Source organism: Dromaius novaehollandiae, chromosome 5 (genome assembly GCF_036370855.1).
Source record: "Dromaius novaehollandiae isolate bDroNov1 chromosome 5, bDroNov1.hap1, whole genome shotgun sequence".
Classification (NCBI taxonomy): domain Eukaryota; kingdom Metazoa; phylum Chordata; class Aves; order Casuariiformes; family Dromaiidae; genus Dromaius; species Dromaius novaehollandiae.
Window position 1 is genome coordinate 52,453,991 of NC_088102.1, and position 144,179 is coordinate 52,598,169.

The window sequence follows — 144,179 nt, forward strand, 5'->3', positions numbered from 1 at the left end:
TTCCCAACCACCCAGCAACAGGTGACCTGCCATCATGGGGAGAGGTGCAAACCCCAAATGGGACTGCTGGAAGCAGCTGGGTACCACACTTGTTTCAAGTGCAATTCATACGAGTGAGTGGCAGAATATGGGCACAGCATGAGCATTGCAAGGAAGGTAGAGAAGAGAACAGGTATCACCCAAATGAGCTTTGGAGTCAGACAGGGGAGCAAAGACCACAAGAAAGATGATGCTGAGCTACGCAGCGGTGCATGCTCCTCCCAAGTTAAGAACTCAGATAGGAAGAACATAAACAACAAATATTAGAACACAGCTTCTTCGCAGCACAGGTGGATTTGGAGGAACCTGCAGTGTCAGCTGGGCCCATGGCTACAAAGCAGCACTCATCCACCCGCAGGAAAACACAGCAACAGCTCAAGTGACTGTAGTTTTATACAAGCTAGCTTACGCAGAGATAGCAGGGAGCTCAGTACATGGCAATTGTCTGAACATTAACACAGGTACCTGGGCAGTTTCATGACCTGTCCCAAGCCCTGCACTCAGTGAGGCTGTTGCTACACTGGTACAAGTGACTCACACTAGTTAACATAAAAGTAGCTAGAATTAGTCACCATCTGTCAGCATGGAAGTAGTAAAAACATTAATGTGCTGTGCTCCTAAAGCTACTCCCAGTGAAGCAGAGGTTTGCTCCTGAGAGCAGAACTGGCCCCCAGTTCAGAAACACACTTCAGTGCATGACTAGCTGGCAGAACCCTCTCCTCTCTCAGACTTCAATAGGATTCAGGCTCCAGCTTAACCACTCAGCTAAGATATTTATCTTTAAAATCCTTTTTTAAGGCCTTACTTTTATGGTAAAGTTGGACTGGTTTGACCTAAGATATGAATTTAATTGATTTAGGTAAGTCAGTGCAAACTCTTCTGGGAATATATTAATTTTAGCCTAAAAAGAACAGGTATTAATTGTCTTAAATTAGCTTAGGTTTAAATTAAATTAGAAGTGGTATTAATCTACTCTACCTAATTATTTAGCCAAGCTTTAATAGCTGATTTAGTAATTGATTTAAAAAACTGACTGAAGCTAAAGCAATGCACTTTTCCTGGGGACACAAGACTTTTGACCCTGTTGCTTGAATTATGCAGTCTTCACTCTTGATTAAAATGATTCTGCCATCATCCCACAGAGTGGGTGTGGAAAGAAACCAACAGCACTGCATGTGCTCCCTTGTCCCCTTCGCAATAAAAAACAGCTTCTTTTGGTTTGACCTATGAAATAGATGTCTTCTTGTGTACTTTTAAAAACATGTTTGCAGTCTGCTCTGCAGATGTACATGTACATATGCTCTTTTAACTGCCAGAGATGCTGTAAAAAAAAAAATCAGAGTTTAGGAAGTGACAGAGCAAGTGGGTGGCAAGACAGGATCACATAATGCTGCAGAAGAGCCTTCTGAACAGGGACTAATTTCAGGATGCAAACAGCAACTGTGGGTTTTCACTGCTTATAGGGCATCAGAATTCTTACAAATCTTCAGACTGGGACAACATGACAGAGAATTTGGAGGGGCTTTAACACAGGCTGAGAATAGCAGCCTCCTTACCCGCCTCCTCCCCACCACAGCCTTTAAGGAGAGGAATGGCTAAAGGAGACTCATGTCTCACTTAATTGCCTGGTACAGTGCAATTTTTGTAACAATAAAACCAGCTTGTCTGCTTGGAGCAGACTACATGCACAGCTTTCAAAGGACACTGAAAGATGACTCACTCATAGGACAAACCAAAAGGATCTAGATTTTATTGCTAAGGGACCCAGCCTTTGCCCAGGCATTGACACTCATCAGCACAGAAGCCAGAGCACATAGTATTCACCTTTAGCTGAAGAAAGGCCCAACACTGAAAATGCAACATTTGCAAAAACAAGGAGAAACACCATCTGTTTTCTGGAGTCTCAACATTTCACCCCCTCCAAGCTAACCACGTGCAGGGAGCACGAGACAAGGCCAGCCAGTGCAGCTAGGGATGGCAGTAACCCCAATGGGTTTCTGCCTTCCTGCTTTGTTTCTGCACCCATAAAAGGTCAAAAATCCTAAATCCCCCAAAAGGCCTCTTTCAGCTGTGCTTATCACAGCAGATGTCCAGAACTGGTAGTAAATATACAGAGGGCTACTCTGCTTGCCAAGGTACATGCCCCAGAGACTCCCATAATGCTTATTCAGGCTCTGATGGTCCCTTGCCTTCAAAAATTACCCTTGGTACCTCAGCTGGGCTCCCTCATTGCTCATATCTTAAATTTCCAGGTAAGCAGCTAAAGAAATATGAACCAAGTCTCAAACATGTTGGAAATTCAAACCAAAAAAAGTCCAGTTAAGGGGCAATTGGGCTTGCTCTGGTTCAAGTCTCTAACATCAGTTGTATTAACTGGGAGATTAAGATCCAAGATACTGAATACTGATAGGACTCAATTACATGCAGTATAATAAGATGCCATTCAGTTTGTGCACTGCTCTGGTCCCTCGCCATGGGTTGTCTTGTCCTTTTAGATCACAGATTCCCCCAGACTCGAGCTCCCTTGCTCTGCAGAGGGTCTAGCACAACAGTAGTCCTTTCACAGCCTGCAATCCAGCAAGACTGCACTCACTGTTACCACTGTTCAGTGGCAATTTTTCCATTAACTTTAACTGGAATCAGATAGGGCTCATAAACCCCTTGAAGTATATTACTCAATGTTGAGGAGCCGTGCTTCAGTATGTCACCCCAAGAACTGGCAAAGGCCACAAACAGGAACAAGCTCACGGATAGAAACATTGCATTAGGTGTTTGAACAATTTAAGTTTTGACATTCTCTGAAGCAAATAGCTTTGGGGAGCAATCTCTTTTAGACTGTTTTCCTAGACTTCCACAACCATCTTCTGACAGAAGATGCATGTGAAATTAGGCTGATGCCTAAATATATTTTAGGCAAAGTGTGCCAGTGAGCTGGCATAAACAATGTACAGAGAACATCTGTGGGGCTTGGGTCCTCTTTGCATTTATGCTATTTTTGTTTGCAGTTATGTTTATTATTGTTGCAATGATGTGCTCTGCACATGTTTAATTTGATGTGACCAAAGCTGAACATAAAATCAAGTATGTGTCAGTAGTTTTGACTGCCTGTGTATTCTTAAAGATATCACAAGCATGCACAGTGTGCAACTGCATGCATAAAATTTATGTGCATTTTTATGACAAAAGTTTGCATGCAATTGCAATGTAAAGGTATACTAGATAAGAACATTTAATTACCATCTGCACTTAGGCTTGTCTAGCATGCACATACAATTGTATACACCAGTGAGACTGTCCCCAATGCAATTCATCTGATGTACAAGCCAAAATGGATATTAGAAAAGTGTTATTCCTATTCTGCATTACTAATCTCAAGACTAGAAACAGTTGTACTAGGTACCATATAAACCAAAATCTAATTGAAATGTTTGCACCAAGATTTCATTGAAAAATGGCATTTTCTCAACATAAAACCTTTTTGAAGTATTAATTGCACAGACATTTTCTTTTTGTACCAGCCTTTCTGTGAAGTTTTTAACCCAACTATTTTTCAAGACCAATTTAAACAGATCTTGTTTGTTCACATTACATTTTTTACAAAAACTGGACATCGTTAAATTTAAAGACTATTCAAATGATTTCAGAAGCAGTTTGGATACATTTTTTCATGTAAATATGTAGGGAAGTCTCAAAATTGGGCTTGCAATTGAGCCAAGAGCAATCAAAGCAGTAAGCTTAAAACTTTCACTATTACATTTTTTGCAGTATTATTTGCCCAAGTACTGCAGAAGAGACAGCCCTTCCCCTACTGTTCACACTGATGAAAAAGGGAAAAAAGAAGTATTACCATTATTGCTTGAAAATTGGTAAACTGAGGCATGTGGAAATCTAGGCCTGGTAAAAAGCCTAAATCTCACCAAAACTCTTGAGTAACCCGCAAGGATGGCATTTTACCACCGCATGATCTCTAGCTGCAGAAGCATACTGGGCTTGTAATTCAGATGCTAAGAGACTCAGAAAATAAAGAGCAAAAGGAACATTTCATCTTGAAAAGTCTTTGTCCTTATAACCTCTCGCAATTAACAGTAAGTTACTCCATCAACTGGACTACTGGCTTCACTAAGACAACTGAGAATATAAGATACTATTCAACATAAGAAAATGCTTGGAATATAAACTAAACAAGTTAACTCCAAGTTTTCATTACTGAGTCAATGATTATTGGGCATTAAACATCTCCAGGCATTTTGCTTGCTTCTCACTTGTAAAGTTTTCTTTTGCTGTTCTTTAGGAGATGAAAGACTAAGATAATATTAAAACAAGATTTCTTAGTATATCTAAAGGTGAAAGAAAACTCCCAAGGAGTGCTCACCACAAGCTAGGAAATTGGTGGTTCAAATGTCATGGGGAAATAGCATGTCAGTGCAAATTCTTTAGTGATCAATAAAGTATTCTGCATTCATGCTTCACAAAAAGGTTTCTGAGAACCTCCTCAGACTCCCCCAGGGACAACCCTTTGACATATTCATTGACACCTACTGAGGCAGTCGTCTTTCTAGTTTTGCTATAGGACAGCAATTTGCCACCTCATTATCAGTGTGATTGATGAGAACACCATCTGAAAATGTCTGTCACATGAGGATTGTTAGTGTGACTCCTTCTCGAGATTGATCTCCTTAAAGAGATACACTCATGTGCATGACAAAATGTTTTCAGGGGAAAGATGTCAATGACAGGTTTTTTGAAAGAAACTGCAGTTTCTGCAAAAGTAATTGACTCTTCCCTCCCTCCTCCCCATCCTTCGAGCTCTTCCCCCCCCCCCCCCCCCACTTTGATATTTGTGCTTAAGTAGTAGAACGTTAGACACATTTTCTTCTAATGGCATTCCAGGGCTGGCCAGCTCTAGGGGCAAACATAGCAACTTTGGCACCAAGGTGTGTGAGGCACTTGCAGATCTCTGAATGAAAAAGCGCTTCGTAAATCAGAGATACAATCAGTGCACAAATACTAACCCTTACTAGGAGCCCACTAAACACTCTACATCACTGTAGTGCTTTTGAAACTTTGCTGAGCTTCTCCCTCTCCAGTTACTTGTTGCACCTTCTATCCTTTGTCACACTTTTTACAGCTCCTGTTGCTCAAACAGCCCCATATTCGAGCACTCCTTTTATCCTTTCCATAGTGAAATCCTGTTACCCCCATTTTGCAGGTGGCCCGCAGCAGCTCATACCCCGTCAGCCCTGGGCTCACCACTGCACCCGCGGCAGGGGCCGACCGCCGCACACCGGGCTGCCGGCCATCCCGGCTAGGCCAGCTTATGGAGTTGCGCTGTGGGGGATCTGGGCTCCTGGTTAGACCTGAGCACGTTCCTACGCACTGTGTTGCGGCTTGAATAAGCTCCGCAATCAGTCCAATACAAGGCTGGGCTGCGACTTCAGGCACAGCAAGAGCCTGAGTAATAATTTAAGAAAAAGTGTGTTTGCCAAATCTAGATGTGCAAGCACTTTCAATGGAGTTAGCATCTACACTGCTAACAAAACTTCAAGAGCAACACTTTTCACATTTTTTCCCCTGCATTTTCATTTCCTTGCAAGGAAGCAACTTTACTTTCCCCCCCCCCTGTCAATTGGCAGATTTCCCTTTTTCTCTTTTCTTCTCTCTCATTCTGCTACAATCTTTCCAACAGAGAGTATCACCATATCATTCACTGACAACAACATTGCTGACATTGGCAGCTGGCAACAACAATAAATAGGGATTGAATACAGATGTTAGACTTGAAACCACAGTAACTCACACTACCCAGAACATCACCTTAAAACATAAGATCTGGTGCATTTGTTTCTGCCTAAATGCTACAGAATACCCTAGAAAACCAAAATGTTTATATAATCAAATAAAACCATGTCTGCTTTCAACTGAAATTTTTATATAATCAAAATAAAACTGCACCTGTTTTCATCATGGCCTATCTGAGTAGCACACATGTTTTTACTGACTCATGTTTGGGGGGGAAAAAACTCAATTTATACAATATTCAGGGTCTCGATTTCTACAAAACAGCATAGGGATTCTGATCCACTCTCCTAAAATGACTGTAACAAACATATGCAATTCTTTATATAAGGTTTTTTAGGTAAAGATTACCCTAAAGCTCTTTAAAACACATTTGCACTTAAGCTTATACAAAAAATGGTCTTTTCAAAGATACTAGAAAAGGTCTCCAAGAGCTTTCCTCTTCAGTATAATTAGAACATTAACAAATATGTTATTCAGTGTTTGACTAGAGAAAAAAAAGAAAGCACTAATTCTCATACCTTTGGCCTCTGTGCATTGGAAATGTTAAATGAGAGGATGAAGGCCATGCCAGACCCACCATATGCACTCAGATGCAAACGGCTCTAGAGTGGAGTGAAGCAACTCCATGCAACATGTCCCAGCAGCACAAGGCTGGGAGAGGGGACTGCCTTACCCAAGGGACACAGCAGCAGGAAGGGAAGCCTGCAGCTCGCTCCAGCTTTAAAGCCGACATCACAGGTGTTGAAAATAAGCAAGGACCCAGGGAAAGACGCTCAGCTGGTGCATGCTGTTGTAGCCACACTGATCTCCTCACTTTGTCCAAACTAATGATATGGCCTGTGTCACGTGTTTGTGTTTTTTTTCCCTCCTTCATGGCTGCCAGTAGTCCATGAAAACGGGAAGGTATGCGAGGAATCCCCCACTTTATATTGCAGCTCCCGTCTACTGTGTTTTAGCTATGCCAGAGCTGCGCTGCTGTTCTCCCATGCAGCCCGGGAAGAGCTGGGCACCTTGCTCGGCGAGGCCAACGGCGTCCGTGCGAGCTGCGGGAGCCTGCTGAGCGGGTGAGAAGCGACGGGGCTGACCTCCGCGCCGGACCAGCTTTCGGGGAGATCTCTTTCGTCGCCTCCCTTTGATGTGCAGGAAAATAAACAGCGTTTCTGTAATCACTCTGTTTGCAGCAAGGGGAGGTCAGCGATCGCCGGTCGATGCTGTTTTGCAGCAGAAAGCACTCGGAGGTGTGTTGCTTTAGCTATGCTCTTTGAGCCTGCTCTGCTGTTTTTGTTACCCAACAAAATCTCCCCGTTGAAGCTAGTGGCAAAATCCTGCTGATTATGAATCACTCCAAATATAGCATATACTAATTAATTGAGCCTTGCAACACCCTTGTGAAGTAGGCCAGCATGGGCAAAGTCTGGGTGCAATACTAAGAAATATAATGAAGAGATAATATATTAAATATGCATGCATGCATCCACTAGCTTATTGACCACAGAATGTGCTTTTACTGATACAGCACTTATTCTCCCCTCTTAAGGGTTTCATACTCTCAAATTTTCAAATGACACTAATGAACGCAACACTTATCGGCAGTCAGGATATCCTTTTCATTTTGAGAGCACTTCTGTAAAATACTGCAGGATTTCTTTTTATTATTATTATTTCAGGAGATTTTATTTAACTTGGTAAGTTAAATAACAGTATGTACGTTGTTAAAAATTCATTCCTTAAAAAAGGCGTACAATATTTATGATTTTTTAATATTGAGAATAAATGTGAACCATTGCTGATTTCAAAATTACTTCGGTAAGAGCGGGATGTGTTTGAATAAGCACTCCCATCTCCAAAACTTGAATTCAAGCAATGAAGTCCAGTGAAAATATTCTAGAATCCTACTAAATGTTCCTGAATCTTCAAAAGAGTTCACAATTAACACAGAGCCAGATCTCATTACAGATTTGGGCTTTTTTTTCTTTTAATTCAACTATTTTTCTTATTCCTGTAGTTAATATCTCCAAAAAAATATGCTGACTAAAGTACGAACAACAAGCATGTATGTAGTATGCCTAGAATTATGCTGTCTGAAATTGAAAACACGATGTCCACAATTATTTTTCCCCATTTATTCTAAAAATAAAACGTAAAATAAATATTTGAGAAAAATATTGACTGCTTTGTCTGCAGAAGCCTTGGTCTGAAAATAGCAAACATTTATGAAGTTTTTTGTTATTTTTCTCCTCCCTGCAATTTTTTTAGAATTCTCACTTCTACTAAAATTTTCTAACCAGCTCTAATAAATTAATGCCAGCTCACTCGCTCGGGCTCTGTGTACACACAAACATAAATTTGTAATTCCTTTTTAATTTTTTTTTTGTGGTTCTCTTGAAACAGAAAAATATTTTCTATCCAAAAGTATGAACAGGATGTACATATTCTATATTCCAGGGGATTTCTCATTCGTCATATGAATACTTTCATGTAGGTTCTCATGCATAAGGATATAGGGCTTCTTGAACAGGTCCATGATTTAATGATTAGCAGCTGCAGTGGAAGGGATTTCTGGCCTAGTTTTGGTGGCATGCATTCAGGGAGACACTCCAAAGTTGTTTTATATCACATTACATAGCAACAAAATACAAAAAAAGTCAAGCACTTCTCTTTCTGAACTTGGACAGTTGAGAGGCAATAAGAATTAGAATTAATAACAAGGAAATAACAACTAACAAGGAATGACAACACTGTATGCAGTGATGATGCCCTTAAATCATGCAGCAAATACGATTCGAGGTGCATAAATGATTTATCTTGTTAATGTAATTGAGCACAGACTTTCCACGTCTCCAGTTCCTTTTAGCAAAGGGCTGCTTGCTCGGAGAGCGCTGCTCCGTCTCATTTGTCTCTGCTTGCGGACTAGGAAATTCGCAACTGGAGCTGTTACTTCAAATAGCAATGCCTCCGACAACCCTAGCCCTGAGAAGCCCAGCACCAAATTCCCTTCAGCTGACTGTGGTGCAAGGCTGAGATGCTCCATTTGTGCCAGTCGAGGTATTGGTTATACTGATATACTGGAAAGGATCATTTAAAGCTAGTGGATTTGTCTATTTCTGAAAGAGCATAGAGAAAGGCTTGTCCAGATGGAGACGTTGGTGCCCCGTGAACTAGAGTACGCATTTATGGCACGCTAGCTACTCCATGAGAAGTAGATATCTTCACTGCAACGTGTAATGTAAGGCGACGAGTCCACATAAAGCACTGGAGCATATTACCTACCTCACTTTGCACTACATTTATCATGGAGGTAACCTATGACCAAAGTCAGAAATGGGTCAGTTAACTTGGTTTGAGGGAGATCTTTTTGTTTACTGATGGGATCTTTAGTTGATAAGTTAGTTCTTCATTCATCAGTCTTCTAAATGTGTGATCATACTGGGATATCGTTTTCTTTGCTAACAACACTTAGCCTGACCTAACATCTTTGTAAAATCCAATCTGTACGTTACATGTGCTATCACATTCCTGGGCCCTTGGAGTGTGCCATGTTAATTGGTAGACCTAGCAATGTCACCACGATGGCGTGGGGTTGTCCAGCACATCTGCTTAGCAGCTGGATCCGTTCTTGGGAAGTTCTCCTTATTTTAAATCTTTATTGTTTCCTTACTTTACATTGCAGAGTAAAGCAAATAAATAAATAAATAGACACACATCAGTGAATAAACTATCCAGCTCACTATTCATATAAATTTGTATTAATGATCAAGAAGAACTGGCTGAACTTGAATTACTATTACTTATGTGTCTCATACAACTTGCATATCCAGACAACACAACTGGGCAGTAAAAACATTAAAAAGGAAATGAAGAAGAAGAAGAAGAAGAAAATAGAAGTGTTAAAAGGAGGTTGACTGGGAATAGAGAAGAATTAAAAGGGCTGATGTAAAAAGTAATGTAAGAGTTAATTCTTGTAACTATCGTTTATTCTTCTGTAGATTGTACCACAGCAGCAGGTTTAGTAGAGTGCCATTTTTTGTATGTGGGATAGGAACTTCTTGGAACCATTATGAAATTGCGCTGCTCTTTTAACAAACCAATAACTTTTGTTTCATGCACTGCATGAATAGACAGTTGCTGCTTATCTGTTTGTCTTCAGCAGTTGTGTTCAACAGTACGAAATGGCCCAAAGCCCCCATTGTTTATAACTGCTTGCCTAGAAAATGTTTTGTCAGCTGAAGCATAGTTACATTTCTGTGTGTTTCATACATCTCTGCATGTTACCCAGTCACCTTTAGATTGTGTCCTCACTTCTTCACAGCGTGGCACAGACTTCTTCAGCACTTCTTTCCCTTACAAAGCTGCCAGGCTTTAGGTTTATTGTATTGCAGACATGAAATCTGGACACTCCCGCTAGCTTCCAGCTAAGCAGTAACCTGCATAGCACACCAAACTCCAGAGGACCTGAGGAGGGGTTCTGTAGTGTTTCCTAGCATTTAGAGGAATCAGTTTCTAAAACCTGAGCCCACAGGCAATATCCATACATCCACATACCAAACGGAGGGATCCACGATCTAATTTCAAAACTTAAATGACCAGCTCCTTCAGCTTCACGAAAAATGTGTTTATCACTGGTGTCTTCACCAGGACTTCCAAAGATTTATGGAGAAGACGACATTGCATTTTTCCCATGTTTCACAGCCATGTGAGGCAAAAGGACTCTGTCTTTTTATTCATCTTCTTATAAATCAGCAGCACAGAATCACAGCATAATTTGGGTCAAAAGCACCCTCCAGAGGCCATCCAGTCCAACCTGTGCTTGAAGCAGGTCCAATTAAAGCAGGTTGCTTAGGCATTTGTCCAGTAAAGTTTTGAATATCTCCAAGGATGGAGATTTCACAACCTCTTTGGGCTACCCTGTCCAATATTTGACAATCCTTATAGTAAAAAAAAAAATTCTTTGCAAAGACAGGAGACTCTGGATTAAACAATCAAATAATCTGAGGTGCTAAATATGAGTTCTACAAGAAAATCTCCAAATCATTCATCACAGGATGGAAAACAGAAAAGATTTTCAGATTCATTAAGCTGCCATTTATTACAATGCAAATGAAAATGCAAATAGCAACACTGTCTGGTATGACCAGCATTTTTACTAATTAAGAAATACAAGCAGTATCTTTTCTTTTCCTGATTTTTCTTTTTTTTTTTTTTTTGCTTTTTCTCTTCTCCTCTTTTTTCACCTCTTACCTGCTCTTTTCTTCTCTGACAGTAAACAGATATCACAGTGACTTTAGGCCTAGACTTTCACACTCACATTTGTGTTTGCAATTTGGCTTCACTTTTCTCTGCATATGAATAAAGAGATAAGAGCAGAGCGCAAGTAAAGGCAAAGGAAGGTATATCTTAACAGGGAAGATTATTACAAAATGTGGGGAGAAGAGAATGAGAAAGACAGTCCCCTGTCTTTCACCATACAGTTAAGAAAAATGTTGTGATCTTGGATTTAAATGAATGAATAGAGCCATTATACCAAACGATGACATTGGGCACTGGCCCAGCAGACTCTTGAGATTCTTTCTGACATTCTCAAAATAGACTTTGCCTAATTATAATGTTGTTTACGCCCATTTTTAGCGTCAAACATGTGTGGAACGTTGCTCATTCTGCGACAAAACCCTAAGCACTTAAATCATAGTTTCAAGCCATTATTTTAAAATTAAGAACGAACTCAAATGTCAGGTCATTACTAAGAGGCTCTTTGGCATAGCGCGTTGTGTGAGCTGGTGGCAACAGGAGTGCATCAGCAAGTTTCTGTTTTCAGCAGATACTCTGTTTCAGCTTTCAGTGTGCCTAAGGATGCAAGTGTACAAGATGCTGAAAGCCCTGTTTCTGCTGCCCTTTTCAAACCTGCGTGCACTGCGAGCAAAGTTATGGCCTGCAACCACCAGCGTCGTGCCTGAGCTGCGCCGATCTAGGATGCAGGGCTAATAAAAGTAGAGATGATTTGGCAGGGTGCACTTACCGCATGAATATATACACTTTATCTTTCCACAGTGACAACTCACCATGGCAGCGCTGATATGACTCAAACAAATACAGCCTGGAGGGTATCCGACATTTGACGACTTCCGATTCGGGTGAGTACATCTGGTTCCACACATTAAAATGTGCCTGCGTGCCATGTGTCATGTGGATTAGATTCGCTTTTCACAGGGCTAAATACCAGATTAATCTGAAATGTGTCAGTTCACAGAGTGTAAATGGCTGTACAATGGGTTGTCCTGAAATACTGAAGGAAGAGCTCCAGAAACACTCCCACTGAGCGCTAGCGCAGTGCATACGCACGCACACATGCATATGCACACACGTATATATATATCTTTATATAAATATCTATTTTTACATGTATCTATGCATACTTATATAAAAAAAAAAATCTCCCAGCATCCCACATTCCTGAAAGGTGAGTCATAGTGGATCAAACGTGCAAAGATTCAGACCTGCAGGAAGTGGGCCTATATAATATATATGGGACTGATTACGTAAGAGATGGTTTCCTTCTCAAGCATGCACAAAGTCTCCCTCCCTTGGGCACATGAATTCATTTAAATGAAGATGCATTCTGTGTTTTTTCCTGCTGAATCTCTAATGCACTGAGTAGCAGTGGTGAATGGCTGCTCCTCCAGTAGCAAGCATCAAAGTATGAATTATACATTGCCATTCTATTGGTGAGATTAGTTTTTCAAAGGTTTTCCGAAGCTGTAGTCAATAAAGGACAAACCCACATCAAAGTCATGTCTAGGTTACTTTCTTAAAGGCAATTTACAAAACAAGAAAAGATTATGGAGCATGTGAGGATTAGGGGTTATCAAGTCCACCTTAAAGTGTCAGGTTAAAAAAATTGCTTTTGTTGTTAAAGAACTATAGCAGATGTCTGATTTGATAAGCATGTTCAAAAGAATATTTATCTTAAAAGATATAGCAGATTATTGATGAAAAAAATAAAAGATTTGCTTTCAATTCCAAATTGATGCCAGTGAAATTGCAGAATGTGTTACTTAAAAAAAGAGACCTGGGCATTTGTAAAGGCTTACACCTGTACCTTTGGAAATAAACCTAGCAGGTGCAGACCTCTGTTCACAGCAACCAGGCACTTAAATGGTATCTTTTAGAAGTTAGATCTGAGATGCTTGGATCTGGATTACCAAATCCTCACGTCTGTGTTCAGCAGGATTATACAGATTGAATCTCAGTGTGGTTTTGAGACGAGTTCCCAGGGTTAAACAACTGAATACAAAAAGCAATGTGTATCAGAAACCTCACACATTCATGACAAAATTTGCGAGTCTGAACGTATCAATGGAAAGAGGAGACTTGCTAAAATTTTTGTGAAAGATATAATTGTAAGGAAATACATTTCTACTATTCTACCAAAACATATTCAAGGTGGAAATATGTTCATTCTGTGTTTAATGTGCTTTTAAAAGGTCTGTAATTCATATTTTTAACTCATATTTCATACAAGATTTCTATACATACACACTTAGGCAAATCTGTTTTGATTTTTAGGAGCTAAAGAGATATTATACTGCAGTCTTGGGTTGGACCTCTGGATTTCATGTCCTGAGCCCATCAGACTCATGTTGGATACTGGACAGAAAATGCAAATAGAAAGAACCTGAGGATAAAGTTAAAAAAAAGTTAATTGTGCGGTAAAAACGTAGAACTGACTTTAGGTTAAATGATGTGTTAAATGACAAGGCCTGTCACCTTCAGCACATGTTCTAGAGTTTTATTTCTGTCCAGTGATAGTTAACAAGTTACTTAGTTGTACTTTGAGACTTACAGAGGCCATCTATGCTTTCTTTTTCCAGATTTCCTTCTTTAACCTTATTAGACCAATAGTTGCACATACTGAAAAAAGCAAATATTAAAGTTCAGTCAGAGACATCAAGGACTAGCATTTTTCCCTTTCTTTGGCTCCAGGAGAAATATATTATTTTGCCCACTGACTCCTAACCTTGCCATCCTTTCTGATAACACCAGAGGAATGTTGTTTCCACCCTCTGTCTTCTTCTGGCGGAAGCATCCTTGCCTATCTGCACTGTTCTTTTGCAGACTGGTAGCAAAGAAATGGATAAGAATCATTTTTTTGAGTTCTAAATAGTGCTGAGTTAGGACAGCTCACACCTAGATTATATGATTCAAAACACTTTTTTCTGTTCAGCCTTTTGTTTAGCCTCTTTGATTTGTTAACGGAGGCTTCTTTTTGATCTGGTTGTACCTTGTCAGTCCTTCATGTCCCACCCTTGGACTTTTGATTTCTTTTTCATCTAGTGATACTGGCAAAGAACTCTTAAAAAAAGACAGAGGGAGGGATTTGGGATTGTCATACAAAACCTGTGTTATTCAGTTTTCAATATCTCATTGAACTTCTCACAGCTTTGATATTTTAAGTAGGTATCACAACAAAGGGAAAAGAAGTGACAGGAAAGGTAATGCAGCATATTAGACCTGTTAATGGCCCTGAAAGTCCCAAGCAAGCTTGCTGAAAGAACGGTCCTTTCCCATGAGTACTATTTAATTTCTCTGTGAGGGTTTTCCTGATGAATTAAAACTCTAAAGAGCACATTTAAGCAATGTAGCTGCTATCTTAGCCTATGCTATGTGCACAATGACATTCACTTTTATTTTAAAAATCCTTTTGTTAACAAATCTCTAACAGAGACATTTCTGGAAAATCTGTTTGTTCATTTACTCTGCTGCTAATGTACTTGGGAAACATAGAAAATTGGAATACAAACTGAAGTTTTCCCACCATGGCAGAGCAAAATCAAATGAGCGAGGAGAATGCTTTATTAAATAACGCCTCTCAACAGCAGTAAATAATGATCCTGCTCCAACACTCCAAATGATTAAATGTGACAGTATGAAGCAGATTAAACAACTGTTTAGAAGAATTATTTTAACAGTGCAACATATGGGAGTCTAATGAGAAGGAAGAGTGATCGAGCTTTCAGATAGTCATTTGGGGTCGTGGGAGACTCCAAGTCTGATCTATCTTCTGCCATATGTTCCTTTGTATAATAATATAGACAAGCCAATTAACATCTTTGTTCCCCATCCATAACTCAGCTGATATGACTCTGGCTTCCCTTGAAAACAGCCAGGAGGTCCTAAGCACTGCAGAGTGCTTCTGCTGCCCATCGTTGTACTAGTGAGGTGGTTGGAAAGAGCCGAGCCCTGCCAGACAGCCCTGCACCCCTGTCCAGGCCTGCCCTGGGAGTCCCATCTCACAGAGTGACTGTGGGGGACACTGTCCTTTGTGGCTGAGCAGCCCCAGCCTCTCCAGATGGGGCCTCGTCTGAAGAGACTTGCGTCTCTGCCAGCTCTTTCTTACTCTTTCCCCTGACAGTGATGAGGTTCACCTTTCTCCACAGCAAACTGGGTAAGCACCACTGTTACTCGCACAGTGGATTTATCTTCTGTTATCCAAGGCAGGAAAGTTACTGCTACTTTAGTGGGTGTTTCCATCTTTGTTTTTAATGCAAGCATTAATGTAGTTCAACCTTTAATCATAAGCTTTAATCTAACCTTATCCACTCTAGGTGCCCTGTGAAAATATGTGGTCCACGATCACCATTAGTTAGTTACTGGTAGTCGTTTTATAGCAATTGGGGAACATCTGGCTCTGTGATGAGTTCAGGACTGCCTTGTTGTCTGGCTCGTTGTGGGAACATGACAGTGTAGAGGAAAGGAGTGCGTACCCTGGCAGTCCCCGGAGGTCTGGGGAGTCCCTCCTGGAGAGCAGCGCGACAGCACGGGCTGTGGGTCCTGCTGCCCGGCTCTCCGCAATGCGGTGGCAGGCGCGGGGGACTCCAGGCAGAGCCCTCTGGAAAGAGAGCCAGTCGTTCAGCGCACACATGGGAAATGGCCACAGGGGCCAGCATTGCTGTGTTTTCACCCTCATCTTCCAGCAAGGGTGGCTGCAGCATGCCTTGGGGAAAGCTCCCAGTGAATGCTGGTGTGCTGCAGGGCGTCTAGTCGCAGTCGGCACGGGGAAGGTGCTGCCAAGCAGGCTTTTGATTTACGCTGTGGAAACATGCAGTTAGTTTTAATATACCTTTATCTGGTACAGCAACTTGCATTTGCACCCCAAATACTCTGTAGCTGTGGTACTTAGCCCACTGAACTGGTTACAGAGGCACCCTTAAAAACTAACTCCTTCGCTATCAGAGAAAAAGATGAACTATTGTAATACCAGGGCATGGATACAAAGCAACAGACTTGATGCATGCAATCCTCGTATCACACCCACCAAGCACCAAAGCAAGCCACAAAAAGGAAAACATCTCACAGTATGTCTAGAAGAGCACCAGCTGTTAATTTGATCCTCTGGTAAGTGGCTTCCTATGGCCATCACACACAGGTTCCTTGTACAGCGCAAGAAAAAATTCCTGAAACTCCTCTAGGACTTTGCTAACCACTTTGTATGCCAGATACAGAGTCAAAGCATTTTCTTCAATGAGCTTTTAAAAACAGCATCAGATTTAAAAAAAAAAAAAAACCTCCAAAGCTTACAATGTTCATTCAAAACTTTCCAAGTTGATGTGGTCAGATTCCACAAATACAGTTGTTTTGTTCTTTTTTTTCTGGTAGACTAATGATTTAAAAGACTATCTACATTATTTTGCCATGTGGACATCTCTTCCGTTTTCCCCAACAGCTCAGAAACGTCATAGTCTGTCTTCTTTGAGTTGTAGCATTTTCCACTTGCTTCTCCCCAAACTCAGTCTGAGGCAATTCCCCCACAAAGGATAAACAAACCAACATTGCCCAGACTGCCATAATTCCCCTCATAATGTCACATCACAGTTTACCTCAATCTCACATCTCCGAATAGTGGTCCTCCCTCAAGCAAGAAAGCAAAATTATCACAGTGACTGGAGGACAACAATTTTCTTGCTCCTTGTTTCGGTTGTATTAAATAGTATGGAAAACAATAAATGGTCCATCAGACTCATGCAGGAGCACAGTGAGTAATTCACCATCGGTCTGGAGCATTTTCCTTCCTCTATCACTGTAAAAAAAGAAAGTGCAAATGACTAAGCATCCCTCTCAGATCCTGACTTTCTCCCACAAATCATGCCACAGATTAGTGCCTGCAAGCATCTTCAGAAAACTGTCTTGCTTCCCACATCACTCTGTCTGCTTTTAAAGTGGGAGGTTCAGTTAATAAATATTTTACTGACCTCAATGTGAACATGGACTGTATATAGCCAAGATACAACCGGTCAGCTACTGGGGTAGTTTAAAGGCCAGGTGTGCCTAGATAGATACTTTGATGGTCTTCATCACTAATAAACCTGAGGGCTTATAGCGCACAGGCTGCTCCTGGCTTTCCTATGACAAGGGGATGATGCTAGCCAGGGCCAGAAGTCAGAAATAGTTGAGTGGTTCTTAAGCTATGTGTAAGAAAAGGAATTAGCACTACCAGCATGCAACAGCCACTGAAATTTCAGATAAAGAGTATTGCTGGAAATAGTACTTATATGCTAGCATATATGTGTGGTGTAGAGCACAAAAAGCGAATTCTTGGCACAGAGTTCAGCAAATAAGCTTCTGCTATTAGAATCCATGTTATCAGTAGAATCCATGGTAGAACCCAACAAAATTTTTACAATATGCATTTCGGTATTGCTGGACAGAATTATTCCTAGACAAATTGTGTTGATAAACAGAAATCAGAGTTTGAGTCTTCAGTGGAAAAAATGAAATCACTTTGGCTTTTCAATTTTTAAAGAATTCAAAAATTTAAAAATGCAAAATGTTTGAAAGGAAGCATTAAGCCTTTGTGAAATCAGAAACATTTTGCCTTTTTGGCAATTCCCTTTTTAAAAATAGAAATTATTTCCTCTGCTTGATAACAAAGATTTTTACCATTTTTTAGAGCAGAGTCATGGTTCCACTTTCATTTTTGCTCATTTGGTGACCATAGATGTTTTGTATCATGAGCTGCTAGTTTTCCTGAAAGGAACATTTCATTTATGCAATATGGCAGGCTCTGGATAGAAGTCCAAGTGAAAGTTTTTTCTTCCTCTCTTGGAATTTCTAATGACTTCCTATTGTACACCCTCACCCTCATATTACATCAATGAGTAAATATAAAAAAAGATAAGCAAATAAGTTGTTATGAAGTAGTACTTTTACAAATGGCACTCCTATTCCAGTTTGCAATTTTCTAAGGCAAATCCCTTTCCTTGTGTATATTCATTGCTCTCATTTTTCGTGAAAACTGCATTTGATAATGCAGTTATAAAACATCCATCAAGAACACTCAGTGTTTGCAATTACACTGTTAAAAATTGAATATATTTGTCACATCATGTGTTTTTGCCTCCTTATTCAGATTTTTTTCTTACAGCTGTCATACGTGGAAAATATTTATGGCTGTCAATTTGAAACTCAAGGATTCTGCAATATTTACTTACAACTTGCTGCTCTATTAGACCCTCTTGTTTTGCTCAAATGCAGTTGTGGTTAGTGAACACTAACTCCACCAAATAAAACACACCTGTGAAATAATCTCTATGGCTTTTTAATATGACTTTAATTTTAGGAATATTATGTGTGCAATAGCTGGCAAGAATGCTTTTTTTACTGCCTAATCTCCTAAATACCATTGGCAGACTGATGTTGCTGAATTGAGACAAACAGGGCTGTGTTAAAAACGGAATTTAACTGGGAGACGCACTTGCCTATACAGGCAAGAGTCCTGTGCCCGTCTTAACTTGGGAATAAAGGAAGGCAGCAATTGTGCCTGGTTTATCTGGCCCTTGAGGACCTCTCTCTGGTTACAGGTTGTAACAGAAGAGTTATTTTGCTGCCCCTGTTGGAGAGTTGATCTAGTCTGCCTTAGACAATTGTTTATTCCTAAATAAGATATTTCAACCCTGCGGTCTTCAGAGTGCCCATTGAAAGCACTAATTAGTGATCGCTTAAAGTACTTAGGTAATGTTAACTCCAGCACACAAGGGATGCTCTTGAGTCTGACCCCTGCTCATTCCATTTCTTTTTGGAGCTCTGAAGACAATTGATTTTCGTAGACTGCAGCCTTCTCTTAAAATCAGGGACTAAAAGAGTGCGGACCTAATCTTGATTCAACCATTCATGCCATCTTTAAAGACATGTTTACTTTTTTCCCTCTGGATGTCAATTAATAGATTTTAAAGTCAGTGAATTAACCCAATGTGAAAGAGTTTAAGGCACAATTACATGGAGGCAGAAAATGCTAATTATAAATAATCAGGCTCAAAGAAAAAGAAAAGTGAGTGCACCCTAAATAGCTGATGGGAACAGGTAAAAAAAAAAAAAGGAAAAAAAAGAGAATGTTTCTTTAATTAGCTGGAAGGTATTATATAGAGCTACATGGAGAAGGGTGCCCATCAAAGCAATGGATATGCAAAGTTAACTTGGTGCTGACTTTTGCATTCACTGGTTCAGATACAAGTTATAGCTTCCCCTCCTGAGTAAGATCATCCTCAGAAAGGCTCTAATATATACTGACTGCAAAAACGTCCCAGGTGGTCATAAACACCCCTGGAGACCAGTGTGTAAGGGAACTTCTCATTGCTTCTCTTCTGGCAGCTTCTCATTGCAGCAGGGCAGTTATATTCACACTTGCTGTATACGTGTCCCCACAGGGTTTTACTTATAACCTCTCCTAATTGTACCAGCACCAGAGGAGCTGCATTTGGGTTAGCAGCAGTGGAAAAACCACATATACCATCAGCAGCATTTTAATTGTGTCTAATCCATATCAGAGCTGTCTAAGATGATCTGGCCTCTCTGTACATCAGGACAAGCAATCCCATGAAATTCCCTGAAAGATGACCCTGTTCCAAGCTCACTGATTTTCAGCATAAACACTTTCCTGTTAAAAAGCTAGGCAACTTGGGGTTAATTTCTGAACAGCTTTCGGGACAAAGTTACGCTTTATGCGAAAAAGGGGAAGGAGCCTTGAAGATTCTTATGATCTTTTTGAAGGCTGAGCACAGGCCAGGAGGTCCTGGGCATCTCTGAAAAAGGGATGGCCCTGAAATCCCCTCGAAGTAGAAAACTTGCAGGTAAGAGGTCCAGGTGGGCATTTGTCTAGCCCTCACTTTTTGATAGTGGCTTTCAGTGCTGCAGCCACTGGTGAAGGCTAACTGCATTTCACCTCCTCCCAGAGATCTCGGTGTCAGAAAGTACGAAAGGTGTTTGGAATTGGAAGTTTAGAGGCAAAGAGAGGTGAAGGTACAAATAGCCTGTCCAGTTTCCTGTCAAAGAAACCATCTTTCCAGCCAGCATCACGAGAGGCGGCTGCTTGGCACCTCTGCCATGCCCAGGGCATTGCCTCAGGGGCACTAAGAAGTGCCTATCGCTTGCACCAAGCTGAAGGAAATGCTGGCAGGAGCAGACTGCAAGGTGTCATACACGGAAAACAGCTAAAGAAACACAGACTAACAAATTCTTACAACCCAGTAAGACTATCTGATAGTGAGTTTCTATTCTTCTGCTTTGAGGTGTTGGGATTTCTAAATATGAAGTTGTGTTTAGCTCAGTTTTTAAAACATAGCTCATGCTTCCTGTCAAGAAGTAAAAGAATTTGTTAATATTCTTTTAAACTGGATTGTTAGTACATTTGAATATTATTAGTACATTGGCACAGTGAACGAAAGGTGAGATTCATACTAGTTTGCAAGTGCATTCTTTCTTTTAACATTTATAATAAACTATTAAACATCAGCTTCTTTCCTTTTATTTTCAGAGAATAAAATGCTGTTTAAATAAAGGACTCTTTCCTTATGAAGGAATCAGTGGAGTAACACTTGAAAGAAAAGCTTATATAGTCAAATAAATATGCAGCAATATCTTAAAATTAATAAAATGATTTTAAGCTAAAAAAGCTAAAAAGATTTTAACTTTTACTTATAAAATGTAATTTAAATATTATTTCTGTACAATATGGCACTACTTTGTTAATATATATATTTGAGAACAGATTTGCACGTAGTTTCCTTTTTTCCTCACTCGTGTAGCTTCATTTTCTCAAAAGTCATACTTATTCTTCCAATCATTTCAAAATGAAAGAAAGGAGTGTGCTGAATTTCCTTTCTCTGAGTATTAACTGTTTTGCCAATGCTAGGCAAATCAGTATGAATGCTTTGCTGTTCACAGGACGATATATTTAATTTAACGCTTTAGTAAGGAAGAGGTTGAGTTTTATACTCAGATCTGTGAATGCAGCTTACCCTATAGGGCTTAGTCTAAGGCTCTTGGGAGTCAAGGAAAGTCTTCTGACTTGCTCCAGTGAACTTTGGATCTGGCCATCAGCGGTTTAACCTTGTTACAGATTGTGACAGGGAAAAAAATTTTGAGAGAGAAACATTTGGGGTCAATGCTTGGAGTTTCTGTATTTTTGATTAGGTCATATGTAAAAACTACAAAACTGGCTTAAGGATTAAAAATTGCAATTGTGGATGAATGCAAAAATACATTCAGTGTGTCAATATGAAAATGCCCTCTTTCACCTGACCAGACCATTTTCCGAAAGGGCCAATACAGCTTCCACTGCAGAAGGGTTCGCTCCGGTCCTCCTGCCACCAAGGTGGCAGCTGAGCTCCCTTCAATTTTAATGGGAACTGGTCTCACCAAAAACTGGGACACCCTAGGCAAACGAAAAGCTGTAATGAAACCTTGGCCCATTGAAGGGAGTGAGAATTTTACTCTCTGCTTCAGCAGGATCAAGATTTCACACGTTGTAGACTAAAAAATGGTGCCAAGGCATTTTGGTACAAGAAGGGCTATTGAGTAAGCAAGGCTGCTACAGTGGAAAGAGGGCAGGAGGCTGGCACGTGGTAACGGTTGGGAGCAGATAAATGGTTAGCCGCTGAAATGCACCTATATTCATGCTAATTTTCGTTCATTGAAGACGACAGGAAGTTTCGCCTTGAAATAAAAGGCAGAGCATGATCCACTGGGAGCAGGCCCAGCCGAGTAGCGGCATGGTAGCTGATCTAGCAAAGGACTGGATACCTGCAATATCACAAAATGAAATACACAGGTCTTGGTAAATCATTGCCAAGCATGAAATCACTTTAAAATTCATGCATAATACCTTTTCTAAACTTCACGTGATAACTGAGGAGGAACTGCAAAATTAACAAAAAAAAATGCAGAGATTAGACTGGGGAAGAAACACTCTTATGGCTAAGTTTGTATATTGGAATGGATTCAGATAGCCCATTAAATACTACAATGGTTATGTACAATAGGATTAATTTCATTCACACTGGAGAATAACTGTTATGTTTCTTCAGTTTATGCTTAAGCAGCTGTCCAATTAAAAGGAATCGATCTTCTACAGAGCTTGTATCCGAACATAGCACTGCCCACTGTGCAATAACTCCTTTGTATTTGAAAGGTAATATGCCATGCAATTATGATCCACAGAAGGTTTTCTTGTTTTTTGTTTTGTTTTACCCTCCAATTCCTAAGGAAATTATCTTATCACTCCACCAGAATTGAGCATTCCTTCTGGGTTGTATGGGTCAACGAAAGGGTTAAAAATTGTCTATCTCTATCTTGATCTTTGTTGAAATGGTGTATGGGAATGAAATGGTTGCCAATTTGTTTGCAAGGCATTCTGACTGTACGGGAGTTCTTTTTTTCCTGACAGGCAGGTGAGATCAAAGTGGTGCAGGACAAAAGGGGCTCAGCAGTGATTTGTCAGGGGACGAAAGGCAGTCCTGTCTGGGAAAGTGGCTGTAGCCCAGAACGAGCCTTCAGATCACTAACACACTAAAGAAATCATGGCATGAGAAAAAGTACAGCAGAAAAGGTTCAAAGGTCAGTTTTATTTGGTTTGGATTATTGGTGCCTCCTTTTAAACCAAAGAGCAAGAGGGGGGAAAAAAAGAACAGGCTAATAACCTTTGTTATTGTCCAGGAAAAAACCTCTTTTGTACACATTGCTTGGGGATTGTCTGTAATTAAAATGCTGTTGTTGGATCCAAGACCTGATCCTGCAAATTTTTACTCATGTGAGGAATTCTCCATTGCATGAATAGTCCTATGGCATTGCTCCTGCAGATAAAGATTACTTTCATGACAAAGGGTTTGCAAGTTCAGGCACTACGTTTGGTTAGGGCATGTGGGTTGTGTGTGGGCATTATTCTTTTTCATATGCTAAAAAAAGTTGTAATGAGTGACCTGAAAAAAAGTTTTATTTGAAAACTCCAGGCAAAAGCAGATAAACAAATCACTACAACTATTTGCATTCTGCTTCCATAAAATTCAGGTGAACATGAAACCTGCCATTCTTTTTTAAACTGGATGGTTGGCTGGCCAAAACTTCACTGATTTATTTCAGGGGAGCTCTGTGAACCTGCATCAGCTGTAGATCACTCCCAGCAACTATTAACTTCCAAATATTATTGAACCAAGATTGTCTCATTTTAAGTTACAAATGGACTGTCCTATTCCTTAACTGGCCAAGGGCATTAGTAGCCTAGGCTTCATTTAGCTCCTTTGGGAAATGGTAATCGAGGAGTGCTGGTGAGGAGGCCTCGACACAGCCTGCTGGAGGGCAGGACACGGCTCTGCCAACAGGCAGGGGAGAGGCTGGACGGGAAGGGAAGCAAGTCTGTGAAACGGTGCAGGTGAACCCGACCTCCTGTTTCTCAGAATACCCAAATAATCGAGTCTGAGGCAGTTACACAGAACGACAGCAAGTACCTGCCTTGCTGGGCTTCGCTTTCGTCCTCCTGGGTGGAAGAAGGTAATAGAGGATGGAGTGGGACATGAGAGCAGGTTTGTGTGGCCCCCCCCCCCCCCCCCCCCCGTTTTTCTCTTAGGAGTGAGTATATTTTGGATATTTAATGGTTTAACTGGATTGGGTTGGACAACAAACTGAAAATGATATGTACATTTTTGCTTCCTTGAGGGGAAATGATACAATTGGTATATAAGCATTTAAATTTTTCCTGCTCCACACAGAGATTACTTCCACTACAGAGCGTAGAAAAAGCAAAATGGTCAGAGCCAGAAAGAGGAATTTTTGTGATCAGGTACAAGATTTTGCAAAGCGCAGGGTGGGATTTGTTATCCATGGATCAGTCATGCATGAGAACCATGGTGGGGAAGCAGAAGGGGAACCATGCTTCTTTTAGCATTGCCCAAATTATCTGAGGAAGTGGCTTTGAAAAGTTTTCCAGGTTTTCCCTATTGAAATTTGATACAAAGGTTAAGTTTAGAGAACAGTTGTGCATTCTGACGTAACTGAACTGCCAGGTAACATCCTTTCATATGCTAACAAAAGAGACACTTCCGTGACAAACAGATAGCTGGTGCCCTGGACCTCACATGAGAAATCTGGGTTTTTCATACTGGAATGCACCGTGGTTTGTAATAATGAAGTATCAGACTGGGACAGGAGGTAGAAATGTTCCCATGAAACAGTCCGTGCAAGCAGTCAGAGGGTCTGAGCCTGCCTGAGGTAGAGACTACAGTATTGCAACTATCTGGTCTACCACACTGTTCGGGGCACCATTTTTACTGCATATGTTTGACTTTCTTTGGAATCCTTCAGCTCTGGGAACTGAAGAGAATCTACTGAAAATCAGCTAGCTTCAGTTTAGGAAAAATTTATCCTCTAAAGACCCGATTATGGGAAAAGGATGGATTGTGAATGGCTTTGCCCTCTGTGGCAAACATCCATTTGTAGAGCAATTTGACAAAAGCTGTTCTTTCTTTGACAGTCTGCTTTGGTGGATACTATATTTCCAAATATTTCACTCAGTTTCTCTGCTTTCCTGGAAATGGAAATCCATGGTCTTACACAAGGATTAATACCAAAAAAACTTATCACTCCTGTTTCAGAAAATCCTGATGTGTTTTGACTCTCTGTGGTTGAGTTTCTATTAAAACCAGAGGACAAGTGTATTTCCAAGATAAGCAAGGTACACCTGACAGCTCCCAAAGACCCTTTTAGGTTCCAGTAGTCTTGTTTAGATTGATCCATGGTTTTGGATTACAAAATGATCCTGATTAGACCCTCATTTTAATCCTAAAGCATCAGCCACCAACAAAGAAAATGGTGGAGCTGGACTGAAACAGGTGCATTTGCAAACACAGACTACTTTTCTTCACTATTGTAGATTGCTACATTCAGAGAAGTCAAGTGCTGACTACATGCTGTATCCAAGCATTTCTACTGTGTTATTACATGGAATATGGCATGTGTACAAAAGCCCAGGAGGCCTCTGAGCCAAAAGCAAAATCAAAAGTAGCTGAAGGACCTGACTGGGACTCAAATGTTTTGCTGTGCATGCTTCATGAGAGATGATATGGGGACAGCTCTGGATTTTTTTTTTTTTTTTAGATAAATTATTAACGCAAATAACTGTATTACCTAGAAGAGATTCACAAGAGCAAAGGGTGCAGAAAGCAGTTTCTCTCAAGTTATCATGATATACACAAGTACTTACCCAGCCTCCTTTAACTGATTGCCATTCACTAAGGGAGCAGTTTTGCAGTATACATCAATACAATTAAAATGAGCCTGAGGAAAAATTACGGTCCTTACGTATCTGTCTGAAAGAATGCCCCAGTGAAGACATCTAAGATGTCTGTCTATGGGATACCACTCCCTTATGTTGAGCATATTGAAAAGTAATAAAAAAAGAATACCTGTCCTTAATAGTCAGACATCTCATCTAGAGGAGAGATGAAGGCCATATATCATGTTCTTATGAGAAAAAAAATCTGAAGGAAAACAGTAAAGTGAGGTGAGATATGGCAGTAATGACTAGGGATGGATAAAATAATAGTGGTTGCCAGTCCCTGGTTTCCCTCTTCTGAGGTTATGCTACTTCATGTTCTGCAAAAAGGGAGGCAGCTGCCAAAAGAGTATCCAGAAATAAGAGAAAAGTGTCCATTGCAAAGTCACTTGTGTCTTCCAGCACAGGAGGAACTTGGCTGTGGATGCTGGTGATATCAAGATTTGCCATTTCTGATACTTACACAACCACTTCTGTGCAAACTCTTGCCTCAAGCATCACCTGAAATTGGTGATGCTCGTATCTAAAACTGAGTTACAGCATTCAGAGATGCTGCAATGCTGCAATGTAAAGACCAGGAAATAAAATGGTCCTGAATACTTACAGTCATCTTGGTATACCCCTTTGCCACCAAAAACCACCCTTCTGTGCGAAAATAGTCTACTGAGGCTAGCAACCACTAAGGTAAACCAGAGGCTGCGAGTAGTGAGGAGGGGAGTGCAGGTCCACAGCGGCTTCACGACACCAGCTGTGTCATAAGCAGTCCTCAGTCCACTTCTGTGTTGCTGTCAGTCACAAATTATGTCTTTATCTTCCTTCTAAAACTCTTCAGGAACATCTTTTATTTCCTTTGGATACCATCTTGCTACTTTGGGTCCTGATGTCTATGATAATTTTTTGAGGAAAAAAAAGGTGGTAGAAGTCTGCCTCAAATTAGAATGTGTATTAAGGTAACATACTATTAAGTTATTAAACTTCCTTCCCTCTTTACATTACAGGTGAAAAATAAACCTTCAGAATTATCAGCTCTGACAGCCTTACCCACTTCTCAAACTGGGTTGAATTAGCGGAGCCAGATTATCCTGACCTACGTAATATTTTCTTAGATGCACTGTCTTAAATACAAGGTGCCTAGAACATGCTATTCATCACTTGATTAATAACCTAACTAGTTGAGAAAGCTATTGTAATAAGCAGTTTCCTCTGAAGAAGGACAAAACTACTACTTTTCCCTGTAGATAATTTAATTCCCCTTTAATGTTCCTATAAAAATTAGTATTACACAAGATATACCATATGGGCCTTAAACAGGGAATTCAGGAGAAGCTTTTCTACTTTAAACTATGGAAAAGAACTTGACAAAGCCTGCAGAAAACAAGAGGGCCAGAGGAACTGAGGCCACATCAGCTATGGGGGACACCATGGTACGGGGTAGCGGGACGCCGGGGGAGAGGGCAGCCGGGAGTGAGGTGGTGGGGGCTGCCGGGCTGGAGGAGAGCCCAGCAGCGATGGGGTGAGACCTGCCATGTACAGCAGGGAGGGATGCTGAGACTTTACGCAAAAGGGAGCCTGTGGGGTGCCATCTCAAATGAAAGCTGCACTACTAGGCCTAAGTGACGGTCAGAAAAATTACCACAAACTGTCTTACAATATAAATGTTAAAGTGAACAGCTAAAAAGTATAAACTTTCCTGAAGGAAGACTGAGAGGTGCAGCAGTGAGGAGAGATGAAGTCCTCCTTGTTTGCAGCACTGGTCAGAAGGACTGACAGAGTAGGACTTTTGCCTCCACACAATAGGACAAATGATAAAGAAAGATCACATGGGTTGTTCTGGACAGATGATTTCCTTTAGAAAGCTCCAGATGTGGCACGAGACGCACACATTAATTCCCTGTAGAAGGTGTCTGCGGGACAGGCATGGATTGCATACTTTTAAAAAGTATAACTAAAATAAAAAGCATTTTTTATTTTATTAACTATTCCTTGCCCTTACTTCTCCTTCCTCTTTGTCCCTCTGTCCTACCCTTGATCTAGGTGAAACATCCTTAAGGTACTTTCCTTCATGGCCACCTTAGTACAACCTGAAACCATGAATGAGATTTCCTGGGAAAACCCCAGCCATGTGATGCAAACCTTGATCTGAAGTAATCTTTCCTAAAAAAAAGAAAAATTTAAATGCAACATTTATCAAGCTTCAGTTTAGAGTAGTTTATACCTGGCAGAAGCTTCTTTCATCCAGGGACATATGTTCCTGCATGTAACATTTCCCTAGAGCAACCACGTCCAGTTTTCATTTCTGGTCTTTGGGCAGCTGCATGCACAGAACTGGGCCTGACCCCTAAGCCTGTCATCTGATTTTGCAGAGTGTTGATCCAACTACAGTTTGGAGAAAGAGCAATCTTTTATCTCCAGGTAACCCAATTCCCGGAGATTTGCAGGGCTGAGTGAGATCATAACAAGCTTCAGATTGTGAAAGTAACAGGGGGAGAAATTCTAAAAGTAGTAAGAGATTTATCTGAATAGCAGGTCCTTCCTGCTCAAAGACAAATAAGCATCTTTCTCAGTTACAACCACACTTTTCTGTAAATCTGGAGCTGATTTTAAAAACACTGAGTTATCGAGAAAGGAGCAAAGTTTCTGCAAGAGCTCAGTCTACAAAGCAACTGAATAGGATCTCAACAGTGGGAAGCAGGTGTGCAAATCTGGCCCCCAAGTGATTAATGAATTATGTTTCTATGTTTTTACACTCCCTGTCCCCACTTCCAGACATCTCCATATCCCTTTTATTTAGTTATTTTTGTGGCTGCAGTTTACAGTTCTGTATTGGTCTGAATATCTCTATTGTAGCGCTGTTTGAGTCGGCCACAAACCTTCACAAGCCACATGACAGCCGTCTAAACTGTACTGTAGCACGTATTTCTGTGGTGTTACGTTTCTGCCTACTGTTTCCATTCTTCTTGCCGAGAAAAGGAATAAGTAACAGAGAGAAGAAAGAGCTATTTACAATTTTTGTTTAATGTTGCTGCATCCATTGTTTTGAACATTTTCATTCAATCAACCATTAAGAGATTATCGGAGCACAAGGGAATATAATTTTTCTAGTATTAAGATTGGGCCTGATCCAAATGCACCTTGGACACTAAAGGAAAGGCTCTTAGTGAATTCCATGGACTTCAAATCAAGGATTAATCCCTCAGTCCTCAGCCAAGCAAATGCTTGCTGACTTTAACAGAAATTTGCTAGAGTAAGGAGCTCAGGCATTGGCATCTTTATATCAATAAAACTGTAAATAATGATGATAATTTAAAATACATACATATAACAGATATGTGCACAGATCTCAGTGATGTCAGTAAACCACACATGGTTTTAACCTAAATATAGAGTTTCTAGAAGTTCTAAATTAATTTTTTATGTCTGAAGTGCAATATAACAATAGCCAATATAATAGATATAGAATGAACTGTATCATCCCACATCTGAAGACTATAGATTATTTGTCCATAAAACGTAAAAAGCAACTGTAAAAATGAAAACCATTTCAGGTGGGTGGAGAACTTGTAGTATCTTTGTTACATACTTGGTATTTTCTTTAGAGAATTCTTTGTGCCTACTTTCACTTGTTACACACTGAAGGAAACCCTATTTTCTCCACCTGAGAGAGCTGCAAAGCTACTGCCTCCTCCACCCCCCCTGCATCCTGCTTTTCGGAAGTTGAGAGTGTACAATACAATAAATAATATCGGCGACACGTATGGAGCAGGGTAATGCGATGCTGTGTGGTCTGGAAAGTCATTTAAACTAGATTATATTGTCCGCAGGGTGCAGGAGAGCCCCACAGGGAAACCACAAAGAAAACAAAATATAACTGAATAAAATCAATTGAATTTTACGACCTCTGCCCAGTATCAGCAGCAGCAGGTGCGATCAAACTGCATCGAGCAGGGAAGTTATGTTGGGAAGGAGATTACATTAACACAGTTGCAAACAAAACAGCTAACAACCACCGAGGCTGTGTTTTCTTTGAGACCTTCCCACGGTCCACGTCGGAGCTGGGATGGATTTTTAATGGGTGAAGGAAGGCGATTTTTTTCTGCTGGGGGCTCCACCCACCGCCTTGGTATTTACTGCTCTGCAGATTGTGGCTTCCCTCTCGTTAGGGTAACGGGGCCGCCGTAAATCACGGGCGCCCGCCGGAGGGGCGAGCGGCGACCCGGGCACCGGCTCGGCGCTGGGCAGCGCGGCGGCACCGGGGCGAGCGCCGGCAGCGCCGGAGCCGCCTCGCCGCGAAACGCGCGCTCGCGAAGCCGGGCGCCGGGCGCCGTCGGCTGGCGTTTCTAAGGGCGGGGGCTGGCTTCCACAGTGGTGCGTTTCCCCCCGTATTTACGCGTCTGCAACATTAGAGAAAGGTGCGTTGCTTCGTCATAAAAAACCCTAGACGTACCTGTCTGAACGCGTCGTCCCTCTCCCAGAGCCATCGGCTGAGAATACAGGGTCTGCGTGCACTGTAAGAATAAAAACATCTGTCTCAAAGAGTCACCTTTAGGCAGCGACTTGCGAGGGGGAATGCTGCCTTTATGGCTGCACCGTAGGAAGGCTTGGAGTATTCCGTTAGCAAGGTCAAGCACAAAGGATAACAGATACTAACATGTTCCGTTTAAAACTACACATTGCAAGCGAATTAATAGATCATTATAGGCGGTAATTCTAATTTGGTTACATACGGTCTCGAGCCCATTCTCCCCTCCACATTAAGTAACAGGCTCAAACTGCTCTCTGATTATTACTTTGGGGCTACAAGGAGCTTTGGGGCATAATTAAAAATATTTCCAGAAAGAATCGGTAGACCACATCTGACGTCCCACCCTCTGTTAGAATTAGACCACATCAAAGCGACCCTTTTTTGTTGTCAAAAAATGGTCACCAGAAAACTTAAAATATACAAGAGTGGGCTTACGTTTCATTGTATAGATGTCTGACTAGGGCAAAACGACTTACGGTTGCCTGCTATTCAGTGCTGTCCCAAGTGAGACAAGGTAGCTGCAGCCCTTTGATATTTCAGGGGAGGTCGTATTCATTTCATTTGAAAGGGACCCATTAATGATAGACCTATAAGTGTTCCCCTTCCTAATAAGTAGAATACAAATCGCTTGCGAAGCCCGTCTGTGTTAGATGCCCAGGGCGGAAAGATTTGTAGATGATGGTGCTAATTATGAAAATGTGATCAAGATGGAAGCAATTTGAGCAAAAGTCATTAACGTGTTACTCTTCCACCCACTAGTCTTTTTGGTTTATTATTGTGGTGGGGGCGGGGGAGGAGAAGGAGGAGGATCTTGTGGGATTGGGTTGGGTTTTTTTTTTTCAGAGCACTAATGAAAAATATCCTGCAAATCCAAAATTGTAAAATGTCATTTGCGCATCCACATGGTGAGACACCAGCCTCGGGACGACCTGAGATTAACTCGGAAGCGATACTTAGTTATTGAGCATAAATATGCTGTATCTCGCTTTCGCACACTGTCTGTGAATATATCTTTGAGGAGACTCGTGGCATGCCCGCAGATTTTTTTTTTCCTTTTTCCTGCTCTCAGTTCTGCCTTGTATTTCGGGAGAGGTTAGGAGGACAGAGGACACGATTTACTGTGCGTCCCCGGAGGAAGCTTTTCCAGAGGGGTTGTTGTTTTAGGAAGAACTGACGGATTTGGCCCGCAAGCAGCCATCTCCCCCCGCGCACACCAAGATCAGTGTCCTGCGTGTTTACGTTTTCATATTTTTTTATTGGACACGGTGCTTTCATTATTTCAATTTTTAATCGTTTGCTTTTACTAAACTACATTGCTGCCTGTAAGTGACATTGCAGAAAAACAACAATAAAGAATTAATTGTACAAACATTTATCATCCCCAGATCAAACTCTCCTTGTGAGGTTAGGGCTTAACTTGTGGAGAAGAAAAGCGGGGGGGAGGAGTGGTCATGGCGGAGAGGGGTGCTTGTGGGTTTTTTTATGTGTTTCCTTTTATTCCAGACGACTATATAATGAAAAGCCTTTTAGCCTTGGAGAACTACTAAATATTAAGCCCAACTTGAAATAGCGAGTACCTTTCTATATCGTTTTGCCCTTCTGCCATTCCTTTTAGGAAAAGGTCGTATGCCTCTCCTTATCTTCCGACTAGTAAAAGCTTTCTTTTTTAAGATTGCTTTAGCGTGTAAGAAAATCCTCTTGCTCTACGTAGGAATGTCCTTTAAAAATATTTTATAGACCTCTTCTTGTTCACCGATACTGAAACAAATTTATATTGATCAAGGTCAAACGCTTGAATTTTGACATGACTCACTTCAAAGGTGCATTTGTGTGCCCTTCAAGCACATTAATACTAATTATCTCTCACACACTTCCCCAAAACTCCCACTGCCTGTTTCAGATGCAAATCTAATTAACGACCTGCCTTTGAGTAACACACAGAGACAGCGTAATTCACTGAGCTGTTGAACCTTTTGCCTTCTTTTATATTTATTTATAGGTAGCTCCATCATATTTTGAAAGCGTAGGCAGCTGTGTGAAGCTATATGGCAGCGAGGGCAGATCTGCTGTAGCTAATGAGACTTACCAGGCACCAAAGTTAAGAGAAAGGATTAGCTCCAACTCCTTGTACATTCATTCAAGGACGCATGTAACAACATTTGCTGTGCGGCTGGGCCCTACTTTGCCTACGCGGACGTGGAAATGACTAAATCTTGAAAGACCTATTTGAATAATGCATCTTATTTATAATCGTGCCCTGATTGATTTAGTAATAGCTGTTTTCTTTCAACATCCGGCGCAAATGGGGGAAAGAAACTGAAAAATCACTGATGCCTGGGCGAAAGGCACTGAACGGCGCTGCTCCCCTCGCGCCTCCGGGGCGGGCACGACCCGAGCCCCCTTTCTGCTGCTTCTGCTCCTAAAACGCGCATTTTCGAAAGCCGCCTCCCCGGGATGTTTGGTCAGGACCTCGGGGCGGGGGGCCGCCCGCGGGGGCGCGCAGGAGGCGGCGGTGCCGCGCGGAGGGTGCGCGGGGGCTCCGCGGGCGCGGAGCCGGCGGCGGCGGCCAAGCCTCCGTGCGGGCGGGCGGGCGGGTGTGTGCGTGTGTGTCAGTGTGTGTGTGTGTGTGTGTGTGTGTGTGTGTGTGTGTGTGTGTGTGTGTCGGGGAGAGATGCTGTGTAATTTTATCCACGCTGCACTCCGGGAGTTCACACGAGCCTGATACCTTTTGCCTCCTCTGCTCTGTATCAATTGGCCGCAGATCAGGCTATTGTTGCAGGAAGCTGCTTTTATTTCTATGCTCTGTCGATCAACTATTTTCCCCTCGCTGAAATTCAGCGGGTTTCTCCCTCCCTCCCTCCCTCCCTCTCTCCCTCCCTCCCTCTCTGTCTCTCCTGCCTGCAGTCTGTCTATCCGGAAACCCAAGGAGCAGGCTGACCACGGCAGCTCCCTCCATCCAGCACAAACAGCTGGGACTCCTCGGCGGTCTTTGCCGATGTCTATTGATTTAAGTAAATCCGAGAGAGATAAAGGCGGCAGGTCGAGGCTGCCAAGCCCCGGGGAGCGCTCCGCGACGTGAGCCGCCGGGCGCTGCCGCCCGCAGCGCTGCTCGCCGGGCGCCTCCATGGGGCCCCGGGCGCCGCGGGCTCCCCGCCTCGCCGCCCCCCGCAGCCGCAGCGCGGCCGCCACCGCCATGCCGCGATGGTCATAATCTGGCTGCTGCTGCTGAGCGCCGCGCGGGAGCCGCGGGCCCCGGCGCTGGCGGCGCGGGCGCGCAGGGACGCGGGCGGCCGCGGCGGCGTCTACGAGCACCTCGGCGGGGCGCCGCGGCGCAGGAAGCTCTACTGTGCCACCAAGTACCACCTGCAGGTCCACCCCGGCGGGAAGATCAACGGCACCCTGGAGAAAAACAGCGCCTTCAGTAAGTCGGGGCGCCCCTCGGGCCGCGGCGGGACGGGACGGACGGGGCGGGTGACACGGCGGCACCCGCCGGGGCACCGGCTCCTCCTGCCCCGCTCCGCGGCCGAGCCCCGACGGGCGCCGGCAGCCCCCGGCACCCGGGAGCCCGCGGTGGGCTGCGGCCGCCCCTCGCCTGCCGCCGGCCTCCCCGGCGCGTCTCCGCGGGGACGGCGCTGCGGCGGGCTGGGGCGCATCTGCCCCCGCTGGCGTGCGCCGGGCTCGGCGCTAATTCAGATGAAACGAGATGTGTCGGGGCGAGGCGGTTCGTGGAGGGGGAGCGGCCCCGGGGGAGCCCCGGCAGCGCCTGCCGCCGCCCCGGCCCCAGCCCCAGGAAGCGCCGGCGACGGCTCGCAGCGATAGGGAGACCTCCGGGATGCGTCTGAAGCCCATAAAGGAAAACCGCTATTTCCTAGAGGAACCCCCAGGCTCTCAGAGCCCGGAGGAGACATCCTTCAGCGGCGAAGCGGTGGGTGATTCAAAACAGCTGCACCGTAACCACCCAGGCGCGATCGAGCCAGCAGTCTGGCTCCACATCGCGGGCAGGCCCATGGCTCCGCTTTAGTGCCGCTGAAAGGCAGCAATGGGTTTGGGCTGCATCCCGGCTCCCAAACACTGGTAGAAAGTACCAAGGTATCAGGCCAGAGCTACTGACGTGAGAGCAGGATTTGAGAGGCGGCTGGAGAGCTGTGCACATACAACACATCTTCCCTGGACCGTTTGTGCCTCCCTCTGCATACTGGCATCTCTGGCTGGACATAAACATTTTGGTAGGCATTGTGCCAGCCTCACCTGTGACACTGGTCTAGGATTTGAGACCCCATCTTTGATGGCCTGAAACATCGCCTCCCTTTAACTCAGGCAGTCATACTGCCCTTGTCATTTAGGAGGTCAACGCAGCCCTCCAGACAAGTTCCTTTCATGATTATATACATGGCTTTAAAATGCAGCCCGACTCACTCTGGTTTACCCTCTGAAGACCTCAGGAAGGGCTTTGTCCCGAAATGGACAGCTTTGTGACTGGTCTCAATAAGTCAAGAGCTCTTGTGTTCCTAAGCATTAAAGAGGATTTAAACTTTTTTTATATATACATATAGGATTAAGTGAACCTCTAGTTCAGTGTCAGATCTTTCTCATTTTTGAAAGGGTTCAATTTCAATCAGACATCTAGGGATTTATTGTCAAGCTTGTCTCAAACATTGCCCGTGTCGTCGTTGTTTTATATGGTTTCAAACAATGGTCTTGTTTTGTTCACATGGCTGCAGTATGATTTAGGTGTGAGCTAGTGACAGCTGTGAAATCCTACTCTGCAGGTAAGTATCAGTCAAACGTATCTCAAGAACTTACGTATGGCGTGGAGCAGTAACAAATCTCATACTTGTTTCTGTTTCTAGGTATTCTGGAAATAACTGCTGTTGATGTCGGAATCGTTGCCATCAAGGGCTTGTTCTCAGGCAGATACCTGGCCATGAACAAAAGGGGCAGACTGTATGCATCAGTAAGTTTTACTTAAGACTCTGGCGTACTCTGGTAATTTTCTATGCGGAGAATGGGTTCAGTGGGGAGCACTGATTTCTTACAAGCAAATGTTTATAGAGAAAACATTTAATGTTACAATAGATTTCTCTCTGGATTTGTTATAGGCAACCAATTAGTATATTTTCAAAAGATTTGAAATTCTCAGAGGAAAGAGGCTGCGTTTTTATTTTTTTATTGCCTGTACAGCCAAAAGTATTTCTCACAGCCAAAGTCCTGGGCAATTGCATGCACTGATAAAGCCCTCAGGAGCCAGCCGTTGCAGTGCAGCATACCCATCTCTCTCTCTCTATTCCAAATGATCCATATTTATATTTGCTGTGGATCTTGGACACTGGTAGGGGGTATAAATGTCAGATGAAGAGTATCTAGAAGCAACCGAGGATCACCATTACAGAAAAGCAGCTTACTGACATTAACAGGAGTTTCTCTGCACAGAGTATTCGGTTAGGCAGTGAGGGAATTAACAGTGCCTAAAAGGCAGGGCTATAACAAGAAAAGGAAGTATGAGAAGGTGTAAGAAGATACCTTATTCTCCTTCTTGGACCTTATGCTTTCCTGCTGATCTTTGAGGCAAAATCTCCACTCTACTGGTAGCAGTGGTCTTGCCCTTTTAGTCCAGCTCCCTTACCCTGCCAGTGAATAAAACAGTTTAGCTTATACTGCTTTATGCTCAGGGACAAATATGTCTATGTTTACCATTGTATACACTATATGCATTATTTATCTACTTGAATTTCTTCTGGTGTCTCTGCTTACATCCCTAGCAACTTGCGATCTATTACTGTATAACCACCATACCGTGCAGTTTCTCTAGGAATCCTGTGGTCTGAAAGCAGATTTGAAGGGGGTAGAATACAGCTATGTGAAATTTGCTTCCTTCAACAATTCTGTGCAGCTCTGTTGATTTGAACAGTATGATACATTCTCAAGCAATGTGAGCTTTTTCCATGTGAACGCCAGCTTGGTAACACAATCAACAAGATCAGCTCTCAGTTACCTCCCTGTTTCAGTGTATTTTACTGCACCTTTTCAAGAGTGTTTTCCAGATAATGTTTTTGATCCAGCTTCTTTAGTGTGTTTCACATGATGCCCACCGATGGAAGGGGCTATATATAAAGACCGTTGCTAGTACAGAAAATTGGACCACAAATAACTTTGGCAAAGGAAAATGCACCTGAAGGGAAATGCAGACATACTACCTCTGCTGTGCCAGGGCTAAGGCTGGACTACTTCTATGAGTCCAGTTAATATGCGGATTAAATTTGGGCATCTTTTTCAATAGCGATTTTCTATCAGCAAAAAGCCAGAGTCTGCCCCAAAGGAAGCTCTTTCTGCCTTTATCTCTTTCTCATTCAGAATAGATATCTTTTTTCATCCAGATTATTTGGATTGAATTAAAATTAAAAAGCCCCTCTCCTACAGTGGAGAAAAGCCAGGGATAGCCCAGAGAGTCCTGTTTTCTTGGATAGCCCTCTCCAGTGTGAGGCGTACCAGGCCATCCTGCGGTTTGTTCAGCTCAGTCGTGCTCCAAGGAATATCATCCGTGAAAAGTTCCTGTACAACTAGAAAAGGTAATTTTTGCAGCTCCAGCTCCAGTTTGAGAGACACGGTTTCCTACAGACTTGTGTTTCAGAGCTGGAGGGACCATTCCAGAAAAGCTCTTCCACTCTGGCATTTCTTTTCACAAGAGAAGCAAGGGGTGAAGGCTCAGCTCAGGAGAAACTTCTCTTCTTTGCTTGCCTAGCAAAACTGACTAGCTACTTCAGTGATGCTACTGTGCCAGGAACCTGTGTTAGGCTCCCTACTTCAGAGAATATTGACTTCTTTTGGAATAATTATACAGGGATCATTTTATGGAACAGTATTAGATTAACTGTTCTCAGTTATCCTTTGGTTCACCAATTTCTCCATGTCAATAAAATCAGTTAGTTGACTCTACAGAGTTTTTCTGGGTCCTTAGCAGACTGTGCTAATCTACCTTCTAGAGCTAGGACTGAGGCAAATGGCAAGAAAAATCTGCCACCATATGGCAGTAGCATGGGCTCCAGCACCGCAGCATATGAAAACCTTGTCCTCGCAAGGGAGGGCACTTCCGTTTTACAGCTGTGAAACTGAGACATGTAGTGTCTTTTAAAACCTTGTTAAATGCCTATCAGCATCTTTGGTGAGCGAACAGCATTAAACGTGTTGCTAGTGGGACGCTGCAGGGTTCCCATGGAGCCCACGGCTGTCCTGGCCCCAGCCTCAGTACCGGTGTCTTCACCACCTCTGCCAGAGACACAGCTGTAAAGGAAAACCTCTGCGAAGGACTCTGCAGCCGTTCCCCTCTCTTTCCTCTCTGCCTCACACACATCACAGACTCAAGTCATAGACCCAGGGCTAAGGCAAAGACAGCTACACAGTTAAGAAAGTGAAAAAGAGATATGCAGTGTGGAGCAGGCCTTTTCTGGCTGAGGACCAGACAAAAGGGGACAAATTTTGATAGATAAAATGTGAACATCCGGGAAGGGAATTTGTTTTCCCTTATAGTAGGACTGATGTTTTGAAGGCAAGTGCTGAGGAAATGAGTCTAAGCCATCTACAAGGAAGGCAGGATGAAGAAGCACGTGTCTGTCTGGAAGCATATGTACAGGGATCTGGTTGTAATAAAGGAGCAGCTTCACATTTTGGAGGAACTTGGTGGGCAGCATGTACTTTCATTTTGGTACACTCATGCAAACAAAGAAGTTTCGTAAAGCTAACTGTTGTTCACAGCTCAAATCTTCATAATAGACTGCAGGTGTATCTATCTATACACTTATTCAACATCCACACTTTAAACTATATGATTTTACCTTTTTAACAGATGTTGAAAGTTGATAGATGGCAATTAGATCATGCTTCCAGTTCACAGGCATATTTAGACCTATAAGCACAAACAAATTAAACTTTAGGCTGAAAAACCAGCAGAGCTATTCTTTCTTATTCACATGTCATTTTTTGTGTTCAAACTCTTTTTCAGTCTTTCTCTGCTTCTGACACACAGAGCTCAGTCCTGCTGGCAACAGGGAGCACATTACTGCCCAGCAGCTTAGACTCAGCTCTTCTACACGCCTTTTTAGCATCACTGAGTTTTTCCACTCACATGTGTTGCTGTCCTTAGCCTAATACTGCATAGAGTCTTTTGTAAGACTTTAGTCCAATCTAATTGAGGTACAAGCGAGCTATCACCTATGTATTTTTTCTTAGACTTTATCACGTTTGCTTTACAGGAAAATTATAACGCAGAGTGTGAGTTTGTGGAAAGGATCCATGAGTTGGGTTATAACACTTATGCGTCCCGTCTGTACCAGACTGTGCCCAATGGAGCCAACACCAAACGCAAAGCCAGCGCAGAGAGACTCTGGTATGTCTCAGTCAATGGGAAAGGACGACCCAGGCGGGGTTTTAAAACTCGCAGGACACAGAAGTCGTCCCTCTTTCTGCCCAGAGTACTGGATAACAAAGACCATGAAATGGTCCGACTTTTCCACACAAACACAAAATATCGAGAGAGTCTCCTGAAGCCTCCAAGCAAGAACCAGAGAAGAAGGAGAGGGCACTAGGGGCGATGGGGGAGCTGGTATGGAGACCAGAAGTGAGCAAGGGTCTTCAAAGTACTTCTAAAAAAGAGTAACAGCTGTGATCGTGTGACAGGCATAAACATGGACATTTTTTATACACTGTATAATATAATTGGAAGTTGCATCACTCACTTTTAGCTATTTTAGAATTATTACTTGTGGTAAAGGAGATGTGAGATAAACTAAGGTGCATTCAAATGTAAATTAGTTTGATGTAATAATTTTGTCAATGGCCTTTAATGATTTTCTTTTTTTAAAAAAACAATTTTAATTATTATTTTCATTCTGACTTGCCTTAGGGTATTCTCTCAGTGAACCTGTCCACCCAAATCATATGAACATTTTACACTTACCAACTTTGTGCGCTGAGAGAAAGCATAGCACTTTCATAGCTTTTTCACTGTTCCTCTTAAAGGACTACATTCCTATTTTTATGGAATACAGAAATTGCAAAACTCACTTATTTTGTAACTTGCATACATTTATTTTTATTTTATGATCAGTCAGTATCAGTTATACTTTCTCCCATCACATTCAGGTAACCAGAAATTGTAAGTTACTTTGAACATTTCAGTTGACCTACACATTACTAGAGTATTCTCGAATTTGCTTAATTAAAAAGCCAAGACACCTGATCTTGTCATTAAGTTAAATGAATCTTGGTAGAGCCAGGTCTAGTCATGTAAATCTGTTTACCAGTTTATGAATCCTCTTCTAGAATAGGACCCAGAATATGTTGTGAAAGCTGAGTTTGTGGTGTTGATTGAACTTGTGATATATGAAAGTTCAGCACTGGAGATAGGAATCTTTATCAGATGCTTTTCTTTAGCTAAGTTTTATCCTGGAACTAAGAGTTTCTGTAGAAATATATTTTAACTACTTGGGAAAAAAGCTCAGCCATGTTGGCCATACAAAACCTGTAGTGATTCACCGATTTAAGGTGGCTGCTATGTTAATTTTATTTTTCTTTTTAATTGTTTGTTATTTTGATAAAGTAGTTCTAAAATGAAAACGGCAAATCCAGACTGGGATCAATGATCCCGAGTTCTGATTCAATCAACATAAAAAATATGCTGCTATATATTTTTCTAATCTGAACCTGAAAATGAACTTTTGCAAAGTTGAGGGGAGTCCACATTGCAAGTTAATTTTGAGCTAAGCATTAAATTTTAAAAATTTCTCTTTACATCCAGAAAGATGATACAGCAATACAAAAATATAGAAATGCTTGACAAGCAAAAACAATAATCTCAGTGGGATTTGGCCTTGCACTCTTCACTTCCTAGAGTTAGGTGAAGATACAGCACAGCTGGAGAAAAGAGAGACTGCACTGAAATAAACATTTTACCTAAATTTAACCAAAGATCTGTGAAGTTAAATAGTACATTACATAGAAACACAGTTAGGTGCAAACTCCATTCAAAGCCATCTTGATACGAAGGACTTCTTATGGGCTATCTACTGAATAACAGTATGGTCATTTAAAAACAATTAATGAAAGTCTTCATCATTAAGAGGAGAATTCTGTGAGAAAGAGAAGTAAAAAGAGTCCATAAAATGAGTTCAGTAAGCCCAGTAATAATAGGTTTAGTGCTGCTCACACACACACAAAGGTGAGAACATAAAGGCATTTTCCTACCAAAAAGTATGCTCCACTACTTCCACCTTTATATCCTTTTTGTAATATTCTATTAAAGAAGGAAGCAATGTTTGAATAAGAAAGACAGTCAACATTCTTTGAGCTCTGCTTTCCATTAAATCAAAACCATATAAAAGGATACTGAAATGATGCACATTAAATAATGTCATGTAGCGTGCAGAATAGACCTAGGTTAAAAGAAGGATACAGGAAATTATGAACTCTGCTCCTGAATTTGCTTGCTTTTAAAAAATAACTGAAAATGCTAATGGGAACTGAACAGAAGCAATCTGACAGTATCATGTCCTCTGTGTCATGAGCGACGGAATAGGCTATGAAAGACCAAACATAGAGACTGAAAAAGAAACAAAAGATTTCAGGTTTTCCGTTTTGCTTACTGTCCTGTGCGCCATGCAAGGTCCAAACTCCTGCAGCATTCAAGGCGTCTGTTGCAGGCAGGTTCTCTCAGTGAAGAGAGGTAGATTTTGTCTATTAGTTTTCAGGGATGGTAAAGTCTTTAGGGGGCATACGGTTGATTATACCAAGCTACCCTATCGCAACCCTACATTTCCCCTCCAAGGCACTGCTGGGAGCTAAACAAGTTGACTAGGCAGGAGAAAGAGGGAGGGTGGGCAGCCTGCACAGCTCACAAGCCTCAGGAGCAAAACACCAGGGAAGGAAAGTGTCGCCACGACTGCCTGGCAGGATAGAGACCCTGGGGCTGAAGACCGTGAGCGCCTTTTTCCTCATGTCTCATTTCTAGCACCTGAGCAGGACATTTTTCTTTTTGGCCACTTTCAGACATTCTTCACCCCAACTGGTTGGAAAGATAGGGTCCATTCTCAGCTTCTCTCCCCATCCCAAACTGTTGTCATAGAGCTTTTTTGTCAGGAGAAAAAACTAGTGAGGGTGTCAGGTATTTTTTGACACAATCCTGCCTGTCCAAAGAGAGTAGACAGACTCCTGCTCTCCAAGACACAAAGACAGCACCTTCACTCCAGCTCCAAGTCCCTTTTCTGTCAGCATTTAGACTTCACTCTTTGCTTTTCTCAGGGACAAGTATGTGCGCTGACTGTATCCTTTGCTTTTCTGTCTGTTTTTCTCAAGTTTTCTGCTCATTCTTCTGTCCTTCTACCTCTTTTACAGAGGCTCAAACTACTACCATGATACAACAGTGAATAAAACTGTTCCCATGCTATAGGCAGCATAGGAACAACATTAATGACAAAGAACAACTGCTTACACATGCTTTTGTTTTGAGCTGTGTCATGTGCTTGCTGTAGGAGTATTGTTTTAACCACCTTTCCGTAGGGAATTTCAATGAAGTTTAGTTTAATACACAGACTATATCCTTATCTCAGTTTCACTTTTCGCCCCAACAAAGTTTAAAGTAATGACACTCAAAAAGGGAGAGGAAGAGGACAAAAGTAAAAATAATTAACTCATTCAGGCAGTGGCATTTTAACTACTGTAGGTAAGTGATGATTTTCATACCAACCTAAAACATTTTTATTAACATTCTTAGATTTTTTCTTTGCTCAGTCTCATTGCAGCAATTCAAAAGAGATGGCTTTGGGATTTGTCTTTTTTTTTTTTTTAAACTTCTGAGAAATATTACTGTTTCTGTTGAAATATTTTTCATTAAAGACATTCATTACTTAATATTCTTTTAGCAATCATGAATTCCACAGTCCCCAGATACAGACATGCTGAAAACCTATTGCTGATAATTATCCCAGTTATATCCTATAAATCATTTTATTTATTTGGACCAGAACCTTGTAAGATGCCTTGCAAGACTCTGTAGATTTGAGTTAATCTGCTGCAGCCTTTTGGTTATACACCAGGTAAATTTTCAGTTGTTTTGGGATTTGAAGGCCATTTCAGTGCCCCTATCAGAATCTTGTGGTGACGTCTGCATTAGCAAGTAGTGCAGACCCAGAGCAACAGATCTGCATAGCAAAACTCCTGGTATTGAGTACCCAATGTCCACACTGTAGACATTTTCACTCTTTCTTCATCTTCCTCATCTCTACTGCATTGTAAAAGTATTTCTTTTGGTGCCATTTTCAACTTTGCAATGAACTCTTTCCATCAAGTTTTGCATTGTACACTTTACAAATGTTGTTTCACTTTCCCAATCATGCATAAAATACTTGAACTGGGCTCAAATGTCATTTTCCTTCAAGGGCACCAGGCAGAGAACTGTACATTGAGGGTTTCCGGCCAACAGTTTATATAGCACTTGCTTCCTTCTCATGTGCACTACTCCAAGATTCAAGTTCTGCAGCAAACTCTACAGCATTTGAGACAGTCATTTATCTTCTTTCATTGATCAAGATATGCAAGATGAAATCCAGCTGAACATCTGCAAAATGGGCCACTGCCAACTTAGCTTTGGAAGTCCTTGTTAGTAGTTTGGGATGCCTGGTGGGGGTAGGTTCCCGAGGCTTTGTTAGAGCTGCCCCGTTCATTTTGGCTCCTGGGAAGTCCATTTTTTGCCACTCTTCCAGCCATTCATTTGTGTGGTACTGTGGATCAGAGCCAACTAAGCTTCATTGGCATTTTCTCCAACTGGGACAGATGTTCAGGATTATTTGTGTTGGGATGACATGATGTCTCCTCACTGTGCCTCTGCAGGTGACTAACTGGGAAGAAAAGTGCCCAAGTTCTGCATTTGATGCAGTTATTCTTCCAGACGGATGACATGCAGTCTGCTCCAGGACCTTCTAATTTATATCTGAAAGCAGATATTTTTTAGTTTCTTTAATCCTTGGTTTAGCCCATCATAGCTTTTGTGGTCTAACCTAGCCAAAGCTTCATGCAAAATATTCTGGTCTTTGATTATGCTGGTACTTTTATAGTTGTCTGTTCATAAAAAACAAAAGTTGTGCATGCAACATAAATAGCTATCCCATCTTGAATAACTATGTTACAAAGCATGAATTGTTTCCCAGTTTACTTGCACATTTTCCTCCACTTTCTCAGCATGGATTTTATCTTTCATTGAGGGTTATTCCTCTGTCATCTTGAGATCCTGTTATAGTCATTTGGTGATATTTCCAACTCTATTTCACCACTTGATATGGGTTTTATATTTGTTTCTACAAGCCCTGCTACCATCACCCATTTACTTCAGCAGAGTATCAGTAACCCACATTTTTTCTTGGAAACCACTTTGCGCTTTTAACACCAGCATTACACACTTAGAAGAGAAACTGATGATGTTTCTTGAGGACATCATATTTATTTTCAAAGAATGTAAAAAAAAAAAAACGGTTTTCCTTACTCACCACAAGCATAAAGCAATGCTGGAGAGTAATTGCTGCTCAGACTTCTTAATGGCAGTACCTAGCTCAAAACCCTGCATTTCCTTCACTCCTTTTGTGAGCTATTGGATTTCCTGCCTTGCTTCCTGATATTTCTTCTCTGTCTTGCTTCTCTTCACAGATATACAGCCTCTGCAAAACAATAGACAAAGAAATCCTTTTGACCACACGTGCCTTTGTTTTGGGTGGTCTCATGGACCTGTTTTTGGAATGGTGCTGGTATTAGTTCAGCTATTTGTTTGACAAAGCTTGACTGTTTCTTGTAATTGTCTGAAATGGAGGATGTGGTTACGCCCCCAGCTCTCAGAAGGTTTAGTCCAATCCAGAACAGTACAGGCTGAAAAAAATCTAGAAAGCAAAGCTGCTACAACACACTATTAGTCACATTTTATTTGATTCACAGCCTCATCAGTAAATGTGAGATCAGAGGAGCAGACAAGCAAACACATTTAAAATGGTAGCCAATAGTGCAATATGATATACCACAAAACAATGCATTTGAAAGGCCTCTTGGCATTACAGCTAAAACCTTTTCCTTGTGCTTAGCAGTAGGCGTGGTGACAAGCAGTGTGAGGTTTCCTCCTTTGCGGCTGCTCTTGGTGATCTTCTCTCACTGGTGCATAGGCTAAAATGGCATTTGTAATGGAAAATGGATGTTCTCCCGAGTCTGTGTCATGGACAAAAAGCCCTGACATACAGACTGACTCAGTGAGTGAAACATCTGTAACTGCAAATGTTCCTTTACAGGTTACAACCATTAAAATGACAGCAAGAAGAAATGACCAGTTTCTAACCTATAAAAAAGACACCTGAAATTTTTATGTGAATGAAAGGAGACATGTAAATAGCTAACTGCAAACATTTTTACCTGAATTTATCATATTTATCTCTAATTTGAGGCCAAATTTTATTCTTGTAGCTTCAGTGCAGCTACAGGGCAGAATACACGCTATAGCCTCCACTCTAGTGCAGTGATTTGAATCAGTCAGTAATATAAACTTCAGCTTTTCAGCTACAATTGCTTGGTTCAACTTCAGCCCAATCCAGCTCCCACCAAAGGTGTTGAAAACTTATTCCATTATTCTCAGTGGACTTGAATCATTTTCCACCTGACCTTACAACATTGTAAAAGTTTAAACAAGACTTTGGAGTATGCCACATCTTTCATAAATGCATGCAATAAATAGATTAGGAGCATAATTGAACCGAATAGTTACTTTATTTGTAAGAAAAAGGTGCCTTGGTTTTTGGATATACTCTTCCTCAGATGAGAGCACTGCCCATAGCCATAATGGTCACAAGGTTTATTTCAGCAGCATAAATTAGCAAAACAGAGGGAGAAAGAGAGAATATGTATGCTAAGTCCCTAGGGATATCTGGGAAACTTGTACCCTTGTGAAAACTAAAAGATATAACAAAACTGAATAGCTTGGATAGTGTAGCTATTTCTTTAATTCTGCATATCTGCTTCCTCTTCTATAATAAAGATTTGTTTTCTTCCTTCTTGTATTTTCAGTGTTTAAATGCTTTGCATATAGGGGTGAAAAAAAGAGTATTGAACCCATTGGCTTTTTTTAAAGCTATCTTAAATAGTGCCTTTGAAGTTTTCAGTGGAGCTCAAGTTCAAATGTCTCCTGTTTCCTTTCGGAAGGTTTGAAGGATTTGGGAAGGTGAACAAGCAGATCTATAATTAAAGAACAGTTGATGGTAACTGTCCTCCTTTGTTAGCATTCTCAGGCCACCTCCAAATTTAGACAGTTAAAGAAAGCTCTGTCCCATTATAGTTCTGCCATAGTTTAGATGCCACCATTGCATAGCAGAAGAGAAGCCTTTCTAACATCCAGGATACATCCCCTTTCTGACTGCAAGAAGTTCACAATCTTTGCTTTAATTATTAAAGAAAACACTATGATTTCCTACAGCAATAATCCCAAAAGCTGTAGTAATTCTACTGTAATATGAACTGTTTGGGTTTGAGGAAGTGATTTATCTGTGAGGAGAGTTTATAGACATCTTGATGCTAAATCAAAAGAAAGAAGGAAGCTGTAATAAATTAGCAAATGATCCAAAATACATAGAACTGGAAGAAAAAACCCCCTCCCAAACAGGCAGTTACTGCTTTAAAACCAAGAAAAAGACTGCTTGTGTGGGAGACAGATCAGTTCCCTGCACTGTCCTGTGTAGACCGGTCACTAGTGAGAAAAGGCAAATTTGAAGAGAATAAACATTAACAGGAGTGGCTGTGGGGAGACCTCCCACCAAATCTAGTTTTTACAGCTCAATTATTTAATGCAATTTTAAGTTCAGACACTCAGGCCTGCAACCCAGCTAAATCTCCTAATGTGTAATGAGGAGAGTGTAATTATGTGGTGCTGGACGAATTCAAAGAAACTTTGAGATAGACTGTTTTAAAAGAAACAGTCACCGGAGAGATGAATGAATTGCCCGGCTTTTCAATAGAGGACTCTAGAGGGCTACATCTATAGTGCACACAAATAGCAACAGCCCCCCTGAAGGCCTGGTGGGGCTGGGATTGTATAGCCCTCAGAGAAGCAGTGTAAAGCTCCTCAGGTGGTAGCGCTTTCCTAAAAAAATAAAAATAAAATAAAAGAATAGAAAGTCATGATCAGCCAGGTGCCTGACACAGCCATTAGCTACAGAAATGCAAGGACCTTGCAGGAAATGAGGGGTGATGCTACAAAACAGAAGAGGTCTGCGCTCCCTTCCCTGCCTCCGAAGATGGCTGGTGCCAGTACACAGAGGCGCACAGCAGCAGGGCTGGCTGCAGAGCCTTTGGTGGCATCCGACCCCACTTGAATATGCAGTTCTACTGACTTCAAAATCTCCCTGGCGCAGGCTGCCTGATTTTGCACATTTCTGGAAACAAAGAAAACTAAGCCTGATAGCATCAAAACATCACAGGATCCCCCACCAAAATGTTTTTGAATGAAATGGTTTTATTTTTCATTTTGAAATAAACTTTTCTGAAAGTACTTTTTGTAAACTTCATTATAATACCCCATAATGTATCATCTGTAAAAACCATCCCAAAAGCAACTAATTCATTGAAATTCATTTTATCTTGTGGAATTATCCATTGGGTGGACTGGATGGTAGTCAGGGAGTAGAAGTGGGCTCATTCGTATTTAAAGTACTAACAAAATTCAGTGTCTTTAGCTACTTCATTAAATAGAGCTCTGAAAAAATTAACAGGAAGAAGATCCATTAGCCATATTCAGTAGCACACACACAAAGGAAACCCTCTGCATTAAATTAACTATTTCCTTCCCCAGTTCTGAAGGAAGACTACATTGCCTCTCTGCTGCTTTACTGCAAATGAGTTTCAGAAGTAATAAGTGTTTCTCTAAGATCTTTCCAGGGGAGTTCCCAGGATGATAAAATGGGGCTCTTGGGAGTGGAGATTTCCTTTTTTTTCCCTTGAAGAAACACCCTAAAAAAGTTCTAAACAATAATAATTTCCTTTTTGACAATTCTAGCTGCTGTAAAGTAGCTATTTTGGGGCCTGAGAGGGAGTTTCCTAATATGAATGGGGCAGAATAAGCCCATATATTCTTTGCTTTTTCTTCGAGAGCTCAACCCAATAGTAATTTTCTCCATATTTCTGCATTGCACAGACATAATTCACTTTCCTGTTGTATATCATCTCTTTCTGCTGTCCTCTTCCTTAGCACTTCCTCAGCTTTAGGCAGGATTGATGCCAGAGCTTTCTCCCCTGCAGCTTTCCTCTGCAAACACTTTTTTTTTTTTGGCCTCTGGTTCAATATTTCTCTCTCTGTTTTCAGAAAACCTTTCACCTTTTCTCTCCTTTATTGCATCTACATTTGCATATTCTAAAGGTCACATGAGACCCTACAAAGCCAGAAGCATCTGAGCAGCCTAACAAACCCACCTCAGACCATGCTCAGGGAAACTCCACCATCATTCAGAAAGAGCCCCAAACTAAAGAAAAACCCCAGGCTCCCAGCGCACCTCTCTTACAGCCTGTGCAGGGCAGAGACTCATTAATTCCCCACAGCTGTCTCAGCTCCCTGAACCACAAATCCCCAGAAAACCAGTTGTAGGCCATCTTCTCACTAAGCTGAACTCCTGCTGGGCTGGCCTTGCCTTGATGAGGGCTTACCTCTGGGCTAACCCCTCCCAAGGGGCTGTAGCAGACCCCACCACTTGAGCACTTCTCAAATTTCATCTTTGCTCTCAAATCATCACTGTTTTGGCTGTGCTTACCTGGGGAGTGAGGTGAGGGGGTTTGAACTCAGGGCCTGAGTTGCATTTTGCAGCTATTTTCCTTTGTGACCATAAAGGCTGTAGAGCTCCTTCAGGACAGTACAAAAAGGAATAGGTATTTCATCAGGTTTAATGGCAAGTTTAATGCTTCCGGTAAGGAAAAGAGGAGGGAGCCCAATTTAGCATTCTTTTAGTACTTTTTTTTTAACTTCTGTCCCATATCTCAGATTGCTTTAAGGTGAACTTGCTACTGCTTCTTGTTTTATATTCTAACAAATGTTGGATTCTCTACCAAGAACAAAAATTAAGAGCTTTTCCAATAAGAAAATCTGTACAAAAGACTAATGGTTTTTGCAAATGCGTTGTTCTGTCTCATGGCATAGGCTGAGCACTCCACATAATTTCTTTCTCACAGAAAATTAAAAAGTTCTTAAAAAAATCTTATCTGAACTCTGACACATTTGTGTGGATTTCCCATGATGGCTCTAGAAGAGGTGAAAAATCTCTAAATTTGTAAAACAATAACATTCTTATAAAACAAAACAAAAACTTAATACAATTCATAAAACTTAAGTGCAGCATATTCTAGGATTTGACTATTGGAACAAGTTTCCAATTTTAAAGGTGAATTGGAAAGGTAGGCAAAAGTTTGCTTTCCTGGTGGTTTTTTGGAGCAAATGTAGGTTATGGTCTACGTAAAGAACATGTACAACTATGCAAAGGGAGACATACGTTCTTTTAAAATGATGAAACATTTGGTCAAAAAAAGCTGTAGAAAGACTGAAGGGCACTCTGTGCTTTCTATCCCACCTTGACAGAGCAGAATCAGACAGGAAACATGGATAGATTAAAATATAACCAAAGAGAGGTAAGAAAAACACATTTACACCTTGAGTTGCTGCTGTGGTGCTGCTCCTGACATAAAATTGCCAGAGGAAAAAGAAGAAAAGAGAGAGGGAAGGAAAAACAGAAAATAGAATAAGTTTAGAGCCCTACCCTGGAAAACCCAGCCAGGTAGGGCCTACAGGTTTTTATTCTGCTCTTCCTTACAGGAAGGAATTGCTGTAACTGAGACAGACAAATATATTTTTACAAACCAGAAGCACAATCTACTTGCAGATGTGATATGGCAAGTTCACTTAATTATGAGAAAATTCACATTTTTTTATTTGGCTAGACTGATCGTGTTGACAAACATTAATATGTTTAAGCTTTCTTTGTAAAACTGTATATTCAACTTTGGCACATGCGTGTTCATGCTTAGAGGCCCCATCAGAAGAGATGCTCATGATACGCAAGGAAACAGCAAAATCAGAATTATCGGCACAAAGCTGCATGCTGAGTCTAACAATGATGGCTAGGTCGTGGTGGCAGATGCCCGTGTGAAACCTGGCCCCTGTCCGGCAGCCGGTAGAGGGAGTGCAAGCTGGGGCTCTGCGCAGGCTTTAGATGCACCAGTAAGGGTGATGATGTGGAAGCAAAATAAACAAAATGCAAAGCCAGAAAGCATGCTACTGTCAGCCACTGTGGGAATCATGACTTTGCAAGAGTAAGAGCAATATAAACTAGTATTATCTTTCAGGAACTTGGCTCATCTCTCCAACCTCATTGTACTTGGACTACTTCTTGACCTTCGTGCTAGAGAAAAGCAGGGTTTTCATTTAATTCTGTATTTCAGAGAGGCAGGATGACCAGCTTTCTTGCTCTTGTAAAGTTATAAATACATAAACCTACGCAAAGTTCCAGGAGTGTCAGGGCTATGATTTCTCTTCTTCCTTTCTCCTTTCAACAGAAGTACTCAAAGTAAAGCTAAGTCTTTCCCTTTTCAGATACTTTCAAGGGAACTTTTGTATAGATTCAATACAGCTATAGGAGGGGAAATGATTTTGGGCCAGCTGTATTAATTGCAAACTGATTTAATGGGTCCACTTACTGAATCTGAGTAACTAGGGTTTTGAATAACTGAGATACTTTTCAATCTAAGCAATAAATACCAAAGATAGAACTGTATTATAGGAAAGAGAGACTATGGCTGAGCTTTGGATAATCAAGATTCTAGTTTGTATCATGTGTATTTTGGCAGCAGCTGATTCCTATAGGTATAAAAAAGTAAAAACATGTGCAAACTGCAGTATGACACTACCACTATGACCTAGTCAACAACTTCAAGGTCATCATTAGGAGAGTCTTCAGCTTTTTTTTTCTTTTTTTGCCTAGTTGCACATGGGTTGTTAAGATTTATTGCAATGATTGCAAGGGGACACCTGCTAAATGTCAAAAGATTCCTGGGAAACTTCAAGTGTTTTGCTAAAGAAAAACTACACCATTTACACTGCTTTCACAAATCCAGCTCAGTGGACTACAGTCTAGTTTTCCTCAGTCGTAGAGGCTTTAAAGCAGAAGCATAACCACAAAAGATGTTCAGAAGAATTTATCCTCCCAGACAATTTACCTTTATCAAAAAAGATACGTCTTGCTTCCTGGGATTGCTGCCATATATTATACTCTGTGTGACAGCCAGATCCACCGCTGAAGTCAACAGGCATTGCTATATTGGCCTCGGTGGAGCCATGACGATTCACACCAACAGAGCACTTAATCAGATGGCTAAGCACTGTCTAAATATATCTGGAAGAATTAATCTTAAACTTGTAAAATTTATATCAAACCATTGAAAATATGGAGAAATATCTTAACATTCACATTTCTAGAGGTTTCTGCTGAAATTTTCCATGTCTCTCCCTTGGCTGTGTTGCAGTGTTCCTGACCTACATCACCATTTTATTTTCAGCTCAGCACTTCTCTTTTCTCTGAGCGATGAAACACTGTCTGCTTTTCAAGACTAATATATGGCTCCTGAGTGAAGGCAAGGCTGTGATTCAAATCAAGAGTTCTGTTGACATTATAATCCTTAGGAGCACAGCTGGAGCATTTCACAAACAGTAGCAAAGACCCTCCATTGATTTACTGCCTTGGTATTTGATCAGGAGCCCATGTTCTGTGTCGTTAGCTGCAACATACAAAAAATAACTCGGCAGACTTCTAATTAAGGCATTTAGCTTCTTGCCTATCTTGTAAGAAAAGATTTGTGCTATATATGAGATGATGCTGCTTTTATGGATTCCCACCTATTTTTATAGCAGGAGGGCTCCAGGCACTAAGAAGATCCTCTGGGCTATATATAAATGGAATATACACCAAAGACGCTCTCCAACCCTTCCCAGCAGAAGACTAATCAGTGCAGGATGGCAGGAATTTTCACACGTCTCTCCCTAGCTCAGCATCTTTTCTTTTTATTTCAGCTCCAGTTTACGTAACTTTATTGCCTAGCCATAATCTTCCCCAGCCTCATGAAACCATCCCTGCTCTGATGAGAGCCGTGAAGGGGAACCGCAGCTCCTGTTCTGGGCAGCAAGTAAGCCCTTCCCTCTCGGCAATGCCGGTCCCCCACCAGAGTATGCACGACAGCAATTTCCAAGCCGTGCTCTTTCTTGTCTCGCCCCTCGTTCCCAGTGGCAGGGCACGCGCTGCCAGCCCCTGCTGACCTGAAGAGGAGAGTTCCCTAGATTGTTTCCAGCTTGCACTGCTAGCCCTGCTGAACGAATAGCACTTACAGTATTTTGGGGTGGTGACTCACAAGAAAGTCATGAATGCCCCCTTAAGGGGCTGTCCAAAGCCCCTGGTAAGAAGTGTTTTGGTTTTTCTTGTTTGCATTGTCCAGGCTGCTCACAGATATTTCCATAAGACTCAAACACGGTTTTCTCTATTCGTTGTCCAGTAGCAAGCTGCACCCTAAAAAGCAATAGCTCGGAGACCCAGACCCCAGCCTGGCATCATTCCTACTTCTCTTATCAGTCCCTGTAGTGACAGTCACGATACATAGCCCTTCTAGTTATCACAGGGGATACCAAAGCACTACCCAGGGCCAAAGTCAGTGATGCTCCTGGCTGCCTTTCAGTTTCTTACCTCCCTGTTTATTTCAATGATAATTCAGGCAGCTAGGCTTCCTGGAAAACCTAGTATTTAGGAACAAAAGTATCTTTCGTACTAAGTGCATCACAGTCATATTTTTCATCTCAGTAGTGCTTCAGAAGCTTTACTGACCCTCTCAAATAAAATTAAGCAGTCAGGGATCATTATCACAGACACTTGTGTCTCCCAAAGATATGAGGTTAAATGACTTCACCAAAGCCAAAGAAAAGACAGTGTTCAAGCAAGATCTGGCTTCAAGTGTTCCTGGGGGCGGAAGAGCCATAAGACCTGCAGTTCTTAGTGTTGCTCAGATTTGTCGTTCTACAGAGTTACTGCTGCAAAACATTTTTTCCTACTGAAGTTGAGGATCGTTAAGGCTGGGTCCTCCGACATGTGTATCGTGGCAATACAACTTCTATCAGCCTCCTGTGAGCAAGGCTGGCTCTCAGCTCAGCAGCACTCCCTCCATCAAGGTGATCTCCCAGTCATGAAGATCCTATTGTCTTCTAAAAAGTTTTTATCAAGGAAATATTGGAGGTACAAAGCTTGCAGGAGAATGGCAAAATGGAAGAAGCTGGGAGTAAAGACAAGCTGGAGGAGAGGTGGTTTCAAAGCTGATCAAATGCAGCAGTTGTGACAGTAGCAGTTGTGACAGCAGCCGACTGAGCTCAGAGAGCCCACGACTCGTTATCTAGCCCACCTTCGCCGACCAGTACGGTACACGCGACAAAGCCACGTGCACCAGACAGACTTTTCTGAGCTACAGGCAAGTCTCAGGACTCACCTACATGGTGGGTTGGCTTACTCCAATGCAGTGGTGCAATCACAGGCGTGAGGTCACAGGAGAAGGAAACGTTAGAAACGCCACGAGTCAAAGGAAAGCTGAAGCTGAAATTTTTGAGCCTGGACATCTTACAGGGGACAACAAAAGCAGACCTTTCCTGAATGGCTCTCAGCTTTACAGACTGCCAGGACAAGTTGGAAGCCTGTGAAACATGTAACCACATGGGCCTGCCTCTCATGCCAGGATTGCCCTGTGCGTGGACTACCTGCTGCTTTCCAGGATGGCCCCACATCCCAGGAAGAGTTGAAGAAGTCATGGAAATCACTGGGCAGAACCGTAAGAATGAAATTCTGCGTCATCATGTGCCCTTTTTGAATAATTTTATCCTCTGACAATTTGCTATGGATGACTAAGCAGAGAGAGTAGCTAAGCAGAGAAAGGCCAGACTGTCTCCTTTATTGTTTAAGAGTGTGTTTTCTGATGCAATGGGGTCCTGACAATTTTAGTAGGGCTTTTAGGTATAATAAAAGCAAGCAGAAAAATAGAGGATATATTATAGATGATTTATAGTTGATATACTGTAACAGCAGAGGCAATCATTGAAAATCAGCCTCAAGAATTGTGTGGTACATTCTGCTTGAAAATACCTAGCTGTGACTTCTCTCATTGGCACAAAGAGGAAGAACTGCTATGATATCTCTCTTTCAGAGAAACAAAAAGCTTTCCAGTCCATATATTTCATAAAGATGAAACTGAAGGTTTGTACGAGTTGAATAGTATGGAGGTAAAGCAGCCATGAAATATTTCTATTATTGCTGCTTTAAAAAAATACTTCTTTATGTTATTTTTGTCAAATAAATAAAATATTCCATAAAATTCTTCTCTCTTGGAGCCCTGATTCTACTTTAGTGAGTCAGTGAAAAAAATTCCCACTGATTTAAGCTGTGCAGGATCAGACATTAGTAAAATAATGTCATGTAAAATAATGAGAGTGTAAGGTTTATGACTACTTATTTGGTGGGGCTGGGAGAAATACTACCAAAGTCCAGTGAGATATGGTTACCAGGCAGGAATCCCAGGAGATTCTATTTCCACACAGGAATCCCATGAGACAGTATTATCAAGCAGGAATCTGTAGTATTCAGTTTACCACAAGGCAGTAATATTAGATTTTTAGAATTAAATCCTGTGGTATCTTGTTTTATAAGAGTTGGCACGGAAGGAATAGAGAAAAATGCAATGGAAGAACGATGTCTCCCTGGAATCGCAACTGGTAGCCCTAATCACCATACCGACTTATAGCAAAAATAAAATGTCACAGAATTTCCTCATAATCCTGAGATATTTTACTAAAAGTGATATCAATCACTTATTAGTGAAAGAATTTCTGATTAAAAAAATCAGAAAGTACAGTTCACTGAAATGAAGTCCAAAGCATGAACACTATTGTGATTGTTTTTTGATTGGTGAAAATAACTCTTGCATTTTTTTTTAATCAAAAGTAGTACTACTTTATGTTATAAATGTGTAATATGCCTATTTTAAATCAGCAATAACCAAGATAATTAGCTGTTCAGATCAGTATCTTTTACTGCACGTTTGTGTGATGCCTCACACAATGGTGTCTGCAGCATTTAAGGGATATAAAAATACAACAGAATCGATAAAACTATATTTATTCTCCTCATTTTTTTTTTCGTAGTACCAGTAACACTGGCATTTATGGCAAGAAGTGACTAGACATGGGTTTCAAGGAGACCTAATTTAATTTCAGCCTCTGTCTGGAGGTTGGTCACTACACCTATGAGTTTTGAGAATCCTTTGCCAGCTGTGGAGAGTGATCTGAGAAAAGCTACCACCCACCTTTCCAAAAGAGGAAACTAAAGCTCACTATTTCTGTTTGGTCACAACAGATTAGTCTAAATGCTTGTCTTCTAACTGTAATATGCCTATCTGTATCATGATACAGCTTTTTCAGTATTTAATCAGAGAAACTCTGATGAAGAAACACTTAAAATAAAAAAAGTCTAGTGTGAAGAGTTAATAGACTGATTCATTTTGAGATCAGCTGAGTAAAGGCTGAGTATGCATTAAATTAGGACCTAATATCAGGTTCCAGATTTACTTTTACTTCTTCAGTATTTCCAAATAGATCTAGTCAGATACACATCTCTCTTGAAGCTATGTTTTGGAAGGTGAATGACAGATGCACTAGATCAAAAACTCTCATGGCCCATACCTCTGCTTGAACAGATAGTCAGAAACTTGTTGGAATGACAGAGCTCTCAAAAGTTTATCTTAGTGAAGAGGGAGATATGGAAATTAACGTGAAAATCTAGACAGGAGAGTGGAAAACTGTTGAAAAGAGCATCTAAGCTGGGAAAGGTAAAAGGTAGATCAACAGGGAAGCCAAGAAGAGCTGCAAGAGTCAGGACTGAAAGTCTTCGAAATGAATGGAAAGACCCCACAGATGTCCTTGTCCTGGGACCAAGGCCCTGGTGGGACTCATGGAAGGTCATCCTGAAGAAACTTGTCCTTCTGGTGATGCTGACAACAAAGGTGTTACAGATGTGACAGTGTCAGGTATTCCTCTTGCTTTTCAAAGCTGCGGAAGGACTCGTCTCTGGTATTCAGATGTGATTACAGCAAGCTGAAGAAAAGGCAGTGGCAGGAAGGAATATAAAACTCAAGAGGCATTAGCCTGTTTGCTGTGTTTGAGAATATGTTTGCTTGAGTGCTTGTGAACAAGAAAGCAGGCACCGCTGAATAGTAGGCTTAAGGAAAGTCAGTTTAGCTTTAGAAGAGGGTGTAGATACACTGATCAGATCTTAACCCTAAAAGACATAATCAAACAGTAGTGTGAGCATGGGAGACTTGTGAATGTGTTAAGCGGACCATTAGAAAGCATATCACCTATAGTGTGGATATAGGTGACACAGAGGTATGAGAAAGATTACAAAGAAAGATTACTGGTAATGACAGATGAAAGAGTTATTGAACCCACACTTTGGAGAGATGCAAATCATGACCATAGTGATTTTGTGATAAGCTCAGTAGGTAATGGTTTGGGACCATTAGTTCACATACCACGGGTTACCCAACAGCCACCAGATGCTAATGGCTTGCAGACCCCAGTGACAACAGGGCTGAACCATGCTGGCAGTTCAGGGGCAGTTGAATCTCCTGTGATCTTTGTGAGAGCCTTGAGAATGAATACACTCTTTTTGGTTAGGGAATGGCATGTACCCTTGTGCAGAAGGCTGTGAAAATACATTTCAAGGGAAACATCATTTCCGAGTGAGCCCTGTAGTGAGATACCGGTTATCTATGCTGGGAAATTTAAAAGGTAGATCAACAGGGGAGTCAAGAACAACTGCAAGAATCAGAACCAAAAGTCGTCAAAAAAATATACTCTTTTTGCACAGAGACCAATTTCACATGTTGCTACAATATAGAAAGGAGAAGTCAAATGACCATATCACCTTGGAAGAATTAGCATTAGTATGTTCAAATGGAGAAACTTTTTATTTTTCACTTACTGGCATGAAAAGAAAAACTAAACTGATCCTGATTCATGCCAGTTTACTTGGTCTATGGACATGTATCCTTTTTCTCCAGTATCTGAACAGCTTCAAATCAGTTACTATTTTTTACAGAGTAAAATAAAAAAAGAGTAAAATTGCCAACACATACAGTGTTGAGTTCCCTCCTTCCACCTCCAGTGGGAGAATGTAAAGGAACATGCAAACATCATTTTTCAGAAAGGAACCCAGATGTCCTTTCCAAAATAATGTGCATCTGTCATCACCACAAGTGTGCACTCATAATGATAAAGTATATGTGCAAATACCTGGAAGTTCACACTCTTTTGCACTAGGATACCTTATCCCTAGTTCACAAAATCTAGCCGTAAGTGGAAAGTTTCCATCAAGTTAATATTTCCCATACAGCAGTGCTGCATAGAGGCAGAGCTCCTAACTGACCATAGCCAAGTGTAAGCCAAACTGCAGCCTGCAGATGTGAGCAAAAAGGCAGGGAACCCGTGTCCCTACACTCCTCTCAGAGCAGAGCAGCTGGAGGCTGGGCCCAGCTCAGGCTCAGTTTCCTTCACAGATGTTGGGGTGGTAGGACACGACTGGTTTATAGAAGTAGGAGAGCAGTGATTTCGAAGTGAGAACATATTTCGTACTTGAGAACACCACTGAAAAGGCAATTAAAAGTTCAGGAGGTCTCTCTTATCCTCCAGTGGGCCACTACTAGCCATTAGGATTCAACCGATTTCAGTAAGAAGATGCATAGTAAATTCAGAAGTGCACCAAATGCACTGTGCCTGCATATTTGGACTCTGCCCTTTCATCACCATGTGTAGGATCTAGGTGACTAAAAGCTAGATACATAGTCTAAAAGGCAAGTGTAAGTGAGCTAAACATCTAGGCTTCTGCTGTTGTCAACGGAAAAAATTGTGGAAGAGTGGATGATTTATCCCAGCTATCTTAAGCATGTCTTTTAGGATGGAACGAATCTTCTTTTGGAAGTGCTTGCTTTTCTCATTGACAATAGACAACTAGCTTAGAATAGACACCTAATTTTTAGACAACTAGCATTAGGCGAGAAGTCTCTCTTACACAGTGTTAGCTTTACCAGCCACGAAGACTCTTCACTTGCTAAATAAGACTGCTCTTCTGCCTTGCTACTAAATGCACTAAACAAGTGTGTGTGTTGGGGGGGGGGAAGGGAGGAGAAAATGTTCTCTATTATTCTAAATGAAAAACGCCCAACATTTCAGTATTTCCTTATCGGCCCTTCATCACCACAGGACTTGAATACCCAGAATGTTCCCAACAGCTGTGCAGCACATTGATAGGAACATACAGAAAACAGAACCAAAAAAAGAGATGAAGGTTTCTGGGCAGTGTTTGCAGAGTTCTCTGCGGTGCTCCAGCCCAGAAGCGAATGACATGGCCACTGCAGGAGACCTTCTGCACTGGTCTGCCCAGAGTGTTGTGGAGTAGTCTGCAGAGTTCAATAACATCAAGCGAAAAGCCAGGCCAATGTTTCTGTGGATCTCTCAAGCATGACAAGGTGTCAGAGAAATCTCCTCATCTCTGAGAAATGACTGATATTTCACAAAGTTTGTCGCCTCCTGCTTAGCAAAATGTCTTTTTTCTTAACATAATGTGCTTCTAAAAGCTTTCTCTCCTGTATTGCAAAAAATCATTCTCATCTTCACTTGTTCCCACAGAACCTTTCAGTAATATGTTCTTCATCGCCAGCCTCACCAGCAGCATCTCATATGTTCACCTCTACAAATAAGTATTTAATGTATATTTTCATAAATTTGGCTTAGGAGCTACTTGTTTCACAGTGATAGAATGCTGTTTTTGCAGATTGATTTGCTGAAGTCAGGCGGAGTTGCAATGCAGCCTATGCAGCAAATCACAAGATTGAGACTTGGGGCAAAAATCTGGTCATGAGTTTGGTTTGGGATTTATTGCTCAGCAACTTGGAGCACAGCTACTCAACAGCTGGCTCTTTAGCCAAAACACACTGGCAAACAGAGAAAAATTGTCATGGTAACAGTGTTACAGTGCATAGTGCAAAAATGGTGCATGGCGCACTCTGGTCTACTAAGGGAATTCCTGAGTGGTACCACAATAAAAATTATGACTAATAATAACTTGTAATAATAACTATCACTGCTACTAATAATAGCAATTGTTATATTTATAGTATAACAACAGCTAGATATCTTTGACTAGTATTTGGTGATTCCAAATTACTGTTTAAATGTGTTAGCTGATTTCTTACAAGCTCTCTGCTGAAGTATTGCAGCTCCCTCTGCAATATAGAGTTAGCTCATAAGCAAAGGCACTCTGCGTATTCCCCTCTGGGGCTAATGGAACTGTCTTTCTCTTACTCCTCACCATCACAGAAGCTTAAATAATATGTAATAATATGCAATTTAGTCATAAATGAGTGCAGGGTTTGGCTAAAGCTAAAACAAAGCATGAAATGAACAGGAAGTGAAGCAAAAATGTCAGTTTAAGGCACTGCCCTCCCCTCACTCCATGCACCCTCCCCTGCAGCCACTTAATCTTGGACTGGCTCTTTTCTCCTCACACAAGTGTTTGCGAGGCTTCAGAGTGAACCCCACAACTTTAAAAAAAGAAATGCTCTTTCCTGGTGTTTTAGCATTGCTCTGACCTTGTTTCTGCTGCAACATAATGGAGAGGGGCACTGAAATCCCTGAAGAAGCAGGAGCAGGCACAGGCACAGGCACAGGAGTAGTACAGCGGCTGGGAACTGGGCACAAACCGCTGTGGCTCGAAGGGGTAATAAACAACAACATTGTAAAAGGTTTATTTTTGTGATTCTGAATGATGATTGCACTCAAACCAGAGCTGCTTTAAGAAGCAGGTAATTTCTTTGTATTTACACCAGAAAATTTTCCTGCTGCAATTTAGAGCACAGGCCCACAAACAGATGCTTCACCACAAGTGGTGATGGGGAAAGAAAGGCACTTTCTACACTCTGTAAAAACCTAACACAGAACAACCCTGTCCGGCTTGATTCTTCTTGATGATCTCCCTTGTCCTCAGAGCTCCTCAGCATGACAGAGAGCAGGGGGAGTTTAGATAGACAGGAAAAGAGAAGATATGACTGTCGGCATAGAGGGATCCCCAAACTGTGATATGTTGATTTGGGATGATACTGTCCACCTCTTCAAATACTGATAGCAAAAAGCTGTTGCCACTACCAAATATCACATTCTTATTAAACCATTTCAGCAGCAGCTAAGTGGAGATCTCTGGGCGAACAGCTAGCGTAGCTTCTAGATCTGTCTTGCTCTCTCTCCCTTTGCTAACTTCTGTTCTCCAGCCACTGTGACTGCTGGGGCCACAGTTCAACTCTCCAAGAAAAAGGCCACTGAGTCAGGCTTTCGGATCTACCCTCTTAGGGTAAGGTAGAGTCAGCACCAGCAAATGCCTTGTGCTCCCTTGGCTGACAGGACCTTCAGGACTGATCCGATCCCTCCAGTGATGGCTCCAGTTTGACACAGTCTTCTAGTCCTTGTTGGCCCTGACATAACATGAGGACCAGCTGCAGTTTCTCCACGTGTGTGGCCACCCTTCTTTTACGGGACAATGCATGACCTGGACCATCTTCTTCTCAAAACAAACACACAATAAATAGGTATCATTCACCTATGTTGCTATATTGGCATTGGCCAATCAGACCAAATGAAAATGGTTTGACTGCAGTAATTAGTATTACAACATGTAGCAATGGTATCAAAAACTAGCAGCTGTCTCAGCTTTTTAGAAGACAAGTCAGCCAGCAGCTTATTTTGTTAGCCGTTTGTCCTGTTTGTGGTTTGATTGTAACTGAAGTCTTAGACTAATCTTTGTCAGAAAAATAATAATAGTAATAATAATGACATGTACAGTGTTGTAGACAATAGCAATGGCATTTTACAGTGAGGACTATTGTATCATCATTATATTCCTTCGTTTTCCAATGTAAGAAACTCAGTCATAAAGACTCCAATGCTTTTTTTTTTCTGAGTTCCTGCATTTGATCTTGAAGTGACGAGTAGCATCCCAGTATGCTCTATCCAACAACCTTCATGTAAAATAAATTTACAAGCTAAAAAGTGGAATAGGAGGGGGAAGAAGAATGCAGGATCATTTTGAAAGGAATGTTCTAAACAATGGGATATACTTCCATCCAAATACTGCTACCCATATTTAGTTTTTATCCCTTGAAAGTAAGCAGATATGCTGAAAACTCCAGATCATTTTATCGTACCTCATTCCAGCATTATGAAGTACATAAAAATGAACATTATTCATACTTTAAGTTTTCTTTTAAGTTCCAGGGCAATGCTAAGTGGCCCTGGATGTACAAAAATCACCCCCTCTGTTTTTGCCTGGTTCTTCACATACTGCAATAAATTGCATGCAGCTTGTCCCATGTGGGTCAACAGGAGCTCTGCTATTCCTTTTGTGGTGGAGAGCGTGCTTCAGTGGTTATTATAAGACTGCAAGACTTTGGGGTTCGCAGGGCTTTTTCTGGCCGTGTCTCTGACTGAGTGGAATATTTTGTGACTGTATATAGCACGTGGCAAATAGCATAGCAGTGACTGCCCAGCACTGTCTGAATTCCCTGGGCAGGGAGTTTTCCCCTCGTTATGTGTCATTCCCAACCCACTGTCCAGTCCAATAGTTCACATGTACATCCTCCATTCCCATTAACACCAGTAATAATGTACATAAATATCCATATCAAAATAATCATTCTGATCAGATGTTCATTGCTGAGAGCTAAGGAGACTGTATGGCTTCATTGCACAAATTGCCTTAGAGTCCAATCCTGTTCCCCAGGAACACAAGTAAACCCTTCAAGAAATGTACTGTTATAGCAGTACTATCATATGAAGAACCATCCAAAAGGAGATAAGCAGTCTCTCTCTTTTTCATTTGCTTGTTGATTTCTTTTACCTACATCCATTAGTTCCTCGCTGTAATACTGATGTTACTGTAGTTCTTGTTGCTTTGTTAGTGAGAAAAATGGAAGGGAGGCAGTTAGAGGCAGAATCTAAATGGTAGATTAGATTGGAGCTGGTTTTGGCCTTGAAGGAGAAGAGGAATTAAATGAAGTCAAAAAACATGCAATGCGCTATGCTATCTCTGCAGGTTCCTCGGTATCAGGTGGATTTTTCTGGGTAGGGGTTGTACCTCCAACACTTAGTTATATCTTGTGTGACCGAAACTTGGACTGAGTGGCACCCGTTACAATTAAAAGGAGCTGTTATTTAACAGTGTAAGGAGAGAGAATAGCAAGTATGTCAAAATCTAAGATAAATCTTCCAGACATGTCTGATGCCTGACAGATTAATGTATTTTACATGTTTCTGCAATATGCTTCTTAGCTATATGTCTAGCTTCCTAGCTTTTCTTTCCAAACATCTTGAAGGGGAAGACGTTACATTTTACCTAATTATTATTGCTGTCACTAACTTCAGGCAATGCAGAATCTGATGGGTAAGCTCCACACTGGTGTGGTCCTCAGCTCTATAGCTGCATTGTCCTCTGTGTACACTTTGCGGCCTACAGTTTACTTTTCAAAAACTCATCCAGCAAACAAAACAGTTGCTTCTGGTTGTACTCTGCCTCCAGGCTGATTTCATTAGGAGTAATGTAGTGCTGAGCTGAGCGAGCTGTCTGTTAAACTGTGATGATGCAGTGGGATATAAGTTAACTTGTGTTTGTATAAAAATGTTTTCAGGGACCTTTATGTGTCAGAGTGCAAAATAAAGCTTTAGCTATTTCCTGTATCAATGGCAGGTATTGCAAAAGAAGAATATTGAAGAACTTTCTGAACACCTGGGCTCCAGCCCTCCGCCTGAGGCAGACTTTCTCGGGCACTCTGGAAGGTCACACACAGTTTGTCCGTGCATGAAGGAGCAAGGTACAGAGCTGGTGCAGTTTTTCAGCCCATACAGACCTCAAACCCCTCTGATCCTGACCCAAATGTACGTGAATGCACCTCACCTCAGGGCTGCGTAGCTGCCCCTCGCAGCCACAGATGGCAATGGGCTGGGGAGGATGACAGCAATGCCCCGACACACAGAGGTACTCTGAGGATACGGCCACCAACTCGAGAGAGGACTCAAGCCTGAGAGTGATGAGCGCCGTGGAAAGTCCAAGAGTAAATAAGGAAAAGAGACATCCATTTGTTTCACAGTTGTGACACTAAAGGTCAACTGGAAAAGTTACTCTCCTACATGCTCAGAGAGGTTATGAATTGTACAGCTATGTCCATATATGTTCTGACAGATTTTAAGTGGTGCTTTGCTGGGCAGTTTTAAAATTCAGCAACACACGTCATTTGCTTACAACAGCCAGTTTCTTTCACATTAGCCACCGGTAGAAAATGATTCATACAAGAGAGGCCACATGTTGAACAGATTTCTGTAAAGAATTATGCTACATTCAAAGTCAGCTAAAACATTCTCACACAAAAAGTTAACTTAAGCTACTATTTCCCACAATAATAATAATAAAAATAAGCTTAATAAACACTTACCCTGATTCTCAAAACTCATTTTCTGTTATGTTTCCTTTTACCAGTTTTCTTTGGCAGAGTGTCAAGTAATGTATCAGCAAAAGTATGTGTTTCATAATCTGACAAAAGGAAAAAATATATGTATATTTTTAGTTCGAAACTGTTTATAATTTCAATAGGTAAAAAGAATACGGGACAAGGAAGAACAAAATAGCACATGCAGAATGTCAGCAATGAATATGAAAGTATAAGCATATGAATTTTAACATAAGAACAAGCCTTGATGGGAACTAAGTTTTCTAAAAAATAACTACATTAGTAACAAGAATCCTTTGAACATATTTCTCCACATAGCATCTTAGCAGATTTCCCTACTGATCTTAAGTTCATACTCCCTGAAGCTTGAGGATGAGGGCTGTGAGGCTATGAGAAGACCCCAGAACATGATCTCCCTCAAAAATGGTCTGGTTTGGTTGACAAATTCCCAGGACATTTCCATTGTCCTGCCCCACTGAGTCCTGCTCTTCAATAATGCAAACTCCAATCACATATTCCCTCTCTGTTAATAAAACACTGAACTCATCCTGTCACATACTGAATTTGAGAAAGATGATACCCTTGAAGAGTGCTCTGATTCCCCATGTTCGTTGCACTTGTCCCACCGCCCCACAGAGAAGCATCCCAGGCTGGCACCTCCAGTTGCAGGAACTGACACTAATCTCTGCATCAGAGAGACATCCCACTTAGCACTGCTACAAATTCCTCCCTTAGCTGGTTTTCATGCCATAGCTCCCCAAAGATCTTTTTTCATGCCAGCTGTAGTTCACACATAATTATTCAAGTAGGCAGTGACACCATAGAGGTGACTGCAGAAGATCTAGCAGGTAGAAGACATACTTTGACCCTGCAGTTAAGATCTGTTGTGTTATTTAGTCATCCTTTATCATGAACACAACTTTCACAAAGGGCAATTGCTTTTGTAATCCTGTCGTCCTGAGGATGGACAAGGGAGTGGGAGAGCTACAGAAAAAGGGAGAAAAGGAAGAGACAGTAGTGGGCAAAGAAAATAATGTGTGGGCAAAAGAGTTGATAAAAGAGCAAAAGCCAACAGAACAAATAACTGCTGGAAAGACCCTGAGGTAGTGATAGTTGGGATGGGCGTTTCAGTTGTGGGGAATGCGTGGTTAAAGAGAAGCATGGAGCAAAGCTTCAGCCTGCAGATACAAGGTGAGAAGTAGAGGCTATAATAGATTGTCCGGATGCATTTCTTTACCTGAAAGCTGTTCCTACGTCAGACACTGACGAGGACCAGCAGGACAAGGAGATGGCCTGCCATGACCATGTCAGGTTCCTTGGCTAAGAGCAGCCCCTGGTCTGCCAGGAGTCACTACCACCACACCACCACCTCACACCACTGAGCTGGCATTGCAGGAAGAGTTAACCCTACAGCTCAAAAGCAATAAGGAAAAGAAGCCAAGCATGGAAGCTGAGAAAAAGGATGCTAAGACACTGAATGTAATTCACAAAAAGTCAAATGACTGTGGCTTGATCTTCCGGCTGGAGCTCCTTGGCTCCTGCTTTCCTGCAGAGGTGGGTGTATATGGGCAGCACCATCACAAGCTGGAAGTGTGAACTGCAACATCTGACCCACTGGAGACCTAGAGGAGCCAAACAGATGCAGGCAGTCTTGTTCTCTCTGATCTCTGCTTTATACAGAGGTATACAGAGATATATTAACTGTACAAGCTCAACAGAAGAAGAGGGAGGAGCTACTGAAAAAGCCCATACCCATTACAAGCAAAGTGACACCCAGTTCCCTCATCGAACCAGTCCAAACACACTGGAGAGAGGTTATTGGTGCCTTTGTTATCTGCTCAGCATTGTAGCTGCCTGCTGCTATACTCCACTGCCCCTTTCCAATACATAACACTACAACATCACCCAAGATAATAAGGTTTTGATCATGGCAAGACGCGTACAACAGCAAACAACCCAGGCACACAGAGATCAAATAGACCAGCTGCAAACAGGAAAAAAAAAAAAAAGAATGCATCTGACTTGCTAGCTTGTGTGTGTGCGTATGTGCGTTATGCCAGCGGCAGCAGCCTGGGTGGTGGAGGTCTCCAGCGACCCCAGCCCTCCAGGGCTCGGGCCCCCAGCCCTGTGCTGCACTCCAGCCCTGTTCTCTCCCAGGACTCTGCCCCGATCACACAGAGGGGCAGCCAGATGTGGACGTGAGAAAGCTTGCTCAGGCAAGTCCCTTCTGCAATCGCTGGGGAGTAAGTAGTCTTCCAAAATAATCATAATTAAAAGGAGTGTGTGCAAAGGGGGAGGTAGGGTATGGGCCTGCTTTCTTGCCATGTCTTCATAGCATACAAACATGGTGAAAGGGATTTTTTGCTAACAATATGCTTCTCTATGCCCCTTCCAGTCTACTCCCCATCCTTCCAGATCAAAGGGTCTCCGTATAATATTTGCCTTCAGTAGAAGAGCACATGAGCAATATCTTTCAGGGTCATTTACATCTATTTAGTGGGGTTAATAAATATGTAACCTGAATTATGGGCCTAAACCCCTTTAGAGATACAGACACAGAGCCAAATTCTGCTGAGTTCAATGCCAGTGCAAATGCAGAATAACTTCCATAAAGTTTGCAAAGATAACCCAGGTTTATTCTCTCTTTCCTCCTTTCTTTCAGAATACATGATATGGAATTGAGTCTGGGTGTGGACTTGAATTCTATGAATCCTTTCTTATTTTTTGTACCTTAAGCCTAGAGGAATTTGGAAAGCAGAGCTGTCTGAATTGTGACATCTATATATGCTTCTAAAGGAACAGAACCAATATAAAGATGACTTGTTGTCATATTTAAATTATTATTGTGAAAGAGTGTGAGACGCAAGGGGTAGGGAGTACACAGCAGTGGAGTATGGCATGGTATAGAAGATTCAAAAGAATTAATTATGAGATGACCCAGAGACGCACAGCTCCCCTTCACTGCATGGAAGCTGGTGGCATATTGGAGGGTCCAGTCCTGGCCCTGCCACAGAGAGCCTGGATGATTGTGGGCAACTCACTTCACCTCTCTCTGTCCATCTCTGATCTGCGATCATTCTCTGTCTGTGCCTTGCGTGAACTTTGTAAGGATAAATTAATTAATGGTTAAGAGATGCTCCAGTATGACACAAGCAGTAGCATTCAAAATACCCTGCAATGAGGGAACATCTTAGTCATGCAAAAGAAGTAAAACAAAACAAGACACAGTTTCATTGACTTCCGCAGGGAATATGTTGTTTTGATTGTTTCCTGTGACAATAATTTCCAACTGGAAATGTCTATGTTGGAGTATAAAGGTACTGAATGTCAGGTCCTTCCACCTGTCATTTACACCTCTACCAAATAAAAAATGCTGCTGTTCTGCTGCAGTTCTGCTCTATGTATTCTTCTCTATGTATTTTTCACAGATATAAATAACCGAACAATAAGAGGGCTTTGAAGCATCAGGCCTAGTGTTTTATAGGTAGTAGGTACTTCATTGTTTTATGTTGTGGAATGTTATCTGTTAGGCTGTAAGCTTAATGAATTGTCAAAACTGTCAAGGAACCAAGAGCTTATTTGGAGGCCTTTGGGCAGCTCAAATATCAATTTCATCTGCGTGCATGTTCACACATATATGAATATATAAAATTCAAAAGCAAACACAAACCCTGTAGTTTCATCCTTAGCTGGAAACCTGTTGCTTTTGTTCTCAGAAAGGTTCATTTGAAGTATTTTACTCTGTAGCAAGCTTATGAATGAAGTTGTAAAAATTTCCCTTATTGATTAATGATATTGTGGCAACTTAATTTAACGTTCTGAATGCTCTGTGTAATCACTTAGGACCTGATCTCACAAGCATATGAACTCAAAGCCTAACAGATTTTTAAGAACCCATTTCCATATGTCCCAAAGGAATCTGGCCCCACAGCACTCTGGGCCTGAAGTGCACATCCCTAAGTTTCAGCAAGCATCCACAGTTAGGCATGTGCTCTCACATTCACAGGACTAAGGCCTTGGAGTTCACGCGTTTTGGGTCAGGGACAATCGCTCACCCAAGTTACTTAACAAGCATTACCTAACAAGGTGTGTGGACAGGAGCACCACTCCTCCACCTTGTCTTTCAAAGCATAAATAAAGTTCATCCCAACTTCATCATTTTCTGTTTGTTAACAGAAAATAATTCAAATTTTGATGCAGGGTGCGAATGCCTTTTTCTAAAGACCCTCAGGAAGGACACGCTGCCCAGCACAGTCCCTGCATGGCACAGGCATTTCCAGGCAGAGAAGCAGCAGCTCTGCTTTCCACAGCCTTGCCCACTGCATAGTACTTTCATCCAGAAATGGTCCCCTGGGAAAGAGAGGTCAGGATGGGCCTGATGCAAAGCTAGTAAGTGTCTGTACATTTGACGTCAGTAAATTTACCAACCTTTACAGAGAAAAATCTAAATTCTGCTGCCTTCACATATGAATTGACTTGTCTGGCACATTAAGACAAAGCTACACCTAGAAGTCTGTTACCTCTATAGCACCAGGTTGTAATCATCCACAAAGCAGCAGCAGTCTCTTTTCTATCCTGAGAGATGTGGTAGGAGAAAGAAACCATTGCAGAAATCACACACACACACACAAAGTGTATATGCACCTCACAAGAAGGAATAAAAGCACATCATCTAAATTTGCTTAGGTTTAGCGAAGGTCAGAGATTTTCGCACCTAGGTGAGCTGTCATCTGGCTTGGGGCAATTCTCTTTTCTCTTGCATCCTTTGCTGGAACAGCAGGAGTGCTTTGCTGGCGTGAAAGACTAAACTGTCCTCAGGCTATAAAGCACTTGAGTCAGAAACCACTTCACTCCCCTCCCCCGTTTCATATTAATTCAGGACCATCCAAAACTGTTCTAATATTCCCTCACCTGTTGGTTATGAAAACCTGTTGAAGGCCGAGGGAGGTAACAAAACATACAGGATTTGCTCTGATCAAAGTAATTCTGGACTGATGTAGTCAAAACTTCTCCTCTTCTACTTTTGAATACTGAGTTTCATTTCCAATAACTTAAATTGAATTAAGTAATCACCTAAGAACAACTGCATCATTAAGAGACAACAGTAACACTTAAGTAAGTGAATGCAAAACAAAGATTAGAAAATAATCGTACAATTAAAAAATACAGCAATACTTGAATGAATAGACAGCTTCAGGATCAGGAATAAACTCCTGTCATTACAGCCCTTATCAGTATACTGACCAACAGGGAGCTCTGCACGTCTTGTAGTCCAAAGCAATGCCGAGCTTTCTGATTTCTTAAAGGGACATTTAAATCAGAAACATGATTATTGCTTTTGAACACAAGCTGCCTCTTTAAACGTTTTCCCCTTTATTAAAGACTTGGCCCTTTCCATTGTTAAATACATTTTTTTGCAAGTTCTTTCATTTTTCATTGCTTAAACCTCCCATGCAACAACTATTTTGGCTTTTAATGAAGGGAATTTTTCTGCATCCAGCAAACTGTAAACCATGTCGCCTGGATACAGCAAAAGCCTAAATTCCACAGATTTCCACAAAGTCATACATTGTGTTGGGGGGAAAGTGTGTTGGGCATTCTTTGATTTTTGTGTCCTGCATTAGCATTTGTAAGCACTTATGAAAGAGAAAGAGAGAGAGAGAAAGAAAGAGAGAAGAAGGGAAAAAGAGAGAAAGAGAGGCAAAGAAAGAGAGGCAAAGAAAGAGGAAAGAGAGAGAAGAAGGAAGGCAGGAAGGAGAAAGAAAGAAGAAGGAAAGAAAGAAGAAAAGAAAGAAAGAAGAAGGAAAGAAGGAAGGAAGGAAAGAGAAAGAAAGAAGGAAAGGAAAGGAAAGGAAAGGAAAGGAAAGGAAAGGAAAGGAAAGGAAAGGAAAGGAAAGGAAAGGAAAGGAAAGGAAAGGAAAGGAAAGGAAAGGAAAGGAAAGGAAAGGAAAGGAAAGGAAAGGAGAGGAAAGGAAAGGAGAGGAGAGGAAAGGAAAGGAGAGGAAAGGAGAGAAAAGGAGGGGAAACGAGGGGAAGGGAAGGGAAGGGAAGGGAAGGGAAGGGAAGGGAAGGGAAGGGAAGGGAAGGGAAGGGAAGGGAAGGGAAGGGAAGGGAAGGGAAGGGAAGGGAAGGGAAGGGAAGGGAAGGGAAGGGAAGGGAAGGGAAGGGAAGGGAAGGGAAGGGAAGGGAAGGGAAGAGCTGCTGTGATGAACGCAAAAGATGACCTTTTCTTCTAAAAAGTTTGTCCTGTCCCTTGTTTAGCACCAGTGCCGGACTCCCTTTCTCCTCAAGACGCTTCGGAGTTGTTAAGCATCTAGGGGTGATAATCTGACTTTGGGCTAACCCGGAGGGCTGCAGCAGACAGCAGTAGGTGGTGATGTAATAGGTACCAACGCACATGGATATATAAATATCGTGGCTAGGGCTGAAGCGCTATGGCTGAGCAGCTACCGAAGAAGCCGAGCACTTTGGACAAGACTCCCGCGGTGGGGATCAAGTTCAGGAGCCCCCGCTCCCTGGATTTCCTCTCCATGCAGCCCGCCCCGGGCAGCCGCGCACCCTCGGCGGCCTGAGCGCGGGCTGCCCGGCTCCCCGAGCCCGCCGGGGGCCTTTCCCCGCCGTGACCTCGCTATAGAGCGGGAGCTGGGGGGCGAGGGCGGCCGGGGAGCCAGCGGCCGGCGGCCCGGGGCGGCGCGCCGCTAGCCGGGATGCCGCTCGCCGCGGCGCTGCTGCCGGCGCTGCTGCTGGGGCTGCTGTGGCCGGGCGCGGTGCGGGGCCGCCCGCCCCCGAGCCGCCCGCCCGCCGCCGGGCCCCGCCAGCGCCGCTGGGACGCGGCGCTCTTCGCCCGCTCCGTGGCGCGGCTGCCGGCCGAGCGCCGCGACGGCGACTACCTGCTGGGCATCAAGCGGCTGCGGCGCCTCTACTGCAACGTGGGCATCGGCTTCCACATCCAGGTCCTGCCCGGCGGCCGCATCGACGGCGTGCACAGCGAGAACCGATACAGTAAGCCGGCGCCCGGCCCCCCGCGCGGGCGCGCAGCGGCTCGGCCGCGCCGCGGGGCGGTGTGCGCGCCTCGGGCCGCCGCCGCGGGGCTCCGCCGGGCTGCGCGCTGCCGCCGCCGCCGCCTCGTGTCGGGCCGCGCGGCTCCGCGGGGCCGGGGCCCGGCGCTGCCGGGCGCGGAGCATCTGCCGGGGACTTAACCCCGTGGCCCCGCGGCTGCGATACCCAACTGAAACAATACGGCCGGCGAGGGGGGGCACGCCGCAGGCTGACAAATGCTTCCTTCGCCCCAAGCACACGCGGGCTTATTTTAACCCGGGGGGATGCACGGGAGCAGTGTAAAAATAGCCGCCTGGCCCAAAGACAGGTCCCAGCACGGGCTGGGGGTGCGACGCGGCCAGGGGGCTGCGGCCACCCGCGGCAGCGCTGGGCGCAGGGACCCGCACGGCGCTGGGAGCCCCCGGGTGAGTGTGGCGCACGGCTCGTAGTCCCCCTGACTCCCGGGTCTCCTCCGCAGGTCTGCTGGAAATCTCTCCCGTGGAAAGAGGAGTGGTGAGCATATTCGGTGTGAAAAGTGGACTCTTCGTGGCCATGAATAGCAAAGGCAAACTCTACGGATCTGTAAGTAGCTGCTGGGCATGTGCTCGGGGAGGGGGCCGTAGCCAGCTGGGGTGAGAGGTGTGCACGGCGCTGGAAGCTGCCCAAGCCCCATCCGTGCCCTGCCTGGACCAGGCATGAGAAGCAGCCCTTGCTGCCTTGCCAAGGGAAGGTGCGCTGCCCGGGGGTGCTAAGCTCACTGAGCTTTTGGTGTAAAACCCACTCCTTGCATTCCCAGCACTTCCTTGAGTACCCCATAAAATATAAAGTCATTCAGCCATGGCCACCCCATCTTGCCTAGCATGTTCACCAGCAGAGCAAGTCCCTTTGTGTCACAAGCCCACATGCTAGCCACAATCCTTATCTTCCTTATGTTTAAGTATGAACAGCTTCAGGCAATTATGGCAATCCCTCGCCCATCTCTCAGAGAGCACTTGAACTTGTGATCAGCCAGGCCCCCATGTACGATTCTTTATGACATGATAAATCAGTGCCTGCCACATACCTGTTGATCACTCCTTGTTCATGCTCTTGGTTGGAGAGTCTGTTCTGATGAGGATTCAGCATCTTCAGGGGTCAGGCTTATATATATAAGATGGCAAATCTATTAGGAGACAATACAGATCTTTTTTATACTGCATCTTGGGAACAAATAGTTAGAGGCATCTTTTAAAACTCAGCTGAGTTTAACAATAACAGTGGAGGTTTTTGCCCATTTCAAGCTGTCTTTCTGCTTTTGAGTTCACCTCTGTATAAGTTACTGTGGTCAGCATCATTTCAACTCCGCACTCCTGAATCTCCTTCCCTACCCACGGCTTTTCTACTTCATATCTCTCAGGTATGTTTTGAAGGAACCTGGGCTGAAGAAGGGCCCAACTATATCAGAGCTAGCTAGGGTATCTCCCCTGACATGAAGTATCTAGAATGATGCTGTGGCATCAGTCCTATCAGAGAGGATTTTGGCTTTAACTACAAGCTGGGCAGGATCAGCCATCAAAGTGCAACAGGTCCTTTGTATCATTTCTTCTGAAGGCGTTATGCTGTTCTAGTGTCCTGGATAAAGTAATCCCCTGGCAGGTTGAGATCTGTCTTACAAAACCCTCGGCTTTTGCCCAAAAACAGTAGAGATTAGCTCTTTTGTTGCTCTCCAGATAACACACCTGTAGCACCCGTCCCTCTTTGCGCTTGCCTAGGAAACCACTTCGCTGGAAGTGAAATGACTTTCAGACAATTTATTCCTGATTGGACAGCTACTGCTTTGGGAACGAGGTAGACTCATCACATGCAGACTCAGGAATATCAGTGGACCTGTGCATTTAACACAGGTCATGGGCACAGGTTACCATTCATCACTTTCATAGTCCCAGCATCTGTTATATCCCTCTTCTCACTAATGGGAAAAGGGCATTGACCAAATTAGAGAAACATGGCAGCAGACTGGGGCTCTGCCCTTACCCCACCACACTGCCCATGCTGTTAAAATGTGTCTTTTCCCCAAGAGTGCAGACTTTGCTACAGGGTGTCCTTCCTAACGCAGCTCCAGCATATGTGCCTGGCCTGGACATGGGCATCCTTAACGATCCTTTGAGTCCTGAGTGTTTTTTGAAGCTTCATTTGGATGATCACTTCAAAAGCTAACTAACGGGGGGAAAGTCAGCTGCGCGTTTTCCTGCAGCACACCTACTACACCTGGTCGCAAGAATATTTCCACACCTGATGTTTAAAATTCCTTCCTTCTCATTCTTTCCTTTTCATTTCAGACCCACTTCAATGATGAGTGCAAATTCAAAGAGATTCTCCTGCCAAACAACTACAATGCTTATGAATCCAGGATTTATCCCGGGATGTACATAGCCCTGAGCAAAAACGGAAGAACAAAGAAAGGCAATAAAGTATCTCCCACAATGACAGTGACACATTTTCTTCCTAGAATTTGAGAAATCTCCCTTCAGATCTACCTCAGCACGGGGGAAGACAGAGAATGCATTTGGGGAAAGGAAACATGGTGCACTTTTACTGGAGAGTTTTATGCAAGAGTAGGTGTAAGATATTTAAATTAATTATTTAAATATGTATATATTGCCACAAAAGTTATTTATAGTTCTGATCTTTTTTTTTATTTCTGAAAACAAAACAAACCTCCAACCCAAGGTATTTCACTTCATTGTGTAACAGTAGGCTTCTGCTTTGTGGTTTATTTAATTCATTTTTAAGTTATCACAGGTGTGCTGCTATTACATGTTCTAAAACAAGTGAAATTCAATTCCTATATTACAATGTTTTGCACTGTTTGTGTGTTGTACAGTGTCTATTGTTGTACACGTATTTGTTTCTTATGGTGATTTTGCTCTTCTTTGTGTGTTTTTAAAACCCCTGTGATTCCCAAAGAAGGTCTTGGTCTTTGAAAATGAGCTGTATAAACCTTTCCCAGTTCTGATGCTAGCCTGTAGCCACACACAATGTCTGACCTCCTTTGTGCAGTGTTGCTATTTAATTGAACCAGTATCGGTTTACCTCTGGTACAGAAAGTGCAGCGTTGAAGAGCTACCCCACAAATCTGTTTTTAGATCTGCCAGTGTTGAACTCTGAACTTTCCTGCAGTCAGTCTTCCCAGTGCTACTAGGCAGCAGAGAGGCTTAAACAACTATATAAACTCAGTGGTTTTTTTAAATTTCTGTTTAGATAAATAGGGGCGTACAATCTTTTGTGGCCCTTAATTGAAGTGTATATTTGAGAGGATTGCTTTGCATTAGGCTAAAAAAAATGTGTCTCTGCCTCCCCCAATGAAGACACTGTGAAATATGCTACTACGAGCAAATTATACCTTATTCAAATCAAATTCCCTTTCATATTTGGAGACTATATTCATTTTTTAAAGTCTGTGAAACACTATAGTACTCAAAGTTTTTGAAAGGCAAAATCATTTGCTAGTTCTTAAGAAACAAGTTCTGTAGATAGAATTTAGGTTGATTTCAGGTAATTGAGGTTGTTCTATACTATTTTTATTTTTTGGTGCAGTATTCAGATGGAGAAATATGCTGCTTTTTTCTATGTCTCATTCCCTGACAAAGTTGATTCATTTCTACCTCACTAACGCTTGAAGCCAGTCTCCTAACAAAATCTGCACAGAAGGTACATGCTTTCCTGCTTGGTCTTATAATTCTGGAGAGGGGCCAGGGGGAACAATCCTTGTAATCCCAAATCTTTTTTTTTTCCATATGTAGCCAAAAATATTCAAGATAGAGCTGGTTGCGTCCTATTTGAGCCTTGTCACGTTTGAGCTATCTTTACCCCATGATTTACTTTTAGTAAGGATAATCATGGTGAAAATATTTGCAGACAGCTGTCAGGCTGCAGTACTATATCGTCATCAAGTAACCCTATATTTTTCTTTATATATTTTGCACGTGTAACTCATGTCTCCAAAGCAATGAAGGAAAAGACAGGTTTGATTATGGGAGAATCACAAAAAGGATCCTTTATTTTTGCTTGCTTTCTTTCATTTCTTTAAATGACATATTATCTTTGTGACATCAATACATTAAGTTGTAACTGGGAGTAACCACAATATTTAGCGAATTAGAAGATGTTTACAGATCATCTTCCAATTTGAACTAACTATTTTTAACTACATGCAAATCTCAAGGCTGCAGGTAATTTGAGTTTGGCTTTTTTTCTTTTTACATTCCTATACAAAAGTTTTTATTCTATTGGAATCATATAGACTTGCCTACTTACAAATGACCTTGAAGACAAAATCTACTCACCAAAGTTCAGTAAAATCACAGTAGAGCAGGATCAGACCTCAGGCCAGCTTCTATCAAAACAAAAATAATTAAAAAAATGAAGCCAAATCAAGAGAGCACCTCAAGAGGAAATGTCATGCCTAAGGATTTTTTTTCTGTAATTTGGGGGATTTCTGTACTTTCTGTGTTTCCTATATGTGAGTGATCATTGTGTAATTCTCACCACTACCTCTGACAACTGGTGATTTTGTTCCAAGTTTCAGACAGCAAAACCAGATCACAAAGAACTGGCCTGGGAATGGTTCTTTGTCACTTTTCACTCCATTGAAATCCGCAACTGACAGCCTCACACAAGATATATTCAGAGGTAGTAGTTGTAACGTTGAAATATTGTGATAAAACCTTGATAACAATGTTACATGGTATGAGCTTTCACCATTTACCAGAATCTGTCTGTAGTTTTATACAGGTGCTGTTCAAGACTGTGGTGTATGTGCTGTGCACATTTAAATGCATAATAAATGATAAACGTTTACAACACAGAGCACCCTCCTATTGATTTTAACTATTTAGAGTGGAATGCATCCTGCAATGAAAGACAAAAGATGCTATTTCATTTTTGCAAAGGTAGGGGAGTCTTTGCATCTATGCCAGATCCTTTAGGAATGCCAATCCGGATTTCTTACTCAGCTAAAATTCACCCAGACAAAGTTGGAATTCATCCAGGAAAGCCCAGATTCATGAACTTGATTATAAATCTGCAGACTTCCATGTGCCAGAAATTAGCATTCTTATTTGTATTAGCTGTGTGCTTATTAACAACAACAGCTTTTCATGCAGCATCTAAAATTAATGACTAGAGACAAACCAGTCTGGGGGCTTGTGTTGCTGGGTGTTAGTCATACAAACGAAACCTGATTGCCTTTCCTTGGCTTTAAAGAGTGCTGCTCTCTCTGCCACGCTTCAGTGAAAAAAGTTTACACTGATTTTAGATATTCTAGGGTTACCTCTTTGATTTAAGATACTGCCTCCTTTTACAAATACTGATTACACTCTTCCAGGTGTATACAGAGTTAAAATGCTTTGTAGCACACCTTACAGTAAGATCCACTCGCATGATTTTTATTTATAAATACTCATGCATATGTGCTCATGCACACTTGCCACACACACACCATGTGAAATCTCTATACTTTCAGTTTTACTCACGGATAAGCCCCTTCCTAGGATTAAGGAAGGATATGTAATGGGAATGACAATATTCAGGTTTCATCTTGCATTCCCTGATGGCAAAGGGAGTTTGTTCAGCTAAGGGCTATGTGAAATACAAAGCCAGATGCCAAGAAAGCCAGACCCGAGATACAAACTTCTCCACTTCATTTTCCACTAAATGATATTCTCTTCCCTGTTCCTAGAAAGGGGATGCCAATAAATGAGCTGTGAATGGCCAGTGTCCTCACTTTGAGCAAGAGCAATTTCTCTGTAAAGCTATACAGGCTCTGTAAGTATGCAGCATAGATTTTTTTTTTTTTTTTTTTTTTTGCTCAACAAGGATAGATGCAGTGCGTTTAATGCTCCTATGAATAGAATCAGAATGAATAGGCAAGCAAACGTATATAATAATTTTTCACAATTAACTTTTTGTTTACATTGTTCGGAAACAATGAACAAGTGTAAATTTGGAAGACTGCAGGGTCTTCCAAAACTATAGTCAAAAATTACGTCTGGGGAAAAGAATTTGTCTGAGCACTGGGGAGACATTCCCAGATCATTAAGATCAGAGGTAAATCCTAAGACTTGGCTCTTAGGAAGGTGAGATTTCAGCATAGTAGTTTTGTGGGTTCCTAGCACCAAGCATAGTTGTATTGCATGTACAGTCTTACCCATGAGAAGATTTAAAAGCCTGTTGCCACTGCAAAGGGAGTAGCTTGAAATGTGACAGAGAACTCTTGAGAACTTCTCTTTCTCCTCTAGCATCACCTGTTTTTACTCCATTGCTAACCCAGCTTTTCTCCCATTGCCTTTGGAGGTAGTGAAAGAAATGCACTGAAGGTGAGAGTGAATTTTAACACCAATAAACTGCCATGGAATACAATGTTGTGCTGCATTTCTGAAATCACTGGGAGCATTGCTAGGCTCCAGGCATGCCCAGTGCTTCTGGCATCCTCTGACAAACACTTCTCTGCACAGAACAACTATTGAAACCTTTCCTGAAAGTGGATTAACCCTCCTGTAAGCCAGGCACATTTCACCCCACATCAGACTGATGATCCAGCCTGTCACGTAAGATAAACCAAGGGAACCAGTGCCAGTCCTGGCCCATATCCAGACATCCTGGTGGCCGACCACTTCCCCGATGGGGTGCCCAGGCAGAGTTGGGCACTTGCCAGTGGCAGAGGAGACACTCAGCTTCACACACCATCACCCATTTGCAGACTTGCCTGTTTTAAATGGTCTGCACTTAACATTTTCTGACTCCTCTGTGACATCTACCAAGTTGTCTGTATCTAATCTGTGCTAATAAAAATCAGCATGACAAAACACTGGCTTGTATATAAATAGCCACAGGTTTCAGAGCGGTCACTGAGTTTATAGTACCAGATTCAGTTGTTCACACTTTACCACTTGGTTTCTACTGCAGTATATTAACTGACCATGCAAGTGGCCAATTAAAGAGAGTCTGTTAAGGGGTGAGGAGTCTTTTGATAACGGCTACCAAGCACTTCAGTAAGAAAGTTAAAAGGAATTCCCTGAAATACTGCATCTCCCTTTATATGACACAAATTGTTGTTGCTTATAAAGCACAGATGAGAAGAACAGATCTTTAATGTAGAAAACTCTGTCTGAAGCTAAAAAAATAGGGGGTTTTGGTTTTTACCAGGTAATCAAAACATGGATGGAATAGTGAAAGATTGTAATACCCAGCTGTTTTCAGGCAATACAACATGAAAAAGGAAGGCACAGCACAATCCCAGTGTCCTGTGCGTCTGCCATGATTTATGGACTTCAAACAAGAAATATTGCCCTGCCCTATTTTTTTTAAATTGATTACTCAAAAAAATAGTTTAATACTGTGGCAAGAAATGCCTGCAGTCAGTCACTTCAGGTAGAGAATTACTTATATTAAAAAAATGACATTTTACTTTATCATGCCTCATTTTATATTAAAAAAAAAGCTGGTTAATGCTGTCTATAGAAAAGATTCATTAATCCTTCCTTTTTAAGACTATTTACAGATACTTAAAGATTTATCAGATTTGGACAAAGATTTCTGACAATTTAGGATTTGTTTTTCCATTTTCAAAAGCTTCTGCAACTCGCTTGGAGAATGAGATTAGCAGAAGACATGTTTTGTCCATGTTAAAACAAGCTGAATTTTGAGAACGATTCCTTGCAAAGGCCTCATGCTGCCAATGGACCTGCAACCTGAACTAGTGTGGACGGTCAGTCTGGTGTTAGGAAAATACTTCTTCCTCATCTGCAAGAGATATATGTACATTTGACCAAGTTTGGAGCTTTCTGGCGGGAATATGTCCAAGTAAGCAGAAATGCTTCTTAGAATTTAACATCAACACATAAATTCACTTTCTTTGCATGTGTGCATTATGCCTCAGTACATCATCACTTGCATTTTTTGCAGTGGGACTCCTGCCTCACTCAGTAGGAGGAGCAGTCCTGTGCTGGGAGTGACGCAAGTGAGGGAAATGAAGGAGGCAGCTGTATATAGGATCCCTAGCTGCTTTGTTACAGCAGCAGAAAGTATAAAGCGAATGGAAGGTTTTCAAGGCAGAATTAGTCCAGTGCCACCCTGGAGAATCAGATGTTGGTGTCGTCTCTGCCACCAGGTTCCCACACGATGCCAGTAATATACTGCAGCAAATGGTCTGGCTGTGTGTTCTGAATGCTCGACCTGACACCATGATGTCTGGCAAATATGGTGAGCACCTGAAACTGAAATCAGCTGTGCTGTGTGGTAAACATAAATGATGTCTCCGCAATGACAATCACTATGAAATACCATGTTGGGAAGGTTTCAGACTAGGCAGTTTACTGCACCTTTTCAACACTAATGTCTCTGTGCTTCAGCTACCCATTTCCAAGCTGTCACTAAAGTGTTCAAAATATATCCATTCTTATGTTAATATCTATTAATGTTTGTGAGGCACACTGGTGCTGAACTTATGAAAGCCATAGAAAGCTTATGAGAAAACAAACACTTCTTTCCTCAGACTATGTGGTGAATAAACTGTAAGTCTTCCTGTTGAACGAAATAAAACAAGGAACGGGTGCTCGTTTAGTGAGCGCTGTCTATATTGGACACTGAATGAGGCAGGAGTCCTGACAAAATGGGTGGTGTTTGACTAGATTTTGCTGGTATGGGCATGTTCAATTTGTTTTTTTCTTAAATTCGCAGTGCTGGATTGACCTTGGATACCTTCTAGTGTAATTTTTTGTGTGTACATACAATTACATTTTATTACTAATCCTTCTATTTTATTGGGGGTAGATACACAAGTAATCATTTTCTATGACTCCCCAGGCTGCGTTGACCTTCACTATCGCTCATTCACACTACTTCATAGAGCTTAAAGAAAGTGATTTAGTGATGTTTGTACAAATTAACATATTCCATATTCAAATTGGCTGCTAATCAGATTACCTCTGAAGTACAAATCGGATCTTTATCGGCTTAAAGGTATTTGGCAAGTGTCAAAGCCACTTGGTAAAACTCTGTGGTTGCTGGTGAGCTGCTGTTTACATCCTTTCTCATCATCTCCGCAGCTACATCTGTTTGCTCCTGGTGCCGCCGAGGAGGGTGTTTGCAATGTTAGCGGGGCCGGTGTAGCTGTTTAATGTCGGGGTAGAGGGTGCCTGTGACGGCCAGGGAGGATCCACCACCACAAGAGCGGTGTGCGGGGACGGGCACGCACCGGGGAGCGGGGGGCGCCGGGACCCCCGGCTGGTGGGGGGCTTTTGGGAGGAGTTCAGAGGGAAAAAGACATCGCTGTACTGCTTGGCCAGCTCGGCGCTCAAGCGCGCCAACTGCTCTGGACCTTTTGAGAGACCTTTCCTTGGCACGAGGGCTGCCGCGGGCTGCGCCAGGCCCGAGGCTCGCAGCCCGCCAGCACGGCAGGGTGGCTGGCCCTCACCAGGGAGCACCGGCATTGGAGGCCAACGCCCAGAGTGGGGCGGCTGCACGCCGGCACCCCACAGCCAGGGCCCACTTCCCACTTACACAAATGGGGGGCAGCGGGGCAAGCGGCAGCGGGGGACCAGGCGGCGGCCTCACTGCTTCCATCGCTTCCTTGGGAGTGCGGCAAGGCCAGGCGCCCTTTGCTTCCCTCCTATTCCTTGCTTCCTTTCTCCTCGCTTCCCTCCTCTTCCTCACTTCTTTTCTCCTCGCTTCCTTCCTCTGCCTCACTTCCTTCCTTTGCCTTGCTTCCTTCCTTCCTCCACCTTGCTTCCCTCCTCCTCCTCACTTCCTTCCTTCCTCTGCCCCACTTCTTTCCTCTTCCTCACTTCATTCCTCTTCCTCACTTCCTTCCTCCATCTCGCTTCCTTCCTCCTCCTCGCATCCCTCCTCCTCCTCACGCGCTCTCCTGGCAGAGGGGCCAGTGCTGCCCACGTCCAGAGGGGAGAGCGCAGCTGCAGCAGGCTGCGGGGGCCAGCACCTCCCCTGTCAACACCATCCGGCAGGGCGGCGCCGCGCTGCCCGGTGGGGCGAGAGCACCCTGCGGCTCCCCGGCACTCTCCTTCCCTGCCTGGTCCCGCTCAGGTGGCTGTCACGGAAAAGCTCAGCGCTGCTGCGGGTAGGAGCTCCTCCACGAGGAGTTAAACATTAACCGGGGTGGTTAGACGGCTATCGCGTCCGTGTGGTCTTGATCTGGAGTCAGTGCGGGTTTTTCTTTGTGTCTGTCCTTTCAGCAAGGTTTGATATAGGTTTGGTGATTGTCCTGGAGGTGGATGTGCACTGCTGGGGGTTACCCCAGTGTGGCCACGTCAGCCATCCCACCGTGCCTGCACCAGAGAAACGGTACTGCTGGCCCGGGAAGGCAGGTCAGGACCCAGGCGGGAACCACAAAAGAAGCCACGCGTGAGTAGCTTCCTCCTCCCAGCTTTGCCTGGGCTGCTCGTGCCCAGAAATATTTCCCATTCACTATGGCATCACTCTTTCTTCCACACTTCCCATTTTGACACCTTTTCCTCTTGTTTTGTTGTTCCTCTTTTCCCCCTCATACTCATGTTTCCTTTTTGTACTCCTCTTTTCTTATTTTTCTTAGTTATGTTAGCTCCACTTGCCCTCCCTTCCTCTGCCTTCTTTTTCTACTCTTTCCCTGAGATTTTTGTCAGATTTTATTCTTGAGGCCTTATTAATCTTACTGAGGCCAAAGCCAGTCAAAGACACCCTAGCTTTACCCAGGCATGTACCTGGATCTTGCAGCTGTAATAGGTCAAAGCAACATCCATGCAAACTCTATGAACATGGCAGCAATGTGTGTCTATATCTGATCCTGTGACTCAAATTCCTCCCTGCAGATGTTGATGTGCATGGACTATCTGTTACACTGTTGTCAGGATGGGTTTGTTTGCTTACTCTTCTGATCAGGATCTGCCCTCAGTTTTGTTGTCTGCATCAAGTTCAAGCTTCCTTTCAGGTTACTGCAGAACTTCTCCCTTGCCCATATTTTATTTTCACTCACACATCTCCTTCCTCCAAGGTTTTTGCAGGTTGTCTCCTGAATGGCTTAAAGTTGCTGTCCAATTTCGGCAGCTGCGTTGTGTAGAGATGCCCAGATCAGCCTTCAGCAAGCTGTGGCCTCTCTATGGCAGCAAAGAGCAAGGTAAGTCAGCCACAAACTGTAATGAAAGCAGAGTTAGACCATTAAGTGTCTGTTTACCAGACAGAAAAACATAAAGTACAAGTCCTTTGTGCTCACTGATATGATATCAGATGTGATTCATTGAATCATATCAGTTTTGTGTATTCACAGGTGGGCAATTCAGGGCAGGGATTTTTAATATGCTTAGCATGATCAAGCAAAAGCACTTATGCATTTATAGCACTATGTAAGTTATAAATAAAATTATGATAGCCTCATGTCATACAGTGAAGGTATGCCTTGATGGAATAATCAAAGCAAAGTGTACTTTAGGGAGAGAAATGCCTAAATAGAGGGCATCTCTAGATATAGCTTTGTGTTAAATAGTGAGTGCATTTTAGAAATTTGAATACAGAGACGCTCCTAAAGACAAAGCTATAAATACTAAAACATTACGTAATTAGATAAAATTGAAATTCTTTGACCTTGAAGTTCAAAAATGTAGTGTCTTTCATAAATCTTTATTCTAATAATGCTAGAATTACATCCAAGATAGTTACTTGTTTTAGATTCATCAGTGCTAATTATTCTACATTTTATTATTCTGCCAATTACTATGCACACCTAGATTGACCTCAGTAGAATAATTAACACATATGCTAAATCATTACAACTTATTTGGACCATTTATGCCTTAGCAAACTATTCACAGGTAACCAGCAAAAACAGAGAACAGAAAAATGGATGAGTTGAAATGTTTTCTGAATAAAGGCTGAAAAAAATCAGCAAATACCTCTTTTGTTAAGTTTTAACTAGTTGGACAAAACCAGTGGAAAAAGGATCTCCTAATATTTCAATAGTTAACAGGACAGTTGGATGAATAACCCATAATAAGCGAGATAACTCATTCCATTTTGCTTCCTTTTTGTTAGTAAACCAATGATGCATATGTCAATTGCTCATAAAGGTTCACCAGCCAGTTCTTAGCTCATAGTTCAGATGAGAGTAGATCACTGAGACTTAGATGTTTCAAAATCTGAAATACAGGTTGCTTTGTTTGGTTTTAGAAGTCTGATGGTGAATTTGTGCTCACAATCAGGTAAGTGTGAAATAGCGACCCCGCAGAATGAGGGTATGCACCTACTTGGGTGCACATTCTATATTCTTAGTTTAAAGCTCACTGAGTTCTTGCTCTTCTGCAGAACAATCATAGAAAATAAACAAGGCTACCAGGGCAGTTATCTAATGAACCACAGTTAATTTTAGATAAATAGTCGCAAACATATTCTGCTGTAATCACCTAGTGACACTTTAAGCAAAATGAACATATGCACAAATAAGGAATAGATGCATTTAATAAAAAGCGCTATGTGTTCCCGCAGGCTGATCTAGCTACCCAGCTCCAGCCACCAGGGTATCGCAGTGGCAGATCAAAATATTCATGTTCACTCCTCTTGCCCACGTAAGTCTCAGGTTTCTTTCCATTATAGTTTTGGAAGATCACACAGTATAAATTTGCATTTGTTCATTGTTTACACTCTCCAAAAGTTAATTAAGAAAAATAAGGATGCAAATATGCATCTGCTTGCCTAGTTATTCTGGTTCTATTCATAGGAGCATCAAACACTGTCACTATGATTCCGCAGAAAGTCCCATTAGGTTTACTGATGTCTACTGATTTCCTAGGGACAAAGTGAAGTATGTACCTGTACAAGTTGCTGTGTTAATAGAATTGCCTTTACATGTAACCATCGATTAAAAAGATTTCTTTTATGTTTTTAGCAGGAACACACTAAAGGATATATGCCTGGTAAAAGGGAGGAACACAGGAACTGAAGATCATAAATACACATTTAATGCATAACTGGCAAGGGTTCTTTATATGCTGTACTGAAGGCTCTCAGAAAAATACAGCATTCACAACTGTATAGCAACCTGTATTTGTGTGTGCGTGTGCATATATATATATACACACATATATATAAATACTTTTATGTATATAATACTTAGAAACACTTACTTAGAATACTTCTGCTAATTACGAGTGTCTATTCATGTTTTACTTTTAATAGGGATCTTAAATTTCACTGAAGCATACAGTTTACAACTTTGTTCAAACCACTGATACTAGGGGGAAATCCACTCAATCACTCTGTTGAAGAAAATGTTAAAACAAATCAAAAATAATTCATTTTATAATTAACTGATACAAGCACTTTAAAAATCTAGCTGCTGTAGAAGGCTGTTTAATGACACACAGCTTCTGGATATTTCTGAGGCTTTCCCATCTGTTTTCTGAAAGTAAAAACCACTTGTAAAATAATGGAAATAATCAGAAAGATTCATTTAGTTTTTTAATAAACTGAGGGCCAAAACAATGTCGATAATCAGATGATGTGCAGCAAAGAATAGCTTGTGGTAAAAGTTTTTCCTTTTTTTCTGCTAAGGAGATTACAAGGTTATCATTTGTAAAATAAGCATATTCCTGATAATTAAATTAAGAACATCATCTGCATAAGCTAATACCAATCACAGAAGAGAAAAAGAGAGTGAGAAAGAGAGAGGGATGCTGAGTTTCACACATAATTTGTTTCTGGCTACTTAGCAGGGTCATGACAGACATTTGCTAAGTAGAGAGCAAACATTTACTATTTAGCTCGCCTATCCAGCTAACGCCTATGAGCCTCTATTAGCAAAAGCTGCCTCTCTTGGCACAGTGGATTGTTTGTTGTGAAAAACTTTTATTGAGATAGCTTTAAAGGATCTTTTGTTGGCAATTTGAAGATGTATCAGCACTGATTAAGTAACAAATGTACAGTTACAGTTTTATATTTGCAGTATACTTCATCCTGCAAGCCTGATTCAGGTCTACTGAAGTGAGGAGGGAATTTTCCTTTGGCTTCAGTGGTTTGAAGCCAAGCCCTAAATATAGGAAAGAAGTATACCCAGCATGTCACCCAGATATATATATATCTGTTTCAGTACAACAAAGCTGTACTCTGACTGTCTTCATAGAGTTTGAAAAATCTTCCCTGCGCCACATGCCCCCCAAATGCCAAGGCTATGGGAGGTCCCTGTTCTCCCAGGAACAACAACATTGCCCAGGCAGCTGTCCCAGAGCTGCAACCTGTGCCCAAGGCAAGCCCTGTGGCAAAATGAGCCTTTCGTCCCAGAGGAACCAGGGAGCTCAGTGCTGGGACTAATGGCTCCACACCCCACTCATGCCTGGGCCTGAAACTGGCAATGTCAGCTGAGTTAACTCAACAAGGAATCTTGTATTAGGGAGACATTAATGCAATTTTGCTAAATGTCAGCCCAAAAGAATAGCAGCCAAAACAAAGTGGGAGGAATGCTGTGTCATGGCATGGGTTGCAAACTGGCAAAGCACGCTGAAAACAACAAAGCAATTTCACTAAAATTTAGCTGGAATGTATTCCTGGGCAGGAGAAGGGAAAGGGAGACTTGGATGGGAAATGGCTGTATGGAAACCTATCTTGTCTCAGGTAAAGCACTTTCTTGTCATCCATTAAAATACTTTTTAAAAATTAGAGAATAAAGTGGGAGATTCTCTCATTTTTGTATCTGTTAAAAGAAAATACAATGAATGGCCACTTCCATAGTTAAAACATTATTTATATGGAGCTTTTAGACCAAACTGACAATTTCTTACTACAATTTCTTACTACAGGGAGATGAGTTGGTGAATTGCTACTGTACATTTTGCCAATTTGGTCTAAAAGCTCCATATAAATATGTTTTGACTATGGAAGTGGCCATCCATTGTGATGGCTTTCCATTCCATCCATTGCATTTTCTTTCAATTTTTACCCTGGAGTAAATACCACAAGGTAATTAACCACAGGTTATTTACCTATGATATATACCGAAGGTTATCAGAGTTCCAGTGAGCTCTGATATGCACTCATTGAACTTTAACTGGGATATTAAATGCCATGGCTCTGGATTTATCAAATGTCTAACTCTGATACCTCAGCGTGAGACCCAATGGAAAGCAGGGAAATCATGAGTTTATGTCCTACGTTACAAAAGCCTCTGTTTAACACAGCAATCTTAAAGCCTAAAATCTGTTAATCCATGAGGTAGGGAGCTGGCATTAGGTAGTCTGACCAATACAGCACCTATCTGGAAAGATAGGGCCAACTCGGCACATCAGACAGTATCTCAAATGCTATGGCATTTTTGCCAAGACTTCCAAAAAGTAATGATGGTTACTTTCACTTCTGAATAAGGACATGCTTACTGCTTTTTGAGTTGTGACACTAAGAAATTTCATATAGACCCTAAAACAGTTTTTGAATGATAACGACATTTTGTCACCCCTTGTATGGACTGAAATTGAATCTGTAAGTAAAAGATAATTAAATACAAGGATATAGTAACTGAAATTCATGGGACTCGTGTCATAACTGACCACATCACATCTCCTTCAATCTGCAGGATAACCTCAGCTCCTCTTGGTTTCACAGAGGGCTGAGGGCACTCAGCACCGTGGCAAAGCAACCACGCTGCCCTTGGTGGGTTTCAAATCTGGCTGCTGTGAACAAATGCCAGCCCTGAGCCCTGGCTGTTCCTAGGGTAACGCAGCAAGGTCTGTGGTGATAGATGGCTTATTCTTTGAAGGTGAGTAAAAAGAAAATGAATAAAACAATCACCAAAGCAAGTAACGAGCTAACAACATACAATTTCAAGCAAGTTTAAAGAAAAGAGTGGCATTTGTAAGTGATGTGTGTCCTGCTGATCTTTTGTAAAGCCAGATGTGGAGCAGAGCTGCGATGTCTGTTTATAGCTAGGTGCACAGGCTTCCAGATGTGCAAGTGTCAAGCCCACAGACATCAAAAGGAGTAACATTCACAACCATTACCTGAACACCACCTTTATGTATTTCAAAGAAAAAGCAGTTGCACTACCCCTGTAATCATTATCTTGCAACATCCCTTTAATGGCATGTGGGAAAACCAGCCAGTGCTGGATGGCTGTGTCAGTGAAGCAGAGAGGTGCTGCCGCTTTCTTTTCTCTCCTAAGAGTCACTCGTGTCCCTAAAGCCCCTCACGCAGCTTTGCTGCTTTGTCCACTGGAGGAACTGAGTGGGATTATACAGCAGTATCAAGTGGGAAAAAGCAGACTCAGCCAAGCCATCCAGCGGTAGAGTGGGTAAAATTTGCAGCCATAAACTGGAATTGTTGGAAGAAGGCCAGCACTCAAATCTCAGGATGTGGGGAAACACGAGCTGACAAACTCTTTGCAAGAGCATTTGGCATTTTGTAATTTGGTTCCTTTGTTTGCTTTCTGTAGAATAAGAAGTCACGTCTTAGCTAGAGATGCTTGAATTTGCTATGAAAGGGACAAATGCAACTTTGTGAAGTGCCTACAAGCAGATCATGACTTTCATTAATTAATCTGTGATCCATTGTTCAACTGGTTGCTTATGCAAACAGTAGCCAGTGGATACTTTCTAATATGAACTGTCACCAGTATGTGTCTCAAAGAGAAAAACTGTTGAACGTTTCATGTTTAGAATTTGCAAATATTTGGTATTTCCTATCCTTCTGGGTGACTGGCTGCCTAATTCATAGGCTGATGTTTCTTCTCCTTGGGTGAGTAACCTACACATTTAAAAATGACTTATACTTACGTTTCCAAAGCATTCCTGATCAAATGCCCAAATGAACAATATTTTTCCTATGTAGTGTCCACAGAAAATGATTTTGCAGTTACATTTGTAACAGTAAATATTTCAGTGTACAAAAAAAAAAAATAATGGATACTTCTTTGTCACTTTATCCATCTTGCTTTCTCTTCACTACTGTGGCATTGAAGCAAGATGGGACATAGGTTTTCTGTAAGCAGAACATTTAAGACCGACATAATTCATATTGTTTAACAGAACTGTTAGGGAAGTATCTTATCTTGTAATCCCATGGATGAGAAATTTGTTTAAGAATTAGCTCCTACTTGCTGTTTTGCATTCCAGATGTGAGGTTCATTTTTTTAAAACTATGTTTCTACGCTCCATAGTTCTGGAAAAAACTCAAAACTGTACACCAGCTGTAAACAGAAGCATCTGCCCACAATATTTCTGAGATATGCGACCTGCCCCATTTCCTCATTAGGACTTTGTACAATTTGCAGTTTTCTGGCTGTGTAAACTGGCATTTTCCCAAGAGGAAATTCAGCATTTATGCTATGGACTTCATCCCTTTGATCCATATTTAGCTTTTTATCTAGCAGACTGTTTTGCATAGCTACCTCGGTAGCTTTCCCACAAATAAAAGAAAGGTAGATGACAATCCATTCCGTAATTCTTTAGACCCACACTTCAGAAACCTGCAAATAGCACCACAAATCACCTTGTATGCAGAGATCAGCACAGACCAAGAGCAGGGAGCCCGAGTGTAAAACCTCTGGTGTAAGAATTCACTGCAGTTTGGTACATGTGCTTCACTTTATTACCTAAACTATCAAGGCAGTCAATTGGGAGATGTAGGATAGAGTCAGAATATCTGAAGTGCAAAACAAAGCATTACCATGTTTCCTGCAGATCAAAAGAGTGAAAGCTGTAGCAGAATTTATCAGATGCCATGTCAAGATTTGGAATTACTGGGCCTATGGTCTGCCATGCACAGAAGAAACCCTTTTATTTTAGAAGGCAAAAGATTTTATGAATATTATGAATTGTCCCATATTCAGAAGAAAACATGTTAGGACTAAGCAATATTGTCAGATTTCCATCATGAGTTTTCTTTTTAATTCTTTTATCTTGGCAAAAGAAGAACTGCATAGCCATAGTTTCAAGTTAGACATTGGCTTTGCCTACAAGAATGCAGTGCAATTCGAGCAGATCTTCAGAGCTGATGCTGAGGACATGAAGTCCACATGGTACACATTTCAGGGGGGTTGCTTCAGACTAGCTCTAATCTGGTCTCAGGCATTGAATGCACATCAGCACTTACAGCATGTTAAGGGAGCTCACTGAGCATGTCTTTGAATTTAGCTTAATCTAAAGTGAACCCAATGTGCCTGCTCTGATACCATTTACTCCACGCTGCAGACTGTAGCACAGTAAGGAGCGAAACTTGCTTCAAACCATTTTCCTGACTTAAAATAAAATGCTGCTGTAAACAGAGCCTTTTGCTGCTGACATAATTCCACACCAAAAATATCTAGTAACTTTAATGCATTCTCTTCCAGATCACCTTAACCAGTTAATTGAAGGTAGTGTATACAGATATGTATACCTGCAAATACAAGACTGAGGTTATCTGGAATGAGAACAGCATGACTCAGCTTCACCTGGAAGCTCATTTCCTGCTACCTACTCACTTCTAGTCTGTAAATCCCAGAGTGCATTTGTCAGTCCTTGCCCTGTACTTCCTTACTGAAGAATTTCCATCATTCATTGTTCAGATCCAAAATGCACATCAGATAAAATGCATTCAGCCACCTCCTACTCTTCTCTACCAAGCAGCCTTCCAAATCAAGGCAGCCTCATTTGCGTCCCTCTTCAGGATACCTCAATTTTGCTGTGACATCCTCAAACTCACAACCAGCAGTGCTGGGGAGACTGAATATTATTTCCTACTGGCAGTCGTCAGGCAGAAGGCAGGATTACAGGATCACTGGTCACATCACAAGGGTCAGGACACACTCCCTCCACTGAGCACTTGTGCAGCCTTCATCAGCACGTGCTGATAGTGAAGCTCTCAGGGGCTGACAGGCCCCAGCCACTATCCCAGGATCATGGACTGGTAGGAAACGCCTATATAGCAACACAGTTTTGATATTGGTGTTACTGGTGACACCACCTGCCTTAAGGATGCTGGTCTTCTCACAGTATTTCCAGTTTCTTTGCTTTGCTCAGTTTTATTTATAACGTGAGTGCCACTAAGTCAACCCAGCTTTGCTAGGCTGCAGAGTTACTTTCTGCATTTGCTCATACAAGCATCTAAGTGCAAGTAGTCCATCTGCCCCATCCTGATAGGATCGCTCCTGAGAAAAAAAAGGCAATTTATTTTCCATCGCTTGTTCAATCCTTGTCTTTGTTTCTTTTTTTAAACACAGTCATTAGTAATAAAACCAATTTACTTTTTACTTTCATTTAACTTAAATCATAAATGAATCCAAACACTTTCTACCACAGAGAGCTGTGAGAGTTAACAGCAAAGTAAATGCCACGAGCTGCAGTCAGCTGCATCTACATGTAAATGTTTGAAACCTTTACATTAAATCCACATTAGGACAGTGGTCCTAAGACAACGGCTCCCTTCATTACACTGGGAGAAATATTAAATAACCTTGCTGTTTTCAGTAGAAATTTGCTGAGAGATTGCTTGTAAAATACATTTCAAAACTGAGCCTTTGCAATTACAACAAAAATGTTTACAGCTGTAAAATTCAATACTAACATATAAATGATAAACAATTTAACAGCCAATGGTATTCAGAGCAAGGGCCTAGGATTTCATCCTTACAAAAGCGGAAATTATTTTGTGATATTTAGACTAACAGCTGTATGTGGAAACTCTTTAGAGCCTACAGTGTTAGGTTTTAGGGGCTTGGGGGGCCTAAAGCCCATCTGTATCTCAGAGTTAACATATGAAGTTTTATAAGCACAATCTGATATAATACCTAAGTCAGAAGCATCCAGTGAAAACTATTGGAAGAGGAAATGTTTTGTTCCATGCAAGCAGCCACTGGCTGGCTAATAAACAGGCCCACAGTAGCCTATTTAAAGAATGCAGCAAACACTTTGGACAATGTGCATTTTATTAGGAAAAGGAAGCATTGAGGAATCAACTATAATATACACAGCAGGAAAGAATAAATGCATTAATCGACTTTAATGCAGATAAAAATGGTGGCCCAGGGAGAAATTCGGTTTCAGAAAGGTCATTCATTTGCCTCTGCATTCCTTCACCACATTTACATGCTGCTAGCTCTATTCATCAAAGGTCTTCATTATTCTTTCTTGGCACGCAAAAAACAATCACTTTCATATATAATGACATAATCACTCAAACAAGACAAATGAAAAAAATGGCAGTTATTTCCTTCAGATGTTAGCATTTAGCAGCTTCTCAAAAAAAAAAAAAAAGATATAAAGGATTTACAGCATGTATTTAAAATGGGAGAGCAAGTATCACCCAATAGCATAGGTTTTGCTGAATAAAAGCATTGGTGATGATTCTCTTTCAGTCTGACTCTCTCAGGCTGCTCTAACTTATATTTTGCTCCCTGCAGACTCCCAACAGCTGCAGGTAGCCGTGAAGAGCTGCAGAATGAGGACATTTTCACTGTTTCCCCCAGCTTCCATGTGGTCAACCCCAACACATCCTGCATGCCCAGAGCCGGGCCAGGGGCTTGCAGGGACACCAGGGAAGCCCCTAAAACCAAAGGTTGTCTTTGAAGGCTGTTTCTGCCCTCTCTGTAATCTCTTTCTACAGTCAGAGCAAGACAACGAAGATCAGCTGGAACAAGGGGAAATTTTAGACCGAGTATTTGTAAACTGATGCATAATCGGGGCAATTCATTGTTCAGAGTTGCTGTGCCTGAAAAAGAGATATAGTCCAAAAAGTGGATCATTATTTATCCTGTTTATCTTGTAAAGTTCTGTAGGATTCCATAGTAGTAATGATGTAATCACTACCAGCAAATGTCACATTCAGGCAATGACTCATCTAGAGCTCTCATGATTACAGAAAAAGATGAGATACTGGCATTATTATGGTACTTATCAGTGCTGTGTCATATACATTGCTCTTATTAATCGTCTTGATTGAGTTGATTCTGGGGACAAGAATCGTAGCATGAACTTTTGAGTCTCCATGCACTTTCCCCTACAGAGATTTGTTCTGTTTGCCGCTCTAATACCTCTGCAAGGTATGCACTGCAAGGTGCAAAAATGCAATATATTGCATTTTTCCAGACTAGCCTCAATATCAGTCCACGTTATTTATTACGCTGTTTTGGCAAATACCACAAGTATCACATATGAGTTGGTTTGAGCCTGTTATATTCATGTCAGTATACACCGTTATAGAAAAATCTTGCTCATTTCCTAATTACTAAGCATTTTACACTGGATGGCAAATGAAAGGCTTAAGCCCCAGTGGGATCATATGTGACTGACCCACAAATAATTGTTTGACATCAGAAGGTTTATTATCTCCTAGCAGGAATGAGAAGCATATTTCTTAATAGGTTCCCTACCCTGGGCAGTGGGAGCTTTCCTTTGAAGAGTGTCTCTATGGTAATTGATGTTAATGAGCAGCAAGCTAAGGAGAAACACTGGGTCACCAGGTAGGAAGCCCCCCAAGAGATAATCTAATTACTCTCCAAAACAAATTACTTTCAACCAAAACAAATTACTTTCAATCACTCTGCAACAGATAAGATCAGTGGAGGGAGCTCAAAGCTGATGACAGCTGGAGACTGAGGCTTCACGAGTTTATGGATTGATCGCTTTTCTCTTTGGTCCGTTTTGTTGAATGACAATGGAGTGACAGAAAACTGGAGCCAAGAACTGAGCTCCCTTTCATTTCATTCAGATGAATGCAGAGGATCTGCCAGCCCAATGCTGTTTACTGTGTGGTTCATTGATCTAAAACTGGAAAAGCTGTAGCCATGTGTGTTCACATATGTAACATGAGCAAAGCTCTCTAATGTACAGATGGGGAGACTATAAAATCAAACCATTGTCTGTGTATCATTTCATCTAGGAAGCATAAGGATCCTTGCTTATTGGTGCATGCATGTAAAATGTGAAGCAGAGCAGAGCCTGAAGTTGTTACTCAGATATAAATGTTAATTGAGATTGTTTATAATTTATTTTAAATGTTATATATAACTTATTATATGTAATTATTATATGATAGTATATTTATATATATTCATATTAGTTATATGTATCAATACAGTATATATTAATACAGTATAGTATGCATTACATATAATTTATTAATAATAACAATAATTGCTAAATGTCTGGCTTTGTTCTTATTGAAGCAAATGCATTCTTTCAATGGGAAGCAGAACTGGGCTTTAGCTCTTTTTCTTAACTAAGTATTAACAGTATTTTTCTGAATACTAACTGATAGTTACTATTATTAATGAGTACTATATGGTGAAGTCAAACTGAAATACAAACTTGCCATGAGGAACCACGGCATTAGCCAAAAATTAGATCTGTTTCACTGCAAAGTGGTTAATAGACATCATAATTCGACAGAAGTCTTACCATCTCCTAATGACAATACAGAAGAAACTTAGGTAGGAAGGGTGTAAATTACCAGCAAAAGCTATAGTTGATAAGTCTGTCACTACCTTTTCAGGAAACAGAGTTAAAATGCAGCTCTAAAGGTAATGTAAGTCAGACAGTTAGTATGCAAGGCAAGTGGCTGAACTATGAGCTTTTATACCACTGTTTTTTCCCAAGATGGTGCAAGGGGTGTTTTTATCCATATCATTATTGTTGCTTGTGTGTGTGTTTCAGGAAAAAACTAGATTTGGAGATTGCTGTCTTCTAAGAATGGGATACTAGTATTGCTATTGCAGCCATGAATAGGAAGCGTTTGTGTAGCATCCATTTACAGTTCTGTTGCTCTTTATTTCATTAGTATTGGCTATTTCCTTCTATAATATAATACAATCAGTGACACATCTGCCTAACTGAATCCAAAGCACACTGATGGCAGTATGTGACCAATTAGTCAAGACAGAGGGTAAAGACAGTCTATTGTCTAGCAATAGAAGCTCTTCTGCAAAATGAGACTACAGTAACAGAGATCAGTGGCTATTCTGTCACAGGCTTTATCTTCTACAGACCTCTGATAAAGAGTAATGTGTAGGTCTCAGTGAGCCTTTACTATTGAAATAAATCTTGATTCTCCAGATAGATCTACGAGAGGAACTCCTGCCCCACTCTGGAAATCTTCTGAAACTGGTCAAATTCTGAATTATCATGTGAGCCTATCTTCACAATTCCCATTGCAAAATGAGTGCCTAAATCAACAGACTCGTATTCAAGAGCATACGAATTTTGAGAACCCAGTCGTGCCTCTAGATCACTAGTGGTATAAAAGCCACATCTTTCTGTAACTAGGTATGTTTGGACTAATGCATAAGAAAGAGGCACCGAAACTCCACTTTTTCATACTCAGCACTCTGGCCTGCTTCGTTCACTTCAAGACCTGAGGTGTCCATGCCTCCTGTTATGCAAGGGTCTTCCTTGTACCTCTGGGCATGAAAGAACCATAGTCAATTTTGCTCTCACTTTGGGCCGATAATGTTTAAGGAACTTTATTTTGTTTCCAAAATGAAAAATTTTAAAGAAGATGAATTTTTTTTTTTTAAAAAAAAAGGAGACTGAAGATGGTAAATTAGAATCCTTCTCACCATTATAAATATGATCGTAATTGTAAATTACAGAAATACTGAGCTAAAATTCTGCTCCCTACATCACGTCAAAGCATATAGCATAAGCAATAGCCAGATAGTGGGCGATTTCCCATTACACTGTACACTGGCTGTGGCATTTAGGTGGATAAGCTCCTTGCTTTAATGCAGGCATTTCACCTCAGTTTTCAGCGATGGTTCAGATTTTATCTCATACTGAAACAAGTTATTTGATGAATCTGAATTACTTCCAGACAGAGTAAGACATCCATTACCTCCTAGTTATCTCACTAGTCAAATGTGTAAAACCTAAGTAAACTTGAATTACTTTTTAAAGACCATCCAGGCTTTTTCCATGCTAATTTGTTCTGCTTCTCTTACTTTCAGATGGCCTTTTAATTGGCCATTAAACTAGGAAATTATGGCTGATTAGGATCAATCCAAATGCAATGTTTTGGATGGACTAGCTATCTGAATACCATTCTTTTAGATCCCATGTTACTTCTGCTTTGTCAAATAAAGGTCAATTTTAGCTGCATTGGCAGGATGCTTCACTAACCTTTGCCCTTCAATTCTTGACCCTAAATGGCCCTCAGCCAATGTTTCGTGGTAGCAAATGTGACTAGTTAAGAAACGGCAGTAAGGACCATCAGAGGAAGTTACTCACCATAAACTCAGCTTCCTGATTCATAGCATATCATGCAGCTACTCCACAGCCATGGTGCAGGCTTCCTTTCAGCAGCAAATTATTTCATATGACCTCCAATCGGAAAAACTTCAACCAAGCCATTCTCCAAAATTTTTACATGACTAATGTCAACTATATCAAGGATTGAGCTTGGGTGTCTTGTGAAGAGGGAGCGGATATACCATCACACTTTGTAAAATCCAGGTGAAGTAACTCTGCTTACTTAAACAGATTTTAGAGGAACTGCACAAGAATTCTATTTCTTCTAACACATTTCTCCTTGTTTTTAGACCCAGAGTCTGGGCCAAGGTGAAAGACAGGCTTCTACTGATTTTAACTGAATCATTTCACTTTCCAGAAGCTGAGGATCCAGCTCTGTGCAGAATATTCTTAACAGTCTTAAATGATGCCATCGGGAAACTCTGTACCCTTTTAAGTTTGCACTTGTTCAGAACTGTTTCATAAAGGGCTTCATCATTTCAACAGAAGTCCTTTCTGTAATATCACAATAATCAAAAGTGATGACAGTAAGTGAAACAGCATTACACCGACCTCCCACTTGTGCAGTGACTTGACACTTTGACATAACATTCATCAGCGTTCACTAATGGTTTACATCTCTCTAACCCTTTATCCAGTCCCATCCCCAACTTGCAATTCATTATTCAGTGATAAGCAGCAAGTCTGCAACATGAAATAATAGGCAACAAGAAAACTGTGGGTCTTAACTGATTTGTTGAACTCCTTTTATATCTCTTTTACATATGTCTTCAGGAAGAGTGAAAATCACACTCACTGACATACAGGAGGCCTGACTTTAAGAGAAGATTTATTTTGATATTAGAGAGGAGTTTCAGTGCCTGACCATACAGACAGGCATAGCTAAACCTCTTTCCTCTCTTCCTCTCCCCTTCCTACTTCTAACTTCTATAAATTACCACCTGAGAGTTCCTGACTTAGTGTCCTTGTTAACAAAGAAAACAATTTTGGACTTCCAGTGCAATGAAGTCAGAACTTTATGGAACAAACTCATCTGCAATAGAACTCAGTGAAATTTCTCCACTACCACGTGTGCCTTAATGTGCCTACACTGGGCTTTGTTGCTGAAGTCCTCACACTTCCCGGCTTCACAGCTTCCTACTGAGCTCCTGGAGGCTGATCTCCTGACAATTGCCACTGTATTGGACTGGATGGGGTCACTTGATCAACCACATCTCTCCAGAGCTTTGGGTGTGTGGACAGGACCACAGCTCTGACCACATACTCTTGGGAGCTGGAAGCCCCATTTTGGTAGCAAACCTGTTTCCCTATTCTTGCAGTACATGATCTTCTAATAGCTTATTCTCTGTCTACTGAAGGAAAGAAAAATATTTCTTTTGGGAGCAGGAGTTGAAACTGGTTGCAAAGCAAACGTTAATTAGCCACTGACAAGAAAAAAGTGTAGCTAATGCTCAGTGGATACTGCTTTTGACTGAGAAACAGATGACCCGGAATTACTCATTCCTGAAAAAGCTAGAGACTTTTTTCATGGTTTTCACAGAACCGTTGCATAAACAAAATCCAGTAGTATTAATCGCTAGGCCAAGCTAGAAAAGGACATGTAAGCCAAGGCCTACCAGGAAAGAAATTTGCAAATAGTACTCACTTGTCCAATACCTAAAGCAAACCTGTACGAGCAGAACACAAACAGGGCGAGGCTATTTCCTCCCAGAGCCAAAGTCACATCTGAGGCCATTCAAAAATAGTGCCAGGAAGGCACCCACAGCTGGGGGAGAATGGCGTTACCATCGTTCTGTAAGTAAATATATCAGAGAAAGGCACAAGCACTGGCACGTGACCACAAACACTGCAAAATTTAGAGTGAGATTTCATTTTCATTTCCTTCCTGAGCCAATAGATTGTCTATGTTCAGGACCTAAAAGATGACCTAAAGCCATTAGCAAAGACATAAATGTGCTTAGAAATGAAATATTTATACCATATGGAGAAGACACTTGTTCTGCTGTAATGGACTGGAGAAATTAATCTTATTATATAAGAAAGGAACTATAGAGAATATTCACTTTTTCTTTACCTCACAGAGTATTCAAGCAGTACAGGGTTAAAAGTAAGTGCTGGGAAATTTTCCTGTCTTTATTAAAAAGCTTCTGATCCTGATGATAGAGGGCCACTTTATGCTAAACTTAATTTCATGGTAACTCCATACCTCTTGGCCTGGGAGTCTGCTACGCATGGGATTCAGGCAAAGCGATTTTTCAGAATCACAGATTTCAGGAGGAAACAATCTGTGAGAAAGTGACTTTTAGAGATACAGGCTGGCTGAAGTTGACAAATGTTAGTCCAGGCCTCAGGAACTGGATTATTGAACATGAGGCAAGGAAGGCAAAGAAAGTACTTCCAAGCCCTGGGTGCTCAGGGCTGGATGCAGCTTTCGTGATCAAGACGGACATACCGCTGTGCAGCTTCTCCTAGTTTTGTACCCAAGAGCATGGGCTCTGTGGTGGACAGTCTGAGTGAGAAGACTCATTTCTCTTCATTTTGCTGATGTCTCTTTATTTCTATCCACCCTTCCAGGAAATGCACCAACCTTAGGCACAGGCACTGGTTTGTTTGCTTAAAAATAATTGCAATGTGAGATTACCTTGAAGAAGAAGCCACCACACATAGTAACCTGGCTACATTGCACAAATCTGCATTAAGGTAAGTCTAAAAGAAAAATAAGATAAAATGAGGATTTCAGGCTTCTTGATATCTTCATAAAGTACCTTTTGTTACTGAAATATTTTAATTAAATTAAATATTTAGATTGTGCTCTCACATTTTCAGACTTATTGGTGATTTAGAAATTAGGCTCTGGAGAGCTGCTGTACTAAATATGTATCCATAAAATCAGTAACACTTCTTATGTACCAAAACTATAAAGGATTTCATATCACACAGAGAAGATGGGGTGGATTAAGTGTTTCCAAAATATGAAATAACTATTTTCAGTTAGGAAAAAATGCAGTTAGGCAACCTGAAGCTGAAGAGACTTTGGTGAGTGTTAGAGTAGGCTTCATCAGAAGATATTATTTGACTATGAGAGTTTCAAGTCAATTCCAGGGTAAGTACTGCTCTCAGGAATGCATTCACTGATAGCAATAGTTAAGAAAGCATTAGATAACAGAATGGTGAGAGATATTTGAAATTAGTCCTCTGAAGGTATTTGTTAGAAAGAACCAGCAATAACACATCTAACTACAAATTACAATAGACACAATCTCTCTAGTGCATTGATCGACTTTAGTGGAGCAATTTCAAACCGGAGACCCTGCAAGAAGTTGATTATTTGAAAATCTTAAAGTATCTGATGTATTTGGATCCTCCTAATTCACTAGGGACTATTGCACTTGTGATATCTAGGAAGAGCTTGTATGAATGCTTGTCCTATTGTATGACACCCCATCAGCGGGAGCCGGCAGCAGGAACTGTGGAATCTTAATTCTGCCCTCATTCACAGCCCAGAAAGAAATATTGTCACCTTTATGCCTCTTGGATTGCAGAAGCAGCTGGGAAGCAGAGTAGTCCTTGACATATGGTAGAGTAACCTCTCCTTCTTAGGCAGGTTTTTTAACTTGTGCAGTGCTGATAAGGCTCTTTATAGAACAACTCCCATGCTCGAATAACAACATATCACAGTGTACTATGTCTTCACTTCTGCCTTCCCTCATTGCCTAACATACCCATCTCTGCTAAAAGCACAAGAAAGGACTGGACTGTTCTGTTGGCCCTCTGCCACTGGGGCAAATAAAATCTTTCTTTTACTGACACTTTTGGGATGATATGCAGGAACTATAGCAGAAATCAGAAACCAATGGAAATAGCACTGATATCTGCAGTTCTGCTCAGGACCTTACTTTCCTCATAACTTCTACAGTGTCTGTAATTCTTCTTTCACTTCTGACCTCAGAGAAAGGAAGAAAGAGCTACAAATCTCTTTTCAGAATTATTATGGCATCACTTTCACATAGTGCCTACTCCTAAATCTATGGGGGATCCCAAACAAACCCCAAAGGTTCTCAGTGACTCGTATATCCAAAGTCAGTGACATAATGTTCGATAGATATTCTGAAATTATTCTACTTTTGAGCAGATGCACCTTCATGCTAAATGCACCTAGTTCATCACACTTTTGACCTTCACTCAGCCTTGAGTGACTCATCTGTATAGTTTTTCCTTTGATCACAAGGTAGGATGCCTTGAACTCACGTGTCATTGCCATGCCCTCTTTCTGATCATTACCTGTAGCAACCTTGCTTGTTTTTATTTCAGTTACTTCCAATGACGTTATTACCTGGTTAGGTAGAAACCCTCGTTTACCTTTTTTGGCATGTTCCAGGATCTCTGGATGCCTGACTTTTAAAACATAAGTAGTCACATTCTTCCAAAATACATTCAATTCAATTCTAGCATTACAAAAATCTGAAGTTCTTGTTCTGCAGAAATTATATAGGGGCATTGAAAAGCGTAGTTGAAATAAATGATTCATTACAACAGGTGAAAATGCTTTTGCAGTTGTGTATGATTTGGTCAGGAGATATTTCTATTCTACAAGATTTTTCTTCTTTCTTTTTTCTGTCCCCAGAAAAGTGAAAAGTGCTACACTGCAGGTTTGCTTGATGAATGCTCTGTTGCAGGCAGAAAGCAGGTCCAGCACTGGAGTGATCGTGTGACTTACCCTATGATGTCTTTGCAAATACATTTGTAAGAACATGAGGAGACATGTGCCTTTCTCCTGAACTTTGATAAAAAGATGACAACAAACAATGAAAGTTCAGTAATATAGATAGGAATGGAAATGAAAATCATATCTTAGAGCTATTGTATTTTGAAAACAGTCTACATACAGTGAGATTCATCTCATTTAGCTTTAGTGAAAAATAAGGTACCTAATCTGAGCTAATCATATAGGCTTTTTCCAGAGCCATTAAGGAAACAGGCACCTCCAGAGATAATTTATCCCATCTCTCTTAAACACCTGTTTTGAGCTAGGACTATTTAGTTTGGTACTACTGGTACTCTCCAATCCAGACAAGTACTAGAGGTACTTCCCTCTGTCATCGGCTGCAGAGGAACACAGACAAATGGCTTAGATTAGACACTACATTTTTAGACAACTAATAAATATTTTTAGACAGTTACATAAAGAGAGGCAATTCCAGAAAATGAGCTAAATGTTCCATTTTCATTTGATTTGGACCTTTTAACATCTGTCCACATAACATCAGCAATAACAACAATGAAAATAATTTTAAAAGCTCTCAATCAATTGTTAAGTAATTCTCACTTTTAGCCATTTTTTTCACTGATTTGAAATATCACTTAGGGCAAATAATTTGCCCTTTCTGTCACAATTTTTTATCTTTACATTGGAATAACAATACTGTCAAAATTCATTAAAAAGTTGCAAGCATCATGTCTTTACTACTTGAAAGATCTTTGGCTTCTTCATGAAGAAAACACTATACACTTACGATGACGAATATTATTAATGCCACAGTATAACAGCAACAGTAATAATGAAATAGCTTCTATTCACTGAGATGCACAACAAAATGGACTAAAACTCATTCAGATTCACTTCAGTCTGTAACCTCTGTGTGTGTGGTGGGTGCTCAATACCTTGAAGAATGCATATGTAGCTGGGATGAGTTACATGCACAACTGCTGTGGGGCCCAGGGTTGCAGGGCAGTGAACTGCCTTTGTAACAGTCATGTAATAATGCTGCAAATTTCTGTAGTGGGAAAAAATGAGGCTCTCAGACTCCTTGGTATTATTTATTTCTTTTATAATATTGCAAACGTACGTGTTTGAAAGGCCAGTACTTCTCAAATCAGCCCATGATTTGGAGGATGCAGCTGGAGACATCTGAAAGTGAAGTGGTCCTGATTTTCCTAAATTATTCCTCACTTGTGCAGAGAAAACTGGGCTCCTTTTCATGTGTCTCAAGGTGGCCATTAAAAAAAAATGAATGCATTCAAAATCTGCAATTGCTTTTGGAACGACTGGTGTCATATAATCCCTTGCTCCAGAGACTTTCGATACAAGACCCTGACCATTCAAACACTGATTAACTGACGTGTTATGGTACTTTAGTACCATAAGCTACATGTGATAATAAATGTAAGAATTTTTATAAGTGCAAGCCATCATCCTACAAAAATTCTGTATTTTTGTATGAACTTTATGCACACAGCCTCACTGAGCTAAGATGATTCATGAAGAAAAGCTATTTGCATGGGTGTTCACAGGATGGAGGCATAAGCGCACAGACAAAACGGTGAAAGTAAACGAGTAGCAAAAGGTGTAAAAACAGTATTTGGGAGTTGACAGGCAGCTGGTAGTTTCAGAGACATTATTGGGGGCGGGAAGTTCTGCTTCGTGTGCTTTTGGTTTAATGCGCCCCGCGGGAGAAGGAGTCCTTCTTTTCTTTACGAAATCCCGTTGGTACCTATTTTCCCTCCTGAGATCCGAGAAAATTCCCTGAACCGCCGCCGCGGGCCTCCCCGCCTCCTGCTGCTCCTCCCGCCAGCGGGGAGCGGCCCGCGGGGCAGAGCCGCCCCGGCGCCGCCGGCCGCCTCCCGGGTGCCAGGCTCCATCTAGCGGCGCGGCCGGGCACGGCCGGGCGGCTCGGGAGCCCCCGCCGACAGCAGGTAACGACCCCGCCGCTGCCTTTCCCGGCTGCGGCATCTCCTCTCTGGCCGAGGCGGCTGCAACTTGCGGCCCGCCGTGAATGAGCGCTGCCGGGCTCGGCGGCAGCTGCGCGGTTCCTCCCGGCGCACAGCCCGCGCCTGCCTCCGCGGCCGCTCGCTGCTCGCTGCCGCTGCGCCGCGCGCAAAGCCCGCGGCCGCCGCTGGGCACTGAGCGCGTTACGGAGCGGGGAGCCTGAGAGGTCTGGGGAGCAGGGGGCATGCTGTGTTTTGCCGAGGGCTAATTTCTCTGAGCGAGGTAAAAAAGCATCCCGCAAAGGCACGGCCGCTTTATTTCTGATAAGGGGAATAGAGGCTGGGCAGGCTCCGACCCAGCAGCTCGGCTCTGCCGGTTCGATCCGAGCGCTCTGACCTCCGCTGCGGCCGTTTTATTCCCTTCTTAATGAGTCCTGCTTCTCTGCCCCCCAGCATAGCCCCTGTCCTCACCTCCGCATAACCCCTGGATTTCCTTTAATGTATATGAATACGAACATGTATACGCATCCCCCTCCAGCCCCCTTGCCTCTGCCTCCGCTGGCATCTGGGCAAGGTTTGCCCGGCCGGCTGCACCGCGCCGGGGACAGAGGGGGTCGGGACGGCAGCGGAAAGCTTCGAGGTGCGGACGGGGAGGGAGCGACTTCAGGGTGTCCCCTGTGAAATGATGTCACCCGATCAATATTTTCGGGGGGAGTGACAGATCTGACCAATTCCTGCTATGAAATGGGCTCTATATTGGAACTGGATTTAGCCGAATCGATCGGGCTGATAACAGAGAGCTATAAAAGGCCGGGGGCTGGCTGCGCCTGCCCTGCATCCCGAGGCGATCCGCTCCAGAGCGCGCCGAGCCGCCGCTCTCTCCGCCGGCGTCGGCGCTGCGGGGCAGGCGGCGGACGGGCGAGGGAGCACCGAGCGACCGGGGGCGATGGGGGAGCGCCTGGGCAAGTCCCCCGCCTCCCTGGCGCTGCTCGGCCTCGCGTTGGCCGTGGGGGCCAGGTCGCTGCCTTTATCGGACGCCGGCCCCCATGTGAACTACGGCTGGGGGGAGCCCATACGGCTGCGGCACCTCTACACCGCCAGCAAGCACGGGCTCTTCAGCTACTTCCTGCGGATCGGCAGCGACGGCCGGGTGGACGGCGCCGGCAGCCAGAGCCCGCAGAGTGAGTGCTGCGGGGGGCGGGGGGCGGCGGGCCGGGGGCGGCGGGGCCGGGGCGGCGGCGCTAACCTGCTGTCCCTTCCCCGCACAGGTCTGCTGGAGATCCGCGCCGTGGCGGTGCGCACCGTGGCCATCAAGGGCGTGCGGAGCTCCCGCTACCTCTGCATGGACGCGGCGGGGCGGCTGCGCGGGCAGGTGAGCGGCGGCGCGGGGCCCCCAGGGCCGGGACCGCGACGGGGCCGGGGCTGTCGGAGCCCCTTGGAGGGGCCTGCCCCCGCCGCCCGGGAAAGGCTGAAGCCCTCCGCTGGGACGGGCGAACAAAGCTTCCGACCCCCCTCTCCTCCATAAGACCCTGATTTTGTCACTCTTACTGCCTAAAAGGTCACCATGGTTATTAGGAGAGCGCAGCACGAAAAGAAGCAGCTTTCTAACGCGAATCATCTACTATTTCCATTACGTGTTACATGTCCCCAGAAGAGACTGAAAATACAATATACAGCAAAATTTCACTGATGTTTAAAAACCCTAATCGGGGGGGGGGGGGGATTGCTTCTGCCACAGAAATAGAGTAAATTAGCCCATAGAGTCCGAATTATACACACTTCTTGTAATTAGTTTCTTGCTATTCAGATTAAGTATTCCGAAGAAGAGTGCTCCTTGGGAGAGGAGATGCACCCACATGGCTCCCATGTGTGCACGTCCCAGCAAGGCAGGGTCGGGCTCTCCTCAAGTACCAGACAGAAACAAGGACTTCAGGGGGGAGAGGACTCTCCTCCCCTGTCTCACTTGGTCCTTCAGACCCGCAGCAGCACACTTGTGGGACACTTAGAGGCTGAGAAGTTTAGCGACCCCCTAACGCAATGTTGTTAGCCCATGCTTTTCACCTAGTGTGTCAGCGTATCAGCTAAACATCATCAGCGACATAAACTCTGTCTTTGCAAGTCACATAAGTTGCCAACTCTAGAATTTAAAGGGTAAGATTCAAGTTCAGTCTTTGTGTAACTGCTTTAGAGGAACCTGAGCGTCACAGAGAGAAGGGAGTATTTTTTTACCAGCCATAGTAAATACACTGTTTTATTCTGCTTTGATTATGATGGCAAAAGTCCTGCTGATTTCAATAGGGCAAGGACTTGGCCCGTTGTCAAAACTCCCAGTATCTCTAATAAGAGCAAGAATGATTTAGTGAGATTATTGCTTGAGTCCATAACACAGGATGAAGTCTTTCTTTCTGCATTTCCTTGCTTTTCTTGGCTAGAGTCAGACAATCAATGCACTGATAAGGTGCACAGGTCTTGAGGTTCAGATGGTCTGGATGGTAGGTGAATTATTAGCTTAAAGTTTTAACGTATATCCAAACCAAAATGATCAGTGAAAACTAAGCAAAGCCTGGATCCTCCTCCCACTGGAGCTACAGACTGGATCTTTGCACAATTTTAAAATAGCTTTCTTTTAACAGCATTTTGAAAGCTTATGAATAACCCTTGACTAAGACTGTTTATTGAGGTATAGTATTAATTACACAATTTTTTGAAAATATAATGACATGTATCCATGCCATCAGATCTATGCATTGTGGACAAGTTCTGTATGTTTTATTCTCAAGCATAGTTTTGTTGACTTCAGTGACAACATTCACAGAAAAAAGTGAGCAGAATAAGACACACAAAGAAAAGCTCTCTCTTGAGAGATGCAGTTCCCATCTCCTGCAGATCCTTTGCTCTGAGATCTGCCTGCATTATTGAAATAAGAACGAAATGGCTTCCAGCATATACCACTACACTAACTATATCCCTCTGAGCGCCAAAGAAACACTGTCTGAGACTGTAGCCAGGTCAGGGTGAGGGTGAGAAATCAGGTCGTTCACAACACCTGCTATCACTCCTCCATTATCAGCCAGGGCAGACAAGCTCTGTGGAGAAATTTGTACCCTTATCAGCACTGTGTTCGGGAGTGGAAGAACGAAAGGGCAAATGTGGTACCTGACATGCCTTTCTCCGACACTGGGGAAAAGCGATGACTAAAGTTGATTTCAAACATGCAGCCTGCTGTAGTCTGTTTTCATAATTCCTGTAGTTTAGGGGAAATCACATAACTGTTTAATATTATCATATTAGATACATAGTGTATAGTTGATATAGTTGAGATATGAGGGGGCATAACCAATAACTGCTGTGATTTATTGACTTGCTCAAGAAGCCTTTTTATTTTATCACTGTCATCAGTGAGGCTGACCACTCACAGAAATAAGGACAGATAACAACTGAACGATCAATTTGTATCCTATACATATATTTTTCCAACATATACTGTGCATAGAGGGATAAATATTGTATAATTTAATTTGGAGAAAATGCTCTTTTTTGTGAATTACTTGAATGGTTTTTTTAAAAAGTGCCTTTAAACAGGTACTCATTTCACACACTTAATTGTACTCCGTATTATTCATGGTGTTTGAGAAAGGACTTAAAAGTACCAGCTATATTCTAAGTTAAATTTAGACAGGCAGAGAAGTCATGTAAGAACACTTTTATCAGTGATGACTGAGATATAATCAGCAATGGGCTTTTATTGACCAAGAGTTCAATAACCTGTAATAGCTGAGCCAGAAATAACACCAGAGCTGTAAGAAATACAGAGATTATGTAAAGGATCTGGAAAGGTCTGACCTGATGAAACAAAATCGTAATATACTACATGTGCAGAATGTCACAAATGCATTTCTATGAATTCATACCTAAGAAAATATATTCTTCTATAAAAAATTTGAACTCACATTGTTATAAAATTTGTAGTTCTAACTAATGTCTAATGGGAAAATAATACTGCATTGATTAGGTTTTTTTGTATTTTCAATTAATTAATGCTGAGTAAAAACATTGGCACTTACCTTTTTAATATATTTCTACTGATTGACGTGTTCATGTAATTGCTGTCCTTCACAGCAATGCCCTTCTACAGACCTGAACCTGAGGCCTTTAAGTAAATCTCTAATAGAACTAGGGTTTTATACTTCAGGACTATTGGATTAGGTCTCATGACTGCAGTTAAATATTGCCAGCAATTAGCAGCAGTTTATCTGAAGGAGCACTGACAACTGAGATGCTTTTTCTCTGTGCTCAGAACAGGAGTATGAGTGGAAGCACAGACCCTGCATTATTTAAGAGGATGGGAAGACATACATTAACTTCAGGAGTTCTGGATTAGGCCAATCTTTTCTTTTAATGGCTTTGTAATCTAAAATGCATGCTACATGCAACATGGGGAGCTTTAGGCTGGTCTCAGTGGCTGTGGTCTGTAAAGGAAAGAGCCGCTCCCAGAGCGATGATGAGGGCCAGCATCCTACCTGCCAGCCCCCCTGCACCTTTGTGCTGGCAGCTGCCAGGCATAGGGCCCGTGGGCGTATTTGTAATTTTCTTTCCTCCCTGCCCTTCAGCTCAGGTATTCTACTGAAGACTGTTCCTTTGAAGAGGAGATACGCCCAGACGGCTACAACGTATATAAATCAAAGAAACATGGGATCTCTGTGTCTTTGAGCAATGCCAAGCAAAGACAGCAGTTCAAGGGAAAAGATTTTCTTCCATTATCTCACTTTTTACCTATGATCAACACTGTGCCTGTGGAGTCAACAGACTTTGGTGAATACGGTGATTATAGCCAGGCTTTCGAATCAGATATGTACTCCTCGCCTCTTGAAACCGACAGCATGGATCCCTTTGGAATCACCTCCAAACTGTCTCCAGTGAAAAGCCCAAGCTTTCAGAAATGACTCCAATTACAAACATGGTGTAAAAGAAATATTGCAGAATACTACAGGTTTTTAGCTTTTCATGTACTAGTATTTTGAACATTTTTTTGTATTTAAGTATGGAGCCAGCCTTTCCTTACAATGTGTTATACCTGGAAGATATGATTGCTCAGAGGCTATATTCTAGAGAGTTGCCTCCCTATCCATACTTTATCTGGGGGGAAAAATAAATTAAATATGAAAAACCAGTCCACCAAAGTTACCCCATTACAGTGGTGATGAGAGTTATTATAAATTTTCCATATCAAGTTCATTACCACGTATGTTCACCTGTTACTTTTGCTCATAGGAGCAAATGTAGCAAATGTTTTTCATTCACAGGGAGGTTAATGATCTTTTAGGTTCATAGGCCTTAAACACAAACATCTGGAACAAAACAGGATTAAGGAAGACCGAGCAAATGTGGTTATGTGAACTAGGGTAAATGCTGTCCCTTGAAAAGCTGCTGACAACGTTCTGGGAAAACTTTCTACTGAAAGCATACTATCGAAAAACATTCTGCTTGTATATTGTTTCTTTTTCCCTTAAGACATAAGGGAAGAAAAGGAAATATTTCTTCCTTCCGTTATTTCTATGGGGTAATTTGGAAAACTGGATCTTTGATTTCCTTTGTAGGCTAATTTATGTTTACTGTGGGGTCTGCATCATCCAATATAGACTCCTCATTAACATTAGTGAGAATTCTATATATGGGTAAAAGTATATACAGGACCCAGTATTTATGTTCATCAGGTAGGGAATGAGCAGTACCAACAAATTAGTTTTCAGTAACAGAAGTTCTGTTGTATATAAGTATATATGTCTTTAGCAAATGGAGACAAAGACTGAAAGTTGATGATGTATAGGTCAAATCAATTGCATAATAAGTTTTCATGTCTTACCTTCAAACATCGGCAGTTCCTTTAGGGCCTTCCAGGCTTGATTCTGCATCAGCTGAAATCAATAGAGAGACAGTTTAGTGACTTGAATGCTGCAGAACTGGGTCAGTCATACCATTCACCTTGCAAGGAAAGATTGTGGGTACCTTATGGCCAAGAGGTGGATGTCTGATGCCTTCAGTTCAGTTCTCCTGTTGCAGCAATTTGACAAAGGAATAACAAACCTGAAACCAAAAAAAAAAAAAAAAAAAAAAGGAATGTGAGAAAAGGTTTCAGGGATTTTACTCATTTCTAAAGGTTCATTTATAATAGAGATTTCTATACAAAAAAAAACTCTGCTGGAAACACTAGCATTCTTCTGACCTAGCACTTCATAGCCAATGCAATATTTATAATTAATTTATTGAATGCATACATCTGTTTATTTTGTTACTATTATTTATGCTAAAAATTCTATTTATATACTCTTGAAGGTGGATTTTTTTAGTTGTAACAAATTTTGTGAAGTTTTGTAATCATGAAACAGTAGCTTTTTAAATTTCTGTATATTATCAGTAGTGTAACATGTTCATTTGCAAAAAAAAATCATCTCCAACACAAAAACCTGGCTGACTCTCTTTTGTAACTCCTTCAGCCAAAAGACTTCAAGGAGTTTCATAAAACTATTGAATCTGGCTCCACAGCACCCTTGTGAATATGATGTTGTTGAAGAGGTACGACAGACAAGGACACAGAGAGACCAAGCAGTTTACTCAGAGCTACACATTGAGTACCAATGCTGTTATCAGAATCTGTCTGCTCCCAGTTACTGATGAGATCCACAGTAAACAGCAAATATAAGAAAGGTATTTTTATTATGCAAGGGAGACAGTTCACTAAATTTTAATAATTTAGTGGAGATTTGTGAAGGTCACTCCATCTCTTTCACTTCTGACCTAATCTTAAATTCCTATTCTCTGGTACAGCGTGAGGGAAGCTCAGCTGTAAGCTCTGTGGGCGGTCATGATCATGGATTTACGTCTGTTTTATAAACTAGCACTTATACATTCCATTTATGTCATTAAACCCTGCAGTTTGCTCTGCTTGCTGCCATCAGTATGCTGGATGCTGATGTGAGTGTGAGGGACCTACGGTGTTTGCCCCCAGCTGCTCCGAGGGGGTAATTCCTAGGAGAGATGGAAAAATCTGCTACAAATGTGATTGCTGCCATCCTTTTCCAGTGGGGATTCTGCTGCATGGGTGCAAACCAGAGGCTTGGGCCAATACAGTTGCTGATTGCTGCAGCCAGGTCCAATTTCCAACACAGGCAAAGCCACATCCTGTATGTCGGTAGATGTGCACCATGGAGCACGCTCCTGTATGACCAACAGGAACTGAACTGTCAGCAGCGATTTCAGCCAGACTCAACCCACACCACAAACTCTACCTATAGATTTTTATATTAGTACATAAATCATCCACTGGCAAAATGCAAAAATATTGTGGGTGGAATGCTGCTGCCTTTTAAAAATGACAGTACACTCAGCAATGCAACTGTGGAGAAAATGGGTTGTTTTTCCTGAAAAATAAGTTGTTTTCTAACAGGAAATCAAAGATCAAACATTTCAGTTTGGAAATGCTGCAAGGGTGACTTATAGGAATTGTCGATTTCTTGGCTGGAAAACATCTCCCATGATGGGTCACGTTCTCCTTTGTGCTGAGCCACTGCCACACATCTGGAGGGTTGCTAGTCCTCATGTATCAGGAAATGTAGTCCTGATTTTCAAGTTGTTTTATCCCCAAAATTCTCAGACTTGGGGCATTCAGCTTTTCATCAGACACTACATATATTTTTGAACACTGGATACTTTTCAAGACCCCTTCATATAGCTCAAGAACTAGAAAACAAAATAAAATGAATATGAATATTTTTAAAAATCCATCAAAATCCACTTTTCTGCCAAAAAACAGTTTTGATTGGAAACAGCAAATAAGAACAGAATGCATAGGATACACTGTTTAATTTAACCAGTGAGAGAATTTTAGGTAGCTTTAATGTCTCTATTGGTGAATATGTGTGTAGAGCACGAAAATGGGCACCCTTACATTTGTGAACAGTATCTTGGAATCTTTAGTGACCCCATTTGCTGACACCTTTGAATTTGCATCTTCCACCAGCAGCACAATGTTTCTTACTGTAACAGCATGGTTAGAGTGGTTGGTTCAATATTTATTCAGACAGAGGGAAGAATGCCAGGAGCTAAATTACCCACACCGCTTCCTGGAGCACTTTAGTTTTCCTTGGAGGTTTCCCATCCAAGCACTGACCAGGCCCAGCCATTTTGCTTATGAAATCTGACAAGATCACAGCTTGAGGTGGACTGATTACTGGAAAATGCTTTCCCTACCATTGGACACCTGACTAGGCCAGGAACTTGGTGTGCAAAACCTTTAAACATCCTTGCTGTAGGTTCTGTGGGAATGTAAATACCACCACCATTGCAAATTGCACTATATAAGTCTGGGCTGATCATGGTTTTCAAAGACAGCAAGTCAATTGCAGTGCTTTCATTTGTAGTTGTATATTTTACAGCCCTAAATTGTTTTTAAAATGTTAGGGTGTCAAATGTCTCCTTGTGAAGTCTCAATTAAAAGCTATGATATGTAAACAGGCGTTGTTAGAGTAGTGAGAAGGCTGTAGAAAAGGAGATACTGGGCATCTCCATTTCCACTTTGGGGAAGCGTAAAAAGCTGTAAATCCTTTATGCAAGACCCATAATATCAATGTTATCTCTGCTCAAAGTGCTGAAACTATGTATATGAAAAATTTCGATGGTGCTTCCTATGCTACCAGTGTGCTTTGTATATGAACAGAAAATGACATAAATTAAACAAATGTATTTTCTTTCATCAGAAACATACAGAAGCCAATACTCCATTCAGGCAGCTTCCGATGTGATGGAAGCAGAGATGCATATCCCTTGGAAGAGAATGGGAGTGCAAGGAAAGATGTCAGTAGGACTCTGAATTAGAGGTGAATTTATGACACACAGTAAGTTTATCAGGAACCTTGTTGGATTGGACTCATTGTTGAAAGGGTGTAAGAATGCCCCCAAAATGGAGCTAATCTTGTTGTCACAATCTGCCAGAAAAAAAGTAGCCCATTTTCAGTGTATTGGATCAATCCTACTACCCACTGAGATCAAAGAACTTTTTGTCTCTAACTTCAAAAACAAGATTTAAATTGTAGTTATTAGCTTAGAGGAAATCTTCAAAGATACCTAACATTTCCACTAACATCAGATGGTTAGTGAACAATATGTGTATGTGATTGAGAGGTTGTACAGTGGATAGGTTTTCACACCTGGGAAAAATATTGGTGGTTTGGTGTGAGACTCAGGGAAATCTAAATGTTAAAGTAACAGAGAATATAAGCTGGCTGACTGGCTGCATTCACTCCAGATAAATCAGCATGGCCTGTTGTCATGGAGCATTTTTAAAGAACTGTGATTGGTGTATCTATTTATCTAAACCTTTAGTATTGTTATTTTATTTCACTTTACAGCAGTTTTTTTTATTTAGAGATGTCTAATGTCTTCAAAGCTGTCTTTTCAAGTCCTCTGCCTTTCTGAGTTTGGCTCAAAGGCTAACAAACATGCTGTGCCCATGTCTGGATTAACAGACTACTTTGGTGTGCCCAAAGCCAAATTTTTCATCAAGTATAAATATCTGAAAGACATCAGTATAATTTAACATTGAAATATATGCCTATAAGCAAATATAAATGTTTACTTTTATCCAGTGTTAATCTGTAATAATAAATAAATGTTGTAATAAAGCAGTCTAGAATGGCATACCAGAGTTTGGTGCTGTTATATAAGTACATCAAAAATATGTTATTTGAAAAGCAAACATATCTCTAGTCAAAGCAAAACTGGCCTGTATTAGATTCTAGAACTTCTTCTGTTGAAAATTAGTCTTACTTACAATTCTCTACATAATGATTTTATGCTTACAAAACAACAGCTAGGTTGACTGGTAAAGAAACAAATCATCCAGAAACAAGGTCAAGAAATGAGACAAAAATTTCATAGACAGTAAAAATCTTCCTCAGCACTCTAGATTCTGATAGTTTCACGGTAAAGGGACCAAGATTTATCCTTTCAGTTTTATCACTATTTTTTTCTATTCCATTTCTAGTTCACCCACTGGTTCCCTCTGTCGTATTGAACAGTTTTCTTAATGCCAAACCAAATCCCCAATGACAGCAACATCACACTTTTTTGTGGAGTTTAATAGAACTTGGATCAGGTGTTCAAACCCTCTGTGTCCAAGGCTTGATGCAGAAATTGCTGGGTTGGCTACATGGCTTGGGTTGTGTGTAGACCAGACTAGACAGTCAGGACAGGTTCCTTCAGTGCCTAAAATGTATAAATCTAAATATCATACTCCCTGGCTGTAAAACAGGAAAAGTATATTGGTTTTATGAGAATGGAGTTTATAGCTGTTAAAAAGATGCAGTGGTAAATTGCTGGACAAAACCAAAGGCAAATACTGGATTTTGAACCAGACCTTTTGAACCAGGCTCTGGAAGCTCCAGGGCTTAAGTTTGAGCAGAGGAAGCAATTTGCAGGCAGAATTGTTTCTCTGCCTATTGCCGGCAAGGCAACTCTGAGGACAATCAGCAACTACACTATATGGCAACAGGCCGTAACAGCAGTGAGCTCTCAGACAGATCCTGGGGCACTTGTCCCACATCATTGTTCAGGCTATGCATTACTTTTACAAAAGATTTCTGCCAGCATTGTATGGAATAACTAACAGATTGGGTAACATGGCTGAGGCAAGTCATTACCTGAAAAAAGAAAGGTTGAGCATTTTGTTTGATTATTCAGGAAAATTTGAAATGAAAGCACTTGATGAAGTTCAATATTTATCTAATTCAGGTTCCAGGTTGGTAATATATCTTCCCTTTCTTATAGTTACTTTTCACTCATAAAAACATTTATTTTGTTAAACTGGTTGTGCTGACATGGACCATCTAGCATCATAGCTGATAGCTCTAACAGTCAATAAATAAAGAAAACAGAACTTTATTTGTAGAAGCATTCAAGCGCTACCACCACACAGCACTCAAGGAAAGACATTTGTATGTGTTAGGTTGGAGAATAGAAAGAAGTGATGCCAGAGAAATATGTAGAAAAAAGTGGTTCCACAGAAGATCAGAAAGATTTTACTGGACTCCAGGACAGACAGACAACTAACACTTTTGATGGTATGTGCAAGTTAATCAGCTCGTGGAAGAAGCTGGCTACAAAACAGAGGTCTGAAAGCCTTAGGGAAAGCGCGACCAAGTGAAGTGAACTGAAAGGATAGGAAAGCAATACCGCAATCATTTGGTAAAAAGTTTCCCTCTTGCTCATCTTGACCTAACAAACAAACATGACGAATGAAAAAAATCCACTGAATTTTAGTTCTTAGGAAATACATATTAAGCTTTCAAACTGATCAATTTTAAAAGCAAAGTAATTTGGGGAAATCAATCCTACAATTGAATCCAGAGAGTATCTACCTGTACTTGGGGGCGTCCAACCGAAAAATGACTTTATTTCAGCACACCTGCATAGACCTCATTGGAGGGAGTTGAGACCACTCTATATAAACAATTTTTTTGACACAGCTGTTGCTTTGTAAGCTCTTATCTGGAAACTAACAATCAATTCCCACCTTGATGAGAAATGGTGTAAGATTTAATGTGAACATTTTATAAAATTCAGATCACACATTATGCCTTTCAGCAGCCATAACCTATCTCCTCAGTTTTAAGGACTGCATTCAGGATACCAACTTTCTGTTTTCATTTGGATGAAAAATTTCCAAACGGCTTTCGATAACAATCAGACTTTTCACTATATTTGTAGGATATCAGAGCTTTGGCCAAAACCTTAGTTAAGCATCGCGTCTTAGATTACTTCAGGCTGAGGTTTAGTTTCCCAGTAATGAACGCGACAACGAAACGGATCTTCCACCCACCTAGCACAGAGCAGAGGCGGTTTATCCTGCGGCGGCCGCAGCGCTTTGGCGCCCCCTGGCGAGTCCGTACCGCCTCGCGGCCGGCCGTTGGGGCGCGCGCCGCGGCCGTTAGAGGCCGTTGGGCGCCTGAGGAGCGACCCGCGAGGACGGGGCCCGCCAGCGGCGCTGGAACCGCGAGGCACCGGGGGGAGGGAGGGATGCCGGAGGGCCGGCGCGCACCCCCGCGGACCCCGGCCCGGCCACTCGCACGGGAAGGGGTAACCGGGCGCCGCTGCACCAGAGGCAGCGAGGCCCGACAAACCGCAACCGGCGTACACCGCGCCCCGCTCCGCTCTTGGCGGACGCACCGCGGGGCGGGGCGAGGGGCGAGGGGCGGGGGGCGGGTAGGCCCCGCCCACTGCGCGTGCGAGCGCCCTAGGCCACGCCCCTTCGCAGCTGGAGGGCCGGCCGGGGCTGGGGGGAGGTCTTGCGCGCCTGCGCACTGGAGCGTCCCGGCCGTGTTCCCTGCGGGTTGCCATTCTTTCCCGGCATGCTGAGCGGCGGCGGTGTCGGAGCACATCCGGCGGGGAGCCGGGGCTTGGGCTTTCGCGGCGCGATGGCGGCGGCCTCGTCCGGCGCGGACATGTTTGACGACATCGTGATGGCCGAGGAGAGGTGGGGCCGGGCGGGCGGGGTGGCCTCGGCCGGGCGGCGGAGCCGGAGGGGGCTCCCCGCGCTCTGCGGTAACGGTCGCTCCGGGGGGAGCGGGCCGGGCCGGGCCGGGCCGGCGGGCAGCGAGCCGGGGAAGGGGCGAGGAGGGGAGAGCGGCGGCGGAAACCCTCTTCGTCCTTCCTTCTCCCTGGCGGGCCGAGCCCCTCGATCGCGGCTCTTCTCCTGCGTGCGCTGCTTTTGTCACCCGCTTTCGTGTTTAAAATCTCGGCTTTTAAAACTTGACCCGGACTCGAGAGTTTATTGGCCCTGTTATTCTGATAAAAGTATTAGGCTGGATTGTGAAGTGCCCTGTTTTTGGTAAAATATAATAAATCTGTCTGAAAATACCCAAATCTTCATAAACGCATCTTATTTGAAGTTAATACTGGGGGATAATTCTAAATATGGACGGTTATATTCCTGAAATGGCAAAGAAGGTTTTTGACTGCACAAGTTGCTTGTGTGCAGTATGAGCTTCATAGGGATACAAGCATTAAAAACCATACTTCTCTTTTTACAGGTTTCATGGCGAGGGGTATCGAGAGGGGTATGCTGAAGGCAGCCACATTGGAGTTGTTGAGGGAAGGAGGCATGGATCACTCCACGGTGCCAAGATTGGGTCTGAGGTAAATGGGAAGATATTTTAGAATCGCAAGAAACTCACTGTAGCACAGAAACTGTTGAGCAAAGCCTGGTATAGTGGTAGCCTGAGCCCCAAGGGCTCCATTCAAGGATCATTTAAAGCAAGTTTTTTCAGAATGTGCTGAACCTGTTGATAGCATCATATAGAAAAGAAAATGAAAGTGTTATCTGGAATTTAGGAGGTGAAAATTGAATACATTCTCATAAGCTTCATCAGCATTATGCAGTTTAAATTGTATAATGAGGAGTTCTTTTTTTGAATAAGACAGTGCATGTACACTTTCCAACCATAGATATATATGTGTAATATTGTTTTTTAAATTGTATTGCTTTGTTTGTGTCCAGGAGGGCCCATAAAACTAGTTAAAAGGTGGTGGTTTGATTTGAGCATTTTAATAGATGGTTTCATGTTTTCTGAGTTCATTTGCTGTATGGAATTCTGAAGGTTTTGGGGTTTTTTGAAAGGGAGGATTAAAAAATGAGAAAAATATGAACAAAATTGAAGAAGCTTGTTCAGAACAAATTGACAATGGATGTAGCATTTACTTACTTTTTATACTACAAAAGTGCGGCTAAAGGCCCTCCTGGATCATCTGTGACTCAATGTTAAGGACAAATAGAAGATTCCCAGTTAGTCAAGACTTGACTCATCAAGGATTCAGGCAGTTCAGATATATAAGAACAAAGAAAACCATGAAACATTGGTTCTCCACCCAAACTGCCTCATAAAGGGGCAATTATGGGTGTTTCAGCTGCACTCATGTTTAATACTGGTAGGGTTTGTTGGTTGAGGTGCAATTATTCTTCGGTACCTAGAGTCAGCTCCATGTATTGCCACATTCGCACAATGCCATGCCCAACTCAGTAACCCTTTCTAGAAATGAGACTGGTGTTGAGACACCGTCTTGTGTATCCAGCTCCAGTCTATCATGCTGCATAATGTGGTTATAATATTTTTGGACCTGAGCCGGTCTTTTTAAAGTTCAGCTTTGACGTGGAAGCTGTACTACAGGATTCTTAGCAGGGCTTGTTTCAAGTATAGCGCTACAAATTTCAGTCCCTTTGGTCTGTTTGAAGCCCTTTTGGTAATTTTAGAAGTGCCATTTTCAGGTTTAGGGAGTCTGTTGACTACAAAAAGGACAATAGGGTTGGTATTGGTCCATTAAGAAGTGAAAAAATCTGTAAGGCTAGTTATTATAAAATTTTGTTTTGCATTTGGGCATGATACAGAAATGCATAGTGATGAAATACTTTGCTACTTATGCTACAACTATGGAGTTCCAAGAAGATAGTGTTAAACAGTAGCCCATAAAACTGGAGGGCTTTAAACAAAAAGGTCCAAGATAAAAGTGTACTGGAGGAGTGTTCCACCTTATTAATATAGAGGAAGTTCCAGAGAACAGTAAGGTTGTAGGTGGTCACATTAAATGAGTGAAAGATTGACCTGGGCAATCTTAGATTTCTCAGCCTGTTACATGTTTTGAGCAAAATCACAATACTGATCTGATACTGGCCTTGCCAGAGAGAGAATTAAAAGAAAATAGCATAATTAAAGTGTATCCATATAAGGTCACATCCCTGGAGGGGGGACGACTTAGAAAGGGTATCTCCATGGGCTCATGCAGGAGATTGGCACTGCCCCCCCCCTCCCGTAGGGCTGTGCTCATTATGCTGAGAAGCCTGCTGCTGAGTGTCCAGGGGCCAGATGTATCTTACTATAGCAGTTTGGTTTTACAGCTGTGGTACAACTCTGAAACAAATCTGTCAGTTGTCTCCATTTACCTTGGTTCTTTAAGCAGTTTTGGTGCACACAAATTAAATTTCTGTTAGAGGAAAATAAACTGGAAGCCTCACTTGAAATATGCTCCAGCACTTGATGGAATATTAATCCTGAACCCATGCTTGGGCCTTATGAAAGATCTCCAGTGTGTATTTTAACAAACATAGGCATCCCAAATGCACCTACTGTACTCTGAAGTAGTTTGCCAGCTGCAGGAACTTCCAAGTCCAACAGTGTTTTGTAAGCTTAAAGGTGAAGTGTATGCACATACAGACCAGTGTGGGACTAGGCCGCAATTTTGGATGTCAGTTCCTCAAAGTCTGCTAAATTTTGTTTTAGGTGTTTGCATCATTTCTCTATCAATGCTAAGTCACTTTTGAAAGGGATTCCAGCTATCTTATCCAATAGGTGCTTTGAAAAACTTAATCTACATTTCTATTTCATTTAGTATCCGAAGTCATAATGAGAAGTTCTTCTGGCAGTGGGGCTAGCTTAGTCAGCTCCTCATACTTCTTTCTGACTCCATGCTACCATCTTCAGTTAGACTAGTAAATTTGTTTCCATAATACTTTCAAAAAAGGCTGTTTCAGCCTGTTTCAGGTGACTTGGCTGCTCCCCACTTGAGCTGGTACAGTTGTTTATGGGGCTATATGGGGGCTATTAAAGCTGGCACTGCTGCAAAAACAAATCTTATCAAAGCATCCTAAATAGGCAGGTTGTTTTCTAATGTTCTCCCCACTGCAGCAGTTTTGATTCATAAATTTAGGAGTTTAAAGCATATATGAAACAATATATATATTGTTTTTCAGAATTGTTATTCATGCTGCATTTTAAATAGTTTAGTCCTTATATTACAGTTACCCTTATTTATCCTACCATAATTTACTGAACTTTCCAACATAGAAACTCATTTGTATATCCAGTGATTTGTTTCCTGAAGAGTGAGCTAGAATGCAATGCTTTGGTTTTCTTTGTTTGTTTGACTATATATACTATATATATACGTATGTATTTTTCCCCCATGGCATTCTTGTAAATCCACAGGTTGGCTGCTACCTTGGGTTTGCACTGACATGGCAGTGTCTGCTGCACAAATGCACAGATGAAAAGAACAGGTAGGGTTAAAAAAAATTATTGCTCCTTTGACACTGATTCAAATTAAGGTGCCTAGTTTTGCTGCGCCCCCCTCTCCCCCCCCCCATTTTGATAAGCGGGAAAAAGGTGAGCAGAGGGCCACCAAGGTGTTATCATGTGCTGGAGAATATGATATTGAAGAGCGCATGAGGGAGCAGAGTTTGTTCAGCCTGGAGAAGAGAAGATGAGCTGTATAATTGTACTACATAAGGGGAAGTTCTAGATAAGATGGAGACAGAGTCTTTGCAGAGGTGCACAGCGAAAGGAGAAGAGACAGTGTCTACAAGTTGCAACAAGTGAAATTCTGATGGGACATAAGGAGGAAGTTCTTTCTGGTGTGAGCAGTTAAGCACTGGGACAGGTTTCCCCAGAGAGATTGTAGAAGCTCCAGCCTTCCAGACTTTCAAATCTGATTGGAGATGGCCATGAGCAACCTGATCTGATCTAGCTTTGAAGTTAGCCCTGCTTTGGGCAGGAGACGGACTAGATGACCTTTAGGCATCCTTTTCAACCTGCATTTTTCTATGATTTCTGTGTTGTTTTTCTCCAAATGGAGAATAGCGCATGCTTATGAAGTACTAATAACACTTGCCACTTCTGCATCACTGGTCAAGTTTGCGAACCACTGGCAGAGCTTTTTTTCATTACATAAAAGCTGTGATGCTGACACATGTAGCAAGCAAGGCTGACTTGTTAACAGCTGCACAATATTATTGATTAAAAACTAGAATAGTTCTTTGACAAGCAAGTGCTGAGGTTGTACTTGTCCAATTGCTAACAATTGATGGTAAAGTTAGACTGTGCCTTCAGAAGGTACTGCGTGCAGAGTCCAGCTTATAGGATATATGTATCTACAGCCTATAGCTACTCGTAGTGTGCTTTTGCTGAGTGATTTATGTATTTAAGTGCAGAATTTGTTATGATGGGGTGTCTTGTCCCATCTCTACCCATGATCCATATGCATTTGTTTGCTATTGTTGGTTCTGTAGCTTTCATAAGACTGCTGACAGAGGAAAGGACTAGATACTGTTCCTCCAAAAAGAAAAAAAAGATACAGTGTGTTGCATTATTTGGAGCCTTATTCTAGTTTACAAATCTGGTGAAATTGCTTAAGTGGTTTGTTAATATTTTACTCTGTGAGGCACAGAATCCATATGCTTCATGGCATTTTGAAACTCAAAATATATTTAGCTGGGCAAGAAACTTTGGCTCTGAGTTCATTGTCTGAAGATTAAATGATTTGTTTCCTAAGGATACTTTAATTTGAATTTGGTAAAACCTTAGGATTCTTAACAGTCAGTTTTCTGAAGATTATTAAATATGTAGTTTAATTCTTATCCAGTATTTTTATTTCTGCTATTTCTTTTTTAATTTTATTTGACTGGAGACATACAGTGTTTTCCTAACATGTTAACAAATTGTGTTATCTTTGAGATGCTTTAATAAGACCATAGGCACAAGACCACATTATAGGAAGATGCTGAAAAGAATTTCATTCATGAGCAGTGTTTAGAATCTTGAAGGACCTGCACTGAATATTCACTGTTCAGTGTGGAAGTATTTTATCCCCTAATTAGCATTGTTTGTTCTCAGAGATACGGTCGCCCCATCATCCAAGACTGACATTCATGTTACACTGCTATCGTACTTTTTTGAGGGAGCTGCAATTCACTCTCAGTAATAGCTATAATTATGGGTTCTGTTTCCCAAAGCCAGTGAGACATGCAAGGGCATCAGTATCTCATGAATAATTCAGAAGTATTTGATAAGGCTGAAAAATGTTTGCCTTCCCTATCTCGAATTTTATGGTCTTTGCATAATTTTTTTTCTGACTGCAGCAGAAACCCATCTTGCTATTTTTTTTCTCTAGTTTGCCACACAAGTGTGTGTTGTGCCAAAATGAATGGCTTTCCTTTGATTAGGTAGAACTGTAATTTTTTTTTCCTGTCCAATTTTGACAAAGTTAGCTGAAAGAAATGCCACCATATTCTCAGCCATCTTGATATGTGTTTTAGTGAACTTTCTTATTGCGTTTCTTTATTTCACTCAGTCGTCTAATTGGTATTTTCAAAGATTCTTCAATATTTCTCAATTTTTGGAAGGTAAGTCAAAGGGGAAAACTTAACTTTGTTAGTTGTGCAATAACTTACCATTGCAAGTTAAAAAGGGGATGGAGGACTGGGTTCTGTGCTCTGAATTATAATACATAAATATCAGTATAATCTTCATATTGGCGGATAGAAAAATAGTAGACTAATTTTTTTTTGTTTTGATTCTTTGTAGTAAAAAGATAAAGGTTCTGGATTCATTAATAGGGATGATTCGGAAATTCCCTTATGAAGACCCCACTTACGATAAGCTTCAAGAAGATCTGGAAAAAATCAGAGGAAAATTTAAACAGGTTTGTAGAATTAAGTTGTTACTTTAGCACAAAGTGATACTAATTTCTGAACAGATTTAATCTCTAAACCTGCTTAAAAAATAGTTGTTATGCAGTTAAGAGCAATTACTGTTCTCCTTTTGGACTCATAGTAGAAGTACTTAAAATAAGTTGAAAATTATCCAAATAATGGCAAATGCAAAATAAAAGAAAAAATAAATTCTTTAAAAGGAAAATTGAAAATGTCATTTGTTAATGACTCAAATTACAAGTGGGACTAGAACAATAGAAAGGGAGGAATTGGGAGTTTTGGGCATTTATCTGGAGAACAGACACTTTACAACACTTACATGTATTCTTTTTTAGGTTTGCTCAATACTAAATATTCAGTCTGATTTTAGAATTAGTACTGAAAGATCATCACTAACATTTTGAGTATAACAGATGAAGATAAACATGGATGAACAAAGAAGAAATATTAAAAGAACGCGTAACTGAGAAGTGTGTATCTACTCCTACTCTAAACAAAATGAAAGTAGTGAACAGGCGCTAAACATTAAAGAGGGAAGAGAAAAACATTGAGCTTTTAATAGTAGTTCTCGTATGTCCTTTTACAGTTATTAATACCAGGTTTTATTTAGGATCACTGAAATACCGGTGTGTAAACCTGTTAAAAAGAAATATCTGCTTTAATTCCTCACTAACCTTGCATTGATAAGGATTAATCCTTAAGAGGAAAAAGTTTGTGTTTGCAGTGTTTCCTTATTTAAAGGATGTATATTATTTTAAAAGCTGTATATGTAGTTCAGTTTACACCTTGTGTACATATTGTACTACACCATGTGTAGTAAAATATAATCTATTGCCTGCTGAGTTTACAGTAGAGAATATCTTCATGGGTAAAGGGTAGGATTGCAAATGGAACAAGAATGAATAGGAGAGACTAAGATACTTGTTCTTAAAGTAGCTGCATCTCAAAACATGAAATTTGTTCTCTTCACTAGCTTTGCAGACTGATCCAGTATGCAAAAAACCCCAAACGCTAAGAATTGTAAGTGATCAGTAATACAAACACGACTGGCAGAAGAGTTGTGTTACTGATAACTAGTACCTTTCATCTGGGAATAGCTTATTATTTTCAGGCTTGAAAATATACTCATTGGTCTCATCCAAAAAATGGATGCTGTCAGCTATATAAATATTCAGCTATATTAGCTGAAGAGAAAAAGTCAGTTATTTTACCTGAAAGATATTCTGTGTTGTGCTGTTAGATGTCTTTGCATACCATTTGCAAATAAAGTTATATAATTAATTGTAGAGAATCTTTCATCAAGCTGTAATGTAAATGTGTCTGGCTGGGTCTACATGGCATAATGTAGCTTCATGAAGAGAGATTTAACTAGCATGGATATCAGAAGCTATTCACAGGGTAAACTCTCTCAGGTGAAGGCAATGTGCTAACGTGCCCATATCCTTGAGTAGCACTATTTTGTACCATCTAGACCTCACTTCTGTTCTACTTGCACAGCTTTTTTATTATACAAGAAAATAAGCAACTCGAATTTTTTAAATGTTCACTGTGCATTTGCATCTGGGATTTGAAGGACGTACACATTTTTTTCTTTAACATTTGTAATCCAAAAATTGCAGCAAAATGTATGTTTTTGTTGAGTATGTGTGTCTGCACATATGTATGTATCATTTTATTTAAAAATAATCTTTCGCTTTTTGTCTTTCCTGAATATACCAATGATCAGAGGCCTTTTTTAATAACTAACTACTAGTGTGCATTTTTTTCTTTTAGAATTGGCTTTTGTGTAAGTGTTCAAACAGTCTTAATGTATTTCGTGAATGTCAGAGCCATCTAGTGGCAGAGGTTGTTATATTGTGTAAGAAGTAGATTGTAAGTAATGCTTCCTGTAAGAGTTTACAAGTATTTATATAGGTAGAAGTTGCCAAAATAGAGAGTACAGAATATATGTATGCATGATTCCACTCTTCTAATTATGTGATAGATTTCTTTGAAATAAAGTAGTATTGAGGTAGGATTCATTTGTAGCTTGTCTTCTTTTCCTGCATGGTGAAAATATTGGAGAAGAAGGACTTGAAACTATTAACTGTTTATAAAACTGCTTCAGCTTGGTTATGCTCCAAAAACCTATTAAATACAATACTATACAGGTTGTTTTTTTTAATATATTATCAAATCTTTGAACGTAGAAATATTTTTCCAGAAACAGTTAACTTTAAATATTGCCTTCATAAAATTTTACAGTCTCGTTATTAATTACAGTGATTATTTACCTTCATAATTCGATAATATTAGTAAAAGCTCTCTGCCTGTTAGTAGTGCTCGTTGGCTAACATTAGTGAAAAAACTTTACAGTGGTATGTGGGTGGTTTTTTTGCTTTTCCTGTGAAACTTGGTTTGAGTCTTTGGAAGTGACATGACAGTACGGCAGTTCCTTCACATAGGGCAGTGCGAGTATGGCTGACTTTTAGCTGGTCTGCAGCTAGACCACTAGGCAATCAGAACAAGCCCCGAGCTGCACGTACCTGAGAAATACTACCTTAAATGGGCTACAGTTAAAGATTCTGTTGGATACGTACCTATACTTAATGCAGACTTTTAAAGCTGTTTTTTGAAACAGAAGTGGGGTTTTCTGTGATATTCGGGGATGTAACAGTGGAGTCTTCACAATGTATTATAGAGGTATTTTCATACCTGATTTACAAATAAAGAGTTAAAGCCCAGAAAACATCAAGAATGTTCATTTGCCTTAACCAGTGTGCGATATCTAATTTTTTCTGAATAATTTTGCATTTTAAGAACCTGAATTCTTCAGAATGTGCTACTTGTTAACATCAATTGTGGTTATGAGTACCTAGGTTTTTTGCATGTGTGTGTTTTTGCATGTGTTTCTCATATGAGTCACCTAGTAAATGAGGAACGTAAGAGTCAGCAAACGCCTGTAAAAAGGGTGTTCTTAAGTAACCTAACTAAAATGCTATTGAGAAAAAAATCCGTCAAAATTTGGGAAAACCGCACTTCTCAAAATGGCATTCAGTTTTGTGAGACATGAGCATATGGTTTCTCTTCTCGCAGTGCCCTTCCTCTTTTGTTAACACCTTCTTAAAATCAGCAACAAATTATAACAAATTTTTCTAACTGGCTTCATTAATTTCACAACCTGATCATTCATCCTGGGTACTGAACGATCAGGACTTTTGTGGAAAAAAGTATTGTGTGGTAATTAAAGATTCTGTCAAAAGATCTATCCGTAGAAAGGCTGAATAAAACTTGTATGAGCCACATTAATTGCTTTAATATTTTTTCTGTGTTTTTTTCTAAATAGCAAACTGGGAGGAAAAGATATGGAAAAAATGTAATTTGTAGATTCTAATACTGGTTCTTAATAAAGTTGGACATTAAGATTTATAGCTCTGTGCTGCATGGTCTAACAGGTTTGAAATTTTCCAGAAGTACTTGATTTGAAAAAAAGGATGGAAAATTTCTGAAAAAATTATTGAGGTTACTAAGATTTTAAAATACATTGCTGTATTCACCATCTCTAGTTATGCTCAGTGGTTAGAGAAGAATGTTTGAAACATCTAACTCTCAAATTTTGGCTTGTCTGGGCTGAGTTCTAGCTTGTTTCATTTCATTCTGTTTTTTTCTAATGTCTTGTAATTATTCTGCAGTGTTGCATGCTTGAAAGGGAATGCTGATGATATTAATGAATGGCATTTACTGGAGATAAAATTATTGGCAAGCAAGATAAAGACAGGGCTCCTTCTCAGGGTCATTGCTTTCCAAAAGAAGTTCTACAGCGATAGCAGCGTGAAGCACTAAGCATTTTTGACAAAATGCTAGTGTTTGTGTGCCTAATGATTCTGAGGATATAGTTTGAAATGTGTTGGAATATTAGAATTATCTGAAGTCCATCTGGATTAGAATCCTTATTTCTGATAACAATTCATCCAAGACATTTCAGAGAACACTACAACAAAGCTGAATCAGGCAGACAGAGTAATGTATGTGTGATATTATTAATTTTTCATCCTGATCCCTCATTAGAGAAAGGCTCTGTTTTGAAACAAAAGGTTTAATATTTCTTCTCACATTATAATCAAGTCCTCATATCCTTGGTGCTACCCAGTATAGATGTAAGTGCCTTCTGAATATTGCCCTTTACAACTTAATACAGCAATGGTTTATGTGGTCTAATTGCATCCTAAAACTTCAGCTTTCGTAATTTGGCAAGTGACCATGAAGACTCTCATTTTACAGTCTGCCAGTATTGCTTTTCTCATGGGTGAAGTTATGACAGTGCGTTACCACAGAAATGTATGTATTACAAGCGAAAACGGGGATGATTTGGGAGGTATGAATGAGTTCTGTGGCAAGTTTCCAGTTGCAATTTTTGTTGTCTAGGACTGACATATCAAGGCCACCTAGAGCTTCCTGATACTTGGGCACTTCAGTAAGTGTGCCCTTGGAAGTATGTCACGGTCCTTGGAACGGGAGAACCAGTTCAGCCACTACTGAAATACAGTGCTTTGGGCACTATTTTGAAAGCAGTCTGCTAAGTATTTAACTTTGTGCACTCAGGTTTGAAAACTTTGGTTTCAGTAACAGAGACAAGAAGTGCTGTTAAATACCCAAATGAGCTCTGTTTTAATACTGTTTATAAAATTAATTAATCTGGAGCCAGCGCAGCTATCTCTTCGGCACCACGCTGTGTCTGTTCCTACCCTAATCACAGGAGTGTTTGTTCTCAAAGTGTAATAATATTCTACATTCTTGCAGCATTTTTCATGCTACAATTCCTAAAGTACTTTACCACTCCTGAATATATGTACAGCCCTATCAAATGAGGTAATATGGTGAGAAGGGAAACGTAGTCACTAAGATCATCTGAAATGTAGCCAACCTAAGGGATTTTGGAAATCCTTGTTAACATAAAGTAGTATTAGTGCATTCTCACATGAAATGTATAAAATGTAAAAAACAAAACAAAAAACCTAGAGAAGGTTTCTGAATAGGTGTGAGAAATAGCATGTGGCTTTTGTCTTGAGAAAGTAGAAAGTTTGACTGTAGTCATGCAGAATTTGAGGGGGTGGAACAGTGACGTTTTATCTGAAGCATTAAACTGGTTCTTATTTATAATATCTCAAATTGCGGAGTTTACTTTTGGTGAAATGTTGAGGTAGAAAAGAAGATCGATGCTTATGCAGTCTCTGCATCTCGACTCTGCGCTATACAAAATGGACATCAGTATTTGTCTTTTTTGATTGTTTAGCAGCATATTTTGTTGCTTTATTTCAGTGTGATATGTAAGTAAATTTTTAGTCTTCAGCATCCTCCAGATTCTGGGGAATAATCAACACTGCATGGAATCTTTCTTGATTGTAGGAACTGTGAGTCAGCAACCCTTTATTTTTTTTAGTTGCAGCTATTGTTCCAGAATCAAGCTTTACTGCTATTGTCCACTGTTTGTCCAGCTCACGTTTACTGGACTGTGGGAACGGATTAGGGTTTCATGGCTTTTTTTTCCTTCTTGCATAAACTCTTGATCAAAGACATTCCTTGGATGACAAAACACTGTATACTGTGTCACACAGTCCTGACCAGACTGCACGAACAGTAGTTTAAAAACACATGCCTACATTGTTCTCTCTTTTTTTTTTTGCAATGTGTGTGCAGACACTGAATTTTTGAGACCCCCTTTACCACCTTAGAAGTAACACACATACAGAATGTATTCTTGATAAGCACCTAACAGTTTCTGAAATAAAAGGGAAAAATGGATATTTGTACTCAGTAAAATTAAGGATTGGTGTAATAGTATGTCATTTTTAAGGACAACTAGAGGTTATGTCTGCTGCATATTTCCTTCTTGAGGAGACCTCGGGTATGGTCCAGTTAGTTAGGACCATTGTGATTCTAAAACCACGGGGACTTACAGCATCTTTTTTTGTGTCATATTCAGAACAGCTGAGTAATACGGAGAATAATTTGAGTGCAATTCAGGAATTTGTAAGCCTGCTTCACGATAGGTACCTTGTCCAGACTGTAGGTTCAGGGTGTGGCCCCTTACAGTTGTATCTCGTGTTCTTCTTTTGAGCAAGTTCTCTTCTGCAAATCGGAGGGGGACAGACTTCACAAAAATCCAGTAGCATTAGTATGAGAAATAATGAGAAAGAAACATAGTGTTTTACAGAGAAAAATGTGGAGAGACTTTTTCAAGGAGCTTTCACGTACAATTTGCCCAGAATTCTCCATTAGCAGAAGCATGGGAGAAACCCCCTGAAGATGCCTGAGGCGTGTTTGCAGAGGGATTTAAAAACATGGAGGACTCCATTTAGATGATCGGAAAGCTGTTTGTGGACGAGAGAACACTTGTGTTTCCCCAGGCGTGTGGGCATAGGCTTGTTTGACTCTGCAGCACTATTGAGCACTGTCTTGCAAGAGTCAAGGCAGGTGAACACGTTCTCTTAAACTAGAAGGATGTTGCCGTAGGGGAGGAACTGTTCTGATCTTCTGCAGTTCAGGGGCCTTCATGGCCTGAAACAGTCACAGATATGTCCAGAGTCAAAAAATAAAACAAATGGTATTACATTTATAAGAAATATTTACTTTTTTAAGTAGTTGCTGATGCCTTTTGGATGCTTGAGAGGGCGTCATGTCTGTACATAAAAAGAAACATAGCTATTTTGGCCAGAATAAATTAGCTGAAGAACTGGTCCTCATGTTTAAAATAGCCAGCAACCACATGAAAAAAATGTAAAGAATTAGAGCCTGTGGGTGTTCAAGAAGCAAAAAAGTTGTTCAAAAAATCCTATCCTGTATTTGGACAATCTATAGTGATAAAATCTAGTAAAAGGAGAAATAAAACACTATCAAAAAGCTCAATTGTCTGCTTCAGGCAGTTTCCCATCGGACTCGTGAGTTAGGACACTTGCTTAGTGTTGGCTCGAGTGAGTTGTCGTAATGCTCCTGTAGTGGTTTAGTGGCCTCGTTATGCAAGTTGCCCTTTTCAGCGCAGTTCCTTGAAGACTGGAGGTAATGTTACAGATAATATCCTTACTGTGGGTTGTTTGTTAGCTGTCTTAGGAGACCAAACGTTTAATGGAACGCAACTTCGGAATGGATTAGGACATGTGCCACAGGGAAAGCAGGTGGGATGGGTGAAATAATAGAACCGCATCCCTCAGCAACGTGTAATCTAAAATTTATTTACTTAGCAGGTTGGGAATGGTGGGTGCATCGTGATTTTTCTTCTTTTGACACATGCTACACACACAAATCAAAGCCCCAGCACCTGCAGTTCGGTCTAGACCTTCACTGCCTGGACCCGGGGGAACAGGATGCTCACTCCGACCAGTCAACGTGTCAGGTCCTGGCTTGCAACTTGGTCCCGGCCACGCAGTGCTTCTGCCTTGGACTCAGCCTTCTAAATGGTATCGGACGTCAGTGTGCGGGGCTCCCCCCCGCCCCCCCCGAAGGTTTATTGTCTGAACCATTTATTGCTTTATATGTTTGACTGTTGGCATGAACTACCGTGGCCTCACTAACCATGTAGTCCTAGGCCACTCTCTTTGACTTTTTCCATATCTATGGCCAATTAGTGATGGGCAGGGGGGTACCTGTCACCCTCTGGTCTCCCACTGCAGATGTGTTATGAAGTGGGGAGTTAGCAGCAGCTGCCTAACAAAGTTCATCTCTTGCTTCTTTGTTTTCCAGCTTATGCCACATTTAGTCAGAGCTGAACACATGTAGTCACAGTCTCATTTGTCTGGGCAGTACTTGCAGGTAGGCTTCACCCCAGGACAGACATGTTAGTAGGGAAGACTGTACTGTGGCTGTCCATTAGCATATACTTTGACTATGATGGGAATATCATTTTTATTGCAGTCTTCTAGTATTTGGCTTTGAGATGGATCACTGCATGTGTTTTTATCTGAATTAAGGGCTTATTGTTATATTTCTTCAAGGCTACTGTTGTAAATAAAAAAATAGTAGAATCCATAAGTAAAAAGAGAAGAGGGCCAAAATCCACACTGATGTGTTTTTTTTTTTTTTTTCCTACTGGGTAAGGAAGCAATCACTAAACATAAAGTCCTGTGTCCATAGAGGAGATTTCAGAAAAGTAGATACACTGTCGTGTGATTCTGTGCATGGTAGTAACTGCTTCCAGTAGACTTGGGGCTGTTCTGTGTCACCCTATTGCAACAGCTTTTATATACAGGAGGTCAGTAGGAGTAGAAGGTGCCCTGTACCGCCTGTGTCGCAGGAGCAGAGCTGTTGCCCACATACTGTGGGTGATGCTTCTGCATCCACTGGGCCCACACAGAGCAGAGATGCTGCGTGCGCTGTATTCCTGAGTCGCTGTGAACACACAGGCTTTCTGCCAGTAGCTTGTTCCCTGCTCAGGTAAAGAGTGCTCAGGAAAATTATGGCTGGGAATAATTTGTGATTTCCCTAAAATATGAGACTTTCTCATGTGTGGGCCTCACACGGGCAAACGGTGGGACAGCTCTAAATCTGGCTATGCAGCTACTTAATAGGATTGTCAAGAAACTACTTCTGCTTTCCCTCTTCAAGTCACAATAGAGAAATAAAAGAGTAGCGTCTGTCTTGCTGCTAAATTTGCACTTCTCAGCCCAAAAAGAGAGTCAGAGGCTTGTCAAGTCTCACACTATAGATGTGATTCAGGTGACAAATTTGCAGTCCGTTTCTCATCATTTGATCAGAATATTGTATGAAACTATGTCAAATGTCTTGGTTTGCAATGCCACTACAATGAATATCGTCAGTTATATTTGTGGCATCATAAAAATACTCTTTTTGTCAGAAAAGATGCATTTCCCATAAAATGATGTTGGCAGAAATGCATTAAAATGCCATCATTCACAGCATTACTGCCCTTGTCCCACTGTAGCTTTTCAGTGATGTTGCAAAGAGTCTTCATCAGGAGTATCTAGCCCACATGCCTGCGTCATTCCTATGACTCATTTGAAATACAGGTCCAAGCTTCACTTTCTCCCCTATCTGCTGCAGTTTTCCTTCACTTCAGATGCCAGCTACATTTGACTACAAGTGGTTTTCAAGTTTTTACATTTAACAGACTCTATTGTTACTTACTGTTTATTAAAGAGGGTGTGAATTTAAGTGTTCACAAAAGGTACAAGCTTGTCACTCAGGCTACCTTCAGCAATGGAATGGAAGTCCTTGGTACTTCTCGGTCTGGTGTAAGAAGGTATAATATGTGTTTTTCCTTTGACTAAGTTAAAGCATAGTCTAGCTGAATGCATTTTTTTTTTATATATATATAAACAGCCTATAGTACTAAATTGTTTTTCTAACTACATTCTTGTCTTCCTGCCCTTTGCCTTGTGAATAATACTGGCATAGTTCACCTAACATCCAGACTTAGTAAGATGCATTCAGAGATGATGTTTAAGAGAGAAGGAAACCATAAATAGCAGTGATGATTGTGTAGGTTTAAACCTACTTAAGTCAACAAATACTTCAGTCAGTTGAAGAGTTTACAGGATGGATAGAAGTGTTGGGGGAAAACAAAAGCATTTAACAAGTTCAACATTTTGCTGGGTAAGTTTCTCATTGAATCATTTATTTTCATTAAAAAAAGCTTTTTGTCCAAAATCAAGTTTTTTTTTAAGTAAGTCATCATTCAATTTTTGACCATTAAAATTAGAAGGGTTGTTCATCAGCACTACAAAAGCAAGCCAACATTTTTTTTTAATTTCTTTAAAATGTGTTGAAATTTTGAGGCAAAAAAAAAGATTTAGGTGAAAAAAAAGGCTTTCTTTTTTTTTTTTTTTTTTTTTGATCTAGGCCAAGTTGAGCTACAACTTGACCTGTATTTAAAGTCACTGTGACTCCAGCTGAGATAATTTCTTTCAATGCTATAGGAATTTACCTTAACGGCCCACCAGTGTGACTTGACTGTATTAAGGAGGTGCCCACTTCTAAAGGAAAGAATTACAGCTCAAACTGTATACTGATACAGATGTAGTTACTTTATCTATTTAATCTTACAGCTGTGATTTTACAGTAGACCATTTGGTTCAGTTTCCTAGCTGAAATGATGGGTAAGTTGACCAGCTAATACAAGCTGAACTGTGATTTTTCTGATGCAGACGGCTTCCCATCTATCGGTAACGGCACCAAGACAACTTATTTTGCTCTAGTCTATGATTCACATACAACATCTAATTTTTGTTTCCTTTGCTGCATTTATTGCATAGCATCAGTTGTAATGTGCAGTTTAGTTAGGAGGCAAATGCTACATTTCTGGTTTGAGACAGGAGAGAAAAATATGTGACCTTTTACATAGATCACTTTTTCTTAAGGCAGAAATTAAATCATATTTTCAGATATTTCCTCAGGCTGAATAGTCAAATACATAGGTCAGAAACCTGCCTGTTCTCCACAAAGAGCAAGCAGTAGTTTCTGCTGTGTCCGGCTTCTGTAATAATGAGAAAATGCATCCCCAATTTTCAGAAAGTTATGATGGAATGTGAATTGGGACATAGTTATAATTTAATCTGATTTTAGTTTCTAAGTAATATGTAACTGCTGTTACATTTTTCTCCTTTTAAGTCCAGTTCTTTATGTACTTTTAGTGGCTCTGAAATTTTTCTGCTTTAGTTTTCTCTATTATCTTAGTGATAAATAGTAACATGCAAGAACTATATGTGAGGGGGAGGAAAGGAAAAGACACTGTAGTAACCTTACTGCTTTTAAAACAAACTATTTCTATAGAGGTGTTCTAGGACACAAAAACCTTACACTGATAAATAAATACAAACAAGCATTCTGTAGCATCAAACACCTACTTTATTTTACCTTTATTGAAAAGAACCACCAAATGGTATTTTACTCTGAATTGTTACCTTAGATGTTTAAAGGAAAATCTTCAGCAAAAGTATATTTTGCTTTTTAAAATACACATTACTATGACAGACAGTCACTTACCCATTGCTAAAAAAACCCTACAGATTCCTAAAAATAACGATAAAAAGATTTATTGTAACTATTAACTAAAAGATGCATTGCAACTATTAAAGCATGGACAGTCGACACTAGAAAAACATCATGTTGTTTACTGATTGCATCAGGTAGTTACTACCATTCAGCATTCATGAATGTAATTAAAAAAAACACAACAAGCAGACACTGGGTTTTACCAATTTTATTTCTAGACTTTAGTTTTTTTTTTTTTTTTTTTTGCTGGAAACTTGTCTGTTACAGGTCTGTGGGTGAAAATGTGCATTTCAGACCAGTGATGCCAATAAGTACAATATAAAAATGTACAAATCTGAATTGCTTGCTTACTACAGATTGTTATAATAATGTGAGAAATAAAGCATCTCTGTTGGCACATGAACCCACTGATCAGGATTTGGCCTTTTAGTACATACAATATTTAAAGAAATTTGCAGTACGCACTGCCACTCAGTGTAACACATAATATAACCAGTAACCACTAACTCAATAATCATGTTTGGTTCAGAGACACAGAGATGCCACCAACAGAAGTGTTTATGAGGTAAGCAGTAAGAAATGTTCCTGAAATTTGGACAGAATGTATCCAGTCCTCCTGGGTCCTGCGACTGCTAGTAGCATTGCAATGCTTTATTTATGCACTATGTAGGATCTTCACTGCATTTGCCCTCAAAATTGAGTTCTAATTCTGTTTTGGTTTAGCAGCATACAGGCAACAGCTAGATTATTTTTCAGCATACAACTCTGTTAGCTGGCTTATTTATGAGATTTACAGGCTTTTTAAATTAGCATTATGCTATAATTAACAAAAAAAAAAAACCCAAAAAACTAGTATATCATAACAGATTAAACACACAAAATACTTAGAGTTCCAGAAGATAACCTATCATACCAAATGATGTGTCCCAACTGATGGGAAACCACATCAGCTGGCATACAAGAGTTATATTATAATGCACCTTTCATATATCAATGTGGCTAATAACACAGCTTAAAACTACTATGATAATAAACCCCAGATCAGACAAAGAATCCAGCTTTATAAAATGCATAACAACAAAAAAACTGACATTACTTGATTTTCTGAAATGTCTGCTGTTTTTAAATTAATGCAACCTAGTTGCAAATCGCGAGACCCATTCAGAATAACGTTCGATGCATTTCAGTTTGCAGTAGAACTATGAGGCACTGTGTACGAACATTAAAACCTGGCCTAAACACGGTTAACTGAAGTATGAGGTATTGTGAAACAGGAACCTTTTTGGAATAGAGCAGTAATCACATTAAGTAAAAATTGATCACATAAAAAATCTACAAAAAAATGATGTCAATAATATAATTTTCTATGAGAAAATTAAAACCTATAACATGGCAGTATATGACATTGTATAACAAAAAAAAAATGATCCACAAAATAGCAGCAAAACACAATGACAAAGATACAGAAAAGCAATGTTAATTTTTTTTTTTTCAAACCATGCTGGGAATTTATCCATAGCAGCTCAATAAAAACGGAGCATCCACTCCTTTTCTTTTCTCTTTTTTCTTTTTTTTAATTTTTAATTTTTTTCTTTTTTCTCTTTTTTCTCTCTTTTTCTTTTTTTTTTTTTTAAACAATCAACACCTTAGCGGCAGTTTTCTCACATACGTTTCACCATCACATTCTCCTCGAGCGTCAACTTCAACAGCTATGTCCACGTCCCTTCAGCTACTTTCTAAAATAATAATAAGATACATAGCCAAGATGTGCAAATTTTCTATTGTCGCTAAATTAAAAAAAAAAAAGGGGGGGGCATATACTGGAATAAGAACTTCTTTCAAGTACTCCAATTCTCATGTTTATTAACTATGGCGTTTTTCTCATGGTTAGACTGCTTTTGAAAATGTATAAGAAGGGGCCAAATATACTGTTTTGTTTTGGGTTTGTTCCTTGAAGAGTATCCTTTTTTTTTTTTTTTTTTTTTTCCCCTCTTTAATAAGCTGTTAAAACTGCAACATCAAGGGTAGAAAGATTATGCCTTTTTTTTTTTTTAAGAAAGGGGCGATTGCATTATTTTACAAATCATACTGGCCTTATGAACATCCTCTGCAATAAATATTCTTTCTTTTTTTAGCCTTAACTATAAATTATATATTTTAGTGTTTAAAAACCTTCAGTTGTAAAACATCTAGAGACAATCCTTAAACTATGTGTCCTATATGTGAACCTTTAAGGCCCCTAATTTACAAAGATGAGTCGGCACCAAAGGATTTCTAAACTTCAACTTTTCTATAGAAAAGGATAGGAAGATAGCCTGGCAATTTGTGAATGCAATTTCTCTCGCTGGAACACAACCTTCAGAAAAAAAAACACCTTTCCTCTAACACCATAGTTAAATGCACTTGCTTTGCAATTCCAAGTTTGCGAACAAGCACTTATATATTTCCAAACCATTCCATTAAAAAAAAATTCCCACACAATAAAAGAATGTATTTCCTATATATCTAATGGACTGAAAGTGCTTTGAATGGAATGGTTTTAGAATATTATTAAAAAAAAAAAAAAAAAGACTAAACTGTGGATTGAACCTGACCATAATTAGGCTGAATATCTGTGGGGTCAGACCAGCATTTATACACAGGTAACTACAAAAATATGAAGATTACAAAAATATAATATATTATGTCACTATTTCAGGTTCTCTTCATAATAGAGTATCGTATGAGTAGTACATTGGCCTTTCCCAACAATGCTAAGCTGGAACCCTACAAATGCCTTATGTACAGGCAATCCACAGGCACAAAAAAAAAAAAATTAACATATAATAATGCTGTATACTAACATATACTAACTTATGGGTTACGTTAACCATTTATAAGGTGAAGAGGATAAAAAAAAACTAAGGAAATAAAATAAACATTTACAGATGAATTATAAAGTGACTAAATGCATAAGCAAGCAAGATACAGAAAAGCCTAGAACTGCGTTAAAGCTATGCTTTTTAAAGAAAAAAGAGTATTTCATTTACTATCAAAAAAAAAAAAGATAACCCTCTTCTACTTTAAAAATGGTTGGTTGGTTTGTTTTTATAGGTAAGAAATCAAATCTAATACCTCCCCTGGAGACATTTTGTGTGTTAATGCCTATTTTTACAACATACAGACAAGAACACTTTAATATAAAAACTAGTTGATTATTATTGTATAAAATCTTCTATTTTTGTAGCACAAACCCCTGGGGGTAATGCAAATACTATTTTTTTCTTTTTTTAAGACAGTTTTTGGGGTATTTTTTGTTTATTTGTTTGTTTGAAGTCACAGATGGAAGGGAGACAGAGCAAGGAAAAAAAAACAAGACTGGTTTTCCCTTCTGGTATAAAAATGTCCCGGAGAAAAGGGTTTCTGGGGGGGAGATCCTGATGCTGATTCCTTCTCAGATGCCCTTTCTTTGTCTGCTTTTCTTGCCAAGCAAACCCATTAGTAGAAGTCCGCTTAAATGTTCACATCTCGCACATCAGTAGGTGTGCAGGAAAGGTCTGCTTCATCCTCTACAGTCTTTGTTTCTGAAGATACATTGTGTTGCTGTGCCTGGCGTAGACTGGATTCAAGGAGGGATTCAATCTGTTCTTGGCAGGCTCGTAAACAATCCTAGAGAAGATTAAATGGAAGGAGAAAAAGACCCAGGGTCCTTTAGAAAAATACTGAGATCATAAACCAAATACCATTTCTTGAAAAGGCAACAGAAATATGATCAAATTACGTGGGAGGGCAGCAGACTGAAAGGAGCATGGGAAGAGCAAGAGGAAGACTGAACAGCAAAAGGATGGGCCAAGCTACCAAATTTTCTGCAAGATGCCAGCTTGTATCTAGACTTCAGCAACTAGCTGTTGCCATCTTCTATTTAAAGGCCTAAGTAGGCACCTCCGTATACAGCCCTCTGGACTAGCTCCGATTCTCCCTTCTTGGTTAGTTTTGCCCCATAGGTCTATGGCTGAACGTGTGATGAAAGCTGCTCCACAATGGCACTACCCTGGCAGGACCTCGACACAGTAAGGTGTCGCTTGTGCTACACTACTATGCCTGTGCTGTAACATTTCAGCAGTTACGTAAAAGACCTTTCAAACTATCTTTTACCTCACTAGCTTTTATACCTTTTTGAAAAGTATGAACAATCTAGCTGGACAGCAATGTGAATCAATCCTAATTAAATGAGTGGAGTTACAAAAACATGAAACTGGGCTGGAGTCAGAGTTGTTCCAAATAGCTCTGATGCTGTAATGATTTCTACTTTAACCATAGAAATGCTTTGGCAGTGCAGTCTAGTAGACATGATATAGGTAATTTCATAAACAGTGGTCTTCCCAAGCATGAGTTTTGATGATATGAAGTTCTTTCTTAGATAAACATGCTAGACAGACAGATGTACATGCCCTAAGTCACCTGCCAAATGATACAATCATCTCCAGCAGTGGGCAGCTTAGGTTAGCTAATTGATTTCCAACTCAGAAAGCATTTGGAGGGGTGGGGAGAATAGACTATATGACCCCCAAATGGAGACAGATCTTTCATAACCACCACCAAACATTCATAGCCATGCATTATAAAGGCCTGCCAAGTTTTCAGCCTGCTACTGCATTCACCTCGCCAGTTCAATTAGGGCGAGATATTTTTCCCTTGTTTGACAACCAGTTTCTCAGAGCTGAATGTGCACTCAGTCCTACTGAGTGGCCAGGAGAGTACAAGGGCCTCGCCGCTTGCACTGACTTCAGTGTGATTTAAAGCACAAAGCACCTAGCAGATCACATCTACTGTGGGAAAGGGAACTTCCCTAGACATTAAAGCATACCAGTAGATGTATCCAATTCCACTTACAGAACCACAGCAATTAGAATTAGAAGAGGCCTGTTAGCTCAACCTGTCCAACTTTCTACTAACGAGGGCTACGTATTCCTCAGAGCCACATACATCTATTGCAAGGACACAGAGATGGTGCCTTAAATAGTCAAAACAATCACACTACATTTTGCCAAAATTCCTCCAGCATGCTGTTTACTCATATCTTTATAACAAACATCGTAAGCTTTTTCTCAACATATTTAACTCTGTATATTAAGGACTTTGAAGTTTCCTTTCAGTATTGCCTTTTCTGATTTAACCTATGACATGTGTTAGCCCTTGCGGTGAACCCAGTCTTCCATGATAAATTGCCGTCAAAAGTGTTAGGATGTGCATGACTGAGAATGAATGTTGTTTTCCTGAGAGGGTGACCTGCCTGCTGTTTTCTTTATTTCCCGGTTTCAATTCTGCCTTCATTCAGAGGCTTCTTGTGTGATCTACCAGCTTTTCACTGATTCCACTGCCACAAGAATCTCCTCTGCCACCAATAAGGGCACATGGCATTTGGGGTAAAATAAGATTAGAAACTCAAGCAAACAATTCTCTGCAAGTCCTTTCTGAGAGAGAGGGAGGTTAATCCTACCTCTAAGCAGATCAGACCATCAGTTACAGCTCACTGAAAACACATAACCTATGACCTTTTCTGGTTTAAACCCTAGTGTAATATTTCCTCTTGACAGAGACACACAGCGTTTTAAATGACAAAAAGAAACGCCTCATATCCTAAAGTCATCATGCCTTTGGCTCCTACCTACTTCTGGCCTTCCCAATAAGACTTCTGTGAAGTCCCTTCACCCCTTCCAAGATATGACAGATCAATTCCAACTGTAAGACTTCTGTTTGCATGCCCTGTAGCATGTACCTCAGTCACGTTTGGAATTAGATGTGTTAGAGTAGAACATAAATAAAGCTTTCAGTTTTTTCAGTTCTCAGAAGCCCAGCACCTTTGAAGACAATTCTATCCAGGTAGTATGTTCAGTGTTCCAGATTGAAAGCCAATTTATTTTCAGAGCAAATCAAGTCCTGGTTCTGGGTTTTTGTTTTGTTTTGTTTTAGAAATGCCACCGTTTGCATATAGCATGTTTGAGCTCTGAAAACCAATATGCAAAGTAATTCAAGTGAAATAAGCAATTAGTACACTTTGCAAATCGTTCAAAAGGATTTCTGTAAATACCTATTCTTCTCCCTCTGGAGTTCAGTCATGAATAATTACACTGGACTACACAATCTAAAGGTAATTTTGGACCACAATTTTTTTTCCTGTGAGATTCTAACAGTACAGTATGTTATAAGTCTACTTTTAAAAAAAATACATAGCCTTTACAATTTATTGTGAACAGACTGTGTCTTAAGCTACAGTTCAGTGAACAACAATTTTTGAAATGTCTTGAGCATTTTTGTCCAAATCATTTTTGCCCAGATAGCTATCAGCTGAACAGTTTGTCTGGAGGAGCGTCTTAGAGCTGGCAAAAATAACTGCAAAATATAAAATTCACTGTTAACAATCCCACCAGAGTTTTGTTTTTCATTCTTAGTACTTCTCAATACTCAAAAGTAAATACAAGACTTGTGTGTTACTCTGATAACTTCTCCCAACAACTTTTCTGCTTCGCTACCCAAATTTTCAATGCCCACAGTTTGTTCAAGGTCATAAACCCTTCCTGGATTAATTAAGCTTCTCAGTGAAAAAAGACTTGCTAGCTTAACTGATGTGGTCAAATACCTTTAACACACACAGTAGACATGATCAGACTCTAGGGTCAGATACTAAAGGAAACAAACAACAACAAAACAGAAACTGCCTGGAAATCCTTTGTTACTGCCTGACCCGTCCTGGATAACAAGCACATGTTTCAAGGTGCCTCAGAGCAGGGACAGGCAGGAGACAAATTCCAGTGCACTAACAGACAGCAAGGAAACCCAATCTAATCTAGTTTAGCAAATTTCTGGCCTGGAAATGAATGTCAGGTAAAATTCAATCTGTTTGGATGATGGGGTCAAGAATAGAATGATGGAAGACAGCCCAAGACTTCTAATTGTGATTATCTGACTTCTAATTACCCCTGATCAAAGGCAAAATGGGAAATTGGACTTCTACCAATATAAACATGAACCATAAAGGAATTCCAATCAGGTGATATTCATTTTACTTTAGATTCAGCTTTCTTTGAGACTAAAGGTAAAAAAGTGTAATTATATAACCTGAAATCCAACAGACCAGCTGCTCTAGCTAATAGATAATCAGGCAGAATGTTAGCCATGTTTTTATAATGCATGCTCTTAATATTTCAGAACAATCCAATATAAAATATATTCAATTGCACAGTTTGACAAGAGGAGCCATCACTGTGGAGTAACAAACTTCATATAGATATTAAGAAATAGTGTTTGATACTCCTGGTTGCATAGGCATGTCTTACTGGAAATCTCAATGCAGGAAAATCATGCTATGTATGAAACCAAGTAGCTTTCTCTACTTAAAACAGTTCTCTTATTCTGGTACAAACATAAGAGTGGTAGTAATGTTACTCTAAAACACCAAGCAAGAAATAAGATGGAAGGAATGCTTCCATTTTTGAGTTACTTAACTTTTTAAGGTATAATTCTATGATGATTCTGTTTTTCTGTAGCAAGCTATGTAAAAACCATATTTCAAATTCTTGCTGTTCTAAAGCATAAGTATATTTAGCAATAGAAGTTGAAGGAGGGTTAATTCTTAAAGCTCTTAATTTTAAGTTCAGGTCACACAGATTGTGGCCTTGCAATGACTCTGGACAATAAAAAGAAATAACCAGCAATTATCCTTCTTGTTAAAGATACTTTCTTCTCTTTCAAAAGAGCTCCGACATCAACGAAGTCAAGTCACATAAGGACACGCTGTTGTTCTCCATGATGAGAGAATCTATTTTAATGCTATGTATCAGGAATGATTAAATAATATTTTTGTTTGCATCAGATACTCGCTATCAGTACAGATAGCAAGCCTAGTGTTTTTCCTAAGTACCTGCTTTGAATATCTTGCACTGGATAGAAGCCAACTGTACAGTGAAATACCTACATTGTTCACAACCTCACTAAAAGCGTTACAGGTGCATACCAAACTGAGCAGCAGGATGTTTACAGCATCTTATTTCAGCATTTAAATTGCTCATAGTATTTAACGTTTCGGTGCTGGATCCATACTACTTTTGCTGCAGTAATATAAAGGGCAAAAATAACACGCTAAAGGTGAACAAAATAATAAGCTGTGATGCAGTATTTGTCAGCATTTGCTTCCCACAGATACTCTATCAAATTACTCTTTTATGAGTAATTCCTGATGATGCATTCATCTTTCCAGAAATCATTCAAACTTGTTGACAAAGTCCAATTACACTAAATTTGTTTTGAAGTGTCTGGACTAATATAGCTCTCTCTATATTTAAGTTATGAACATGTAAAATAATTTAACAGCTTCTCAAAGATTCTGCCGCTAACCACAGGGTTGTCTTTATTTGACTCATTGTCCAGTGCTTGGAGACCTCACAAGAACCTTTTTAAAGTATCTATTTATTGGTCTTCCACATTGTTACAAAACAAAGCTCAACTCTGCCCCAACTTCACACACCATTATGACATGGATCATTGACTTTAGGTCTTCCTTGTAGGCTCCCTTCCTGGCCCATTCACTCATGAAAGGTTTATTGCTCACTAGTTACTGATGTGCATCTCCTGGAAGCTGCAGGGCAAAATGAGAGTCCTGTGAGGACCATCTACCTTGTCAGAAAGTCGTGAGACAAACATTTGTTCCAAAAAGGAATTCAATACCAGCTACTGTGCAGGTCTAGCACGTAATAAACCAAATTAGATCATTAGAACTCTTTTAAGAAGGGCTTTTTCACACCACTTGTCACAATAAAAGGTCTCAAGAATGGTCAAAGATAAGGTCAGAGATACCAGGAGGTCTATATACTGCAATCTTAGTAACTATTTCCTTGTCTTATTTTAAAGGCTTTGTTTTACATAGACTCCTGCTTTAATTACCTACTATTAAATACAACCTCTGCAATTGTCTTAAAATAAATTCAAAGTTGCTTTGTCAAATACACCTATCTTACAAAACAGCAGAACTGGATGTGGCACTTACATCAATAAACTGCAGCAGCATAATCACTGATTATTAGTGTATATATAATGATGGCTAAATAACTAGGACGAACACATGTTCAAAAGACCACTCTGAGGCTTAACTTTCAAGATTTACTGTCAGATCAGCTACTATGCAGTAAGCAGGCTTTTATTCTTAAACTCTGAGACAGGAGATCAAGAGAATCTAAGAGAAAGAGTCACTTACCGGGTCACATTTGATAACTTGTGATAGAAAATGTGTGAGGCATTGATAGGAGAGGAAAGTGTTAGTGTCCCCCAGATGCAGGCCTTGCACAGCAGCTACCACACTGCCAGCTGCGATCATGGAAGGCGGGTTTGAAATAAATTTAACATCTGTATGAAGAGAGAAGAAAATAAAAAAGATCAAAATGATTTCTTTAGGACAAGCCTTCCCGTACACATACAGTCTCTTCTATGAGCATGGGCTGGCTTCAGTTGCCAATTATTGCATCTGAAAAGGTAGGGAAATTATGAATAGAAAGGTGCCTCCTGCTGTAAACTGTTACAGGCCCAAACCTGTAAACGCTTATCCACAGAAGCAACTGTATTTGAGTGAGTAGCCCTGCTTAGCAGTAAGCCTGGGAGACCATTCATCACTTTGAGATATTTTTATCATAGCAGGGCCCCCATTCTTGAAATGTTTAAATACTTTACTCCGATGAATTATGTCTTTTGGGTCAACAGCACTATGCATCTGAGAAAACCTGTTCACATTCTTAAGTGTTTAAGTGTTTAGCATGATCGGATCCTAGGTGCACTGTAATAAGGAGTCTCTGGGCCCTTTGAAGCAGAAACCTTCACACTGACATTAAAAGGAATATAACTTTAATGAACAACAACATCAACAAAAAGAAAGAAAGAAAGAGAAAGACTGCTTAACCCCGTCAGGAGGCAGATAATCCATATTTAAATTAAGGTTTCATCTTAAAAATGCTTTGTCTCAACCTAGTCTCTTGTCAGTGGCTGCCATCCATCCTGGCAACAGGGATTTAATGTAAATGTGGCATAACTAAGTGACGGGGGTCCCAAGAATTGGCGGACAATCAGTTACATTCTGATGTGACACCATGCTGACAAGAGGCTGGGCCCCCTTCCAGACTGCATTGCTGTAGGTCTCTCCACAAAGCCACTCCCATGATTCCTTAAGGGGCTATCTCTGCCATTTAGCCTTTTTTTTCTTCTTAGTAAGAATAATCCACATTTTAATGCTAAGACTCTTTCTGCTAAACAGGAATGCGTTTGATCCAGGGCAGCATACACCTTGGAGAAGAATCAGAAACAAAGCAAATAAATGGCAGGAGTAAATGTCTAATTTTGTGAAGGAGAAAGGGGAAATGCCACATTATACACAAGAACCTGAGATACATTCCTTCAGCTTTTATCAGAATACAACTTCCTCTGGGCTGAAAAAATATAAACCATCTGTCAAACTCTTGAATGAAATCAAAGGAATGGATAGCTTAGAGGGCTCAGTGGAACAGTTTAAGTATTAAATCACGCATCTCCTTTATTACGATAAAATAACTTTTGTGTAAATGTTTTACCAGTGAAACTAAAGACCTTCAGGACTCTGTGAAAGTCCTCTCTCTAAAACTATTCATGTATCTCTGACAATCCATTGTAGCCCAGACCAATACCCCACCTTCAAAAGGGCATTTCACCCAGCCTTCTCTGAACCTCCAAAATTAAGCTGATACGATTAGTTGCGGCCAAATTTTTTGTGACAGAGTCAACAAAAAGCCAAGCTGTATCTAAGGTCACCTCATCTTTGTTAGCATGTGTAGAACTGATTTCAGTTTTCCCCTTTTCCTAACCTCCCCATCTCCTGACACATACAAACACGCACACCTCCTAGCAAACTTCTACCTTTCCAGATAATCCAAATAGTTCAGTTTGGTTATTGACAATACATCCATTCCAAAGATAGTCCCCTAACTGAAATACTGAAACATAGTTGCAGGTAGACTTCCGATATAAGGGATTTCTGTGGGCAAAGACGAATTTCACCAAGATTCAGTCGTTCAGAGGGGTACAGTGGCAGTGAGTTTGCACCAGTACTTATTGATTTCCAGATGCAGAATATGATTAAAATGAGTCAGTTAAATGAGTCTGTCCTGACAGGATCATGTTTAGGATTAATATTTGCGTTTTTCATTTAAATAGAGCAGTAAACAAGAACATGAATTCATAGTCACACCCTCATTCTTTCCAAGGTGGAAAAGTGATAATGAAGTTTAAATGACCAGTTTGTGTCTGTCCCTATAACCACTCCAGACAAGCAGCATGGACTGCCTTTTTGTTGCAACTCAACAAGGAATTATTTGTGGCAGAGGCCACTAATTTCAGCATATTAATCAGGGGGCCCCTCTCGCCTGTAATTGGATGCCCCCAAGTGAAGAGTGTGGCATCATTGTCAGCCTCCATCGCCTCATCTTGCGCTATTGAGCGCTCAGGAACAAGGGGGCTTCGGTGAGATGAATTAGACCTGACACAGCCACAATGGGGTAGGGGGCCCCATCAATTGAAGCACACATCCCCAGTAGCCTATCTGAGACTTCATCCAAAAAGAATAAACAACTTCAGCGTTGTTAAAAAGAGAGAGAGAGAGAGAGAGAGGAGGGGGAGGAGAGAGAAGAATGCCAGCCACCCTGAAGGGAGGACAAAGCAGGCATATAGGCGCTGCAGCGCTTTAAAAAAAATTCCTAACAAGGCGAGTCACCCCTTTTCCTTTTTAAATGGAGCAGCAATTCCATCCGTCTGGAGAGCTGGGGGCTATGAATGAAAATCTTTTCATTGAGGCAAATCAAAACTGCGAACATAAATCACTTGCTGCAAGATGCAACAGGTTCCAACTGGTCACATACCTTGAGACTCCCAATTTTATAAAGGCCAGAGAATAGGAGAATTGTAGCACAGTTGTTTCAAAGGGAGATCTTTCTCCATCCGAAAGGACAAAAGCAACAACAATAATAATAGCAATAATAATAATATAAAGGGAGCCTGGTATGTTTTGATAACCAGAGGAACATAATGAAATGCTGAAGCTCCAATATTTGTTGCTATTCATTGTTATGCTTGTATAGAGCTGCAGCTCTCCCTCAGCACTGGTCTTAACTTGGGCCAAAAGAGGCCTGTTTCCTTTTGAGCTCTCCCTGCCTTGCGTGGCCATGCCAAAGCCTCATTCATTAAACTCAATTATGTGTTAACTTCAAACAACCCCTGGTAATTTTTTTTTCTTTTTCTCCCTAACCTACCACAGCACAAAGACATCCTTTGGTGAAAATGTATTTTTCAAAACTAAAACGAAATCAAACAAATCCACTTCTCCTAGGCAGACAGCTGAAGAGGGAGCTTAGAAGGAATTCCCCTCAACTCCACCTTGCAATGTAACCTTCTCTTTCTGGAGCAAACGCACATACACACACACACACACACACACACACACCTCCAAACCCGTCCCGAGCCTTCACTCTGTTAAGCCAACTGGCTGAGACTTTTATTTTCTATGCAAGCATTATTTTGCCATGTCTTCTTATGACACCTTCCTTTAGTAGAGGACACAGGCTGTATAAATGGATTTTTACGGTGTTTTCAGTGGACTTTGGATTGGGCCCCACAACATCTAGGCAAGCACAACACATTTGCAGTCCATCTAGGTTCATTCTGGCAAGGGGAAATGCAACACAACCCAGCAACAGCAAAGCAAAGTCCAGATGCTACTTAGCCACACGTTATCTTCGCTACCCAACAAAAAGGTCATGAGGAAAGCAAGACGTATAGAAAATTCTGACATTCAAAGAAACAGTAAGAATACAGAGCCTAGTGGCAGCCTTCCTGAATGCTGTATCCCCGGGCAATATTCCCAACAACTTCAGTAGGGAGCTGACAAGGGCCCCAATTCTGGTGAGCTCAGCACTGTTGTTTTAAAGCTAAGTAAAATTCCCAGAACATGGCTCCCATTTACTGATCCATTCTCCAGCTGTGGTGTGTAGCAGTGTTAAATAAAGGCTCTGGATGTGCTTCCTAAAAGAAACATAACAACACCGACAGTAGATCAAAGTACTGAACTCTTAGCAAGTCTCCAACCTTTGAACCACTCTTGTTTTCATCCCTGTCATTGCCAACACAACAACCTAGGTTAAACATCCCCAAATCCAAAGGGGAAGCTGAGTAGCTGTTCTTTTTAGCTAACAACTGAGGTAGCTTCAAACTTTGCAAATCACGTATTCAGAGTCAGCAGCCTTATTTGGTTCAATCTGTCATGGAGAATATGTCTGATTTTCCCAAAATGTTGCTGCAGGTACTTTGAAAGCTGTTTGAATGTTGTAGCACTCAGAACACTTGAGCGTTATTCCAGACAAGCTGACTTACGAACTGCCTGTTATTCTGATGTTAGGTCCAAGATGAAAAGCAATGCCACTGTTTATAAATTTCTCTTTTATGGTTTGTTCTATCTTTAGGCCTTGCAATAGGGCTGACTCTGTGAAAACAACATTTTCTTCTTCTTCTTCTTTTTTTTTAAGTGCCTGCAATCTTTCTTGAATCTTTTGACAAAATCCATCTCTCTGAAAATAAACTACGAAGCTTTTTTTTTGTTCATTGACTACATGCATCCCACCAAGGTTTTCAACTGTGGGCACCTTTTCTCAAGTCCAAATGCACATTTGATCTCTTTTTTAGTACAAATGCTACTGAATATTAACATTTAATAAAGCACTGTATCTCCTTCAGAGTATATTTACTAGTGTTAACAGAGCATCTGGCATTCCTCTTTACGTACTACTGCTAAAGAAATTCACTTTGGCTGCTTTTTCTTATTCTTTTGCCATTCCTGGATTTGTCTTGTCCTACTAAAAGAAAATGCATTGAAAACATTTTGTTCAAACAGGGTATCTTCCCGTTATAACTTCCTTTGTCCCCACTCCTCCACTCTGTCCTGCGGGAACAGTAAGATCTGAAGAACAGAAAGACTCTTCTAAACTTTCTTCCTTCCCACTCGTTAGGGTTCAGTGGGTAACGCCAGTACATGTACAA

General features: G+C 41.2%; 5 protein-coding genes and 2 long non-coding RNA genes across 11 annotated transcripts in view; 5 read left to right on the forward strand and 2 right to left on the reverse strand.

The window, feature by feature from the left end:
• Positions 1-13,207: 13,207 nt before the first annotated feature.
• On the reverse strand, positions 13,208-112,828 carry LOC112979988 (uncharacterized). Of its 4 annotated transcripts, none has more exons than XR_003258315.2 (14): positions 112,461-112,828; positions 106,595-106,672; positions 106,452-106,503; positions 80,665-80,821; positions 73,985-74,034; positions 70,723-70,821; positions 62,607-62,704; positions 43,481-43,648; positions 37,781-37,851; positions 35,472-35,575; positions 34,755-34,869; positions 29,874-29,934; positions 16,710-16,909; positions 13,208-15,921 (listed from the first exon to the last, which is right to left on the reverse strand). It is a non-coding gene; the product is annotated as an uncharacterized LOC112979988 (long non-coding RNA). The 4 variants fall into 4 exon arrangements; XR_010389435.1 differs by having other exon boundaries at positions 80,559-80,821; XR_003258317.2 differs by lacking the exon at positions 80,665-80,821.
• Positions 33,153-38,825, forward strand: FGF3 (fibroblast growth factor 3). Its single transcript, XM_064512825.1, has 3 exons — positions 33,153-33,372; positions 34,802-34,905; positions 38,198-38,825. Exons 1-3 carry the CDS (start codon positions 33,153-33,155, stop codon positions 38,528-38,530), a joined length of 657 nt encoding a protein of 218 aa, XP_064368895.1. The 3' UTR covers positions 38,531-38,825.
• Positions 69,329-74,505, forward strand: FGF4 (fibroblast growth factor 4). Its single transcript, XM_064512826.1, has 3 exons — positions 69,329-69,623; positions 70,138-70,241; positions 71,978-74,505. Exons 1-3 carry the CDS (start codon positions 69,329-69,331, stop codon positions 72,152-72,154), a joined length of 576 nt encoding a protein of 191 aa, XP_064368896.1. The 3' UTR covers positions 72,155-74,505.
• Positions 79,922-90,155, forward strand: LOC135328503 (uncharacterized). The gene is made up of 5 exons (XR_010389436.1): positions 79,922-80,057; positions 80,683-80,805; positions 82,167-82,246; positions 82,567-85,425; positions 90,043-90,155. It is a non-coding gene; the product is annotated as an uncharacterized LOC135328503 (long non-coding RNA).
• Positions 101,442-106,458, forward strand: FGF19 (fibroblast growth factor 19). Its single transcript, XM_026094554.2, has 3 exons — positions 101,442-101,769; positions 101,857-101,960; positions 105,199-106,458. The coding sequence occupies exons 1-3, from the start codon at positions 101,535-101,537 to the stop codon at positions 105,529-105,531; spliced, it is 672 nt and encodes a 223-aa protein (XP_025950339.1). The 5' UTR covers positions 101,442-101,534; the 3' UTR covers positions 105,532-106,458.
• A 119-nt stretch (positions 112,829-112,947) lies between the features above and the next one.
• LTO1 (LTO1 maturation factor of ABCE1) lies at positions 112,948-121,134 on the forward strand. Its single transcript, XM_026094557.2, has 5 exons — positions 112,948-113,114; positions 113,671-113,776; positions 116,617-116,687; positions 118,990-119,107; positions 119,453-121,134. Exons 1-5 carry the CDS (start codon positions 112,990-112,992, stop codon positions 119,519-119,521), a joined length of 489 nt encoding a protein of 162 aa, XP_025950342.2. The 5' UTR covers positions 112,948-112,989; the 3' UTR covers positions 119,522-121,134.
• A 9,159-nt stretch (positions 121,135-130,293) lies between these two features.
• Positions 130,294-144,179, reverse strand: part of CCND1 (cyclin D1) — a 20,214-nt gene continuing 6,328 nt past the window's right edge. For both annotated transcript variants that reach the window (XM_064512827.1, XM_026094525.2), the window contains 2 exons: positions 139,330-139,478; positions 130,294-133,748 (listed from right to left, as the gene is read on the reverse strand). In XM_064512827.1, coding sequence (XP_064368897.1) covers positions 133,593-133,748; positions 139,330-139,478 — 305 coding nt within the window. In that variant the 3' untranslated portion in view covers positions 130,294-133,592. The remainder of the gene's footprint in view (positions 133,749-139,329; positions 139,479-144,179) is intronic.

Coding starts and splice junctions, on each gene's coding strand:
- FGF3 (XM_064512825.1), top strand. CDS start 33,153: ATGGTCATAATCTGGCTGCTGCTGCTGAGCGCCGCGCGGGAGCCGCGG. Junction 33,373..34,801: donor GGAGAAAAACAGCGCCTTCA/GTAAGTCGGGGC, acceptor TTCTGTTTCTAG/GTATTCTGGAAATAACTGCT. Junction 34,906..38,197: donor GGGGCAGACTGTATGCATCA/GTAAGTTTTACT, acceptor TTTGCTTTACAG/GAAAATTATAACGCAGAGTG.
- FGF4 (XM_064512826.1), top strand. CDS start 69,329: ATGCCGCTCGCCGCGGCGCTGCTGCCGGCGCTGCTGCTGGGGCTGCTG. Junction 69,624..70,137: donor GCACAGCGAGAACCGATACA/GTAAGCCGGCGC, acceptor TCTCCTCCGCAG/GTCTGCTGGAAATCTCTCCC. Junction 70,242..71,977: donor AAGGCAAACTCTACGGATCT/GTAAGTAGCTGC, acceptor TTTTCATTTCAG/ACCCACTTCAATGATGAGTG.
- FGF19 (XM_026094554.2), top strand. CDS start 101,535: ATGGGGGAGCGCCTGGGCAAGTCCCCCGCCTCCCTGGCGCTGCTCGGC. Junction 101,770..101,856: donor CGGCAGCCAGAGCCCGCAGA/GTGAGTGCTGCG, acceptor TTCCCCGCACAG/GTCTGCTGGAGATCCGCGCC. Junction 101,961..105,198: donor CGGGGCGGCTGCGCGGGCAG/GTGAGCGGCGGC, acceptor CCTGCCCTTCAG/CTCAGGTATTCTACTGAAGA.
- LTO1 (XM_026094557.2), top strand. CDS start 112,990: ATGCTGAGCGGCGGCGGTGTCGGAGCACATCCGGCGGGGAGCCGGGGC. Junction 113,777..116,616: donor GTGCCAAGATTGGGTCTGAG/GTAAATGGGAAG, acceptor GTAAATCCACAG/GTTGGCTGCTACCTTGGGTT. Junction 119,108..119,452: donor TCAGAGGAAAATTTAAACAG/GTTTGTAGAATT, acceptor ATTCTTTTTTAG/GTTTGCTCAATACTAAATAT.